General features: G+C 45.3%; 1 protein-coding gene and 1 pseudogene across 1 annotated transcript; one reads left to right on the plus strand and one right to left on the minus strand.

Moving 5' to 3' along the window:
* The first annotated feature begins 5634 nt into the window (after positions 1-5634).
* On the plus strand, positions 5635-83404 carry CMTM7 (CKLF like MARVEL transmembrane domain containing 7). The gene is made up of 5 exons (XM_073676582.1): positions 5635-5918; positions 64074-64247; positions 64991-65089; positions 66106-66187; positions 82371-83404. The coding sequence occupies exons 1-5, from the start codon at positions 5790-5792 to the stop codon at positions 82382-82384; spliced, it is 498 nt and encodes a 165-aa protein (XP_073532683.1). The 5' UTR covers positions 5635-5789; the 3' UTR covers positions 82385-83404.
* A 2567-nt stretch (positions 83405-85971) lies between these two features.
* LOC141264634 (amyloid beta precursor like protein 2 pseudogene) lies at positions 85972-87296 on the minus strand (annotated as a pseudogene).
* Between the last annotated feature and the right edge of the window lie 56883 nt (positions 87297-144179).

Here is a 144179-nt window from a genome sequence, read left to right on the forward strand (position 1 = left end):
AAAAGGGGGGGCCTAAAGGGGGGGGTACTGTAGTGCCGGCGTCCCTGCCCTCTGCTAGGCAGGGACGCTGCTCCTCTCACCGCTCTGCTCCGTGCCCGGCATCCTCCCCCCGCTCTGCTGTCAGCGCGCGCTCCGTCCCGGCGTCCTCCTCCTGCTCTGCTCTCAGCGCGCGCTCCTTCCCGGCCCCTGTGCTTAGGGCGCGCGCGCGCGCGCTCCCCTCCTCTTAAAGGGGCCGCGCGCGCCGCCCTAAAGAGTCCCCGGCCAATGGCCGGAGGACTTCATCATATATAAGGCACCTCCTCCAAAATGGAGGTGCCCGAGCAATGTTGTTTGCACCTGTGTCTCACCTGTGCTTCAGCCCTAAGGTCCCGTTGCCAGTTACCTGCCAGTTACCTGCCAGTTACCTGCCAGTTTCCTGCCAGTTTCCTGCTAGTTACCTGCCTGATTCCTGCCTGAATACTTGTTACCTGCCTGCCTGCCTGAGGTCCGACGGTCTGCCTTACAACTCCGGTCAGTCTGTCTAAGGACCAACTTGTCCGCTCACCTAGGAGCGCACATCAGCTACCTGCCTGCTTGCCTGAGGTCCGACGGTCTGCCTTACAACTCCGGTCAGTCTGTCTATGGACCAGCTTGCCCGCTCACCTGGGAGCGCTTCTCCGCTACCTGCCTGCTTGCCAGCCCGGAGGCTCCGTTGTCACGTGCTGTGACCACCAGCTATCTCAGAGACTCTTGCCCGCTCACCTGGGAGCGCATCTCCGTTACCTGCCTGCTTGCCAGCCCGGAGGTCCCGTTGTCTCGTGCGGTGACCACCAGCTATTCCAGAGACTCTTGCCCGCTCACCTGGGAGCGCTTCTCCGTTACCTACCTGCCTGCCAGCCCGGAGGTTCCGCCGTCACGTGCCGTGACCACCTGCTATTCCAGAGACTCTCGCTTGCTCACCTGGGAGCACACATCTACCATCTGCCTGCTAGCCTACCCGGAGGCTCTGCCATCACAGGTCGTACCTACCCCTTCACCCAGAGACTGCCACCCGCTCCCTTACAAGGGCCGCCCCCTTGTATAGTAGCTCAGAGGTTCCGCCTCCCGGACCCGTTACATAGGGTTTGTGTGTATATATGTAGATACTTTAGGGTTTGTGTGTATATATGTGGATACTTTAGGGTTTGTGTGTGTATATATGTAGATACTGTAGGGTTTGTGTGTATATATATGTAGATACTGTAGGGTTTGTGTGTGTATATATGTGGATACTGTAGGGTTTGTGTGTATATATGTGGATACTTTAGGGTTTGTGTATGTATATATGTGGATACTGTAGGGTTTGTGTGCATATATATGTAGATACTGTAGGGTTTGTGTGTATATATGTAGATACTTTAGGGTTTGTGTGTATATATGTGGATACTTTAGGGTTTGTGTGCATATATATGTAGATACTGTAGGGTTTGTGTGTATATATGTAGATACTTTAGGGTTTGTGTGTATATATGTGGATACTTTAGGGTTTGTGTGTGTATATATGTAGATACTGTAGGGTTTGTGTGTATATATGTGGATACTGTAGGGTTTGTGTGTATATATGTAGATACTTTAGGGTTTGTGTGTATATATGTAGATACTTTAGGGTTTGTGTGTATATATGTGGATACTTTAGGGTTTGTGTGTGTATATATGTGGATACTGTAGGGTTTGTGTGTATATATGTGGATACTTTAGGGTTTGTGTGTGTATATATGTGGATACTGTAGGGTTTGTGTGTATATATGTGGATACTTTAGGGTTTGTGTGTGTATATATGTAGATACTGTAGGGTTTGTGTGTATATATGTAGATACTTTAGGGTTTGTGTGTATATATGTGGATACTTTAGGGTTTGTGTGTGTATATATGTAGATACTGTAGGGTTTGTGTGTATATATGTAGATACTTTAGGGTTTGTGTGTGTATATATGTGGATACTTTAGGGTTTGTGTGTATATATGTGGATACTTTAGGGTTTGTGTGTGTATATATGTAGATACTTTAGGGTTTGTGTGTATATATGTAGATACTTTAGGGTTTGTGTGTATATATGTGGATACTTTAGGGTTTGTGTGTGTATATATGTGGATACTGTAGGGTTTGTGTGTATATATATGTAGATACTGTAGGGTTTGTGTGTATATATGTAGATACTTTAGGGTTTATGTGTGTATATGTGGATACTTTAGGGTTTGTGTGTGTATATATGTGGATACTGTAGGGTTTGTGTGTATATATATGTAGATACTGTAGGGTTTGTGTGTATATATGTAGATACTTTAGGGTTTGTGTGTATATATGTGGATACTTTAGGGTTTGTGTGTATATATGTGGATACTGTAGGGTTTGTGTGTATATATGTAGATACTTTAGGGTTTGTGTGTATATATGTGGATACTTTAGGGTTTGTGTGTGTATATATGTAGATACTGTAGGGTTTGTGTGTATATATGTAGATACTGTAGGGTTTGTGTGTGTATATATGTAGATACTGTAGGGTTTGTGTGTATATATATGTAGATACTGTAGGGTTTGTGTGTGTATATATGTGGATACTGTAGGGTTTGTGTGTATATATGTGGATACTGTAGGGTTTGTGTGTATATATATGTAGATACTGTAGGGTTTGTGTGTATATATGTAGATACTTTAGGGTTTGTGTGTATATATGTGGATACTTTAGGGTTTGTGTGTATATATGTGGATACTTTAGGGTTTGTGTGTATATATGTGGATACTGTAGGGTTTGTGTGTATATATGTAGATACTGTAGGGTTTGTGTGTATATATATGTAGATACTGTAGGGTTTGTGTGTGTATATATGTGGATACTGTAGGGTTTGTGTGTATATATGTGGATACTTTAGGGTTTGTGTGTGTAGATATGTAGATACTGTAGGGTTTGTGTGTATATATATGTAGATACTGTAGGGTTTGTGTGTGTATATATGTGGATACTGTAGGGTTTGTGTGTATATATGTGGATACTTTAGGGTTTGTGTGTGTATATATGTAGATACTGTAGGGTTTGTGTGTATATATATGTAGATACTGTAGGGTTTGTGTGTGTATATATGTGGATACTGTAGGGTTTGTGTGTATATATGTGGATACTTTAGGGTTTGTGTGTATATATATGTAGATACTGTAGGGTTTGTGTGTATATATATGTAGATACTGTAGGGTTTGTGTGTGTATATATGTGGATACTGTAGGGTTTGTGTGTATATATGTGGATACTTTAGGGTTTGTGTGTGTATATATGTAGATACTGTAGGGTTTGTGTGTATATATATGTAGATACTGTAGGGTTTGTGTGTGTATATATGTGGATACTGTAGGGTTTGTGTGTATATATGTGGATACTTTAGGGTTTGTGTGTATATATATGTAGATACTGTAGGGTTTGTGTGTGTATATATGTAGATACTGTAGGGTTTGTGTGTATATATGTAGATACTTTAGGGTTTGTGTGTATATATGTGGATACTTTAGGGTTTGTGTGTGTATATATGTAGATACTGTAGGGTTTGTGTGTATATATATGTAGATACTGTAGGGTTTGTGTGTGTATATATGTGGATACTGTAGGGTTTGTGTGTATATATGTGGATACTTTAGGGTTTGTGTGTGTATATATGTGGATACTGTAGGGTTTGTGTGCATATATATGTGAATACTGTAGGGTTTGTGTGTATATATGTAGATACTTTAGGGTTTGTGTGTGTATATATGTAGATACTGTAGGGTTTGTGTGTATATATGTGGATACTGTAGGGTTTGTGTGTATATATGTAGATACTTTAGGGTTTGTGTGTATATATGTAGATACTTTAGGGTTTGTGTGTGTATATATGTGGATACTGTAGGGTTTGTGTGTATATATGTGGATACTTTAGGGTTTGTGTGTGTATATATGTGGATACTGTAGGGTTTGTGTGTATATATGTGGATACTTTAGGGTTTGTGTGTGTATATATGTAGATACTGTAGGGTTTGTGTGTATATATGTAGATACTTTAGGGTTTGTGTGTATATATGTGGATACTGTAGGGTTTGTGTGTATATATGTAGATACTTTAGGGTTTGTGTGTATATATGTAGATACTTTAGGGTTTGTGTGTGTATATATGTGGATACTTTAGGGTTTGTGTGTGTATATATGTGGATACTTTAGGGTTTGTGTGTGTATATATGTAGATACTTTAGGGTTTGTGTGTATATATGTAGATACTTTAGGGTTTGTGTGTGTATATATGTGGATACTTTAGGGTTTGTGTGTGTATATATGTGGATACTTTAGGGTTTGTGTGTGTATATATGTAGATACTTTAGGGTTTGTGTGTATATATGTAGATACTTTAGGGTTTGTGTGTGTATATATGTGGATACTGTAGGGTTTGTGTGTATATATGTGGATACTTTAGGGTTTGTGTGTGTATATATGTGGATACTGTAGGGTTTGTGTGTATATATGTGGATACTTTAGGGTTTGTGTGTGTATATATGTAGATACTGTAGGGTTTGTGTGTATATATGTAGATACTTTAGGGTTTGTGTGTATATATGTGGATACTGTAGGGTTTGTGTGTATATATGTAGATACTTTAGGGTTTGTGTGTATATATGTAGATACTTTAGGGTTTGTGTGTGTATATATGTGGATACTTTAGGGTTTGTGTGTGTATATATGTGGATACTTTAGGGTTTGTGTGTGTATATATGTAGATACTTTAGGGTTTGTGTGTATATATGTAGATACTTTAGGGTTTGTGTGTGTATATATGTGGATACTTTAGGGTTTGTGTGTGTATATATGTGGATACTTTAGGGTTTGTGTGTATATATATGTAGATACTTTAGGGTTTGTGTGTATATATGTAGATACTTTAGGGTTTGTGTGTGTGTATATATGTGGATACTTTAGGGTTTGTGTGTGTATATATGTAGATACTTTAGGGTTTGTGTGTATATATGTAGATACTTTAGGGTTTGTGTGTATATATGTAGATACTTTAGGGTTTGTGTGTGTATATATGGGGATACTTTAGGGTTTGTGTGTGTATATATGGGGATACTTTAGGGTTTGTGTGTATATGTAGATACTTTAGGGTTTGTGTATATATGTGAATACTTTAGGGTTTGTGTGTATATGTAGATACTTTAGGGTTTGTGTATATATGTAGATACTTTAGGGTTTGTGTGTATATGTAGATACTTTAGGGTTTGTGTGTGTATATAGGGGGATACTTTAGGGTTTGTGTGTGTATATATGTGGATACTTTAGGGTTTGTGTGTGTATATATGGGGATACTTTAGGGTTTGTGTGTGTATATATGGGGATACTTTAGGGTTTGTGTGTATATGTAGATACTTTAGGGTTTGTGTGTATATGTGAATACTTTAGGGTTTGTGTGTATATGTAGATACTTTAGGGTTTGTGTGTGTATATATGGGGATACTTTAGGGTTTGTGTGTATATGTAGATACTTTAGGGTTTGTGTGGATACTTTGTGTCCCGGGCGTCTATGTGCAGGACCTCCCTTGTTAGTAACGCTCCTCTCTGCAGCTCTGTCCGTATTATTAGTGGCCGCGCACAGACAGGAAGGGGGCTGCCCTCGGGCGGAGCAGCGGTGGGTGTACGCCCGCCGGCCCCTCCACAAGTGGCAGCAGCATCCCGTCGTCATTCCCGCTGCCTCGTCCCTCCCGCCCGCTCTCCCTCCGCTGTCCGGTCTGCTCGCTGTAGAGGCCGGGGGAGCAGCTGCGCAATGTCTCAGCACAATGTGACGGTGATCCGTACCACGGCCAGCAGCAGTAACGTGCAGCACGCCAGCCCGGGGCTGATAGACCGCGGCTACCCCCGCTCCAGCGGCGCCACCCTTAAGTTGTGCCAAGCGGTGAGTGAGTCTGTGTGCCAGCTGTGTGTATGGGGCTCTCACCACCATGGTCCGGCCACTCGGACTCTGGCACAAGTACAATGGAGGATCTCTGTAGTTCTGCATAAACATTTGTAACTTCACCCAAAGTTTCCGGGCTGGAGAGCCTCTGTGCTGTGCCTTTATTCTGTGCTGTGGGCACCAGTGATTGTTACTTTGCCATGAGGGCACAGGCTGGCATCTGCTTCTGTGGCTCATAGGGGCATACTGTTATGAGGAGTTCTGTGGCTGACATCGTTCTGGGGGTGAATGCTAGTGTTGCTCTTCTGGGGGCACTGAGGTGCTCTCCCTAAGTAGTTGGTCCTTGTTTAGTCATTTAGGTCTCTGTTCACACGTCCGTTTGGATATTGTGTTTGTTCCGTTTTTAGGAACAGACAGAAGTGAACCATTGCATCAATTAATGCAACGGCAGGAAACCGACCCCATTGGTTACTATGGGGTCTGTCTGGCATCCCAGTGGTGTCCCTTTTTTTAGGGGAAAAATGCCCTACATCCATAACTGTTTCTTCCTTTTTGTATAAAAAATACCAAAAACTCTAACAGATCGGCCCCAGTGTGGCCCCTCTGCGGCCATGTGCGTCACTGATGCAGCAGATCACTTATTCTGTTGGTCCGTTCCTAAGTCGTAACAAACAGAATGGCCGAACGGACATAGATCCGATCCCAATACTTTCAGTAGGCGATTTGTAATATGTCGGTGTTACAAGCGCTGACTATTCCAGTCATTCTGTCATACGGTGCACTGTACATCCCCATCCCGTATGTCTTGTACGGCCTTTTCTGCCATGTTCGCTTTCAGGCCATTATGGAGTGGCAGTTGGTTGTTGGAGGACCACCCACACAGCAATGATATGGCCTCCCTCCTCTACTCGCTGCTCACTCATCAAATATCCATTGAGCAGTCAAACCTTTTACCCTCCTGCTCCTCATCGCGAAATCCACAGACTACAGGAATGATCTGTCTCAGGGGCTAGTAACTGATAATCGCTATATGCTGTGTACAGTGGTACGTAGCGGCTGTAGAATTCAGTCAAAAATATTTACATTATTTCTGGAGTGACTTTAATAATATCCTCGTCAGCCCAAATTTAGCTGGAACTTTAGTCAGCATTTTTGACTGAGGCTCAGGAAGGCTCCTCCTTTGTAGTTGTGAACACAGCCGTACAGTGATGGTAAAACCTGCTGTTATATACTGAATGGCCACAAAATTGGAGGCGCCCATCTAGTTGCATGTTGGGCCTCCTTTGACCACGAGAACTACAGTAATTTGTAATGGCAAAGATTTCACTAGCTGTTGAAGTTCTGCAGGATCGCTTCTCTAAAATATCAGAAATGACTTCCTGACATGCTTTATGCAGTCTGTGCTATAGGATTAAAGAGGATGTCCGGCCTTAGGCTGCAAGTCTGCAGACTTGTAAATCTTCACAAAACTCATGCTGGCACCAGGAGTGGCGGTCATGTGACCACAAATATGTGATTTGCATACTACCGGCCACATTCCGACTAGACTGTGTCAGGCCTCTCTCAGTACACTTGCATTGAGCGAGTCCGTGCCCATCTAGTTGGCGCTTGACCACATGTATGCAAATTACATACTTGTGGTCATGCTCCCGCCGCTCTCGGCACTGGAGAATCCTTACAGCTCACAGTGGGCGCGATGTAAAGATTTACAAGTCTGCGATCACATAGAATGACTACAGACTTATAGCCTATGGACGGGTGTCAGGATCAGGCATGATAAAGTAAAGATATGGGCATAAAGGCGCTGTTCTGCTGATTTAATAGGTACCTTTACTGTATAAATCCGCAGCCTGGTTATTCTTTAATCACCAATAGAAGTTTTGGTGCTGTTCATGCATTGGGGTGGGCCTGTAGGGTGGGACTGTGGGTAGAGTCTTCATCTCTGCCACGGCCCCTTAGCTTTCTCTGGGGTAAGGATCTACATACTGTTTAAAATTCCGTGCCGGTGCTGTCATAGTCGCAGGCTATGTGTGACTCTCCACTCTTCCTCCAGACTCTGGGACCTTGATTTCCAAATGAAATGCAAATGTATTTTCATCTGAAAACACCACCGCAGACCACTGAGCAGCAGTCCAGGTCTTTTTCTCTTTGGCCCAGGAAAGATGCTTCTCACGTTGTCTATTGGTCATGAGTGGCTTGACACAAGGAATGTGACACTTGTAGCCCATGTCATGGATACTTCTGTGTGTGGTGGCTCTTGAAGCAATGACTCCAGCAGCACTCCACTCCTTGTGAATCTATCACAAATCTTTGAATGGCCTTTCCCTAACAATCCTTTCAAGGCTGTGGTTATCCCGGTTGCTTCTGCACCTTTTTCTGCCACACTTTTTTTCCTTCCACTCAACTTTCCATTAATATGCTTAGATACAGCACTCTGTGAACAGCCAGCTTCTTTAGCAATGACCTTTTGTGGGTTACCCTCCTTGTGGAGTGTGTCAATAACTGCTGACTTGACAGATGTCCAGAAGGCAGTCTTCCCCCATGATTGTGGAGTCTACTGAAACAAACTAAGGGACCTTTTTCAACCCTTAGGAAGCCTTTGCAGGTGTTTTTTGTTAATTATTCTAATTTACTGAGATATTGACTTTTGTGTTTTCATTGGCTGTAAGCCATAATCATCAACATTAACAGAAATAAACACTTGAAATAGATCACTCTGTTTGTAATGACTCTATATGAGTTTCACTTTTTGTATTGAAGAACTGAAATAAATTACGTTTTTGATGATCTAATTTTGTGAGACGCACCTGTATGTACGGTCACTGCCAAACGCCACAATAACAAAAGAAACTAGCTGCCACCACCAATCGTTTATACAGGCCAATTGGACACCCGTTACAGGTAGCTTACGGCTACAGTGGTGCGGTTTATAGAGCAAGAAGGATAAAGCTATTACATTTTATATATTTAATCTGGAAAGGTAAGCAGTGTTTATAAAAATATACAAAGACGGTACAAAATGGGAACAAAAGAATACAGAATATAACATTACATAAAATAAAAAGGAATAACAAGAAATGTACTAAACCTGATGTCACAGGAATGGCTCTGGCGCTTATAAAGGGGAGCTCTTTGTTTTTGGAAACAGTACAAAACTGCAGCGAACTGTGTCTCCCAGTACTGACCATGGCAAAAAGTTGAAATCTGCTTTTATTTGATAAAAAACATGCACACCTACAGTACAGACCAAAAGTTTGGACACACCTCATTTAAAGATTTTTCTGTATTTTCATGACTTTGAAAATTGTACATTCACACTGAAGTCATCAGAACTATGAATTAACACATGTGGAATTATATACTTAACAAAAAAGTGTGAAACAACTGAAAATATGTCTTATATTCTAGGTTCTTCAAAGTAGCCACCTTTTGCTTTGATGACTGCTTTGCACACTCTTGGCATTCTCTTGATGAGCTTCAAGAGGTAGTCACCGGAAATGGTTTTCACTTCACAGGTGTGCCCTGTCATGTTTAATAAGTGGGATTTCTTGCCTTATAAATGGGGTTGGGACCATCAGTTGTGTTGTGCAGAAGTCTGGTGGATACACAGCTGATAGTCCTATTGAATAGACTGTTAGCTTCTTTTTTCTTGCCATAATACAAATTGTAAGTAAAGAAAAACGAGTGACCATCATTACTTTAAGAAATGAAGGTCAGTCAGTCCGAAAAATTGGGCAAACTTTGAAAGTGTCCCCAAGTGCAGTTGCAAAAACCATCAAGCGCTACAAAGAACCTGGCTCACATGAGGACCGCCCCAGGAAAGGAAGACCAAGAGTCACCTCTGCTTCTGAGGATAAGATTATCCGAGTCACCAGCCTCAGAAATCGCAGGTTAACAGCAGCTCAGATTAGAGACCAGGTCAATGCCACACAGAGTTCTAGCAGCAGACACATCTCTACAACAACTTTTAAGAGGAGACTTCGTGCAGCAGGCCTTCATGGTAAAATAGCTGCTAGGAAACCACTGCTAAGGACAGGCAACAAGCAGAAGAGACTTGTTTGGGCTAAAGAACACAAGGAATGGACATTAGACCAGTGGAAATCTGCGCTTTGGTCTGATGAGTCCAAATTTGAGATCTTTGGTTCCAACCACCGTGTCTTTGTGCGATACAGAAAAGGTGAACGGATGGACTCTACATGCCTGGTTCCCACCGTGAAGCATGGAGGAGGAGGTGTGATGGTGCTTTGCTGGTGACACTGTTGGGGATTTATTCAAATTTGAAGGCATACTGAACCAGCATGGCTATCACAGCATCTTGCAGCGGCATGCTATTCCATCCGGTTTATGTTTAGTTGGACCATCATTATTTTTCAACAGGACAATGACCCCAAACACACCTCCAGGCTGTGTAAGGGCTATTTGACAAAGGAGAGTGATGGGGTACTACGCCAGTTGACCTGGCCTCCACAGTCACCAGAACTGAACCCAATCGAGATGGTTTGGGGTGAGCTGAACCGCAGAGTGAAGGCAAAAGGGCCAACAAGTGCTAAGCATCTCTGGGAACTCCTTCTAGATTGTTGGAAGACCATTTCCGGTGACTGCCTCTTGAAGCTCATCAAGAGAATGCCAAGAGTGTGCAAAGCAGTCATCAAAGCAAAAGGTGGCTTCATTGAAGAACCTAGAATATAAGACATATTTTCAGTTGTTTCACACTTTTTTGTTAAGTATATAATTCCACATGTGTTAATTCATAGTTTTGATGCCTTCAGTGTGAATGTACAATTTTCATAGTCATGAAAATACAGAAAAATCTTTAAATGAGAAGGTGTGTCCAAACTTTTGGTCTGTACTGTACCTCTCCTTGGTGAGCTCATATGGGGACTGGTTCATGGGATGTGGATAGGGTCCCAAAAACTAAGAGATCTCCAACTATCAGAATATCTTTTCCCGTACAGGTTCCAGGAGGAAGATATTAATGTTATATTTCCTATTATGATTTTAGCTTTCCATAGATAGGAAACATGGCATATATATTGTCATCCATCTGTCATCTTTTAGTGTGGGACTCATCGGCAGGCTTCACAGTGACATAAATAGATGTAACATTCGCTAATTCGCCCTGACGCCAGAAATACACTGCTCAAAAAAATAAAGGGAACACTCAAATAACACATCCTAGATCTGAATGAATGAAATATTCTCATTGAATACTTTTGTTCTGTACAAAGTTGAATGTGCTGACAACAAAATCACACAAAAATCATCAATGGAAATCAAATTTATTAACCAATGGAGGCCTGGATTTGGAGTCACCCCCAAAATTAAAGGGGAAAAACACACTACGGGCTGATCCAACTTTGATGTAATGTCCTTAAAACAAGTCAAAATGAGGCTCAGTATTGTGTGTGGCCCCCACGTGCCTGTATGACCTCCCTACAATGCCTGGGCATGCTCTTGATGAAGTTGCGGATGGTGTCCTGTGGGATCTCCTCCCAGACCTGGACTAAAGCATCGCCAACTCCTGGACAGTCTGTGGTGAAACGTGACATTGGTGGATGGAGCGAGACATGATATCCCAGATGTGCTCAATCGGATTCAGGTGTGGGGAACGGGTGGGCCAGTCCATAGCTTCAATGCCTTCATCTTGCAGGAACTGCTGACACACTCCAGCCACATGAGGTCTGGCATTGTCCTGCATTAGGAGGAACCCAGGGCCAACCTCACCAGCATATAGTCTCACAAAGGGTCTGAGGATCTCATCTCGGTACCTAATGGCAGTCAGGCTACCTCTGGTGAGCACATGTAGGGCTGTGCGGCCCTCCAAAGAAATGCCACCCCACACCATTACTGACCCACTGCCAAACCTGTCATGCTGAAGGATGTTGCAGGCAGCAGATCGCTCTCCAGACTCTGTCACGTCTGTCACATGTGCTCAGTGTGAACCTGCTTTCATCTGTGAAGAGCACAGGGCGCCAGTGGCGACTTTGCCAATCCTGGTGTTCTGTGGCAAATGCCAAGCGTCCTGCACGGTGTTGGGCGGTGAGCACAACTCCCATCTGTGGACGTCGGGTCCTCATATCACCCTCATGGAGTCGGTTTCTAACCGTTTGTGCAGACACATGCACATTTGTGGCCTACTGGAGATCATTTTGCAGGGCTCTGGCAGTGCTACTCCTGTTCCTCCTTGCACAAAGGCGGAGGTAGCGGTCCTGCTGCTGGGTTGTTGCCCTCCTACCGCCCCCTCCACGTCTCCTGGTGTACTGGCCTGTCTCCTGGTAGCGCCTCTGGACACTACGCTGATAGACACAGCAAACCTTCTTGCCACAGGTCGCATTGATGTGCCATCCTGGATGAGCTGCACTTCCTGAGCAATTTCTGTGGGTTGTAGAGTCCATCTCATGCTACCACGAGTGTGAAAGCACAACCAGCATTCAAAATTGACCAAAACATCAGCCAGAAAGCATTGGTACTGAGATGTGGTCTGTGGTCCCCACCTGCAGAACCTCTCCTTTATTGAGGGTGTCTTGATAATTGCCAATAATTTCCATCTATTTTCTATTCCATTTGTACAACAGCATTTGAAATTGATTGTCAATCAGTGTTGCTTCCTAAGCGGACAGTTTGATTTCACAGAAGTTTGATTTACTTGGAGTTATATTCTGTTGTTTAAGTGTTCCCTTTATTTTTTTGAGCAGTGTATATCTGCCATAAGTATAGAATCTACACCGTTCATAAAAAAACAAAAACATATTTGTAACTTAGGAAACAAAGCAGCCTGTTTGCAGTTCTCCGTAAATAGGGAGGCTAGGGCCATGGGGCATTTCCACAGGCCATAAAGCTTTTGTCCTCCACATTCTTTTGCAAGCTGTGCTTGGAATTCATGTTTGCGATCCATCAGATAACCAACTTTAATCTCCACATGGCCCTCCTCCCCTTCTACAAACAGGTAATTAGAGTACTAGATTTTGTTCTATTTAATTCGTGATGAAGCCATGTTTCACTGTTCCCTGTGAGAATTATACGATGGCTTTATAGATTTTACCATTAAATCTATGACCGAGGGGATGTTCATTATGCCTATGATTACATCTTTCCATTTCAATTTTCGTCTTCCTCTTATTTTCCCTCCCATTTTTTAGGTCTTTAAAAATTGTCTTTTCTAGTCATTCTTCAGTTAAAAGAAAGCCTTGAAGTTAGTCAGTTTGGGGGTGTTAGGCCTTGTTAGTGTGACACCCCAGGGGTCTGGTTGCCACAGTAATAGAGATATTACGTCTGAGAGCAGGTGGGAGGTCTCTTGGTCAGGAATCCTATGCATGCCACACCTCCTGCCCAGTCCTGGGAGGGGAAGAACTTCCCCTATATAAAACTGGGGCTGAGGCAGGGTTAGGGAGTTAAGAAGAGGAGAAGCAGCTATAGGAGAGAGAGATCAGGAGCTCTGGGGAAGTCGTGCTAAAAGGAATCAGGGGCTGGCAGCTGTAGAGCTCGCCCTGATTGAAGAGTTACCACCGGACCCGGAGTCCGAGGCTGTGGGGACTAATCCTTACCCAGCAGCAGAAACCGACCGGCAGGGGATTTCAGGTCCTCTGGCCAAGAAACCCGAAGGCACGGTCACACGCGTGGGACCAGCACCGCCGTCGTGGAGCGGAAGCCACTAGAAGGCCCCGAGTCACCGGCCATACGGGTGAGCACCACACGGTACACTCAGGGACGTGGGCTACTTTTACCCGCCTCTAGCAAGGTAGCCAGAAGAGTACAATTAGTTGGGGAGGCCTACAACTCCGCCTGGCCAGGGGAAATCCCATCTGCTCAACGACTGACCAGGCCCCGATCGCTAGCCAGTACTCCGGGAGGGTCTATGTTTATCACCAGTAAAGACCCTGAACTACACCGCATCGTCTCTGAGTGGTTCCTGCTACCCCCATCATCCACGTCGGCTGCCCTGAGGCCATACCCCTCCCGTTGGGGGTTATACCATCTACGCTGCACAATCGTATCACCGGCCTCAGCGGTCTGCCCTGCAGCGGCAGCTCCATAGCTGCATTCAACGGGTGGCGTAGTCGTCCAACATCTACTGCTAATACTCAGCCACACAGTTTGACTCCCTGGGCACGGACCAGGTCTCCGCCACGAGACTACTACCCCCAACAGGCCCGGCTCCGGGTAGTCCCCGTGTGCGCAACGCTACACCAAGTAGGCCCAGGGGCGCGTCATTATCATATCTTGTAAGCACAAGAAAAACTTTCCATTTCCTTTGGAAAATAAGGTGGTCTAAATGAGTTAGTCCTCTTTTTACCTTACTACCGATTAATAAAATAGTCAGCTGATCTTGCATCCTTCTTCAGGTTATGTTGCCCTGGCGTAGTATTTATGGTGTCTGCAACATCCAGAAGGCTGCCTAGCACTTTAAGTTATTTCAATGAAGCCACAAGAATTTCCGTTGAGTGCCGTCTCTACTTTCTGCACCTAGTACCGTATATGGAAGAAATGCTATCGCCCACCCCTGTTGTGTTGTAGATCCTGTACCTTCCTGATCGTTGCTCATATAGCTGTGCCTCGTGTTCCTCCTTCAGACCCAATATTGAGAATACAAACTGTTTCCTATGTGACATCATGTGAAAGTATGCACCTGTTTTATGTTACGGGTGATGATTCTTGATGATAAATTCTAAGTATAAATGAATGTGCTTCTGAATAAAGATGTTAGTTTTATTAACATAAAACATGGTGGTAGTTTTATCTGAAAAGAAGTAAAATAGAAAAAAATATTTTAAATATGACTTATTAAAATAAAAATACCCTTACAGATACCAATAAGTAAGAATTTGAACAGTTATTTCAGTTTTTTGCTAACAAACCACCTAAAAATAGCTTAAAAAAATCTTTTTTGGGGAGTGGGGGAGAGGATTAAAGTCACAAATTTTCGCCAAAGCCAAACTTGTGCAAAAAGCTCTATTATTCTGACATATTTGCTATAAGGGAAGGTCCATGGATATTAGGCCCTTTTTAGCTCAAAAATACGAGCCTGCGGCCACGCCAAAATTGGCGCATCACATTAGATGTGCAAATTCTGGTGTTTTGTCTGGCTCTTTCCAATCGCCCTGGTGCGTTGGCAATTCAGGTAATGGTAGTTGGGTTTGATAACAGCTGTTATTTCTCAAAAATCATAGCTGCCATCAAGCCCTGGGTTTAGTAATGGAGAGGTGTCCATAAGACGCCTCCATTACTAACTCCGTAATAAAAAATAAAAACACACAGAAAAAATACTTTATTTGAATAAAGACCCCCCCCCCCCCACATTATCCCTCATTTACCAATTTATTTATTGAAAAAAAAATTCCATGGAGGTCTGCAGTAATCCACCGAATCCAATGTAGTCCAGAAATGGATACCTGAAAAACCTAAAAAGACAGAAATAAACACAAGACAGTCGAAGCTCCGATTTAGTCCACGTTCCCCCAATCTTCCTGTGGCGACACTGAATAGCAGTAAAGTTCCTGCTAATCACAGAAACGCTCATCTTCATGATCGGCAGGTCTCGCTGAGCTGAAGCCTTGCTATGTATAGCACAGGTGATCAGATGATCACAGCTTCAAGTCTCCTAAGGAGACTTTTAAATAAAGTAAAAAGTGGAAAAAAAAACTAACAAAAAAAGCACAAGTTCAAATCAACCCCCTTTGGCCCCAGGTCTCCAAGTTAAGAAGATGGCTACTATGATTTATTCAAAAGAATTTAATAATCAATTAATAGAATTTTGGATGAACGTTCTTTTCAATTAATGAATTTGATTATTAAACGTGAGGAAGGTCTTTACTCACTTAACACTGAAATTTAACAATTTAAAACCTCCTTGAAAGAATATGCGTCCCTTAAACAGTATGACGATTGGCAAAGATCCATTAAAACTGAAGACTTCAAATTGTAAGAAAAAATATCAACTAAAAAATGAAATTTGAAAGGGATCATATGGACTATACACATAATGAAGTACACACCTGGAATAAGCAATTTGGTGGTAGAAACCGGGCTTCCAGTTCAATATTGAAAAAAGGGAGTAAAAGATGCACTTTTGCCTCTAGTAATAAGAGAGGTAGCTTCACCGATACAGTACATCAGACAACACTTCAGACGCCTCATTTGATAATCAAATAAGAACATCACAACATAATATTTATCAAGGTTCAAATTATTCCAAGCACAAAGATGATGTTGTTTTTTACTCTTCAAAAAACGGAAGAGGCACAGGAGGGAGGGGAGGCAGGAAATATAAAGAGATCTCCCCAAAGAATGAAAAGAACAATGAAGATACAGTAATCAATCTCACTAGCTACCATATATCCTGACAGAAACACATATATGAATGTCTTTTCTATAGGTCTTACATTCTCTCCTACCCATGAATTTGATGTATAGACGTTAATACATTTTTCACAATTTGACTTTTCACTGTCATTTCCAACCTTCATCTAATTCTACAGGAATTGAAATTACACAGAATTGAGAGGCTGAGGAACCCTCTATCAATAACATTAATGAATGTGGTTTTAATTGCCGCGTTTCAAAGTTTGCCATGTGGTTATCGTACCAGACCATAAGACGCATCCCAAATTTGGAGGCGTAAAATAGGAAAAAAAAAATTAATATCAAAATGGGGGTCTGTCTTATAGTTCAAATTTAGCTTACCTGGGTGACAATGGAGTAGGGTCACAGGAAGCTGTTACCGCTGCAGGAAGCCGGTGGCGGTAGGGCGATACTGCGAGACCTGGGCTGGGAGAAGAGGTGTTCCGGCAGTGCGAGGCAGGAGCCTTTGATCTCCCAACAGTGAGATTCAGGAAAATGTCAGCGTGTGAGGCAGGAGCAGAGTCCCCGCTGCACACATTGATCTCCTGGTGGTGGGCGTCAGGAAAATGGCCCTGCAGGCGGCGCATGTGCAGGTTTGGATCTCTGCTCATTGATCCGAGATCTAAATCTGTGCATGTGCCGACGTCTGCACCAGTTTCCTGAAGCCCACCACTGAGAGGTCAATGTGCGCAGTGGTGACTCAGCTCCTGCTTCGCACCGCCGACATTTCCTGAAGCCCACCGCCAGATCAGTGGCTCCTGCCTCACACTGCTGGGACACTCCCTCCTCTCAGCCAAGGGCCTGCAGCCTCACCTCACTCCTGCCACTGCCGGTTTCCTGCAGTGGTGACCCTGCCTCCTGTGACCCCCGGTCCACCACTGCCGCCCCCTGGTAAAATACATTTGGACTATAAGACGCACCCCCATTTTCCTCCCAAATTTGGGCTGTGGAGTCGGTGTCCGTGTCCAATTTGGTGGAGTTGGAGTCGGTAAAAAATGGACCAACTCTGACTCCTAAAATATCTCATAAATTTGGTTCATTAGTACAATGCAGGATGTGCTGTAAATTTTTTCAGAAGAATTTGGAAAAGTTATGAAATGTCTGTTCTGCTCCTGATCTAAGGATTTAGGCTTTTAGTTGAGATGAATCTGTGCTGCACTTTATGTAAATGTGAGGCAGTGCTGTGGAGTCGGAGTTTGAGTCGGTAGCCAGGGACATTGAGTATGTACGCCTTCAAAATGTTGTGTATACACAGCCCTATCAGGTTAACACAGTTTTTAGGAAATTAATCATTTAATACCAGGTAAGACATTATTGCACTTTTTTTTGCTCTCCAGCTCTTAGATCATATCAATAACATTGGCTCTTTTGAGGAAAAAAGCACCCTACATAAGTTATGGTCATTTGCCAGCGAATCATTACAGCAAGACAAGGATTACAATTTTTCGTTTGCTTCAAAATTCATATTATCCCATAAATTCACGTCCTGCCGTACTGGACTCCTTTCTATAAATTGTAAAGGATGATCTCATGAAATTGAAACAAGAAATCCGCAGCCAACCTATTAGATATAATCTGAATATAGACGAGCAATCAATTGATTTTGTCCCGCACTGCATTCAAATATGGCTGATCCTGTCCGGTGGGCGTCCTCCTTGCGACGTCTGTTACTCCTCTCTGGTAGTAAAAGCCGTCCTCTGGCTCTAATTGATGACGATGACGCGTCCTGCGTCATCCACATAGCTGAACGTTATCTTGCGCCTGCGCAGTGGCATTGCCAGGTGCACTTTGCTCTGCCCAGCTGTGGGCACACGCATTGTTGTCCTTTGCTCTGCCTGCAGTAGGGCAGAGAAAAGTGCGCCTGCGCTGCCAGTGATGCTACTGCGCAGGCAGGCGACTTCGTTCAGCTGTGTGGATGACGCAGGCACATTATGGATGACATGTGATGTTGTAGCATTATATCCTTCTTTACTACATAATCTAGCCATTGATATTTTGAATAAGCATCTTATTGATTAAAGTAACTATTCCAAACAGGTGCAGGAACTTATAATGTCATTTGAGTTCCTATTGAAACACAACTTTTTTTACTTTAGTTCAATGGTCGGTTTTTCATCCAAAAGCAGCGCCAATGGGAGCGGGTTTCACTCCGTCCATAACCAATATTTTTATGTCAGAATGGGAAAACTTTTTTCCGATGCCAATCCTTTTTCTTTCCATAGAACGTAGTATGGTTGTTTTATAGATGACCTGCTCTTGATATGGGATGGTTTTAGGGAATTGACATCGGCATTTTTTAACTACCGTACATAAATGACTACATCGATCTAAAATTCACCTGTTTACAGGAAAAAAGCATCCATTTTTAAGCTGTTACATTCTCTGGATTTCTTGGAGGGAATTATTATTTCTCCCTTCAGAAAGAACATTGCAAGCAATTGCATTTTACATGGAAGATCATGCCACCCCAAACACATTATTAAAGATATTCAAGTGGGAGAATTTTATAGATCGAAAAGAAATTCTACCCTGGAAATTTGTTATAACAGAGGCAAATTATATTAAAGATTAGTACAATTTAGTTATCCCAAATGGATGATTGAAAGAGCTGATGGCATTGTCAGAAATAAAAATCTCAATATAATGGTAGCGCTATACATATCTTGCGCATGCGTGTGGCTTCTTTCCTGCACTACATTGAGTCTCTGAAGCCGAGTGTACGCGTAGACACAACTGCTGGTGGTTTGGGGGCACGGGGGAACTGACCGGTTCCCTTTAATTCAAGCAATGAGAACCAATCAGACAGGAGCCAAAATGGAGTTACAATTTGTTGTGCAATTTGTCTCAATCCTGAGTACTCTGATACCCCATATGTGGTCGAAAATTACTTTTGAGGCACAGTGCAAAACTCAGAAGCGCTATATGGGAGTTCATATTTTGCTGGAATGTATTGAGGGTGCCATGTCACATTGGCAGAGCCTCTGAGATGCTAGAACAGCAGAAACCACCCATAAGTCACCTCATTTTAATAATTACACCTCTCAATGACTTCATCTAGGGGTGCAGTGAGCATGTTGAAACCATATGTGCCCCGCAGAAATTTATACCATTGGGCGGTGAAGAAAGAGAAAAATTTAAAATTATCATCTATAAAAGTTGTTTTAGCACCAAATTTTTAATTTTTATAAGAGCTAATAGGATAAAATGGACCTCTCAGTTTGTTGTGCTATTTCTCCTGAGTACGTCAATACCTTACATGTAATCGGGATTTACTTTGAGGCACAGTGCAAAACTCAGAAGGGAAGGAGCTCCATAATTTAGTGCAGATTTTACTGTTATTGTTTGCGGGTGCAATGACCCACTGGGAGAGCCCCTGAGGTGCCAGAACAGCAGAACCCCCTGATAAGTGACCCCATTTTACAAAGTAATGTTGGCGGTGCTTTAATTTCCTAAAGGGTTAATAAAATTCTTGAATATGGTTTTGGGCACTTTGAGGGATGCAGTTTTTAGCATGGTGTCATGTTTGGGTATTTTCTGTTATATAGACCCCTCAAAGTCACTTTAAATGTGATGTGGTGCTAAAAAAAAAAAAATTGGTTTTGTAAATTTTGTTGTAAAAATGAAAGTGACAAACCGTACAGTTTCCTTAGCAGCACAGCAGTTCATAGTCTTCCCAGTAGTACAGGACAGCACAGTTCTAATGCAAAGGCACATTAATGAACACGGCATTCTTTACAGCACAGTGAGATGGTGAAGTGGGGAGGGTTTGCTGAGGGAGATCATCCCTGTGACACCATTTCTTCCAGTCCTTATCTTTCTGCTTGACAATACTCTGCACTGCTAGTTCAGAAACTCTACCTGACCTGTGCTTAGCTTCACTCCTGACTTGAACCCTTTTCACTTGTCAGATGCAAAACACAAACACCACCTTTCTCTTTGGCTCCAGCCAGATAGTAAACAACTTCCCACAATCCCCCTGGGGCTCTGCTAAAACACTCCCTGTCTCCTGTGACTGTGTTAACCCCTCTAGTTGCTGGATGCTTCTGGAGCACAACACTTCCTGTCTCATGTGCTTGTGTTACTTCTAATAGTTGCTGAATGCTTTTAAAGCATGTCACACTCTGCAACAGCACTACTTCTGCATGTCACATGGCATTATACTGCATATTAAGCTCCTTAAAAACACTATTATTTACCACACTCAATAAACATGACATATGCAGATTTGGTTGGAAAAATTTATGGCCACGGCCTTTATTAAAAATTCTTATACTTAAAAAACCATAACTTTAATAAAACTCTTATAACACCGCAGCTTAGCCATAAGCTCAAGTCCGTTTACCTTACCAACCTGGTGTCCATTCAGTCTCCTGGACGACTAACCCCAAGGCCGTGACGAATATAAACATATATGTAGGGAGGGTGGTGGGGCAGCAGCACTAGATGAGCAGCGTCTGAGGACTGACACTCTCCTCAGGCGCTGCCACCTTTAATACCCTGCACCATCAATGTTTAATAAATATTAGGACCCTATCAGCAGCTGTCACATAGGGAAGAAGTAGTCTTCCCCCTGTGACACCTCACTGACAGGCTGGTTACCTGAACCAATCCCCAGCATGGCGGGAAACCATTCCAGCCACATAAACCCTTTCAGGAGAGGAAAACAATGCATAATAATGCCATGCATTCCCCTCCTGAAGGTCCGGGTCTTAACACTCTGCAACAGCACTACTTCTGCATGTCACACTGTTATTTATTATCCATTTTGTGTTATAAATATCTGAATTTGTATGCCCTTAAAGGGAACCTGTCAGGTCCCCCATGCCCTCCAACCCAGTAGCATTCACCTATGTATCAGCAAATTTCCTGCCTAACCAGCCCTGTATAACGTTGTTGAGTGAAAACAAGGTATAAAAAAAGCATTTATGTAACGGGTCCGGGAGGCGGAACCTCTGAGCTACTATACAAGGGGGCGGCCCTTGTAAGGGAGCGGGTGGCAGTCTCTGGGTGAACGGACAGGGAGTTACGACCTGTGATGGCGGAGCCTCCGGGTAGGCTAGCAGGCAGATGGTAGATGTGTGCTCCCAGGTGAGCAAGCGAGAGTCTCTGGAATAGCAGGTGGTCACGGCACGTGACGGCGGAACCTCCGGGCTGGCAGGCAGGTAGGTAACGGAGAAGCGCTCCCAGGTGAGCGGGCAAGAGTCTCTGGAATAGCTGGTGGTCACCGCACGTGACAACGGGACCTCCGGGCTGGCAAGCAGGCAGGTAACGGAGATGCGCTCCCAGGTGAGCGGGCAAGAGTCTCTGAGATAGCTGGTGGTCACAGCACGTGACAACGGAGCCTCCGGGCTGGCAAGCAGGCAGGTAACGGAGAAGCGCTCCCAGGTGAGCGGGCAAGCTGGTCCATAGACAGACTGACCGGAGTTGTAAGGCAGACCGTCGGACCTCAGGCAAGCAGGCAGGTAACAAGTATTCAGGCAGGAATCAGGCAGGTAACTAGCAGGAAACTGGCAGGTAACTGGCAACGGGACCTGAGGGCTGAAGCACAGGTGAGACACAGGTGCAAACAACATTGCTCGGGCACCTCCATTTTGGAGGAGGTGCCTTATATATAATGAAGTCCTCCGGCCATTGGCCGGGGACTCCTTAGGACGGCGCGCGCGGCCCCTTTAAGAGGAGGGGAGCGCGCGCGCGCGCCCTAAGCACAGGGGCCGGGAAGGAGCGCGCGCTGAGAGCAGAGCGGGAGGAGGACGCCGGGAAGGAGCGCGCGCTGACAGCAGAGCGGGGAGAGGACGCCGGGCACGGAGCAGAGCGGTGAGGGGAGCAGCGTCCCTGCCTAGCAGAGGGCAGGGACGCCAGCGCTACAGTACCCCCCCCTTTAGGCCCCCCCTTTTTTAGGCCAGATAGAAATTTAGCTAGGATGAGAGGGGCATGGATGTTCTCCCGGGGCTCCCACGTTCTCTCCTCAGGACCAAACCCCTTCCAATCTACCAGAAAAAAGGTCTTTCCTCTTACCCTTTTGGTGGCAAGAATGTTCTCTACCTCAAACTCGTCCTCAGCAGAAACCGGAGCAGGAGGCGTACCTGTAGACTTGGAAAAAGAGTTAAGCACCACAGGTTTGAGGAGAGACACATGGAAGGAGTTAGGGATCCGTAAGTTGGCCGGGAGTTTCAATTTATAGGCCACCGGGTTGATCTGACTGATGACCTCCAGTGGGCCGATGAACCGAGGCCCTAACTTATAGGAAGGGATCTTGAGCCGGACATATTTGGACGAGAGCCAGACTTTATCCCCAGGGCGGAATTGAGGAGGGTCCAGACGTTTTTTGTCAGCGTGTCTTTTCATACGCTCGGATGACAGAAGGAGTGCGGACCGGGTACTCTCCCATATGGAGGAAAATTTGTTAACAAGAGATTCCGCAGCCGGATTGTCCGCCGAGGTGGAGACGGGAAACGGGATCCGAGGATGCTGACCGTAGACTACAAAAAACGGGGATTTGGAGGAAGACTCGCTCTCGTGATTGTTGTACGAGAATTCGGCCCATGGCAGGAGATCCACCCAGTCAGAATGGTGGGCATTAACGAAGTGCCGAAGGTAACTGGTCAGGTTCTGATTGATCCGCTCCACTTGACCATTAGACTGTGGGTGGTAAGCGGAGGAGAAGTCCAGGGTGACGTCCAGCAATTTACAAGTGGCTCTCCAGAAACGGGAAGTGAACTGTACCCCACGATCCGACACGATGTGACGGGGCAGGCCATGAAGACGGAAGATGTGGCGGATAAAGTCTTTAGCCAGCTCGGGTGCAGACGGAAGACCTGGCAGTGGAATGAAGTGAGCCATCTTGGAGAAGCGGTCAGCGACCACCCAAATGACCGTACAACCGGCAGAGACGGGTAGATCAGTAATGAAGTCCATCGCTATATGCTGCCAGGGGGCAGCAGGTACTGGCAGAGGTAGGAGACGGCCGGCCGGCAGGTGTCTCGGAACTTTGTTGCGGGCGCAGGACACACAGGCAGAAACAAAGTCTATTACATCCTTGTGCAGGTTAGGCCACCAGTAGTGCCGGGTAATAAGCTGGAGGGTCTTTTTCTGACCGGCGTGGCCAGCTAGTTTAGACGAATGACCCCAGTGTAGGATCTTCTCCCGATCAGGTACTGGTACGAACGTCTTACCAGGAGGAAGACGATTTAGACTCACGGGAGCCACCTGCATTACTCTGGCGGGATCGATGATATGTTTCGGATCCTCCTCGAGATCAGACACCAGAAAGGACCGAGACAAGGCGTCCGCCTTGACGTTTTTGTCAGCCGGGCGAAAATGAAGGACAAAATCAAAACGAGCAAAAAACAAGGACCACCGGGCTTGGCGCGGGTTAAGTCTCTGGGCATGCTGGAGGTAAGCCAAGTTCTTGTGGTCAGTGTAAATTATTACTGGGTGAAGAGCCCCCTCGAGCAGGTAACGCCACTCCTCCAATGCCAGTTTGATGGCCAATAACTCTCGGTCTCCTATGGAATAGTTGCGCTCAGAGGAGGAGAAGAGTTTAGAGAAGAAGCCACAAGTTACCATCCTCCCGGAAGATGATTTTTGAGTAAGTACCGCTCCGGCTCCAGAGGAGGAGGCGTCAACTTCCAGGAAGAACTGTTTGTTGCCATCTGGGCGATGCAGCACCGGGGCGGAAGAGAAGGCCTGTTTAAGGGAAAGAAAGGCCTCCTCTGCTTCGGGTGGCCACTCTTTGGGATTAGTACCTTTACGGGTGAGCGCAGAAATTGGGGCCGTCCGGGAAGAGAAGTGTGGTATGAAGAGGCGGTAGTAGTTGGCGAAGCCCAGGAATCGCTGAATGGCCTTCAACCCCTCCGGTCGGGGCCATTTCTCGATGGCAGACAGTTTCTCAGGATCCATTTGTAGGCCGGTCTGAGAGATAATGTAGCCCAGAAACGGAAGCGAGGTCTGCTCAAAGAGGCACTTCTCAAATTTAGCGTAGAGATGGTTCTGCCTTAGCCTGAGCAGGACCTGACGAACGTCCCTCCGGTGAGTCTGGAGATCCGGAGAGAAGACCAAGATGTCGTCCAGGTACACCACTACGCAGGAGTAGAGAAGGTCCCGGAAGATGTCATTGACCAACTCTTGAAAGACGGCAGGAGCGTTACAGAGACCAAAGGGCATTACCGGGTATTCATAGTGGCCGTCCCGGGTGTTGAATGCCGTCTTCCATTCATCCCCCTGACGAATACGAACCAGGTTGTACGCCCCACGAAGGTCCAGTTTGGTGAAGATCCTAGCCCCCCTCAGGCGATCAAATAATTCTGGAATGAGCGGAAGGGGGTACTTATTCTTCACCGTGATCAGGTTTAGGCCTCTATAGTCTATACAGGGACGGAGAGAGCCGTCCTTCTTTTTGACGAAAAAGAAGCCTGCTCCCGCCGGGGAGGTAGATTTCCGGATGAATCCTCTGGCCAGATTCTCCTCAATATATTCGGACATTGACCGGGTTTCAGCAGCGGATAAAGGATAGATACGCCCACGGGGAGGAGTAGTACCGGGTAGCAGATCGATGGGACAGTCGTATGGTCTATGTGGTGGTAATGTCTCTGCCTCCTTTTTATTAAAGACATCTGCATAAGACCAATAAGGAATCGGAAGTCCAGGTAGATTAGCTGGGGTAGGAGAGGGACGGACGGGATGGACGGGAACCAGGCAGGTTTTATGACAGTCTTGTCCCCAGCGAAGGACCTCTCCGGTTTGCCAGTCTAGCACGGGTGCATGTCTCTGGAGCCAGGGCAGACCTAGCAAGAGGGCGTGAGAGAGTCCAGGCAGAACATGAAAGGAGATACTTTCAGAATGCAGCATTCCCACCTGCAGGGTAATGGATTCGGTGATGAGTTGAATGGGGCGAGGTAAGAGGCCCCCATCCACGGCAGCGACAGACAAGGGTACAGCCAGAGGTTTGGTGGGGATGCGGTATTTTTCAACCAGGGACTGTGAAATAAGGTTCCCGGCTGCTCCAGAGTCAAGTTGGGCTAGTTCGAAATAACGGTTCTCCCCGTAGATGATCGAAACTGACAACGGCAGGGATGGAGAGGATTTATTCTTGTCTAGGTGGACCTCTCTGAGCGAACCTAGACACAGGCGTTTCCCGACCTCTCCGGGCAGGCACGGATCCGGTGCTCCTTACTGCCACAGTAGAAGCAGCTCCCCTCGGCACGGCGTGAGTCCTGACGGGTTTTGACCATCTTGGTCTGGTCGACCTGCATAGGCTCAGGAGAGTGTACCTGGGGAGAGATGGAGGGAATGACGGGTCTCTGGAAAGTAGGAGCTAAACGTGGAATCCTTCTCTCACGGGTGACCTCTTTGGCACGCTCCTGGAACCGTAGGTCAATCCGGGTGGCAAGGGTTATTAGATCATCGAGAGAGGTAGGAATGTCCCGACCAGCAAGTTCATCTTTAATACGACCGGACAGACCCTCCCAGAAGACGGATACCAGAGCGTCGTTATCCCAGGCCAGCTCCGAGGCAAGGGTGCGGAACCGTATGGCATATTGGCCCACGGTGAGACCCTCCTGACGGAGGCGTAGCAGAGAGGATGCGGATGAGGTCTTCCGTCCGGGTTCGTCGAAGACTTTCCGGAAAGCCGAGAGAAAAGCAGGCAAGTTGGACACCAGGGGGTCTCCTCTCTCCCATAGAGGATTTAGCCAGGCCAGGGCCTCCCCGGTGAGATGGGACATGATAAAGGCAATTTTGGCCCGGTCGGAATTAAACTGATGGGACAAAAGTTCAAAGTGCAGGGTGCACTGATTTATGAAGCCCCGAGCCTGGACGGGGTCGCCTCCGAAGCGAGGAGGTGCAGAGAGCCGGGGTCCGGGGTAGGATACCATAGTATTAGTGGGCAGCGGAGCTGCCGGATTGCAAGATATGGCACTGGCGGAGGTTGTTGGTGGATCAGACAGAGTGTTCAGGCGAGTATTAACATTCCGCAGGTGACCCAGGATGGCCTCCTGTTGGGACCTCTGACGGGACAGTTCAAGACAGAGGTCCGAGAGCGAGGGAGCTTGGGTGCCACCGGGTTCCATGGCCCGAGCAAACTGTAACGGGTCCGGGAGGCGGAACCTCTGAGCTACTATACAAGGGGGCGGCCCTTGTAAGGGAGCGGGTGGCAGTCTCTGGGTGAACGGACAGGGAGTTACGACCTGTGATGGCGGAGCCTCCGGGTAGGCTAGCAGGCAGATGGTAGATGTGTGCTCCCAGGTGAGCAAGCGAGAGTCTCTGGAATAGCAGGTGGTCACGGCACGTGACGGCGGAACCTCCGGGCTGGCAGGCAGGTAGGTAACGGAGAAGCGCTCCCAGGTGAGCGGGCAAGAGTCTCTGGAATAGCTGGTGGTCACCGCACGTGACAACGGGACCTCCGGGCTGGCAAGCAGGCAGGTAACGGAGATGCGCTCCCAGGTGAGCGGGCAAGAGTCTCTGAGATAGCTGGTGGTCACAGCACGTGACAACGGAGCCTCCGGGCTGGCAAGCAGGCAGGTAACGGAGAAGCGCTCCCAGGTGAGCGGGCAAGCTGGTCCATAGACAGACTGACCGGAGTTGTAAGGCAGACCGTCGGACCTCAGGCAAGCAGGCAGGTAACAAGTATTCAGGCAGGAATCAGGCAGGTAACTGGCAGGAAACTGGCAGGTAACTGGCAGGTAACTGGCAACGGGACCTGAGGGCTGAAGCACAGGTGAGACACAGGTGCAAACAACATTGCTCGGGCACCTCCATTTTGGAGGAGGTGCCTTATATATGATGAAGTCCTCCGGCCATTGCCCGGGGACTCCTTAGGACGGCGCGCGCGGCCCCTTTAAGAGGAGGGGAGCGCGCGCCCTAAGCACAGGGGCCGGGAAGGAGCGCGCGCTGAGAGCAGAGCGGGAGGAGGACGCCGGGAAGGAGCGCGCGCTGACAGCAGAGCGGGGAGAGGACGCCGGGCACGGAGCAGAGCGGTGAGGGGAGCAGCGTCCCTGCCTAGCAGAGGGCAGGGACGCCAGCGCTACAATTTATATATCCTTTTACAGCATATAATCACTTATATCAAAGGGGCACCTCACTGGTGAGATCCACCAGTTTGGGAAGCACTGGCCTGGGGGGGACTGGCACAGTATGTGCACATATTGTACAGGGTACTTTGATGCAATGAGTTTGTGTAGGGGGTACACGGCTTAGGTACATTGAGAAAACTGGTATACAGTTCTATGACTGAGCACTCGTAGCTGAAGCTGGGCAGTTTACTTTTCTCCCTGACCAATATGAGAAGTAAAGTTTCTTTTCACAGAGGAAGGATCAAATTGCAGAATAAATGGCCCTTATTGTGCAATGTCTGTGGTATTCATTCTGGCACTGTACCTTGCAGAGTCCTCTGGCCAGATGACTGTAAAAGCCTCTTATTTCTCTTGCGCAGAGGAGTAAACCTGTTTGCTGAACACTGATTTTAGTCTTCTAGGTACTAACACTAGCTTGTGCGTGACTTGCTAGTGAAACCCTTGTATACATTTATATCTATATATTTTAGAAGGATGGGCATGTTTGATTTCCACATGCCCCATCCATTGTTCCCTTGGGAGATAAATACAGTTGCGTGTCTAGTAATGGTTTGCCCCTTTCTCCATACAGTAATAAGTAGACTGGCATGTTTCTAGAGGGGGCAAGGAACCAATGCGCCCTCTTTGCGTTGGTACCTGATAAACTGTGTGTATCCTACATTTGTTGAGTGGCACAGACTGCAGCAACACCCAGGATATTTGTCTTGTGTGTTTTGCAGCCCAGAAATTGCCCAGTGATATTACCCTAACCATTCAATTAGGTTGTCATTTATTCATAGAAGTATAGCAGCACAATACAGAAAAATGTAAGACTTCAATAAATTTTTTAGTTGCTAAATTTTAATTATGTAAAATAAAAAATTATTAACTAACAATCCAATCTACTATAACTAATACAACAATACCCCCTTCATACAAGACTATAGCAACCATGATCATGCCCATTATGGATAATATATTGATAATATAATACTGCCCTGTATTTTCTAAAATTAAAACTACTATAGTACATACTTGCGTACAAAAATAGAACTACTATATAATATTGCACACATTGAATATGGCTACTATATAATACCGTCCTCTATGTATAAAAATATCACTATTATACTGCCTTATGTAGAAGAATATTTCTAACATGATCCTAATAATATAACATGATACTGTGAAGGATCACGTCATTTCTGTCCGGTCATATACGTGATCTGCCTCTCTTTATCTTTCCCTTATACATCTGGTATCTACTATATGTGATGCCATTGGCCTGCACATCTTATATCAGCACATATGAAATAATGCTTTTTTGGTTGCCTTCTAGAGCCCTGCATATGGAGAAGATATAAACTTTATTCTTTTGTTGCCCATATCCAAATCAAACTTTGAGGCCATGATCTGCCAGCCTGCATTGTGTGTCCTGTGAAGTCTCGCCACAAGCTTTATTCTCTTATGAGGGAACCTTTGTGAGAAAAGGTTCTCCAAAATTGGAAATTACCGGCTGTATGATTTCAGCCGTGTATATTCAACTCTGAGACACTGCACGGGTGACTTGTCGGACAGGCGAGTCCCCGGTGGCTTCTCCCCAATCCTTGCCAGTGACTCACAAGTCTCTCCCTATACATAGCAGGAGAAGAGACTTGTCACTCAAGGGAAGCTGGTGGGGATAAGGTGCCGGGTGACCCACCTTTCCGACTAGTCTCCCATGCATCTCGGTTCCCTGCTGTGTTTAAAGCACCACTCCAGCATTGTTTTCTTGTTTGTTTTTTCACAGCTGGAGTGGTGCTTTAAACCAAGTCCCTTGCCCCCCCAGTCATACACTTATCCTCCGGAGTCTTCACTGTTTTTCTGCGCCGTTCCGGTCCCACAGCGCCATCTTGTAAGCGCAGTTTCTGACTGCCCAGAAGTCAGAACTTGCATCACAAGCTCTCAATGTAAGTGTATGAGAACCACATATGTGGTTAATATAGTTCTGAAGTTGTGCAACCACCGCACTGAGAGCCCCGCTGCCTGGAGAAAAATTTTAACTATTTTTCTCCCAGCAGCCTTGGGTTTTCTGTCCTAGAGGTGTTGCCGGCACGGCTTCAATCACCGCATACATAGTGAGCGGCAGCTGAAAGCACGCACCAGCACGCACCAGCACTGACTGAAAGCCGGCTCTGTACTGATGCACTGCTGAGCTGGCTGTCAGTCAGTGCCGGGGCCTTGGTTTCAGCTGCTGCACCTCAATGAGTGAAAGACCGGGAGGGAGTTCATTTCCTCTTAGTAGCCGGGCTTACAATTTGTCTGCCACACTGCTTCAGAGTGCAATTAACTTGAAACTTAACCCCATATCTGCAGGTTAATAGCTTTTTTTTCACATGACTGGTTTTCTTTTAAGTAGTTGTCCAGGACTTGCATATTAATGACCCCTCTGTAGGAAAGATCATCAAAATGAGATTGGCAGTGGTCCGGCATCTGGCACCGCTAATTATCAGCTGATATTCTTTTGGGTTATCTGCTGCGGTACTCTGCAGCATCTGTTTAGTGCATTACTTACATCCAACCAGGTCAGATATCAGCTGTTTGTTGCCAGGTGCCGACCCACGGATATCATACTGAAGACCAATCCTAAGGGTCATAAATATGTTGGTCCTGGACAACCCCTTTAAAAATTGTGGCAAAAAGATTCATCATGTTAAAAAATGTAAATGAAAACACAAAAATTAAAGTAATTTTCTCCCATTACCGATACCTTTTTAGTTTGTGTGGAAAAACTGCACAAACTTTATCAACAATCGAACTACAAAATTATGACTTTGTTTAGCCTCCGTGGTAAATTGCAAAAAACTAAATAAAAAAATCAAAAGATAGTATCCTCCCCAGACTGGTACTAATGGAAATATCAATCGCTAAAAAAAGTGACTCTGTGAATATTTTGACACAAAAAAAAATATACACAATTTATTTTTATAAAGAGTTTTTATTGTGCTAAATAGGTATAGAAAAGTTTAACATTTTTTCATCTCTATAATCATATTAAAGTACAGCTTGGGTCCCCGCCCCGCATGTTTGGCGCTTTTTAGGCAGCCAATGAACATGCAGGGATTGTCTGCCACTCACTGTAATGCCGTAGCCATGTTGGTTGTGGCATTACAGTGATTGGCTGGCCGCACAGCGTCATCAGGTCTATATAAGACCTGGTGACCCTATGCTCGTCAGTCTAAACAGGCAGAGTAGGGAGAGATGCTGAGTGAGGGAGGGAATTGTTGCTTGTTTAAGTCAGGTATTCCACAGCAATATATACATCTAAACTAACAGTCCTTTTGAGGACTAATCCAGCTGCATATATTACTGGTGAGAGTGATGGCAGGAGTTAGGCAGGGTTTGTGGACAGTGTATACAGCGCAATATGCAAATTGCCTCTTCGGAGAAAAAGAGGACTTGAACTCTATAGCACCACCTATTGGAAGGAGCAATCCTACAAATCACAATCAACCCTTTGACGAGCCGTGCAATATGATGTAGGATAAAAACCAAATCAGGGTCCATTGCACATTCTGTTTTCTGCTGTTACAGATATCCATAGCCCTACATATCAGGGCTATTTTTTTTTTTTTTGCTCTTAATCCTGATTATTTGCTTAAAAAGCAATACAGTACTCCATTTTACTGCTCCATGTGCTTGTTAGTAGAATACGGGCAGTTTTTTTTCAATTTTATTCACATTACTGTATTGTGGAAGCAGAGAAACTTTTCCATCACATCACACGTGATCGCATATTACTGCGGTAATAATCGTGGAATTTTTTGGAGCCTGACAAATATTCCACTCCATTTAAAGTCAGCCATTTGTGTTTTGTTGAACCTATTCACACTTGGTCGCTGACCAATACCATATCTATAAGGCCACTTCCTAAAACCGTGGTCGTGATCCCATATTACTGCGGTAATAATACAGACATTTTGTGGAGCGTGCCAAATATTACACTCCATTTAAAATGGTAAGGGGAAGTGGATATGATGGTGCATGCAGAGGCCAAGGCCATGGGCAAGATGAAACTGTGCCTGCTGAGGGAGCACAACAGACAACCACATCATGTGGAACTACCTTCCTGTCCCAATTACTAGGGGGCTGCGGAACACCACTCTTGAAGCCAGAGAAGTGTGAAAAGGTTGGTTGGATAGCAGATAATGCTTCCAGTCAGTTTGCTACTGCCTTCCACATGGTCAAGTTTCAGTAGCCGTGAGTCTGGACCACATATTCCTCACGCTGATCCTCCTTCCTCCCACCATGCCGAGTGCCCGGGAACAACTAATCCCACACTTGGACATTCTGAAGAGCTGTTAACTTTTCCAGGTATAGATTCGGGCCTCTCGTCCAGCCAGCTTCAAGCAGGGCAAGAGGAGATCGCATGCAGCGATGCCCAAGTATTTGAGCAGCCACGGTCACACGAAGGCAACGGTGGGAAGGTGAAATTACTGTCGCAAGAGGTGGATGTTGATGATGATGAGACATAATTGCCAGCAAGTCAGGAGGAGGACCAGGGTGCATACGTGGAAAACGAGGTGGTGGCGATGAAGTCACTGACCCAACCTGGCAAGGTGACATGCATAGCGAGGACAGCAGCAAACAGGGGGAGGGAGGCGTAGCCCCACAACACAAGGCAGGCAACTGTTCCCTGGAACACAGACACAACGGAAGTTGCCATTCCAACTGTTAGGTCTTCGAAGTCTGGCTTTTTTTTAAAGACTGTCCAGATAAGGCCATTTGCAACATCTGCCAGGCCAGCATCAGCAGGAGCAGCAAAACTACCAGTCTGACCACCACTAGCATGCTCAGGCACATGACAGCAAAGCACCTGACTAGGTGGGCCAAACGCAAGGGTCCAGAAACAGTGTCTGCGAGCATGGGCGTACCTAGGATCAAAACTAGGGGGGGGCAAGCCATGGTCGCTCAGGTTGTAAAATTTTAAAGGTGAATGAAATGAAAATTTTAAGAAAATGATATGTAATTATAGAAGTGCTTTATTAGTTATTACAATTATTTGCTTGTAAATTTTTTTTAAATTTTTATTCTAATTACATGTCTTATACGAATATCATTTTTCTTGGGTTTGAAGAAAGCTTGTTCAAAACTTTAGTTTCAATCCAGTCCTGATTTTCCTTGAAGAATTTCCGATGGACGCTCATCAAACACAATCCAGTCAGTCTGTCCTCTCCCATTGTACTTCTGAGCCAGGTCTTTATCCTTTTGAAGGGTACTGAAAGATCGTTCAACAGTAGCTGTGGTGGACGGGAAAGCACTTAAAATGAAGAGTGCATGCCTTGTTGCAGGGGAAAAAATATTAGCCTCCTCAAAAAGTGCAGCCACTTCAATGTCTTTAAACACCTGTCCTTTCTCCAGGTCCGGACCAGTTCCTACTCCCAAGGCCCAGGCCCTTCCAAATTTCAATAATTACACAGTGAGTGAGTGAGTGTATTGTGAGTGTATTTACACTGCCTGGCTGCCACAGTCACTGGCAGCCGGCCCACAGTAACAGGACAAGCGCTCCGCTCCGGCGGGATTCTCAGAGACAGGAAACGGGGGAGGCAGGCAGCGTGCTACGTCAGCACGCCTCAGGAGTCGGGACCCTGATCAGGCGATATGCGGCGTGCTGTATCACTCACCATGGGCCAGGGGAGGAGTCCTGAGGAGATAATTTGCATATTTCCACTGCATTTTGGGGTAAGTGAAGAGTCTCCGCGAGCTCAAAGAACACTGGATTTTGGCTGTTGGAGCTGAAAAGAGGACATCGGTAAACCAGGGGAGGAGTCCTGAGGAGATAATTTGCATATTCCCACTGCATTTTGGGGTAAGTGAAGAGTCTCCGCGAGCTCAAAGAACACTGGATTTTGGCTGTTGGAGCTGAAAAGAGGACATCGGTTAACGGCGCGCGCATTTTGAAGCATTTTTCACTGTTTTCAGAACATTAACAGTAAGAACATGGAAGAGTCCAGGAGCCATTTGGTGAGCTGCATATCCTGCTACATGTTCACAGACTTGCCAGTGGAAAAGCCAAACTTCACATGCCAGAAATGCAAGCTTGTGTCCCTGTTGGAGGAAAAGTTGCGAAATCTACAAGAGAGGTTAACTACCTTGAAAATCATTAAGGAAGGTGAAGAGTTCTTAGACAGAGCAGAATTATCTCTTCATGATTCAGAAAGAGAAGAAATTCGAACTGCACCTGACGAAACAGAGGAATGGAAGCATGTGACCCACAGAAGCAGGAGGATCGAGAGGCAGTCAGCACCCATACTGCTCAGGAACCAGTACCAGGCTCTCACGCAGGAGAACCATGAAGAAATACAGCAAAATAAGACTTTGCCAGCAATGAATAACCTTGTAAGCCCTCAGAATCCTCCTGGATGGAGAAAGAAGAATGTTGTGAAGAAAAAACGGAGAGTGGTGGTCATGGGGGATTCCCTGTTAAGAGGAACAGAGGCCGCTATCTGCAGACCAGACATAACCTCAAGAGAAATGTGCTGTCTTTCTGGAGCAAAAATTAAAGATGTGTCTGACAGGATATCAAGACTCTTCAGACCTACAGATCACTACCCATTCCTGCTAATACATGTGGGGACAAATGACACCGCAAGAAAGGACCTGGAAACCATCTGCAGTGACTTTGAAGACTTAGGCAAGAAAGTGAAAGAATTGGGAGCGCAGGTGGTCTTCTCATCCATCCTCCCAGTGGATGACCATGGAACAATGAGGTGGAATAAGATTCTACAGGTGAACAACTGGCTACGTCGATGGTGCCGTCAACAAGGATTTGGATTTCTGGATCACGGGATGAATTACCTATACGATGGACTACTTGCTAGAGATGGGGTGCACCTTACGAAGACTGGAAAACATGTATTTGGAAGTCGCCTTGCTACACTCATCAGGAGAGCTTTAAACTAGAACAATGTGGGAAGGGAAGCAAAAGGCCAGAAAAAGCCATACAGCTGACAAATACTATTGAGATCTCTGCTACTGGAAGTGGAAAGAAAGAACAAAGACAAAAAAATCTAAATAAAAATATGGGAGGAAGAGAAACCAATCACAAACTAAAATGTTTTTATACAAATGCACAAAGCATGGGCAACAAACAAGGAGAATTGGAACTACTAATGCAGGAAAAGAAATATTATGTCATTGGAATCACTGAAACTTGGTGGGACGATACACATGATTGGAATAAAAGGCTAAAAGGATACAACTTATTTGCAAGAAACAGAATTGATAAACGAGGAGGAGGTGTCGCATTGTATGTTAGAAAAGCGTATATCTGCACAGAGATTGAAGCTTCAGAGACTGGGAGTTCTGTGGAAACTGTTTGGGTAAGAATACAAGGAGAGAACAACGGAAAGGACACCATTGTAGGCATTTACTACAGGCCACCTGGGCAAGCTGAAGATATGGATGAACTCTTTATGTATCAAATGACCAAGTTCTCCAAAAAATATGACGTAGTGGTCATGGGAGATTTCAACTATCCAGACATTTGTTGGGAATCTCTCTCAAGTAAAACTAACAGGTCAAGCAAATTCTTATCCTCTCTTGCTGACAACTTTATCTTCCAAAAGGTAGGGGAGAAAACAAGGGGATCTGCTACTTTGGATCTAATCCTTATAAACAGGGAGGAAATGGTTGAGGCGGTAAAGGTGGCTGGGACCCTAGGAGGCAGCGATCATGCTATTATAGAATTTTGGATAACTAGAGGAGGAAGACATGTGAAGACTCAAACTTCAAGGTTAGATTTTAGAAAGGCAGATTTTAAGACTCAGAAAGAGAATAGGAGGGATCCAATGGCTGGATGTCCTTAAGGACAAAAATGTCCAGGAAGGATGGGAAATTTTTAAAAATGAGATTCTCAAAGCACAATCGTTAACAATCCCGAAAAGTAGGAAGAATGGGAAGCATTTAAGGAAACCAGGATGGATGAACACAGAACTTAAACACATGCTAAAAAGAAAGAAAGAAATGTTTATTAAATGGAAAGAGGGAGGCATATCTAAAGAAGATTATAATGCAGTCTGCAGATCCTGCAGGGCACGTATCAGGTTAGCTAAAGCTGACAATGAATTAAGGCTTGCAAGAGATGTCAAAAGCAATAAAAAAGGATTTTGGGGGTATGTCAAAAGTAAAAGAAAAGTCAAAGATGCTATAGGATTTTTACAGGATGAAAATGGAGAAATGGTAAGAGAGGATGTTGAGAAGGCCAAACTTTTTAATTCCTATTTTGCATCTGTTTTCTCTCAGAAAGAAAATGTAACATCAACTGATTTTCACTGTCCTTTTAAAGGAATAGAAGAATCCAAGTTATCTGTAAACAGAAAGATTGTGAGGGAATATTTAGCTAACATAAATGAGTTGAAGTCTCCAGGTCCAGATGAATTACACCCCAGAGTACTGAAGGAGATTGTAGAAGAAATTTTAGAACCACTCTCCATAATCTTTGAAAATTCTTGGACAACAGGAGAAGTCCCAGAAGACTGGAGAAGAGCAAATGTTGTTCCTATCTTCAAAAAGGGGAAGAAGGTGGACCCAGGGAACTATAGGCCGGTGAGTCTGACTTCTATACCAGGAAAGATCTTTGAACAAATTATTAAACATCATGTATGTAAGTACATGGATAAGAATGAAGTGATTAACCAGAGTCAGCATGGGTTTGTAACTAACAAGTCATGTCAGACTAACTTAATTTCCTTCTATGACAGAATCACTGACTGGGTGGATCAGGGAAATGCTGTAGATATAGTATATCTTGACTTCAGCAAAGCATTTGACAAAGTATCTCACACCATCCTTATTGAAAAAATGACCAAGTATGCAATGGACCAGGCAACTGTTAGGTGGATTCATAACTGGCTTAGTGATCGGACTCAAAGGGTGGTTGTAAATGGCTTCACATCCAGCTGGATGAATGTCTCAAGTGGGATACCACAGGGCTCTGTCCTGGGACCTGTATTGTTCAACATCTTCATCAATGATTTAGATGAAGGAATTGAGGGTAAACTGATTAAATTTGCTGATGACACAAAGCTAGGAGGGATAGCTAATACTAGAGAAGAGAGAGAGAGGATTCAAAAAGACCTAAATAAACTGGAGCAGTGGGCAGCAACCAACAGAATGGTTTTTAACAGGGAAAAATGCAAAGTACTACATCTGGGCAATAAAAATGAAAAAAGCATATACAGAATGGGAGGAATAGAGCTAAGCAACAGTACATGTGAAAAAGACTTAGGTATACTAATAGATCATAGACTGAACATGAGTCAACAGTGTGATGCAGCAGCAAAAAAGACAAATACAATTCTGGGATGTATTAACAGAAGCATACAGTCTAGATCACGTGAAGTCATTATCGGTCTTTACTCCTCTTTGGTCAGACCTCATCTGGAATACTGTGTACAGTTTTGGGCACCACATTTTAAAAAAGACATAGACAAACTGGAACAAGTTCAGAGAAGAGCGACCAGAATGGTGACTGGTCTGCAAACCATGTCCTATGAGGAACGGTTGCAGGATTTGGGAATGTTTAGCTTGCAAAAAAGAAGACTGAGAGGAGACTTAATAGCTGTCTACAAATATGTCAAGGGCTGTCACATTGTAGAAGGATCATCTTTATTCTCATTTGCACAAGGAAAGACTAGAAGCAACGGGATGAAACTAAATGGGAGGAGACACAGATTAGATATTAGAAAAAACTTTTTGACAGTTAGGGTGATTAATGAGTGGAACAGGCTGCCACGAGAGGTGGTGAGTTCCCCTTCAATGGACGTCTTCAAACAGAGGCTGGACAGACATCTGTCTGAGATGATTTAGTGAATCCTGCTTTGAGCAGGGGGTTGGACCAGATGACCCAGGAGGTCCCTTCCAACTCTACCATTCTATGATTCTATGATTCCATGCGTTAAAGGTAATCCCGGCTGGACCCCACATGCAGTGACACTGCGCGGTTCCGGCCGCCAGGTGCAGAGCAGAGGAGTCACCTGCGGCCGGCCGCAGAGGGAACTTTCGCTCGCAGCGACCGCAGGTGATCTAAGTGTGTGTGCGGCAGGGCCGGCTCCAGGTTTTTGTGGGCCCTGGGCGAAAGTCTCAGTGGGCCCCTTTAACACATACCACGATTCATGATGCACAGATAACGAAGAGAAATATATAGTACAATGCAAAGATTTCACTTCTTACATTACATGAGTTAGATCTATTGTAAATTCCACAATAGCTCAGAAACCAGCGAATCGCTCCACACAGTATACTGGCCCCCATAAAATTCTCCATACAGTAGACTGGCCCCCATAAAATGCTCCATGCGGGATACTGGCCCCCATATAACGCTCCATGCGGGATACTGGCCCCCATATAACGCTCCATGCGGGATACTGGCCCCCATATAACGCTCCATGCGGGATACTGGCCCCCCATATAATGCTCCATGCGGGATACTGGCCCCCCATATAATGCTCCATGCGGGATACTGGCCCCCCATATAATGCTCCATGCGGGATACTGGCCCCCCATATAACGCTCCGTGCGGGATACTGGCCCCCCATATAACGCTCCATGCGGGATACTGGCCCCCCATATAATGCTCCATGCGGGATACTGGCCCCCCATATAACGCTCCATGCGGGATACTGGCCCCCTATATAACGCCCCATGCAGGATGACACACTCCCCCCCCCCCCCCCCTTCCTTATACTGCCACAGGCCTCCATACAATAAAAAAAAAAACAAATACTCACCTCACGTCTCACCTGCTGCCGCTGCTCCTGACTCCAGTGTCGCCGGCCTCATCCCGCTCTGCGCTGTGACTGCTCAGGAGAGAGCACGGTGTAAAGACGTCACCGCGCCCTCTGACCTGAGACGTCACAGTGCAGCAGCCGTGGAGGATGCAGGAGCTGCTGCGGAGGCACGGGGAGGGGTAAGTATTGTGCCGGGGCTCTGAGCAAGCGGGGGGGAGCAGGCGCTGACACCGCTCTCCTCCACTCACGGGTCCCATAGCGCACGGGGTGCCCGACGGTGAGGGGCCCCCCGCCTGCTCAGGGCACCGGCATTTGCCCGGGTGCTGACGCCGGCCCTGGTGTGCGGCGTGCGTCCCTGCTTCTAGGGGGGGCAGCTGCCGCCCCCTGCCCCACGGTGGGTACGCCCATGTCTGCGAGTAACACCACTGCCTGTTTGTCTGTTGTGCGTGCATGCCAATCCCCTGTACTTGGCGTAGGCAAAAATGCCTCCCGCCCTGCCCCTGTCGTTGCACACTTGCAGCCGTCACCGTCCACTTCCATGTCCCAGTGCAGCGTTCACTTGTCCCTATCCCAGTCCTTGGAACGCAAGTGCAAATATGCAGCCAACACCCTACAGGCCACACTACTAAACTCACATTTCTCAAATGCTTGTGCTCGAAATGTTGCCTTTTAGGCTCATGGAGATGGAATCTTTCCGCAACCTGATGGCGGCGGCCATCCCTCGGCACTCAGTCCCCAGCTGCCACTATTTCTCCCGGTGTGCCGCCCCCATATTACACAAGCACGTGTCCCAAAACATTAGCCGTGCCCTCAACATCGCAGTTATTGGAAAGGTCCACCTAACCACAGACTTGTGCTTGTTGCCAGGAACGGTACATCTCGCTGAGGGCACACTGGGTTAATATAGTGGAAGCCGGGACCCAGCCGGACCCTGGGATGGAACACGTCCTCCTGACGCTGAGGATTGCGGGCCCTGGGTCAATCACGGTTGCCCCCATATTCTACAGCTCCTGTACCACCAACTCCTCCCCCTCCTCCTCCTTCTCAGCCTCCATCTACAAAATGATTACATCAGTCGGAAGCTGGAAGCACTGCTGCACTGCCTTGGCCAAGTGGCAACAGGCACTGCTGAAGCTAATATGCTTAAGGGACAAACCGCACACCTCTGAAGAGTTGTTGACAGCTGTAACAGAGCAGGTAGATCTATGGCTGCCACCGCTGAACCTACAGCCAGGCATGGTCATGTGTGACAATGGCCGGAACCTGATGGCGGCTCTGAAGCTAGGCAACCTCACACACGTACCATGCCTGGCCCATGTGCTCAACCTAGTGGTTCAGCGGTTTCTCAAAACCTACCCGGATCTGCCTGAACTGCATGTCAAAGTACGCTGCGTGTGTGCCCATTTTCGAAAGTCACCTACAGCTTCTGCCGCCCTCGCCGTGCTTCGGCAGTGTTTGCAGCTTCCTGCTCACCGACTGGTGTGTGACGTCACCACGCTTTGGAACTCAACCTTGCAGATGTTGGGAAGGATTTGTGAGCAGTAGAGGGCAGTTATTGAGTACCAGTTTCAACACTCCCATTGGCATTCAGCTCCGCCTCTGCACATAAGAGCTCAGGAGTGGGCATGGATATCTGACATCTCTGCCGTCCTCCAAAACTTTGAGGACTCCACCAAGATGGTGAGCGTCAATGACTCCATAATTAGCGTCACCATCCCGGTTATCTGTCTTCTGTAACGCTCGCTGCTCACAATTAAACAGGAGGCATTGCAGGCCCAGCACGATGGGATGGAGCAAGGAACCATACATAGTAATGCCACACAGCCCAGCCTCATCTCATCCCAACGCGGATTGGGTGCTGATGAGGAGGAACAGGAGCTGGTTTCCTGCGCTACAGATGGTACTACCCACACCACATACGCACTGTCTGTTCAACGTGGATGGCCTGAGGAAAGGGAGAATGAGGAGGAGAGCATGGACAGTCATCCTCTTGGTCACGACGGGGAAGACTTGGCTGTTATCAGTCTGGCACACATGGCTGACTTTGTTCCTCTGCTTTCCCATTACTCTCACATTGTACGTATTTTGTACTAGAGTAATTACTGGTTGGTTACACCTCTAGACCCACGCTACAAGGAGAACTTTCTATCTCTCCTCCCTGCAGTGGAGAGGTCTAGTAAAATGTTGTTGAGGAATTTATTTTATCTGAAAACGCTGGCGGTAGAGGTCACAGTTCCTTGGACAGCCAAGGAGTACAGGTGAGGGAGACACAAATACGACGCAGCAGAGGAGGGGGAACACTGTCAAAGGTGTGGGACAGTTTTCTCAGACCCTCCCAGCGTCCAGGCCGTGATGCGCGGGGTACTCTGACAAGGAGGGAAAAGTTTTGGAAGATGCTGAAGGACTAACTTGCCAACCGTACTAACGTCCTCCGTGATTCCTCTGTGCCTTATAATTATTGGGTATCCAAACTGGACAAGTGGAAAGAACTGGCTCTCTACGCCTTGGAGGTCCTGTCAGAGCGCGTTTTCAGTGCTGCCGGGGGTATTATGACTGATAGGTGCATCCGCCTGTCAACTGAAAATGCTGACAGGCTGACTCTTATAAAAATGAACAGGGCTGGATTGGGCCAGACGTCTCATCACCACCAGATGATAGCAGCGGAACATAAACTCAAATGCAGTGGCTTTTTGGGGGGGGCTCTATTCCCATGCACCTCTTCACACCCAGACATTGGTATAGGCTTCCTGATTTTGTTTATTTTCTGTTGCCCTTCTCCTCCACCACCATATCACCAGGGTGACTGTGATGCAGCACCCACTTTTTTTTTGTTAGGGTGTTTATGATGCCCGTAGGAAACTTTTTTTTTTTTTTTTTTTTTTTTTTTTTAGAGGTCTACCTATAACATTCTGTATGTTATACAGTATGTTGATTTATACCCACCAGGGGTAAATGTTTTTCAGCCCATGCACTTAGTGTATGGGCATTACCAGTATAGGAGACCCATTCCTTAACAATGGTAACATTTTTTTTTTAATGAGGACCTCCTGTACGTCTCTTCAAAGGGGTATTGGAGTGCGTCCAATTTTTTGGCAGCCCTTGCAGTCATATATATTATATTATAATGGGAACATTTTTTTAAACTGAGGCCCTCCTCTATGTCTCTTCAAAGGTGTATTGGGGTTTTTCCAAATTTTGGGCAGGCCTTGCAGTTTCTGCATACACTTTAACAGTATAGGAGACCTGCTCCTTAATAATGGTAATTTTTTTTTATTAAATGAGGCCCTCTGTCTCTTCAAAGGGATATTGGGGTTTTTCAACATTTTGGCCAGGCCTTGAGGTCACTACATACGCAATAACATTATAGGGAACTCTCTCAATAATGGGAACAACAAAGCATATTCAGCTGATGGCACGCTAATAGTATGGGCTGCCTGATGGCCCTATAAAAATAGGCTTTGTGACTTTCAGAGACTCTCCTTCATAAATGAAACAGGATGTGTCTGACCATGTCTCACACACCACATGGCCAGATAAGGTAGTAAAATGTTAAAATGACTATTTTTCACCGTTGAAAGCAGTGCAAAAACGCATCAAAAAACGCTACGTGTGAATATAGGCCAAGGTGTGGAGTAGCATTTTTTTGGGGAATTATTTTATTTTGCCTTATATACAAGTCATTACCCTGGAAAGAAAGTTCCTTAACGTGTTTTACAGGAAAATCCATTTTTGTTTCATTTTTGTATGTTTTATTGTGAGTCCGTAAAAGTGGCGTAATACTCTGACAACATTGTTCACAGCAGTGACCTGGGAGTCAGAGATGCTTCCAGGGGTCTTCCCAATGCTGTTCACATGTCATTTGAGCACTGTTCCCATCGATTTGGGCAGTTTTTAGGCCTCTGCAGACGTCCGGTGGGTGGGGTGGGGGGGGGGGCGGAAAAATCTCAATTTTCCCATAGACTTAGATTGGGCTCCTTGCTCTGGTCGAGAAACCGAGCATTACGATTTGCTCGACCCGAGCAATGAGCACCTGAGCATTTTGGTGCTCGCTCATCACTAGTGGTGATGTGTTTCTATTATACTTTCCCTCTGATTGTTCCTCTCCTGGTTTTGGCTTACAAATACTGAGGTAAAAAACTCACCCAATACTAAATAAGTGCACGTGGCAAAAAGAATGACCTTTTAATTTATAAAGCGTATTCCATGTTGGGGAAAACAGCATCCGAAAAATTGTGGCATTGCTGTTTTTTTTTTTTCTATCCCCCCCCCCCCCCCTAATCCCCCATTAAATCATTTAATAAAAGTTTTTCAATACATTATGTATACCTCAAAATAGTGACATTTAAAACTACATTTGGCAAAAATTAAGACCTCAGGTGCCTCCATGAAAAATTTCAAAGCCCAAAAGAACTGCTACTAGAAGGCAAACTTGTCAACTGTCCTGCATTAAAAGGTTGAGATTTTTTCTAAAAGTGAATGTTCCCAGGTAGGTCAGGACATAAATTCCCCCAGAAATGTTGGCAGCCATGTGAAGAGTTTAAAGAAAGCATAGTCTGATGACAAAACCGCTTTAAAATTTTATGCAGAAAATCCTGATCTCTTCTACTATTGATGATGGCACAGAAAACCTGTGATTAGATTTTAGGGCGCTACTCTACCAGCTTGTTAGAGGTCTAAAGTGCCCTTCTCAAAACTGTCCATTACGACAAACTTATAGTACAGCGCTTGCTGTGTAAATTACTGGAGAAGAGTCCGGAGAAGACCCCAGTGGCTGTATAATGACACGGTGATTGTGTAGTGACAAGTCCCTTTTTATCAGACAGTCTCACATGATATACAGTTATGGGAATAATGTCAAACATTTCCACCCAAAAGTTATATATTGGTTGAATCTTTTTATCTCGCAACTTGAGAATTTCCTGTTGCATTGCTTATATGGTGGTGATAAGTGTAGTTACTGACTCGCAGACTTCCAGGTTATGTGCCGACGTTTTTATTTCCGCTACTAATATATCTGTCATGTATAAACATGTTCTGTAATGTGTAGGATGCACATTGATGGTCTAAGTCACAGAATGTGCATCGTAAGAATGTGACTGGCTCTAAAGGTTAGAGAAGGAACTGCCCAAAGTTTTCCACAATTCGCCTTCGCACTGTTTGGTTTTTTACAAACTTTGGTTGACATTTTTATATTTGTGATATATTGTACAAGTGTTTCTGGCCTTAAAAAAACCAAATGCATAAAAACAAAAGCCAAGAAAGATGCTTCAAAAGGCACTGAGCTGTAAGGCCTCATTCAGACTTCATTTTTTTTCACATGTGAGAATTAATGGCCTCTCCTATGAAAGAAAAATGTGGCTACTACTTTTTACTATCAATTTGAAATCTTATTATGTAGGAATAAAAAAAAAAAAATCTGAAATTTGCGTGATTGTTAGACCACTCGGTGCAATCCTGCACACAGCAATTTTGAGTCATCCATAACAATAGTACATGTACAGTACAGACCAAAAGTTTGGACACACCTTCTCATTTGAAGATTCTTCTGTATTTTCATGACTATGAAAATTGTACATTCACACTGAAGGCAACAAAATTATGAATTAACACGTGGAATTATATACTTAACAAAAAAGTGTGAAACAACTGAAAATATGTCTTATATTCTAGGCTCTTCAAAGTAGCCACCTTTTGCTTTGATGACTGCTTTGCACACTCTTGGCATTCTCTTGATGAGCTTCAAGAGGTGGTCACCGGAAATGGTTTTCACTTCACAGGTGTGCCCTGTCAGGTTTAATAAGTGGGATTTCTTGCCTTATAAATGGGGTTGGGACCATCAGTTGTGTTGTGCAGAAGTCTGGTGGATACACAGCTGATAGTCCTTCTGAATAGACTGTTAGCTGCTTTTTTCTTTCCATAATACAAATTCTAAGTAAAGAAAAACGAGTGGCCATCATTACTTTAAGAAATGAAGGTCAGTCAGTGCGAAAAATTGGGCAAACTTTGAAAGTGTCCCCAAGTGCAGTTGCAAAAACCATCAAGCGCTACAAAGAAACTGGCTCACATGAGGACCGCCCCAGGAAAGGAAGACCAAGAGTCACCTCTGCTTCTGAGGATAAGATTATCCGAGTCACCAGCCTCAGAAATCGCAGGTTAACAGCAGCCCAGATTAGAGACCAGGTCAATGCCACACAGAGTTCTAGCAGCAGACACATCTCTGCAACAACTGTTAAGAGGAGACTTTGTCCAGCAGGCCTTCATGGTAAAATAGCTGCTAGGAAACCACTGCTAAGGACAGGCAACAAGCAGAAGAGACTTGTTTGGGCTAAAGAACACAAGGAATGGGCATTAGACCAGTGGAAATCTGTGCTTTGGTCTGATGAGTCCAAATTTGAGATCTTTGGTTCCAACCACCGTGTCTTTGTGCGACGCAGAAAAGGTGAACGGATGGACTCTACATGCCTGGTTCCCACCGTGAAGCATGGAGGAGGAGGTGTGATGGTGTGGGGGTGCTTTGTTGGTTACACTGTTGGGGATTTATTCAAAATTGAAGGCATACTGAACCAGCATGGCTGCCACAGCATCTTGCAGCGGCATGCTATTCCGTCCGGTTTGCGTTTAGTTGGACCATCATTTATTTTTCAACAGGACAATGACCCCAAACACACCTCCAGGCTGTGTAAGGGCTATTTGACCAAGAAGGAGAGTGATGGGGTGCTACGCCAGATGACCTGGCCTCCACAGTAACCAGACCTGAACCCAATCGAGATGGTTTGGGGTAAGCTGGACCGCAGAGTGAAGGCAAAAGGGCCAACAAGTGCTAAGCATCTCTGGGAACTCCTTCAAGATTGTTGGAAGACCATTTCCGGTGACTACCTCTTGAAGCTCATCAAGAGAATGCCAAGAGTGTGCAAAGCAGTCATCAAAGCAAAAGGTGGCTACTTTGAAGAACCTAGAATATAAGACAAATTTTCAGTTGTTTCACACTTTTTTGTTAAGTATATAATTCCACAAGTTTTGATGCCTTCAGTGTGAATGTACAATTTTCAAAGTCATGAAAGTACAGAAAAATCTTTAAATGAGGTGTGTCCAAACTTTTGGTCTGTACTGTAAGTGAATAGAATTTTATCAACTCATGTTTACAAACGCCATAATATCCACAGATGCATTTTTGGTGTTTTGTTTTTTATTTCATGAGGATTTCGTCATTTCAATGGGTTAAGTCTGGGGCCAGATACACATGTAACACATGAGGCTTTTGGTGCCGATATTGGTGTGGATTTTCAGGCTAGACCTGTGGAGTAATGAACCATCTTGTTTACTGAAGAGGTAATAAAACGCTATGTTCGGTTACATTTTTTTTTTTTACTGCTGATGAACAGAGAGAAGTCATCTTCATTAACCCTTTATCTATTGTCCATTGATGATGAAAAGGTGTTCGACCGTGTACACTGGGTTTTCTTTGAGGCTGCACTTAGGCAAGTTGTCCTGGAGAAACCGTTCCTGGCGTTACATAAATTCCCAATATCTTGGGTCTAGACCAGTAGGGATTTGTCGACACCTATAACAATCCGAATGTCACAAGGCAGGGATGCCCCCTTTTCTCTGTTGTATATAAAGGCCCCGTCACACTAGCGATGCTACAGCGATTTCAACAACGATACGACCTGTCAGGGATCGTTGCTGCGTCGCTATGTGGTCACTGGTGAGATGTCAAACAGTCAGATCTTACCAACGACGCAGCAACGATGCAGCGACCCATAGCGACCTGTATAACGATGCACGCCTATGTGTTTCAGTGTCTGAGTCGTCAACAAGGTCGTTGGTAAGGTGTCAAACACACCGATGCATGCTACCCAGCGGGGCCTCAACGATCAAAGAAATGTCCAGACCATTCCGACATGACCAGCGATCTCACAGCAGGGGCCTGGTCGCTGCTAAGTGTCAAACGTAGCGAGATCGCTACTGAGGTTGCTGTTGCGTCACAAAACTTGTGACTCAGCAGCGATCTCGCTTAGTGTGACGGGGGCTTAATTGTAATGGAGCATTTGGCAGTGGCCATAAGGGATAACACCAGTGTATACAGTCACAACGTGGGGTCTCACCATTACAAGTCTTCACTTTATGCAGACGACCCTCTGTTGTATGTATCCCAGTCCTGCATATAGTTTCCATAGCTGATGTGCAAATTTGAAAGATGTGGTACATTGAATGATTTTGAGGTAAATCATTTTAAAACTTTAGCCCTTAATATCTCCCTACCACAAAGTGAGGTTCGACATGTTACTGAGAATTTTCCATTTCGTTGACATTCTGTCCGATCATGGTAAATAACTCTTTGAGCTACCACACCCCAAGTGTGAAGGTTATTCCCCATCCTATGAATCCACAAATAAGTTTGTTTGCTGTGGTCTGTCCAACCGCTGGTACCACCAGCGATGCGGAGAATGAGGTTCTGAAGAGCCCTGTCTAGATTGAGTGGAGGTCCAGCATGCACCTTCTTAATGGGAATGTCAGAGACCAGCTGAGCGCAACATCTGGTTATCTCCCGCGGTCCCATTGAGAATCATTTGAGTTTAAGTGCACTTTACCCACCTCCACGCCATTCAGATGGGATTCTTCAGAGCCCCAATCTCTGGATTGGTGGGGGTCCCGACAGTGGGATACCCAGAGATCTGGGCTTTAGCCACCTACAGTATCCTATGAACACATTATTTCTTTCTTGTACATCCTACTATTGGAAGCACCAGAAGTCACCATCCTCCAGTTATATACAGGCTTGGGAACATGAGTTGAACACTTTGTGGTCTTCTGAGGACAAGAAAAAGGCTTTCCTCTTTACATGTAAGCCCTCTATCCAAAGCAGGAAGAAATCGTATACTATCTGGACCAGACAGGATTGCTACATGAGAGAGAGGCACTATGCTGCATATTTGGTGGTGGTGGGACAAGATCAAGCCTTTTTGGAAGGTGTTTTTCTCCAATAACCCCACGACAGCACCAAAGGAGGATGTCACCCCACCCTAATAGGGACAGGAAACACAAAGAGGTTAAATAGCCCCTCCCTCATCCTCCCTCCAGTGTTTTTTCCTGTCCGTATTGGGATGAAGAGGTCATCTAGGGTGCTCTGTGCCGGCGGCAGACACCTGACATACCTGTTTAAGCTGGGCAGCTGGGACCGGGCTGTTTTCTCCCCCTTCCCTGATGTTGCTCCCGTCTCCTCTGGACTCGGGACTCCTGTCCCCACCGTGTCTGCGCCTGCGGGTAAGGTCCGGTGGGTGTCGGGCTGGAGGCCTCCTCGAGCTCTCCAGCCCTGCTCTTCTCCCCCTCTAAGCGGCCTTCGGCGGTCTCCGTAGCGGAGCGCCACGTGTGGAATCCCGGAAGTGACATGGACCGCCGGGAAACGTCACTTCCGGTATGCATTCCACCCTGGAACGCAAAAAAACAGGAAGCGGCCGGAAAGTTGCGTGGGACACCGGAAATGGGTCCCTGACGTCACTTCCGGTCTGTACAAAAAAAAAAGACAGAGAAAAAGAGGGAATAAATGAATAACCCCGCAGGTGATCGCAGGTGTTCCTGCTTCACCAAATTGGACCCAGGGGGAGGAGCTACGCCCCCCCCTCCCCAGGGAAGGGGAGGAGCACCGAGTCCAGTCGCCTATATAACAGCCCTGGACTGAAGACAGCTAAGGTAGGACCTAATCCATTTGTTTGCTACATTGGATGTCAGAAGTCTATCTTTGCCATGTCTGCGGAGCCCAGCGCGATTCCAGTCCCAGTAAGTCTGGCACTGGGGGTCCTTTCCTAGGTGCAGGTTAGAATTAATATTTAATTACCCTTCTCCCTCTTTTTTAGGGGGACAAGGATCCTGTACCAGGATATAAATCTAGCCGGAAGTGTGCGATATGTTCAAAAAAACTGTCTTCTTCCAGCAAAAAATATTTATGCCAGAAATGCACAGAAAAGATTGAGGGAAGAGCAGCCGTCCCTTATGGACGAAATCAAAGGGATAGTCCGGCAGGAGATTCAGTCTTCATTGGCCTCCTTTTCCCGAGCCACTTCTGATTCGCCTCCAAAGGCAAGAAAGAGGAGACTCGGACTCCCAGGACAAGACATTCCTTTCAGAAGACCCTACAGAGGAAGGTGAACTTAGTTCAGCAGAGGAAGGTCCGGAAAATAAAAAATATTATTTTTCAATGGAATTTATGGAAGACTTCCTCTCGGCAGTAAGAAGAACGATGGAAGTGGAAGAAGAGAAGCCCACTAGATCAGTCCAGGAAGAGATGTTCGGTGGTCGCCGTTCAAAGAAAAGGATGGTGTTCCCGATACATGAAAACATTCAGGATCTAATCCTGGACGAATGGGAAAACCCTGAAAGACGGCTGAATACACCAGCGGAAATGAAAAATAGGTTTCCCGTAGATGAAGAAATCGCAAAATGTTGGACCGAGATACCTAAGGTCGACATTCAAGTGGCAAGAGTAGCTAAAAAAACAGTATTGCCATTCGAAGATTCCTCCCAACTAAAAGATCCTCTGGACCGTAAGATGGACAGCCTTCTCAAGAAATCCTGAGAAACATCAGCAGTCCTTATGAACACAAATGTAGTCTCCACATGTGTTGCACTGTCCATGTCAAGATGGCTCAACCAGCTTGAAGAACACCTGGCTATGGACACATCCAGAGAGGAGATACAAGCTTCCCTACCTTTACTGCAGAAAGCCACCGACTTCCTGGCGCATACTTCAGCAGAATTCGTGTTTCCAGGGCAGCAGCCCTATCAAACTCCACAAGGCGAGCACTATGGCTGAAATCGTGGAGCGGTGATGTGGCCTCTAAAATAAAACTTTGTTCTATTCCTTTCAAGGGAGAATATATGTTTGGCCAGGCCCTTGACGACCTCCTGGAAAAGGCGGCTGACTAAAAGAAATCCTTGCCTGAACCCAGACACTATAAGAAGACCCCCTTTTTCCCCCCTCGGGAACAGAATCCCCAATACAGAGGGAAGGGCAAGTCCGGTCGATGGAGCTACCCCAAAGGGGGTAAAGATAGGAATATTTTTTCCCCAAAAGGACAACGACAACAGAAGCGGTGACGCCAGTGCGGTGGGGGGACGAATCATGAAATACCTTCCCCAATGGCAAAAGATCTGCTCCAGTCAATGGGTCTTAAATGTAATTCAAGAAGGGATAAAGATCGAATTCTCCTCATATCCTCCCAAAAGAGTAAGGATAACTCATCTAACCTCTCCAAGATTAAAAACCGTTCTGATGTCCGACCTAAAAGACCTACTATCCTTGGGGGGCTATTTCACCAGTGCCAAAAACAGAAAGATACACAGGCCACTATTCACGCCTGTTTTTGATAAAAAAAAAACAAATGGCACATACAGAATAATAATAAATCTGAAACCCTTAAACCAGTACATTGTCTACCGAAGATTCAAGATGGAGTCCATCAAATCAGCAGTTCCCTTAATAGGGCAGGGGTATGTGATGGCAACCATAGACTTACAGGACGCATAATATCACGTCCCTATACATCTAGCATACCGAAAATTTCTAAGGTTTGCAGTGGTTCAACAGGATCAGACGTTACACTTCCAATTCAACTTATTGCCGTTCTGGATATCTTCAGCACCAAGAATATTCACCAACATTATGTCAGAAGTAGTGGCTTCAATCAGGAAAGAGAAAATCTACATCATTCCCTACCTCGATGACTTCTTACTAGTAAGTCCCTCGGTAGAATCACTCCAGAAAGATCTGCAAAGAACAATCCAGCTCCTGACCACCCTAGGGTGGTTGATAAATCATCAAAAGTCAGACCTGGTCCCTGCCACAGAAAAAAACGTTTCTGGGGGTTCTACTAGATTCCGCCAGACAAACCTCCTTCCTACCAAAGGACAAACAGTTACTCTTGAGATCCAAGATATCGAATCTAAAGACCCTGAACAGAGTGTCCCTAAGGTCTGCCATGTCAACCCTCGGCTCCATGACAGCCTGCATTCAATCTGTAGCCTGGGCTCAGGCTCACACCAGAATCTTGCAGACTCACATTCTTGCACAGTGGGACGGATCCCCAAACTCACTAGACAGGAAGATCATGATCCCTCATTAAACATTCCTATCATGGTGGCTCAACCCAAGGAACCTAAGAATAGGGGTTCCATGGTCTCAGTTTCCTCTGGTAACAGTCACGGTAGATGCCAGCAAAACAGGATGGGGAGCCGTTGTTGCTCAAACCCCCTTCCAGGGGGTCTGCACAAAAGAAACCAGCAAGAAATCCTCCAACTTCCGCGAATTTAAGGCAGTGGAGGAAGCACTCAAGATATCGGCTCCAATCATTACGGGCAAACACGTAAAAGTCTACTCAGACAACATGACTACCGTAGCTCATCTATCTCATCAAGGGAGCACAATGTGTGAGAATCTAAAGAGTATCTCGGCAAGAATATTCTTCTGGGCAGAAGGACATCTTCTTTCCTTATCCGGGTTGCACATAAAAGGCTCAGACAACACCCAAGCCGACTTTCTGAGCAGAAGGAATATCCATCCGGGAGAATGGGAGCTGGACTCAGACATTTTCCACATGCTGACCAAACGATGGGGTCGTCCGGAGGTGGACCTCTTTGCAAGACGCCAGAACACCAAGGCAGAAAAATACTTCTCCCTAGATCCAGACGACGCATGCCTGGGGATAGATGCATTCGCTCACCCATGGCGTTTCCATCTGGCTTACGCCTTTCCCCAAATTCCATTGCTACCCAGAACCTTACAGAAAGTAAGGACCGAGGAGGTCAAGATAATCTTGATAGCCCCTCTTTGGCCCAAAAGAAGTTGGTTCTGTGCACTAAACAATTTAAGCATAGAGGGACCCCTCATTCTACCAGCAATCAGAAACCTTCTTCATCAGGGTCCAATACTCCATCCAGACCCAGAGAACCTCCATCTAGCAACCTAGCTTCTAAATTCACAATCCTGAAGGCTAGAGGGCTCTCGGACCGAGTAATTCATACCCTACAAAAAAGTAGGAAACAAATCACAAACTCCATATACAGCAAGATATGGAAGACCTTCCTGGCATGGTATAAACCAAATGTACCAGATCTTCGGCATCCTGACATGACCCAGATCTTGGATTTTCTACAAGAAGGGCTGGAGAAGGGTCTTAGACCCAGCACCCTCAAAGTTCAGATTGCAGCACTGAGTATCTACTTCGACCAGAGCCTTGCCGAACACCGATGGGTAAAAAGGTTCATGACAGCAGCTACTCGTCTGCGTCCCAGAATAATTAACCACGTTCCCTCCTGGGATCTTAATATTGTCCTTAAAGGTCTGACACTACCACCATTTGAACCTTTTGGCCTCAATAGAGCTGGATAAATTAGCTTGGAAAACAACATTTCTAATAGCAATTACCACTGCTAGAAGAGTAGGAGAAATCCAAGCCTTCTGAGTGAATGACCCTTATCTGAGAATCCTGGATGATAGGATTATTCTACAATTGGACCCATCTTTCTTACCAAAGGTAGTCTCAGAGACTTTCATAGGTCTCAGGAGATAATTCTGCCTTCCTTCTGTCAAGACCCAAAAAATAAAAGAGAAGAAGAATACCATACTTTGGATGTAAGACGGGTGGTTCTTCACGACCTCCAGAGGACAGAGGCCTGGAGAAAAGATCAGAACCTCTTTATTCAGCCATTTGGTCAGAACAGGGGGGAAAAGGTCTCAAAGGTTACCATCGCTACTTGGATCAAGAAAGCAATCGTGGAATCATATCAGATCCAAAATCTCTCACCACCAGAGAAACTGAAAGCACACTCTACAAGAGCCATGTCCGTCTCCTGGGCAGAAAAGGCCAGCGCTTCCCTCGAGCATATATGCAGAGCAGCTACATGGTCTTCGGTCCATACCTTCACCAAGCATTACAAACTAAACTTAATGTCCATTAAAGACTTGGCCTTTGGGCGGAAAGTGCTTCAGGCCATTGTCCCTCCCTAAACATGAGTCTTTGGTACTCCTCCTTTGGTCCTGTCGTGGGGTTATTGGAGAAAATAAAATTAGACTTACCGGTAATTCGATTTCTAATAACCACCATGACAGCACTGGTAATTCCCTCCCAGGCTTGGTTAGCCAATCATTTAATTTGAATAAATATAATTTGAAGCATCTATACTCTTGTGGTCCTTTATAAAAACACTGGAGGGAGGATGTGGGAGGGGCTATTTAACCTCTTTGTGTTTCCTGTCCCTATTAGGGTGGGGTGACATCCTCCTTTGGTGCTGTCGTGGTGGTTATTAGAAATTGAATTACCGGTAAGTCTAATTCTATTTTTTTTTCCTGTGCTAATCATCAGATTACTGGAAATAGGGTTAATAACTCTCCTCAGATTGCTCATCTGCCTATTTTACTTGGCTTTATTAGATTGCAGAAATGCGACCTTTTGAAATACTGCTTGACCTCCACATCTTCAGTAATCGCTTGACACTGGCACAGCACCCACACACCCACATTGAATTGCAAAAAGAGCTAGGATATTCTATTGCGGATTTGTCCTAGATAACAATTAGGAGTTCTTGCCGGTCTGGCAACCATAGATTATTCTTCCAATCTTTGTTCACATAAAAGGGCTCTCAGTGGATCTGTATGAGGGGTACTTGCCCAATGGAAGAGGATCCACATTCAGAGTTAAGGCAGGTGTAGATGGCTGTAGATTCTCATCCGTGAGAATCGGGTTGATTATGCAAATGACACTGTGGTCAGATGAGAAGATGAGAACATATTTTTCTCTATCGTCTCCATTCTGTGACGCCGTGGAAATCGGACTGCACTCAGATGCCATTGGAGTGCAGTCCAATATTTCCCATGCACTCACTGATTAGCATGGATGAGTGTGATACGAAAATTTGTATTAAACTTGGGCATGCAAAAATTTATTTATTTTTTTATCTCCGATACTGTTCAAGGAAAAAAAATCTAACCTGTGTATAATCCCATGTTTTATTGGCTTGTCTGCACCTGCAGATGTCTAGTAGACATTTTCTTTGATGCAATTTACAGTTAAAGCCATGGTCCGTAAACAAATTTCAACAAGGAGATCCCTTTGCTATGTTGTAAGCGATCAGTCAGGAGAAGGGTCTAAACCTTTTTCCAAGGCTTTAGATATGCCAAGAGGCCTACAACAATATGAAAGGAGCTGCAAGTATTTCTGGCAAGTGCAGGTTGTTTTTACAATCAGTAGACTATCTCCCATATTCTTCAAATGTCTGGCCTGTGGGATAGGTTGGTAAGACAGAAGCCTTTTCTTACAAAGATAAACATCCAAGCCCGGCTATGTTTGGCTAAAACCTACATCAAGTCTTCAAAAAGCATGTAAAAAAAAAACCTGTCATGGTCTGATAAGACCAAGGTTGAACTTTTTGTCTGGAATTCCAAAAGGTACATGTTCATCTCACTAAATTAGAATATCATCAAAAAGATAATTTATTTCAGATCTTCAATACAAAAAGTGAAACTTCTATATTACATAGTCATTACAAACAAACAGAGTGATCTATTTTGTTTATTTCTGTTAATGTTGATTATAGATTACAGCCAATGAAAACACAAGTCATTATCTCAGTAAATTAGAATAATTAACAAAAAACATCTGCGAAGGCGTCCTAAGCGTTTAAAAAGGTCCCTTAGTCTATTTCAGTAGGCTCCACAATCATGGGGAAGACTGCTGACTTGACAGATGTCCAGAAGGCAGTCATTGACCGTAAATGCAAAGTAAATTTTTCATTTCATTTGGAAATCAAGGTCCCAGAGTCTGGAGGAAGAGTGGAGAAGCACACAATCCAAGCTGTTTGAAGTCTAGTGTGAAGTTTCCACAATCAGTGATGGTTTGGGGAGCCATGTCATCTGCTGGTGTAGGTCCACTGTGTTTTATCAAGACCAAAGTCAGCGCAGCCGTCTACCAGGAAATTTTAGAGCACTTCATGCTTCCCTCTGCCGACAAGCTTTTTGGAGATGGAAATTTCATTCTCCAGCAGGACTTGGCACCTGTCCACACTGCCAAAAGTACCAATACCTGGTTTGAAAACAACAGTATCACTGTGCTTGATTGGCCAGCAAACTCGCCTGACCTTAACACCATAGAGAATCTATGGGGAATTGTCAAGAGGAAGATGGGAGACACCAGACCCAACAATGCAGACGAGCTGAAGGCTGCTATCAAACCAACCTGGGCTTCCATAACACCTCAGCAGTGCCACAGGCTGATCGCCTCCATGCCACATTGATGCAGTAATTGATGCAAAAGAAGCCTCGACCAAGTATTGAGTGCATTTACTAAACATACATTTCAGTAGGCCAACATTTTGCATTTTAAAAAACCTTTTTCAAGCTGTTGCTATAAAGTATTCTAGTTTACTGAGATAATGACTTGTGTTTTCATTGGCTGTAAGCCATAATCATCAACATTAACAGAAATAAACACTTGAAATAGATCATGGTTTGTAATGATATAATATGAGTTTCACTTTTTGTATTGAAGAACTGAAATAAATTAACTTTCTGATATTCTAAATTAGTGAGGTGCACCTGTATGTTTGGCCAAAGACAACACTGCACATCACCAAAAGAACACCATACACACAGTAAAGCGTGATGGAGGCAGTTTTATGCTTTGAAGGCAGTATTTCCGCTCCTGGTACTGGGGATTTAGTCACGGTGGAGGGAATTATGAACAGTTCCAAATATCCGTCAAGGTTGCAACAAAACCTTCAGGCCTCTGTTAAAACATGAAAAGGAATTTCACATTTAAGCATACCTCCAAATCAACAAAGCATGGCTTTGCTAGAAGAACATCAAAGTTATAGATGTTCCCAGGCCTGAATCCAAATGAAAATCTGTGGTTGACCTAAAGAGGGCTGTGCACAGGAGATGCCCTTCCTATCCGACAGATTTGGAGCACTACCGCAAGGAAGAGTGGGCAAAGATTAATTCCAGATGGGCCATGCTCTTAGACTCCTTCCTATCCAAAAAGATTGAATGCTGTCATAAATTCAAAGGATACTTCAACAAAGCATTAGTTTAAGGTTGTGCATATTTAAGCATTCGCGTTATTTTAGTAAAATATTTTTGGGTGGAAAAAGAAAGATATAGAAGCTTACTTTTCAATTGAATTGTACAGATTATGGGTGACATTAAAGGTAGAAAAAGCTCTGAAATGATTCTTCTTGGTATGATTTTTTTTTTTTTTCATGACTAAAACCTTGCATTTTACCAGGGGGGGTGTACACTTTTTATATGCCCTGTATGTTCTTGATATATAAATCTGTTCTAGATATATAAGCAAAACATAATTTCATTGTAGCTTTCTTGCTCATTGTAAATGTGAAAGATCTAATAAATAATGCATAAGTCGACCATAATGCCTGTTCTAAAACCTCTTGGCTATTATGTTCGAGATCATTATTTGAAACAAAATGTTTGTTTTATTAATGTTCTTGGTGAATTAGGAAAAAAACAGTATTGCCAGGTATTTGAAGGTACAATAAATCAGAAAATGTAATTCCAGAACAACTGTTGCATGTACTCCTAGTTTATCATACATCTCTAACCCCCACCCCGCGCACATCGGCTTGTTGGCAGATCCGGCCAGATGTATCAGTGCTGACATTTATTACTGCGTATGGCCCGATCAGGGAGATAATGTGTGGTCTGAGCTGTACTCCACCTGTAGCTTCAGTGTTGCATTCTACATACACAAGTTTCAGACTTTTCATTTGTTTGTTTTTTCCCTAGATTTTGTGACTGATTGCTCCTCACACTTCACAGTAATCTGTTTCAATCTGTTACAGATTGCTTATTAAAACCTCCTGAATTTAATTTATGCAAATTGATGGCGAAGATTGATGATGTTTGAGAGGAGTTTAGACTAGCACAAAATATTTTCGGTTCACCTAATGTCTGTTACTTAGGCGGTAGGCACAGTACATGATTGCTAATTTTCATGAAAGCGTGGTAGACATACATTTCTGACTTTTTAAGTCAAACCTACTTTATATTAGCTCTCAGCTAATTGTATATATACTAGAGATGAGCTAATTGATTTGCTGCAGACTTACAAATGTGAAAAAGCACTCAAGATTCTGGCAGGTAGGAAGTGGACCTCAAGGCTCCCATTCCGGTGGCCACAAACTACTGACCTGACCACTGGACCTTTTTTAATCTATTATCTCCTCACTAATATTTGTGTTCATTTCTTTATAGTAACCTCCCCCTTATTTAGATGTTTGTGTTATAAATGGGTGATTGTTCCCTGTTTGCCACAGAGCTAAAAAAAACATGCTTAAAGGGGTCGTCTAAAAATTCTTTATTCTTAAGACAGGTCATCAAATTGGTGGTGACATTGAAGTGAATGGGAAATGAGCTGCAGTAGCTAAGAATGGCTTCCACACAGTGTACAGAGCTTTGATTTACTAATGGCTGCCCTGAGACCTGCACAAAGCTGATCAGGGAGGGTGCTGGGTGTCGGACCCCCACCATCTGATATTGATCTCTCCTAAAGATGGGTCATCAGTGTCTACATTTTGGACAACGCCTCTTAAACTGCATGTACATTTTATTTAATTTTGTCTCTGCAATTTTTGTAGTAAACACCGCTGAATTAAAGCCATACTTGCCTATACCTGGTTACAATACCAATATACTGCAGCATACAGACAGACCCACATGACTAAGGGTGGAGGTAGCACGGGGCAAAAACACTGATGAACAACCACCCACACACACCATCCATGGGGGATGGCGGCTGCTTAGTTTACAAAGATCAACAGATAAGGCTTGTATCAGATGCTAATGATTGGCATCTTATAAATGCACAAGAATAGGGAATGTATAGCATTAAAGGGGCTGTCCTGGTTGAAACTGGTAAGTCTCCAGTGACTGCAGACTTATGAATCCCCCCAGCGCATGCACTGTGCGCTGCGAGGATTCGCTGGTTTCTGACCCAGGACTGGAGGCTATGTATGCGTTATACATACCCCTGGCCAGTGGGCGCGATGGATGATAGGTGAGAGCTTGCTCGTCAGTATTTTGCCTGTGTTGCCTCTGCCTTTTATCGCTCAGCCCTGCCTGCATCCTGCAATATGTTGGTATTGTGACCAGATATTGGTAAGTATGGAATTTGTATCCTGTGATGTTTTTTGGATTTGATATCCTTTTCAGTGACTTGCTTTCAGATTTTGTAATAGCTGCAAAAATTTGTGGTTTTGCTACATTTAGGGCAGCACAGTGGCTCAGTGGTTAGCACTGCAGCTTTGCAGCACTGGGGTCCTGGGTTATAATCCCACCAAGGACAACATCTGCAAGGAGTTTATGTTCTTCCCATGTTTGCGTGGGTTTCTTCCGGGTTCTCCGGTTTCCTCCCACACTCCAAAGACATACTGATAGGGAATCTAGATTGTGAGCCCCAATGGGGACAGTGCCCATATTGTCTGTAAATTGTCTGAATTGTAAAGCGCTGCGGAATATGTTGGCGCTATATAAATAAATAAATAAATAAAAAGATTATATGACTCGCCCCCTGGGCCGAGGGGCACCCGGAACCGGGCTTCTGGGGGTTGTAGTATCCGTGGCGGTGACCCGGTCCCGTGGTTCAGGGTGGTCAGGCCAATGGTGGTATTTTGTGGGTTTTAGGTTAATTGTCCGACTACGCCACCCGTGGATGGCGGTCAGCGCGGACCACCGCTGCAAGGCAGACCGCTGGGGCTGATGGTGTATGCTGCTGAGGTAGTGTGACTCCCCACGGGAAGAGTGCAGCCCCAGGGCAGAAAATGTGGATGATGGGAGTGATGGTGTGCGGGCATCCCAGCACTAGTAGTGCTGGTGCGGTGATGAAGCACAGAGACATGGGGTTGCAGTTCAAGTTCTTTACTCACAGTTCTTTATGTCCCAAGTCATTCCGCGGGCAATGACTGCCCGAGCCGTGCTGCGTCCACCAGGCAGGGGGCTCGGTCAACCCCCAGGCAATTCCAGAGTGTGTCACAGGACTCCCTTCTACTCCTTTCTCTGGCCGTGCCCCACCAGTGACACTACGTCTGTCCAGCTCCCGCGGGCCTTCTCTTGGGAGGGCTTCGTGCTCGCCTCCCTGACCCTTTGTGGTATGCCTTTCTAGTAAGTGTAGTGAGGGAGTCGCACCAAGATATGATCGCGACCGCCGGTCCTTGGCTGAGGATTAGTCTCCTCCACCAACCTGGGATCCGGTACCCTGTTCTGCCAACCCGTCACCCGCAATCTCCTGGGCCTTTGGGGTTCCTTCTGCCTTCGAGTCTCTGGGCCTCTCTTGGTATTCTGTTCCTTTCCTTTCTGTTACTGTCCTTCTCCTCTGGCTCTGGCTTCACAGGCTAGGCCCGCCTCCGGAGCAGAGCTCCACAGAGGCCCTGCTCTGTCACTTCCTCTCTCAGACTGAACTGACTACTGATCTAAGATGGTGCCCACCTCTTATACCTCCCTCTCTGTGTATGAGCCCAGGTGACTTGCAACCAATGGGCTCCTACCTATGCCCAGAGACCCAACCCCTATCTGCTCCTACATCACTGGGTTTTCCTCCCCCCTCCCCACTCCAGCCAGGGACAGATTCTGTTGTGCCTGCATTTCTGTCTAATGGGAGCACCGTTGAACTGTCCCCCGGAAATGGGGTGTATGTGGTTCATGCAGCCTACCGAGCCCTGGTCCACACACCATCCTTACCCGGGAGTGGAATATCACACCTCTGGTCTGAGGTGCAATACCCCTGTAGCAGCCGAGCCCTCGGGGCGCTACATATACACTGCTCAAAAAAATAAAGGGAACACTCAAATAACACATCCTAGATCTGAATGAAATATTCTCATTGAATACTTTGTTCTGTACAAAGTTGAATGTGCTGACAACAAAATTACACAAAAATCATCAATGGAAATCAAATTTATTAACCAATGGAGGCCTGGATTTGGAGTCACCCCCAAAATTAAAGTGGAAAAACACACTACAGGCTGATCCAGTTGATCAGCTGATGTAATGTCCTTTAAAACAAGTCAAAATGAGGCTCAGTATTGTGTATGGCCTCCACGTGCCTGTATGACCTCCCTACAATGCCTGGGCATGCTCCTGATGAGGTTGTGGATGGTCTCCTGTGGGATCTCCTCCAAGACCTGGACAGTCTGTGGTGCAACGTGACTTTGGTGGATGGAGCGAGACATGATAGTCTAATACAATAGTCATACTATGCTGATAAATGTATAGATAGATTGGTACATCATGATAAGTTTTTTTATCTATCTATACATTTTGCCAGCATAGTATGACTATTGTATTAGACTAGGCAGTCACTCATTACTTGTCTATAGCTCACTTTATCTGGGCTATGCAGGGAGCGTGAGGGACAGCCGCCAACGAACGGGTCGCCAAAATCGTTTTATAGGGTGCCAACCCCCATGACTGGCAGTACCAGTTGAGGATCTAGACAGGGCAAGTTAAGACATTATTGTGTATAAGACATTTTTTGCCTGTATCTAGTAATTATTCCCTTATTATTCTGGTCTATAGTTAGTCCTTTAGGCATATTTGTTTACTTGTGTGACTTTGGTATAGTCATGTAACTCTTAAACTCTTTATCACATGGGTTTGTGGTGTTTTTTATAAGGCTATGTGCCCACGATGCAGAAATGCTCCGGATTTTTCCTGAGCGCTTCTGCATCTCCCTGGCAGAAAAAACGCATGCGGATTGTACATGCGTTTTTCCTGCCAGGGAGATGCGGATGTGAAGCGTTCTTCACTTGCATTTCCGCATGCGGGTTGACAAGCGCTTTCCAAGCTATTTTAGCATCACTTGGAAAGTGCTTGACCACTTGGTCACATTATATAAATCCATGCAACCGGCATGGATTTATATAGTGTGACCCCCAAAGAATGGTTAAAAATAAAAAATAAATCTATAATTACCTTCCGATGGCCCCCGCAGTCTTGCTTCGTTCCGTCCCGGCTGCCGGCAGCTCGCGTTACACTGAAGGACCTGCCGACGTCAGCATCGCGTGACCCGTCACATGACTATGACGTCAGCGCAGGTCCTTCAGTCCACCGCGATCTGCCAGCAAGGGAGGACGAGCGCAGCAGGGGCCGCCAGAAGGTAAATGTAACATTTATTTTTTATTTTATTCTTTTTTTTCACAGGTTCTATGGTACCCGGGTCCGGAGGAGAATCTCCTCTCCTCCAGACCCGGGTACCATCCGCACATTGGAACGCATGGAATGCGCATCTACATATACAGTGATGCGGAATCCATGCGTTCTAATGCAAGTCAATGGCGGCGAAGACGCAGCGCTTCCGCAAAATAATTGGTAGTGATGCAATTTTTTCAGCAATGATAATCTGCAGCGGAAATTTCTGCAGCATGTGCACAGCACATGCGGATTATCATTGGGGAACATGGCAGGCCTTCTACCATGCGTTTTTTAAGCTTTTCTGCAGCATTTTTGCCGCTGCGGAAACGTTTAAAAAGCGCATCGTTGGCACACAGCCTTTGAAAATATTAATGAATAATAATAAATTAATAAATATTGTTAGTTTTTTAGAAGATTTTTATGTTTACACACATAGGCTCTAGATAGTTCTACTTTGTTGTCTCTGAGCTAGTGAGTGGAGACTAGCTGCTGTTATGTCTCTTACACAGTGAGGTGAATTCCTATTGTTCTCTGTCCTTAGCACATAGACATAATCAGCAACTGAAAGGATATTCTACTGCAGTACTGAGCTGTGTGGCTGTCAATCCATCACACAAGTGAAATACATTTTGCTAGAAGCTGCAGCACAATCTGCCAGTATGTGACTGATCTCTCTGTGCTGAATGCTCCTCTCTTCACCTCTCCTCTCTCCTTATAGTTTAATAGGATCTATAATCTGATACTTCATAAGGCATAAGGAGAGAAGTGGCTCATAAGTGAAGAAAAAAGCATGTGTTCTGTAAAGCATGTTGTAATTAAAAAAAATAATAATTCAGTACTGTCAGTCAGCAAAGAGCAGAAGTTCTGGTATCATACTATATAGGTACAGGTTACTATATTGTTTTACCCTGCATTTGATAGGGAAAATACATGGGTTATGTGAACCAATGGTCTTAGAACACTGTTGATTAACACCAGGAGGATTTTCTCACACATGTTAAACCAGGAGTGCACAGCCTGTGGCCCTCGATGCACCCACATGGATACATATCCAATAGGTTCTGATTTCATAGTTTACCTGATTTTACCATCCACATGGGCCTCAGTAATGTGGCCCTTGGACCAAAAAGGTTGTGCAACCCCACCTTAGGCAGATGCCACATACAGTACACTGTTCCCCACAGCAAAAAAAACATATACTATTCTGACAGAGGTTGAAAGAAGCCTGAGGCAAGTGGACTCCGCTAAATACAGGATAGTACTTTGTTTTTTGGATTCTTCCACAACTATTTGAGGAGCCATATTTGGAGGATTTATAAAAACAAGTGTAAGAAAAAAAGGCATTGAGAAAAGTATTGGATTCATGCTCTCATTTCTCAAAGCCCTTTTGGAAAATTAAAGCCATACCTACTAACATTAAATCACCACTTTTCCTGTGCACTAGTTTTTATAAAATCTCCTTCTTGGACAGTTTCCTAACCATAAGGGTTTGTCAACAGCTTTTTGCTACTTAATCTGAGAGCAGCATAATGTAGGGGGGCAGAGAGACCCTGATTCCAGCGATGTGTCACTTACTGAGCTGCTTGTTATGACGTCACCGCTTTTCAGATTATCCGGGTGACTATGAATGAGCTGGAAGTCTTTCAGGCCGCATTGACACGTCTGTATTTAAGGATCAGTGTGTCCGTTTTTACCATCAGAGTGTCATCAGTGTTTTTTACGGATGGATAAAGAAAATTAAATTAGAAAGTTTCTCCTATACTTTGCAATGTTAAATACGGATTGTACACTGATGCCATTCGTGAGCTGTATGTGTTTTTTATGGACCCATAGACTTGTGTCGGCCCTTGTCATCCGTGCTGCCAGAAAAAAACTGACATGTCTTCATGTGTTTTGCAATGACACATGTTCCGTCAAAAACACGGACATGTGAATAGCAGCATAGAATATATGTACGATGGATACAACATGTACGTGCAACACAGACATCTGAATGAGGCCTAACAATGTAAGCTTATGGAGACTTGTTCTAACTCTTCATAGGCTTGCATTGTAAAAGTCGCTGCTGGGTCCTGCAGAGCGCAGCGTGACCTGGAGAAGCAGAACAGTGGTGACGTCACTGAGGAGAGGAGAACGGTGGTGGTGACTTTAGGTGCGTATATTCACACACTGAGACTACATTAAATACACCTATGCAAAAAAAATCTTCATGGGAGGGCTTCTACATTATATAACAGGTAATATTTGTAATAATGCATGTGTGGGACGCAGCTTTCCGTAGCAGGAAACATGTGACCGGTGCGTACTGTCTCAATATTGCAGAGGATGCAGATTTCACTGTGTAGTAATAGGCTTTTGTTTTTTAAGGAAATGGAAATGATGCGATAACAACTGTGTTGAAAATGTTTCAATAGAATATTTTTTTTCAACTATGATATCTCATTTCCATCTTTGTGTTCTGTGATCAGGTGGTTTGTACAGGTCTTCTGTAGATACAGCCTGGGGAAGTGAGTGGTAGAAGAAGATCTTACTCCACCTAACAATAGTGAGATGGCGTTACAAAATCTACTCTCAAATCATAGAATCTGTCCTGGACTTACCAGCACACCCACATTTTCATCGTAGGCCGGGAGGAGGTTGATTTTTACTGTCCCAGCCTTTTTGATGCAATGAGAAAAAGTAAATCAAAAATGATGGTTTCCAAGTGACATAGAATTAACTCTGAATTCAGACCCCCATGGACGGCGGTCCGTGTATGGACCATGATGTACGTATTGGCCTCAAGTCTCCCGACTGGAACTTAACAGCCTGATATTGGCCTATGAAGCTAATGAGTTTGGGTCAAGAGGCCCATGCCCAGTCCATAAATCACGGTCTGGACACGGGCTGTGTTTCACAGAGGTCTGAATTCCGCTTAAAGGGAATCTGTCACCACTTTGGAGTTATCAGACCTCTACTACGGCCATACAAGGTATATAAAAGTAAATCTGTACATACCTGTATGGCCCATAGTAGAGGTCTGATTGCAGAGAAAAGCACTTTAATCAATTCTGTTTTGCACAGGCTTGACGTCCGGGGTAGGCCAAGCAATCCCTGCCTATCTGCTTATTATTCCCCCAAATCCCCGCCTATCTGCTTAATTATCATATTCCCCCCTCCCCTGCACATCACAGGGCCCTGTGACGTGAACTGTGCTCCCTGACTTCGGGGCATTCGCAATTTCCGCTCACAGAGCGCGCTTTGCTTCATCCCGGCCCTGTCTACCAATGCTCTGCGCCGCAGGTTTCTCTTGCGCAGGCGCCGAGGAGTCACTGTCACTTCCCGGCGCCTGCGCAATAGAAACCTTCAGTGCACAGGCAATCGGGGCCGGAATTCCAAGATCTATTAATTAAAACGTACTTTGTCCGTTGGACAACACCTTTAAATCTCTTACAACTAACATTTTTTTATGAAACTTCATTATCCGATCATCAGCCCATGTAAAAGTACCTTTAAAAAGAGATGGAGGGTAGTATGATTGCAGGATCAGCCTATATTGGCTTTAATTTTAGTTTATTACCATGGAAACCCTTTGGTCTGCATAGGAGTTTTCAATTCTGATTCATTCAGAAGTGAATAACAAAGGACTTCTACCTGTGTTGAACATTCCAGTCATTTTGAATCTCTACAAAGCATAATTGAAATGAATCTAAAACAACAACAAGTTGCCTCCAATTCTGTATTTTAGGAGATTTGTATATGACTTTTATATGACCAGCTAGTATATGGGTATTTTGTTTTAATTCTTCTATGTTGCATTATCTTCCAGCTGAGTTTGCTTATCGCCTTCCTCTGTGTGCGGTTCACCGACTGGACGGACTACAGTGCCTACCGCTATTTTGAAGTTGTCACAATTTGCTTCATGATACTAATAATCATCCTTTATGTGGTGAACTTATTCCGGATTTACAGAATGCTTACATGTGTATCATGGCCTCTAGCGGTAGGTACATTTCTAATTCACTTGTCTGATACATTATTAAAAAAGCATTGGTGGGGAGTGCATACCCAGAGCTCATGAATAGCGAAGCCTACATAGCTGGAATTCATCATTGCGAAATCTAGCAGAGCTGAAGCAGATTTATGAAGACTACAGCAAGAAGCCCAATAAGTGACACAGCACTGGAATCAGGATTTCTCCCCTTACTTTATGTTGATCTCAGAAGGGGCAGCAAAACCTGGTAACAGATTCTCTTTTTACAGCCATACATATTAGACAAAAGTGGGTTGGTTGTAAATTTGGCAATTGTCAGGTGATTAATCTTTACATGGGCGCATCTATACGCATTTTACTTCAAATTACCATTTATAGATGCTAATACTTCCCATTTTTGTTTAGTGACACGTAAGGGTGAGTTATTCTTCTCAGGGAATGCTTTTGGATTGAAAGATTGTTTGTGTAATGGCCAATTTGTACCATACACAGTCAAACGTCCAGTGAATATTGGTCACCCAAAATAATAAAATAACAGCTAGCTTTCCAGACAATTGCGGTTTACTATTGCTCAGCGAAAATTATTGTTCATTTAACTCTGGTTAAAGTCCTAATCATTTTTATCACTTTACATTCTTGTGTATTGTTACTTTTTATTAATAATGCCAACAATATGGGTATTTTTTTTAAGAGTTGTAATATTGTAGTGAAAATCTATCAATTCACTTTTGTTGGGTTTGCTTTCTTTATAGGAATTGTTACACTATGCCATATGTACCTTCTTGCTCCTCGTTGGCTCCATTGTGGCTGCTGTGAAAAGTTATGGCATTGGTGGATTAGTAGCGGGTTCGGTAAGATAATACATTGAATTACTCATTTTGGCCCAGTATTTCCCTGTGAATATCAACCTAGAATGTACTGGATGGGGAGATTTTCAAAAATGATATCAAACTATTGAACCCAGAGTATGACTGATACTTTCTGTGTACATTTTCCTGTTTTAGAATACTAAAAGCCATCACATCCTGTCTGTGGAGAGAGACCGAGCATCAGCAATTACAGCTGCTGTTTCGCATCACTGACTTTCGCAGTTTCTTACATACTAGTACATTGACTCCGTAACATCAGTAACAAATTGTTACTTTTTTTATAGAACTCCATTATATTCCTATTGTTAGATGTGACAAGTCTACTGTCCAAGATGATTCATTTGGTTCTGTGTTGGGTTGGGTACCTGCAGATTACCCAACGTTTGCTGCCCAAAACCTGGTCGTTGCAAAATGCTCCTTCAGCAGCTGTTGGATTGTTTGTGGGCCATATATGATAGATCTGCATCATATCTCCCCATATAAATGGGATTTACTACCAGAAATATGTAAACTGTATCGGAACTGAACAGTCTTATCACTGATTGTTTGGTGCCCATACAGTTAGCGTCGGACTATGTAAAAGGATTTCAACGTGCTCTGATCGATTTTGTTATGTCGTCAATCGGCGCTCGCTATGGGCAAAATATTTCCAGTGTAAACACCCCGCAACTCCATAATGTATATACCGCTTACATATTTGGTCAACACTGTGGCTCAGTGGTTAGCACTGTAACCTTGCAGCTCTGGGATCCTGAGGTCAAATCCCACCAAGGAAAACATCTGCAAGGAGTTTGTATATTCTCCTTGTGTTTGTGTGGGTTTCCTCCGGGTTCTCCGGTTTCCTCCCACACTCCAAAGACATCCTGATAGGGAATCTAGATTGTGAGCTTCAATGGGGACAGTGAGGATGAGGTCTGTGTCGATTCTGGGGAATTATTGGCGCTATATAAGTGAGTAAAATAATATTTGTATAGTGATTTTTTTTCTTCCTCTTTCAGATCTTTGGATTCATCGCCTCTTTCCTCTGTATTGTCGGAATGGTGCTATCATACAAAGTGACATTTGTTACTCAATCCAGTGGTAAGTTTATGCTATGGTGTTGGTGGGGGAAATTGGGGTGCCTGTCCTCATAGGATGTCTTTATATAGTGCTGGGAACCCAACTGATCTAATAGTATGGGTATCACCAATGTGCTATAAGCCAGCAGGCTGCACTACATGTATCTGTGTGACTGGCGCCCTATACAAGCCTGATCTGTGTGCATTTATCCTAAGCGACCACCACCCCCTCCATGGATGATGGGTGTGTGAGTGGTTGTTTCATCAGTATTTTGCTCCTGTGCCGTCTCCACCTTTTATCATGGGGACCTGCTGCATTCTGCAGTGCATTAATACTGTGACCTGATATTGGTATGTATGGCTATTTTTTTTCTGTGATGTTTTTTGGATATAATGTCCTTTTTAAGCTCATATATTACCAAAGGAAATAATATAATTAGCAGCATTCTCTTGGAAAGCAAATGCTACTAGTTAGAAATTTGGCTACTGTGCTAACTTATAATTTACTTATAAATATCTTTTGTTTACTCTGGTAAATCAGTTTTGGAGACCTGATCAGAGTGTTGAGACCTGAGTAAAAAGAAGCTGGGCCCGATTTATCATTTGCAGGTCTTTTCAAGTCACTTCTTCTTCTTTTTTTTTTTGACTTGTAGTTTTTGCTGACTCTTTTTGTGCCAAACCCATTCATTTTTAGCAGGAAAAGTCACACGACTCACAAATAGTGCAAAAAAATGCTCCAAAATAACTGGTGTACATAAAGTCACTCCAAGGGGAAACTGGAGTACACTTGCAATAAATTGTGCAACTTTTTAAAGTCGCATTTCATGAATGACCACTTGAAAAAGAGGCATAAATCATTTGTTTAATTTGTTGGAAATCAAAAAGTCACTAATTGAGAGTTATTTGTGCCAAAAAACTGACGGAAATGCAATGATTAGAGGGGTTGTCCAGTCCAAACCGATAAGTCTGCAGCGAGACTGCACCCTCTGGCCGGGTGTATGTATAACTCATACATACCCTCTGTTCCTGGGTCTGAAATGGGCGAATCCCCTCAGCGCACATTGTGTGCACTGGGGGGACTCATAAGTCTGCTGTTACACAGAGTGACTGCAGACTTATCGGTTTGGACCGGACAACCCCTTTAATCGGGCTTGCAGTGTTTCCCTACAACTAGAATCTAAAGCAAAACCCAAAAAAAAAATTAACTGAAGTACAAGTTGGTATACATGCAACGTGTAGGAGCATGTTCATATTGTCCATTAAATAGACAAAACCTAAGGTAGAAACGAAATGAACATATATCCTGCTGTAAGTAAAAAGCAATACTGAACATAAATAACAAGGGGTACTTGGTAAAGACAGTTTTTGATCAAAAAAGCGTAAACGTTATCCCATTAGTGCCAAGGTGTAACCAATTGGGACGGCCTTATAAGGCAAGAAATCCCCCTTATTAAACCTGACAGGGCACACCTGTGAAGTGAAAACCATTTCCGGTGACTACCTCTTGAAGCTCATCAAGAGAATGCCAAGAGTGTGCAAAGCAGTCATCAAAGCAAAAGGTGGCTACTTTGAAGAACCTAGAATATAAGACATATTTTCAGTTGTTTCACACTTTATTAAGTATATAATTCCACATGTGTTAATTCATAGTTTTGATGCCTTCAGTGTGAATGTACAATTTTCATAGTCAAGAAAATACAGAAAAATCTTTAAATGAGAAGGTGTGTCCAAACTTTTGGTCTGTACTGTATGCTGGGAATTGTCAAAGAAATAGTCATACACCTGGACACAGATGCCCAAATACATTAGTATTTATTAGTTACAGTCAATGCACTTATAACGAAGCCCACAAATTGGTGTCAGCAACATGTCATATGTTGTAGACAACAATCCGATGCCTCCATGATGGTAATTCATGATGAGTGTCTGCCTGCATTTATCAGCATTGAGGGCACCATTAATCCTAAACAAATCTCCAACTCCAATTGTTGAAATGCAGCCCCAAACTTGCAATGAACCTCCACCATGCTCTACCATGCCTACAGACACTCATCATTGCACTGATTTCCAACCCTTTGGAAAACCGTGTCTTCTTCTGTTACATCCATATACACTGCTCAAAAAAATAAAGGGAACACTCAAATAACACATCCTAGATCTGAATGAATGAAATATTCTCATTGAATACTTTGTTCTGTACAAAACTGAATGTGCTGACAACAAAATCACACAAAAATCATGAATGGAAATCAAATTTATTAACCAATGGAGGCCTGGATTAGTTTATAGTTTATAAGGCCGAAAAAAGACAAGCGTCCATCCAGTTCAGCCTTTTTCTTGTGCCCTGCAGCTATTCCGCAGCGTTGATCCAGGGGAAGGCAAAAAAAAAACCCATGCGGTATAGGCCAATTTACATCATTGAGGAAAAATTCACTTCCCGACTCCAATCTGGCAGTCAGATTAAATCCCTGGATTAATTAACTATCACTAAGCATAAGATGTAATTTTATTGTTCTCAAGAAAGGCATCCAGGCCTCTCTTGAACTCATTAAGTGAGTTGGACATCACCACTTCCTCTCCCAGAGAGTTCCAGAGTCTCACGACTCTGACCGTAAAGAATCCCCTTCTATGCTGGTGCAGGAACCTCCTTTCCTCCAGACGCATAGTGTGCCCCCTCGTGTTTGTCACCATCCTTGGTATAAACAGGTCATGGGAGAGATCTCTGTACTGCCCCCTGATGTATTTATACATGTTTATGAGGTCTCCCCTAAGCCTTCTCTTTTCCAACGTAAATAGGCCTAATTTTGACAACCTCTCTGGGTATTCTAGTCCCTCCATTCCCTTTATTACCTTAGTCGCCCTCCTTTGTACCCTCTCTAGCTCCAATATGTCTTTCCTGAGCACCGGAGCCCAGAACTGTGCACAATATTCTAAGTGCGGCCTTACCAGCGCTTTATACAGAGGAAGAACAATATTCTCATCATATGCCCCTATTCCTCTTCTGATGCATGCCATGACTCTATTTGCCTCGCAGCTGCTGCCTGACACTGGGCACTCCAATTTAATTTGCTGTTAACCAAGACGCCCAGGTCCTTCTCCATGTCAGATTTCCCCAACGGTTTCCCATTTAATTTGTATGGGTGACTGCTGTTTTTCTTTCCCATGTGCATGACCTTACATTTATCGGCATTGAACCCCATCTGCCATTTTTTGGCCCAACTCCCCAATTTATCTAAATCCTCCTGTAGCTGTGCCCTATCCTCATCTGTATTAACTACTTTACAAAGTTTAGTATCATCTGCAAATATTGCTATTTTACTATGCAACCCTTCCACTAGATCATTTAATAAATATATTAAATAATATAGGGCCCAAGACAGACCCTTGAGGCACCCCGCTAGTAACCCTGACACACCCTGAGCTTACTCCATTAATAACCACCCTCTGCTTTCTATCACTCAGCCAGCTATTTACCCACTTGCACACATTATCCCCCAGACCAAGCATTCTCATTTTATATACCAACCTTTTGTGTGGCACGGTATCAAACGCTTTGGAGAAGTCAAGGTCTACAACATCCACTGACTCTCCCCGGTCCAGCTGTGAGCTCACCTCCTCGTAGAAGGCGATCAGGTTTGTTTGGCAGGAGCGATCCCTCATGAATCCATGTTGATATGGAGTTAGACAGTTATTATCATTAAGATATTCTACAATAGCATCTCTAAGAAATCCTTCAAACAATTTACCCACAACAGACGTTAAGCTGACTGGTCTATAGTTCCCAGGGTCACTTTTAGACCCCTTTTTGAATATTAGTACCACATTTGCTTGGCGCCAGTCTAGTGGGACAGTCCCTGTCCATAAAGAGTGCTTGAATATAAGATACAGCGGCCTGTCTATCACATTACTTAATTCTTTTAGTACCCGGGGGTGTATGTCATCTGGGCCTGGTGACTTGTCTATTTTGATATTATTTAGGCGTTTCTGAACTTCCTCCTGGGTTAGGTGGGTGATATTTAGCGGAGGGTTTACTTTATCACTCTGCATTTCCTCCGATTATATTGTTTTCTTTTGTGAAAACAGTGGAGAAGAAGCTATTGAGTAGGTTTGCTTTACCCTCATCGCCCTCTATGATTTTACCCAGGTTATTTTTCAATGGGCCAACTCCATCCGTTTTAATCCTTTTACTGTTTATATAGTTAAAGAACAGTTTGCTTGGCAATTAGTCTCTCTGTCTCCTCTTTTGCTATTCTTATTTGTTTTTTACAGATTTTGTTTTTTTCCCTATAAGATATTAGCGCTTCCTCGCTGCCTTCTTGTTTAAGTTTACCGAAAGCCCTTTTTTTGTTTTTCATTGCCCTCTTGACTTCCTTATTTAGCCACATTGGCTTCCTCCTATTCCTAGCCCTTTTATTCCCATAAGGTATGTACCTTCTACAGTGACTATGTAGGACTGTTTTGAAAATTTCCCATTTTCTATCCCTGCTCCTATTACTAAAGATACTATCCCAGTCTATAAGGTGAAGGGCATCTCTTAGCTGATCAAACTTTGCCCTCCTGAGGTTCAGTGTTTTTGTGACTCCCTTGCTGGGCACCCTACTGAAGCACATGTGGAATTGTATAATGTTGTGGTCACTATTTCCCTGGTGCCCCCCTGACCTGCACCTCAGTTATTCTGTCTGGCCTGTTAGTTAATATTAAGTCTAAAAGGGCCGTCCCTCTAGTTGGTTCCTGCACAAGTTGTGACAAATAATTGTCTTTGATAATTGACAGAAACCTGTTTCCTTTCTGAGATCTACAGCTTTCGGTTTCTAAGTCTATATCGGGGTAGTTGAAGTCCCCCATATTTTTTGCTACTTCGTCTATTTGTCTCATTAATAGACTTTCCGTGGCTTCTGCTATATTTGGTGTTTTATAACAGACTCCTATGATAATTTTATTATTGTTTTTTGCCCCATGTATCTCCACCCATAAGGACTCGACCTCCTCATTTCCCTCCCATACATCCTCCCATATTGTAGGCTTTAGACACGTCTTTACATATAGACAGACTCCACCCCCTTTCCGATTTCTTCGATCCCTTCTAAACAGACTGTAACCCTGCAAGTTAACTGCCCAGTCATAGCTTTCATCTAACCATGTCTCGGTTATTCCCACTATGTCATAGTTACCTGTAGATATTTCTGCTTCCAGTTCATCCATCTTGTTTGTCAGGCTTCTGGCATTTGCTAGCACGCAGTTTACATGATTTTGTTTTGTTCCAATCTTCTCCCTGTGAATTGTATTAGAAATTTTCTTACCTCCCTTCCAAGTATCTTGTCTTGGACCTTCTTTGTCGCACTTCATATCTTTCATTAGTATGTTCTCTGGTTTCATGTTCGTGTCCGACGTTTTTCTTCCCATACCCTCTTCTTCTAGTTTAACGCCCTGCTGATGAGTGTTGCGAGTCTCCTGGCGAATGTGTGTTTCCCGGGTTTGTTGAGGTGTAGTCCGTCTCTGGCAAGGAGTCCGTCATAGAGGTAATTCACACCGTGGTCCAGGAATCCAAATCCTTGTTGTCTGCACCATCGTCTCAGCCAGTTGTTCACATCAAGGATCCTGTTCCATCTCCTGACGCCATGCCCGTCTACTGGAAGGATAGAAGAAAAAACTACCTGCGCATCCAGTTCTTTTACTTTCTTCCCCAATGCTTCAAAGTCCTTGCAGATTGTCGGTAGGTCCTTCCTTGCCGTGTCATTGGTGCCAACATGTATCAGAAGAAATGGGTGGACATCCTTGGAACTGATGAGCTTCGGTATCCTATCGGTAACATCCTTGATCTTCGCACCTGGGAGGCAGCATACTTCTCTTGCGGTTATGTCCGGTCTGCAGATAGCTGCTTCTGTTCCTCTCAGTAGTGAGTCTCCCACCACCACCACTCTTCTTCCCTTCTTGGCTGTCCTTTTTCTTGTCGCTTCTGGGTGTTTCTGGGTGCTCTTTTTTCTTTTTTGCTTGCTGGTAGTGCCTAATCCTTAGGTGTGCCATCTTCGTCCTCCACAAGTCCTTGGAATCTGTTTCTCAGTTGTGTGGTTGGTGGTGTCTCCATGGTCTTCTTGCTTCTTTTGGTCACTTGCCTCCACTTGTCTGCCTCTGGAGGTTCTCTGACGCTTCCTTCACTTTCCGTGACCAGTAGTGACGCTTCTGTTCTGTCCAGGAAGTCGCACTCAAAATTAAAGTGGAAAAACACACTACAGGCTGATCCAACTTTGATGTAATGTCCTTAAAACAAGTCAGAATGAGGCTCCTTATTGTGTGTGGCCTCCATGTGCCTGTATGACCTCCCTACAATGCCTGGGCATGCTCCTGATGAGGTTGCGGATGGTCTCCTGTGGGATCTCCTCCCAGACCTGGACTAAAGCATCCGCCAACTCCTGGACAGTCTGTGGTGTTGGTGGATGGAGCGAGACATGATGTCCCAGATGTGCTCAATCGGATTCAAGTCTGGGGAACGAGCGGGCCAGTCCATAGCTTCAATGCCTTCATCTTGCGGGAACTGCTGACACACTCCAGCCACATGAGGTCTGGCATTGTCCTGCATTAGGAGGAACCCAGGGCCAATCGCACCAGCATATGGTCTCACAAGGGGTCTGAGGATCTCATCTCGGTACCTAATGGCAGTCAGGCTACCTCTGGCGAGCACATGGAGGGCTGTGCGGCCCTCCAAAAGAAATGCCACCCCACACCATTACTGACCCACTGCCAAACCAGTCATTCTGAAGGATGTTGCAGGCAGCAGATCGCTCTCCACGGAGTCTCCAGACTCTCACGTCTGTCACATGTGCTCAGTGTGAACCTGCTTTCATCTGTAAAGAGCACAGGGCGCCAGTGGTGACTTTGCCAATCCTGGTGTTCTGTGGCAAATGCCAAGCGTCCTGCACGGTGTTGGGCTGTGAGCACAACCCCCATCTGTGGACGTCGGTCCCTCATACCACCCTCATGGAGTCGGTTTCTAACCGTTTGTGCAGACACATGCACATTTGTGGCCTACTGGAGGTCCTTTTGCAGGGCTCTGGCAGTGCTCCTCCTGTTCCTCCTTGCACAAAGGCAGAGGTAGCGGTCCTGCTGCTGGGTTGTTGCCCTCCTACGGCCCCCTCCACGTCTCCTGGTGTACTGACCTGTCTCCTGGTAGCGCCTCCAGCCTCTGGACACTACGCTGACAGACACAGCAAACCTTCTTGCCACAGCTCGCATTGATGTGCCATCCTGGATGAGCTGCACTTCCTGAGCAACTTCTGTGGGTTGTAGAGTCCGTCTCATGCTACCACGAGTGTGAAAGCACAACCAACATTCAAAAGTGACCAAAACATCAGCCAGAAAGCATTGGTACGGAGTAGTGTTGAGCAAGTATGTTCTGTTCCAAGTATGTTCGGGCGAGCTACGAGTGTTTACAGCTGCTCGGTGTTATGTTTGAATCGCTCCCGTGTGCATGATTTGCAACTGTTTGACAGCTTTATTACATGTGAGGAATGTGTAAGAAATAGACATTCCTCACATGTAATAAAGCTGTCAAAAAGTTGCAAATCATGCACACGGGAGCGATTCAAACATATCATCGAGCAGCTGTAAATACTCGGAGCTCGGCCCGAGCATACTCGGAACAGAACATACTCGCTCAACACTAGTACTGAGATGTGGTCTGTGGTCCCCACCTGCAGAACCACTCCTTTTATTGAGTGGGTCTTGATAATTGCCAGTAATTTCCATCTATTGTCTATTCCATTTGCACAACAGCATGTGAAATTGATTGTCAATCAGTGTTGCTTCCTAAGTGGACAGTTTGATTTCACAGAAGTTTGATTTACTTGGAGTTATATTCTGTTGTTTAAGAGTTCCCTTTATTTTTTTGAGCAGTGTATTTCACATTTTCACTCAGCGATCACCTGCTACCATTTTTCTTCTCCTCAGTTCCTATGTTTTTGTGCATAATTGAGTCACTAGGCCTTGTTTCCAAGTCAAAGGTTTTGCTTTGAGGCTGCAGCCTTCCATGAAAACCACTTCTGGCCAGACTTTTTCAAACAGTGGATAGGTTTAGCTGGTTCCCACTGGTTGCTACCACTTCTAAGCTGATGGCATTGTTGGACATCTTCTGATTTCGAAGAGCAGTAAGCCTCAATGTTGCCCATTTCTTGGTGCTTCAACAATAGTGTCTCAGTTGGAAAAACAAGATAATCTTGTAGTTGTGATACCTTTTGATTGGCTAACAAAAATAAAATAAATGATGTTACAAGGCAAGCTTTCGAGACAACTTGGGTCCCTTCCTCAGTCAAGGAATCTAAGTTGTCTCGAAAGTTTGCCTTGTAACATCATTTATTTTTGTTGGCCATTAAAAAGTATCACAACTACAAGATTATCTTGTTTTTCCCACTGAGGGCAATCTTTTTTCAACTGGCTAACACTGTACCAAACCCTTTTGTTAAAAAAAAAAAAAAAAAGTGTCTGAACAGCACATCATGAAACCCCAATCTGCTTTGAAAGCTTTGCCTGGGAGACTTTGCTGATGCAGTATATGTATCTTGTGTCTTCTTGCTGTTCTCAACCTTTCCATGATGTATGACAAATAAAAAAAAAAAAAGGAGTCCTGTAAGTGATATGGTCCATAGAGAGCCCTGATCTCAGCATCATCGAGTCTCTGTGATTACATAAAGAGATAGGATTTGCACAAGCCTATTACATCCACAGAAGATCTGTGGTTAATTCTCCAGGATTTTTGGAGCAACCTCCCTACTGAATTCCTTGAAAACTGTGTGTAAGTGTACTGAGAGGAATTGATGCTTTGAGGTTTTAAAAGCAAGTGGTGGTCAGACTAAATACTGATTTGATATAAATTTCTCTCTTGTTCTATCAGTTTACTTAAATCAATTAACAAAATGCAAAATAACACTTGTATGATTATCATTTTTACTTTGAAGAATTTTTTTCCACACCTGCCTAAAACTTTCACACAGTACTGTATATACAGTGGTTTATGTATGCAGTGGTAGATCGGCTATACATTGAGGTATAAATGGAACACTGCCTCTTTAAATTTTCAGATGGTTTATTTGAGCAGCATAAACCAATGTAAAGTTCATGAAAAGAAACACAGCCCATCAGGCCTGACTGCAAACAAAATAAGAAAAGAATGCAGCAAAGTCCTTGCATCGGCCAGGGTCCGGCCACTCTGGGTTAGAAAAAAAACAAAACACACTGTTCAAGGTTAGCAGGAACAAACACGCGCTCCTCTCTCTGGAGCTGGCCTCCAGATACTGACCACCTCCTGAGTCAAAAGGCTGGCTTTCTATAGCCCCTAAACCAGTCCTGGAGTGGAGATAGGGTGGATAGCTATCCACCTGTAAAGCATGCCCTTGTAACTGGCTATTAACCCTCTCTGCACCTAATGTGCAGGAAAAATCTCCGTGTTTTAAACAATAAAGCAAAAAGTCTCAGACACGTATCTCCCCTCCAGTATTCTGCAGTGACTTTGTCACATATCCCCCCCCCTCTGCCCAAAGCCGGGGGTTTGGGCACCTTCAGACACCAGACGGAATTCTAGAGAGGGCATCAGCATTTCCATGTAGTTTCCCAGGTCTGTGCTCTACATGAAATTAAAGTCTTGTAGTGCTAGGAACCACCTAGTTACCCTTTCATTTTTACCTTTCTTTTCTCTCAACGGGGCATGGTCTGACACAAGTTTAAACTTCCGGCCTAATAGGTAATATCTCAGTGTATCTACGGCACATTTTATGGCTAGACACACTTTTTCTACTATCGCATAGTTTTTCTCGCAGGACGAGAGCTTCCGGCTCCGATAGAGAATGGGATGTTCTTCCACATTTATCTCTTGAGAGAGTAAGGCTCCTAGACCAACTTCTGAAGCGTCTGTCTGGACCACAAACTCTTTCTCAAAGTCTGGTGCGAACAGGACCGGCTGCTTACACAGTGCTAGCTTCAACCGTTAGAACGCCGTCTGTTTCCTCCGTCCATTTCACAATTGTTGAACTGGTGTCTTTGAGGAGATCTGTGAGTGGTGCGGCCATCATGGCAAAATTATGGATAAACCGTCGGTAATATCCCACCATTCCCAGGAATGCTCTCACTTGCTTTTTGGAGAGTGGTTGCAGCCAGTTTTGGATTGCCTCCACTTTATTGACTTGTGGCTTTATCTTGCCTCTCCCGACTACATAGCCAAAGTACTTGGCTTCTTCCTGTCCAACGGCGTATTTTTTTGGATTTATTGTAAATCCCGCCTTCCTTAGAGCATCCAGAATCACCTGTACCTTAGGTAGATGACTAGCCCAGTCTGGGCTAAAGATCACAATGTCGTCAAGGTGGGCTGCGGCATACTTCTTATGTGGGGCTAGGATCCGATCCATAGCCCTCTGGAAGGTGGCTGGGGCCCCCTGTAGTCCGAACGGCATCTGAGTGAATTGGAAACACCCATCAGGTGTCGAGAAAGCAGTCTTCTCCTTGGCCGTCTGAGACATGGGGATCTGGCAGTAGCCCTTCGTCAGGTCGAGGGTGGTGATATACCTCACCGGTCCAAGCCTCTCAATGAGTTTGTCGACGCGGGGCATCGGTTATGCATCACACTTGGACATCTCATTCAGCCGGCGGTAGTCGTTACAAAACCTCCACTCCCCTTTGGGTTTTGGCACGAGAATGATGGGACTCGACCATCCACTCTTCAACTCCTCTATCACCCCGAGGTCTAGCATCCTTTTTACCTTGGTTGAGATCACCTCTCGGCGTGCTTCAGGAATCCTGTAGGGCTTCAGGTTCACTCGTATGTGCGACTCTGTTAGCACGTCATGCTCTACCACCTGAGTACGCCCCGGCAACTCTGAGAACCGGTCACAATTCCACTGTAGCAGTTCTCGACATTGTTGCTTCTGGGCCGGCGTTATGAGTCTCTGCTATCGTGACCTCTTCCACCTTGCCTCCGGGAGCGGCTCCCAGGCAAAGAGCTTGCACAGGTTCCCGGTCTTCCCACGACTTGAGCAGGTTCACATGGTACACTTGATGCGTCTTTCTTCGGCCGGGTTGGTGGACTTTATAATTAACTTCACTCATTTTCTCCACCACCTCATTCGGGCCTTGCCATTTTGACCAGGAACTTGCTCTCAACAGTAGGGATTAGGATCAAAACACTGTCCCCAGGATGGTACTGCCTCGGCCTCGCTGATCGGTTATAGACCCTTGCCTGGGCCTCCTGCGCCTGGAGGAGATGCGTCATCACGCTAGGCATCACTTTCGCCATTCTTTCCTGCATCTGGGCGACATGTTCAATGATGCTCCGGTGTGACGTAACCTCTGCTTCCCAGGTTTCCTTAGCGATATCCAGGAGCCCTCGCGGATGTCGTCCATACCGTAGCTCAAATGGGGAAAAGCTAGTGGAGGCTTGTGGAACCTCCCTCATCGAGAAAAAAAGCAGGAACGACAGCAGGTAGTCCCAGTCACGTCCATCCTTTTTCTACGACCTTGAGCATCGCTTTTAGGGTTTTATTAAAGCGCTCTACTAGGCAGTCTGTCTGCAGATGGTAAACGGAGGTTTACAGCTGGGTAATCTGGAGGACCCTACACAGCTCCTTCATTACCTTGCTCATTGAACGGGGTCCCTTGATCAGTTAGTATCTCCTTCGGCAGACCGGTCCTGGCAAATGTATGGACAAGTTCCCTGGCTATGTGCTTACTTGATGATTTCCTTAGCGGTACCGCTTCTGGATACCGGATCGCATAGTCCATGACCACCAGAATGTATTGGTGGCCCCGGGCTGATTTGACTAAGGGTCCCACTAGGTCCATACAATTCTCTCAAAGGGGACCTCTATCACTGGTAATGGAACTAAGGGACTACGGAAATGGGAGGTGGGCGCAGTTATCTGGCAGGTGGGGCAGGACCTACAATAGTCTGATTTCCCGGTAACATCCTGGCCAATAGAACCTCCTCGTTATTCAACCCCTAGGTGTCCCCCCCCCCCCCCCCCTCCACAATATGTGAGTGGGCCATGTCCAACACCCTCCGACGGTATGGCAATGGAACTAACAACTGTTCCACTACCTCTTCATCTTTTAGTTTAGTTACCCGGTATAATAGCTCACCCTGAACTACAAAGTGTGGGTACCTGGTGTCTGCCCTCAACTCTTGAGAAACAACATTCCAAACAGTTACATTGTCCCACGCCCCTTTCAAGGTCAAGTCCTGAACTTGAGCTGACCCAAAGTTCTCTCTGGGCACCTTTAATTCAGGGAGATCGACCACCTCTGTCAGTCTCGTCCTCGTCAAGGACACACAGTGGGAACTTATCTACTTCCGATGTCGACGGGGTATTTCTCTTGGGTTTTGTCCACGTGACTCAGTCTGGATCCCTTCCCCCACAAGTCCCAGAACAAGGGAAAATCGTGCCCCAGTATGACAGGATGTATCAGGTCCCTGACCACCCCAACCTCGTGGGATTGGAAGCCACAGTCTGTTCCGACTGTCACACTGGCCTCTGGGTAATTCTTGGCGTCCCCATGTATGCAGCAGACGCCCACAGTTTTGGTAGGGATCAGCTGGTGGGGAAGGGTGGCACTGAGTAGGGTCACCAGAGTCCAATAGTCCAAGCACCGTTACTCCATTAATGGACACGACACCCACCTGCGGCCCCTCGCTGGGTTGACCGTCCACACTGCAAGCTGGATAAGCATAATATGAACACGTCTGCCTAGGCTGCAGTCCATTGGATCAGGGGACATATGACACCAGGCGGCTACGTGTCTAGGGTTGTGACACCGCCAACAAATTATATCCCTTTGCAGCACCTTCAGTGGAAGTGGGACGCCCCCCAGTTGTGACTCTGAACCCCTTCCATGGTGAACCCGCCCCCTTTTTTGCATCCCAGTACGGGGAAGTGACTATATCTGGTTTCCCAAGGGATTTCTCAACGACCTTCTACCTTTCTACTAGGCCGACGAGGTCGTCTGCGTTCTGGGGATCGCCTTTGGCAAACCAAGTCTGTAGCGACTTGGGAAGGGAGTGTATGAACCTATTAATCACCACCCGCTCGACCATCTGGGCAGGAGTGGAGGACTCTGGCTGCAACCACTTCTGAACGAGATGCAGCAGGTCAAACATCTGCGACCGAGGGGGTTTGTAACCTGCATACACCCAGTGGTGGACTCGTTGGGATCTCATTGCCATATTCACTCCCAGGCATGCCAGGATTTCTGGCTTTAGTTTGACATATTCTTTTTCATCCTGCAGTGCTAAGTCATAATATGCCTTTTGGGGTTCACCCGACAAATACGGAGCCAGAACCTCTGCCCACTGTCCTGGTGGAAGTCTCTCTCGTTCTGCTACCCATTCAAAAACCGTCAGAAATGCCTCCACCTCATCCCCTGGGGTCATCTTTTGCATGGCTCGTCTTACTGTTTTCCGGACGCATGCACCATCACCTGGGTAGGGGCTGCCGGTCTCCCATGAACCGCCTCTGCAAGTAGCTCAATCTGCTGCTGCTGTCGGTACTGACCTTGTTGATGCTGCTGCTGGTGACGGAACTGGGCTTGTTGCTTCTGTTGTCGGTACTGGTCTTGTAGCTGTTGCTGCTGTTGTTGAATCTGTTACATCAGTAGTTTGTCTCTTGCTGCATGTTCTGCTGGTTTTGTGTTTCCTGAGCCTGCAACAAATGCTTAAGCAGGTCCTCCATTTTGTCTGGCGTCACTTGCTGGCTTACAGCCGCCTTCACACAGGACATGCAGCGCCTCTTATAACAGTCACACGTGTTTGCTGGGAATGCTGCCCGCACTTCTAACACCAACTGTGGTAGATCGGCTCACTTGGCTATGCATTGATGTATAAATGGAACACTGTCTCTTTTTAAATTTCAGTTGGTTTATTTGAGCAGCATAAACCAATGTAAAGTTCATGAAAAGAAACACAGCCCACCCGGCCTAACTGCAAACAAAATAAGAAAAGAGTCCAGCAAAGTCCATGCACCGGCCGGGGTCCGGCCACTCCGGGTTAGCAAAAAAAACCACACGGTTCCGTGTTAGCAGGAACAAACACACGCTCCTCTCTCTGGAGCTGGCCTCCAGATACTGACCACCTCCTGAGTCAAAACGCTGGCTTTTTATAGCCCCTAAACCACGCCCTGTAGTGGAGATAGGGTGGATAGCTTCCCTCCCAGCACTTAGTTATCCACCTGTAAAGCATGCCCTTGTAACTTTGGCTATTAACCCTCTCTGCACCTAATGTGCAGGAGAAATCTCCATGTTTTACATCACTGAAGCAAAAAGTCTCAGAGACACGTATCTCCCCTCCAGGATTCTGCCAGTGACTGTCACAATATACAGTTAGGTCCATATATATTTGGACAGAGACAACATTTTTCTAATTTTGGTTCTAGACTTTACCACAATAAATTTTAAACAAAACAATTCAGATGCAGTTGAAGTTCAGACTTTCAGCTTTCATTTGAGGGTATCCACATTAAAATTGGATGAAGGGTTTAGGAGTTTCAGCTCCTTAACATGTGCCACCCTGTTTTTAAAGGGACCAAAAGTAATTGGACAGATTAAATAATTGTAAATAAAATGTTCATTTCTAGTACTTGGCTGAAAACCCTTTGTTGGCAATGACTGCCTGAAGTCTTGAACTCATGGACATCACCAGACGCTGTGTTTCCTCCTTTTTGATGCTCTGCCAGGCCTTCACTGCGGTGGTTTTCAGTTGCTGTTTGTTTGTGGGCCTTTCTGTCTGAAATTTAGTCTTTACCAAGTGAAATGCATGCTCAATTGGGTTGAGATCAGGTGACTGACTTGGCCATTCAAGAATATTCCACTTCTTTGCTTTAATAAACTCCTGGGTTGCTTTGGCTTTGTTTTCGGTCATTGTCCATCTGTAGTATGAAACGACGACCAATTAGTTTGGCTACATTTGGCTGGATCTGAGCACACAGTATAGCTCTGAATACATCAGAATTCATTCGGCTGCTTCTGTCCTGTGTCACATCATCAATAAACACTAGTGACCCAGTGCCACTGGCAGCCATGCATGCTCAAGCCATCACACTGCCTCCGCCGTGTTTTACAGATGATGTGGTATGCTTTGGATCATGAGCTGTACCACGCCTTCGCCATACTTTTCTCTTTCCATCTTTCTGGTAGAGGTTGATCTTGGTTTCATCTGTCCAAAGAATGTTCTTCCAGAACTGTGCTGGCTTTTTTAGATGTTTTTTAGCAAAGTCCAGTCTAGCCTTTTTATTCTTGATGCTTATGAGTGGCTTGCACAGTGCAGAGAACCCTCTGTATTTACTTTCATGCAGTCTTCTCTTTATGGTAGATTTGGATATTGATACGCCTACCTCCTGGAGAGTGTTATTCACTTGGTTGGCTGTTGTGAAGGGGTTTCTCTTCACCATGGAGATTATTCTGCGATCATCCACCACTGTTGTCTTCTGTGGGCGCCCAGATCTTTTTGCATTGATGAGTTCACCAGTGCTTTCTTTCTTTCTCAGGATGTACCACACTGTAGATTTTGCCACTCCTAATATTGTAGCAATTTCTCGGATGGGTTTTTTCTGTTTTTGCAGCTTAAGGATGGCTTGTTTCACCTGCATGGAGAGCTCCTTTGACCGCATGTTTACTTCACAGCAAAACCTTCCAAATGCAAGCACCACACCTCAAATCAACTCCAGGCCTTTTATCTGCTTAATTAAGAATGACATAACGAAGGGATTGCCCACACCTATCCATGAAATAGCCTTGGAGTCAATTGTCCAATTACTTTTGGTCCTTTTTAAAAACAGGGTGGCACATGTTAAGGAGCTGAAACTCTTAAACCCTTCATCAAATTTTAATGTGGATACCCTCAAATGAAAGCTGAAAGTCTGAACTTCACCTGCATCTGAATTGTTTTGTTTAAAATTCATTGTGGTAATGTCTAGAACCAAAATTAGAAAAATGTATATGGACCTAACTGTATATTTCCACCTAAAGTGGGACTGTGCTTTAACAACTACTGATTTAAGTAATGTGCAGCAGCATGTTGCTCTGGTTAACCTAGAAAACGAGTAGTCCTGGTATGTTATAGCAACTGTTTTATGTGAACAGTGGATAAGATATATATTGTATATTAGTCTAGTTTTAGTACATATCTATTGGTCTTACAACTCCTAACACGTTAGTAATGTCTCCCATGTTTTATCTAGGCGCTACATTATGACTGCCTGGTCAGCAGAGGATTCCAGAGCTGAAGTGAGAAAGGAGAAATCCTGCACAAGTACTTATGTCTGAGCACATTTCCACTTGGCTGTGAAGTCATTTCCGCAGTGAACTTCTGGCTATAATGGATGCACAGTTATGGAATATTCACACATCCCTCTGGCAGCTAATTTGTAGCATTGTATCAGTAATAGAATGGACGACCCAAATAACGTCACAGTCTTCTGTAAAGCAGAGTGAGCTGGATGTTTGCTGCCATTTTATGCTCCAGAAAGGAGGGTGAAAACCAAAGATGTCAATGAATAATTTTCATTCATATTAAATTACCAATGTTTATAAAAGTTAGATTTATATACTTATTTTGGAGCAGTGATCCCCAATCTTTGACTTTCACCTGATACTAGCTATGAGAGCATGATGAGGGTTGTAGTTCTGCAACAGCTGGAAAGCCGCACGTTAGGGAGACTGCTAAAGACTTGATTACTGTATTTCCATTTACCAATCTAAATACAAAATACTCTCAAATGATCTTTACAGACCAGATTTTGTAGATTAATTACATTGTGTATGGAAACCTTTTGTAGCAATCAAGAATATTAAGTTAAATTACTGTTGTATTTGTGTGTGTAAATTATATTCTGATATTGTTCAGCAAGCAGATACATTGTCTGCTATTATGTGTATAGCTATAGTGGGTTTTACAGCAGTATTACAAAACTGAAAACAAGTTTATGGTCAATGATCTAGATATGAATGGAGAATATGCTGTTACATGTAACCATTGCAATGTGTGTGATGGCGCAGACACGGCCACCTCATTCCTACGACTTGTTTCCTCTCCAGATAAAATATGTACAACTGTTCTTTGTGGGCCATGAGAATTTTAAGCAAAGTGATATTCTTGCATGTAAATATATTCCAATAATGACATCATGTTTTTTTTTAGTATTTTGTATTTTATAAAGCTTAACATTTTTGGGGAAAAAAAAAGTAAAAAAAACCTGCTTTTCTGAATGTGAAATCATTGTTTTTGTTCTATGTATTATTTAAAATTCAGAAACTATGAAGTCAGAAATGTAGTTTGTTTATGAAATATTTTAATGGGTTTTCCAGGGCTCTTTATATGGATTTCTCATGACAATAACAATAAAAAAGCACTATAGGATAGGGCACATGATATACAGGTACATCTCACTAAATTAGAATATCATCAAAAAGTTAATTTATTTCAGTTCTTCAATACAAAAAAGAAAACTCATATATTCTATAGAGTCATTACAAACAGAGTGATCTATTTCAAGTGTTTATTTCTGTTAATGTTGATGATTATGGCTTACAGCCAATGAAAACACAAAAGTCCTTATCTCATTAAATTAGAATACTTTATAACAGCTTGAAAAATGTTTTTAAAATCCTTAATGTTGGCCTACTGAAATGTATGTTCACTCAGTAAATGCACTCAGTATTTGGTCAGGGCTCCTTTTGCATCAATAATAATAATAATAATCTTTATTTTTATACCGCTAACATATTCCGCAGCGCTTTACATACATTATCGTCGCTGTCCCCATCGGGGCTCACAATCTAGATTCCCTATCAGTATGTCTTTGGAGTGTGGGAGGAAACTAGAGAACCCGGAGGAAACCCACACAAACACAGGGAGAACATACAAACTCCTTGCAGATGTTGTCCTTGGTGGGATTTGAACCCAGGACCCCAGCGCTGCAAGGCTGCAGTGCTAACCACTGCGCCACCGTGCCGCCCAATGCGGCGTGGCATGGAGGCAATCGGCTTGTGGCACTGTTGAGGTGTTATGTAAGCCCAGGTTGCTATGATAGCAGACTTCAGCTCGTCTGCATTGTTGGGTCTGGTGTCTCTCATCTTCCTCTTGACAATACCCCATAGATTCTCTCTAGGCTTAAGGTCAGCCGAGTTTGCTGGCCAATCAAGCACAGTGATACTGTTGTTTTTAAACCAGTGTTACACGCACGCCGCTAGGTTCAGATAGGGGCGAGACAGGTTACATGAATTCTTTGGAATCCCGGGGGAACCATTACTCAGGGCGACCATAGACCTTGTGCTGCAGATTCTCTCAGGCACACAGGGGTATTGACCCTCAGACACCGACACGTAGGTTGTTTCACTTGCTGACCAGACACCCTGGACAAGAGTCCTCATAAACGGTAGAACAGTAGCATTTAATAAGAAGCTGCACAGCCAGTGCAAGTTAAGTCTTATGAGCAACAGCCTCCAGTGACAAACAGTACAGTTTCCTTAGCAGCACAGCAGTTCACAGTCGTCCCAGTAGTACAGGACAGCACAGTTCTAATGCAAAGGCACATTAATGAACACTGAATTCTTTACAGCACAGTAAGATGGATAAGGCGGGGAGGGTTTGCTGAGGGAGATGACCCTTGTGACACCATTTCTTTCAGTCCTTATCTTTCTGCTTGACAATACTCTGCACTGTTAGTTCAGGAACTCTACCTGACCTGTCCTTAGCTTTGTAAGAGGGTGACCGGGACGGTCATGCGCCTCTTCCCTCTTAATGCACATAATGCTGTGTTCTATGTTTATATATGAGCATTCATATGATCTAATGTCTGATGGGTTACTTATAGGTTCAATATAGGTTGGTGCGGGTAGACTATTAGATTGATAGAAGAAGTAGTGCAGAGGTGGGCACTATAGCACACAGAGTATGCAGTTATGGTTGGGAAAGAGTTAAGGGGTTTAGGAGCTGCTCCGGTGTGGGAGTGGCAGGTTTATTGAAGAAAGGAGTCACTTCCTGGTTGCTGGGAGAGTGTGTTGAGTAAGGGACAGTGACTAGTGAGGATCTGTCAGGAGGACACACAAGAAAGTACAGGAGAAGGGTGTGTGTGTTTGTCACTGCCTGGGCGTTTTTGGACAACCTTATCTGGAAGGTGAATCCAAACAGTCTAGTCAGCGGGGACAACAGGAACAGATGTACATGGAGAGGTCAATGTGGGAACTTCATCTTATGTGCCAAGACAGGACAGCCTCATCAGGGAGGTGGATCCAAGCAGATCAGCCAGTGGGACAGAGAATGGAGTTGCCCAGAGAGATGGCGCACTCTGTGTTGGTCTTCATGTCCAAATCCGTGACTTTCATCGCTGGTAAAGTGCCGCTGTATGTCAAGAGATCACAAAGAGACTGTATCATTTGTTACTCCCTGTATGTGACTGTGGCTGCAAGTAAAGAAGTTTTTACGTGTTTAAGCTGGTCTGGTTTTCTCCTTCTGAAGGCTAAAAGACTCAACACCCGGGACGGCGGGTCAGAAGTGAATATGGAGGTCTCCTCCACGGAAGCACCACAACACACACACACACCCAGGGATTCTCAGAGTCCCCTTTTTCTGTAGCGGGCCAGGGTGAGGATTTAATCATTGAAACTGACATGCCACTCTCCACCGACTGCCACCCTGCTAAAAACACAAAAATAAAATATTGGAAGTGATCAGAGTCCCGGACAATCTATCAGCATTGGTTGCAGTGAAACCCAAATCAATGCCCCCTAGAATCTTTGGCCCCATTTCCAACTACGTACCCCACCCGCCCTATCCCTCAATTAAATCTGCATCTGCTCCAGGTATTTGTAGGTGGGGTTCTTTTAGCCGTGGTTCTGCATCTTGTTCAGGTGACGCTCCTCAGGGGTTAACATGGGATCCACCTCCACAATGCCGTGACTGATGGTGCCATACTACCTCTTCCGCAGCAGCACAAGGCCGATGACAATAATGGTGGCAATGGCCACAGCGATCACCAGGAGGCCGATTAATGTGCCGCTGCTGAAACTGAAGTCACTGCGCAGAGATCCGTCTGTGTCCGGCTCGTCCACTGACTTTCTGCTTTGAAAATAATTTCCTTCACATCCAGGGTCTCATCAATGACCACTTTCTTGTCCGCTTTGCCATTCAGGATCTTCTCCTCGGCGCCGATCAGTGGTTTGTCGGCGACGCTGGATCCTTCAGAGTCAGAGATTGCCGGGAAGGTCTTCACCTGCAGCGGTCGGAAGGGTTTGCCCTCTCTGTGGGTTCTCATCACTATCCTTGGAGCTGACCCGTACGTCTCACTGGGATTTAGAGAAGGAGGAGGTGAACTGGTCCATGTCCCAGCGCTGCTCCTGGAATAACTCATCGATCTCATCCTGAATCTGATCGGCCACGTATGGCACCTTGTAGAGGAGGGACAGACTCTGGTTCATGACCCATCTCCATGTGATTGAGGAGCGCATCACCTGCGATTACATCTGCGCGGCTTTTTCGGGGTCCACGGTCAGCGTGTGCTGGTAGTGGCGGATGGTGTGCAGCCGGTCCTTGTTCTCCGCCCGCATGTATCGCTTCAGGGTCTGAAGAATGCGATGAGGACGCAGGGTGTCAGCCTGCAGGGCGGACAGGTAGTTCCCCAGAGCCACGCGCCGTTTGTCGTTCAGCATGGCCTCCACTCGCTCCAGGTGAGTCTCCACCAGCTGCTGCTTCTTGTGAGCGGCCTCCTTCTCCAGAGCCTTCACTGTGGCCTGATAATGCTGCATTAGCGTCTGTTTCTCAGCCTTGGGCAGGTTCTTCGCCTAGCGCTCAGCATCCTCCCATTCACTCTTCGCCCGATCCATGTGGTTACAATGTCGCACATCCAGCTGTTCCTTCGCTTTCTGGAAGCGTGCGTGTTCATTGTCATCCGCCGGGGTCTCCAGGTAAATGTTCACATCGTCCACTGGGGCCGGGGTGGTGGGGACTTTCACGTCGGTGATGATCTACCTGTCTGAGAGCGTCCTGCTGTTGCTCGGCTGCGCGATTGTCCGTCACTACCAGCACGTGCTGACTGTGGATACCCAGAGAAAGCCGCGCAGATGAAATCGCAGGTGATGACCCACCTCCGTGTGATCGAGGAGCGCATGAACCAGAGCCTGTCCCTCCTCTACAAGGTGCCATACGTGGCCGATCAGATTCAGGATGAGATCGATGAGTTATTCCAGGAGCAGCGCTGGGACATGGACCAGTTCACCTCCTCCTTCTCTGAGTGCCAGGGAGACGTACTGGTCAACTCGGAGGAGAGTGATGAGACCCCACTGAGAGAGGGCAAACCCTTCCGACCGCTGCAGGTGAAGACCTTCCCGGCAATCTCTTCACTCTGAAGGATCCGGCATCACCGACAACAAACCGCTGATCGTATCTGAGGAGAAGATCCTGAATGGCAAAGCGGACAAGAAAGTGGTCATTGATGAGACCCTGGATGTGAAGGAAATGATTTTCAATGCAGAAAGAGTCCGTGGACTTGTGGATGAGCCGGACACGGACGGATCTCTGCGCAGTGACTTCGGTTTCAGCAGTGACACATTAATCGGCCTCCTGGTGATCGCTGTGGCCATTGCCACCATCATTGGCATCAGCCTGGTGCTGCTGCGGAAGAGGCAGTATGGCACCATAAGTCACGGCATTGTGGAGGTGGATCCCATGTTAACGCCCGAGGAGCGTCACCTGAACAAGATGCAGAACCACGGCTACGAGAACCCCACCTACAAATACCTGGAGCAGATGCAGATCTAATCGGGGGATGGGGTGGGGCGGGGATCTATGTAAGCCTGGGTGGGGTACGTAGTTGGAAATGGGGCCAAAGATTCTGGGGGGCATTGATTTGGGTTTCACTGCAACCAATGCTGATAGATTGTCCGGGACACTGATCACTTCCAATATTTTATTTTTGTGTTTTTACAGGGTGGCAGTCGGCGAGTGGCATGTCAGTTTCAGTGATTAAATCCTCACCCTGGCCCGCTACAGAAAAAGGGGACTCTGAGAATCTCTGGGGGTGTGTGTGTGTTGTTGTGGTTCCGTGGAGGAGACCTCCATACTCACTTCTGACCCGCTGTCCAGGGTGTTTCATCTTTTAGCCTTCAGAAGGAGAAAACCAGACCAGCTTAAACACGTAAAAACTTCTTTACTTGCAGCGACAGTCACATACGGAGAGTAACAAGTGATACAGTCTCTTTGTGATCTCTTCACATACAGCGACACTTTACCAGTGATGAAAGTCATGGAAACTGATTTGGACATGAAGACCAACGCCGAGCGCGACAGCTCTCTGGGCAACTCCATTCTCTGTCCCACTGCCTGATCTGCTTGGATCCACCTCCCTGATGAGGCTGTCCTGTCTTGGCATGTAAGATGAAGTTCCCACATTGACCTCTCCATGTACATCTATTCCTGTTGTCCCCGCTGACTAGACTGTTCGGATTCACCTTCCAGATAAGGTTGTCCAAAAACTCCCAGACTGTGACACACACACACACACACACCCTTTTCCTGTACTTACTCCTGTGTCCTCCTGACAGATCCTCACTAGTCACTGTCCCTCACTCTCCCTGCAATCAGGAAGTGACTCCTTTCTTCACTAAACCTGCCACTCCCACACTGGAGCAGCTCCTAAACCCCTTAACTCTTTCCCAACCCTAACTGCATACTCTGTGTGCTACAGTGCCCACCTCTGCACTACTTCTATCAATCTAATAGTCTATCCGCACCAAACTATATTGAACCTATAAGTAACCCATCAGACATTAGATCATATGAATTCTCATATATAAACATAGAACATAGAATTATGTGCATTAAGAGGGAAGAGGTGCATGACCGTCCTGGTCACCCTCTTACAGTTTCACTCCTGACTTGAATCCTTTTCACTTAAAGGGGCCTTCTGTGAGATACAGATCATAAGCCACCTTTCTCTTCGGCTCCAGCCAGACCATAAACAACTTCCCCACAATTCCCCTGGGGCTCTGCTAAAAGACTCCCATTCTCCTGTGACTGTGTTAACCCCTCTATTTGCTGGATGCTTCTGGAGCACAACACTTCCTGTCTCATGTGCTTGTGTTACTTCTAAAAGTTGCTGAATGCTTTTAAAGCAACAGCACCACTTGTGACTATCACACTCTGCAACAGCACTACTTCTGCATGTCACACTCTTCCATCCTTTTTGAATGTCGTCCTTGACATTCATCTTAATTGGTTAATCTGACCAATTCTGAGACAGTGGTGAAAGTTGGATAACTTGATATACAAATTGGCATTGTGAAATTGGTATAACGTTCATAAACATTGATAACAACCTAATCTTACGACCTTATTCTTGTAGGACGCCTGTAAGAAATAAACAATTAATTCCATTAAAACAATCAGCATCTCTTCAGCTGGAGCTTTTCGTACGTTTTCAACCAGCTCTCTCTATCTATGCTTTAACAGTTCTTTGTTTCTTACAAAGTCTTTTAAGAAAAATCAAAGCATGAAAACAAGTCTTTCTACCAGGCAACATCTTCCATACTGCCTCTCGGTGGTGAATACCACTCAAGTGGGCTTACCTGGTCCGCAGGCAGAGATACCTGATTCCAGTCGACAGTCCTTGGCACTTGACTCGGTTCACCAAGTGTCTCATACATCAACATCACGGGCCTCCTCACTTCTCGAGTCGACATCCTCCTGGTGGGTTGTCCCTCAGATACTATGGGTTCTTCAGTCACAGGAATTTCTTCCGCCGCACTCATGTCCAGTGCTTCCTCAGATGCTCCTGGAACTGCCTCTGTAAGTTCCTGTACTTCTCCTGAGTCGCTTGTCACCTCTGGAGCTTCAGTCTGTGGTGGTCCCTTAGTCAATCTCGGATGATGTCGGTCTACTTCTGGGAAGTTTTGTTGTGGTGGGAGATAATCACAGGGTAGTAATAAATTCCGATGGACTATTCTGGTTTTCTTGTCTCCCGTTTCCAATTGGATTTCATACACTGGGCTGTCATCAGGTTTCCTCCTTATGACCACATATATCTTGTCTTCCCAGTACGAACGAAGTTTTCCTGGACCGCCTTTCTCACGTACGTTCTTGACTAGCACCTGGCTTCCTGGTGCCAATTTTGCTCCATAACATTTTCGATCATAGTACTCCTTACTCTTGCTCTGTCCTTGCGTAACCCCTTTGGACGCTATGTTGTATGTCTCTGCCATCCGTTCCTTCCATTTCCTAACGTACTCCGGATACGTTCTGTAAGTCTCTGACACCGGAGTATCGAACATGGCAGTCTTGTAGATCGTCTATACAATAGGAAAAAGGGTGAGTAAACCCGTTGCATCGCTTTTTGTACAGTTATAGGTATGTACCACTTTTGACAGAGAACTCTTCCAATCTTTCTTCTCATCAGCTGTTAATGTCCGGTTAAAACTTTCCACTTGTCCATTACCCTCTGGGTGATAGGGCGTTGTGTGGGATCTCTGAATTCTACAGTACTTTCCTAGCTTGGCAAAGAGCTGGTTCTCAAATTCTCTTCTTTGGTCATGGTGTAACCTCTTAGGGAACCCAAACCTCAAAGCAAAATCATTGAATATCTTCTCTGCCGCTGTTCGACCCGATTTATTGGTGGTGGCATATCCTTCAGCAAATTGAGTGAAGTGGTCCATCCCCACCAAGATGTATTCATAACCAACCTTGCATGTCTCGAGATGTAGAAAGTCTATTGAGACCATCTCAAATGGATAGGTAGTTTGGATGTTGCCCATAGTTGTCCGGGTTGATGTGTTGGGACGTTTATCTTTCAGATACCCACACTCCCTGGTCACGTACCTCTCAATATCTCTCTGCATGTATGGCCACAAGAAACGTTCACGGATCAAATTTGTTGTCCTTTCCACTCCCAGGTGTCCCATGTTTTCATGAAGTTCTTTGAAGACCAACCTACAGAATGCTCTGGGTAGTACCAACTGCTGGTTTTGTCCTCCTTTACTATACAGGATACCGTCTTCATTGATGTATAGCTTCGTCCATTCTTTAATTAAAACAGATACTGCTGGAGACTCATTGTCTCTCTCCCGTTTACTTGGAAACAGATTTTGGTCCACATAAAGTAGTATTCTACCAATTATCTGATCTTCCTGTTGTGCTCTAAGGATTTTCCCTTTTGGTAGTTGTTGAATAGACAGGGGGTGATCTTGTTCTCTTGCTTTTATGGTGGTTTCTACCGTCAAAGGACACCACAATGGTGTGTCTTCCTTCTGATAAGCTTGTACTGCTTGGGTAGTGCTCTCAATTGCTTCCAGACTGACTTCTTCCGAGCATTCTTGCATGAACTCCTCAGGCTCTAGTGGCATTCTCGACAATCCATCAGCATCCACATTGCATTTTCCTGGCCTGTACTTGATGCTGAAATTGAAGTCAGCTAGTTCAGCGACCCATCTCTGACCCGTTGCATTCAGTTTGGCTGTAGTAAGGACATAGGTCAAAGATCAAAGGGTTGCTGTCAGTGTATACCTCAAACTCTTTGCTGTAGTAGAGATAATAGCCCATTTCAGTGCCAGGAACTCCAATTTTCTGGAATGTAGATGGTAATTCTTCTCGGCATCTGTCCATGTTCTAGAACCGTAACCGATGACTCTCATTTTTCCATCTTGATGCGGATACAGGGCAGCTCCCAGTCCAACCTGAGAAGCGTCACAATGAAGAACAAATGGTAAATTGAAATCAGGATATCCCAAGATGGGTGGTTTTACCAGGTAGTCTACTAGTTCTTCCAATACCTCCTGGTGGTCTGCTGTCCAGAGAATGGGCTGTTGGGATGAAACGGCAGTGTTTCTTTTAAGCCCGGTCCTACCCGCGTTCTTTTTTTTCTCTGTGGGTGTTGTCGTCTCTGTCGCCCCCCCCCCAAGAGGAGGTATAGTGGAGTGTCAATCCTGGAAAAGTTCTGAATGTAAGTACGATAGTAGGAGAGGAATCCTAAGATCTGCCTCAACTCCCCGACGGTAGAGGGCCGCTTGTCTTTGAAGGGCAGTACCAGAGCGATTTCTGCTGGGTCCATGGTATATCCTTCTCCGGACACAGTTTTCTCTAGAAATCGGACTTGCCTTTTGAACAGTTCAAACTTCTTTGGGGTCAGCTTAACTTTGTGTTGTTGATACCGTTGTAATACGGTCCTCACGTGTTCAACATGCTCCCGGAAGGTTTTGCTATGTACCACATTGTCATCCAAGTACGGCTGGCAGATATCGTCCCTCAATCCTTCTAAACATGACTCCATGCTCCTCTGGAATTCTGCTGGAGCTGAACCGAGTCCAAACGGTATGCGGATCCACTCATATAATCACCATGGTGTTATGAATGCTGTCAGGGGTCTATGGGACTCTTCGACAAACCCTTGGTGGTATGCCTTACCCTGATCGAGGATAGAGAACAAGGTACTTCCGGATAGGCTATCCAGCATATCTTGGATCTTTTGGTATGGGGTGTCGATCAGGTACTGACTTTCGGTTTAGTTTCCGGTAATCACAACAGAGTCTCAACGTACCGTCCTTCTTCCTAACACAGACAACAGGAGAGGAATAAGACGACTTCAACTTTTGGACCCAACCTCTGTTGATGAGATCTTGTAAATATTCTTTCACTTCACGGTGTAATGGCATCGGCACAGACATGTAACTTATTGTTTCTGGGGTCGTGTCTTTCAAATTGATTTTCAATTGCGATGACGGGATACAGCCTATATCAGTCATCTTTAGAGAATGCATGACACTCTTCTCTCAGCATCTGTTTTGCTATCGCTATATCTTCAGCACACAAGTGTCCCAGAGATACTGGAGGATCCCAGGACCCTGAGGTGGGTCGTGCAATTTCCTCCCCTGGGCAACTCCTGTTTCTTGGTGGGGAGACTGAATTCACGGTAGACCCCTGGGAGGGGCTCACACTGGCTGGATATACCATTTTAACGGTTTCAATGTGACCTAACACAGTCTTTGGATCCAGTCTAATTTGTGTTTCGTAGTATTCATCACTGGTACTGTCACTCGAGCAAACCCACCAGTAGGAATCGTAAGCAGTGTCTCACCTTGAACTAAGCCTTCCGGAAGTTCTGAGGAGTCTTTTGGCACGAACAGTCTTTTCTTCACGGATCTACCCGGACTCCACACCTCACCCCCACCATTTGGTTTGCAGGGATGATGGTTGGGAGCCAGCCTACCATGACTTCTTTTAGGTCCATGGTATTCTGTGCTTTCTTTACTCTATGAATCACATTTTCCGCCACGGCGTTGGGTATGGCAAATGATGTGGCAATTGCATCCACCACCTGCGTCCCTGACTTGTGTTTTGTGGTGACCTCATTGATTACATTATAACCCAGGATAGGATCCTCTGCCACGTTCTGATCACTGGTCACGAAAAAAAGTACCAAAAGCTCAATGGTGTTGCTGTTCTTCGTGGCCCTCAGTTGGAAAGTCACTTCCACCCAGCCTATGAAAGTAATTTCGATCTGGTTGACAGCTTTGCCGTGGAGTTCCACTGGTCCTAAGAGTTCTTTAAGCAACCAAATGCAGGTATGTGGCAGGTTGCACCTTCTCCATTCTTCATTTTAAAGGCTCGCTTGGGCTCCTGTGTCCCACAGTGCTTTTACCAGGAGTCCATCTAGTTGGCACTGTATAAAGCACCTTTCACCGATTAGGCCGATGAGGCTATCTTTACTGACTGAGGAATCCTCCTCCCAGGAGTTTGACCTCCACACTGGTCATTAAGTAACTGATGCCCCTGTCTCTTGCAGCTGTTGTAGACTGGAACACACTTGGGGATAGTACTGACGCAGCCTTTTTACCTCATGCGCCGTTCTGGGGTTTGGTGAGATTTGGATTTGATTCTGGGGCCTCCTCCGTGTCGCGGTTACCAGTTGCTCTGCACTGGCAACCTCCTGTCTTTTAGCCCAAACGATCATGACCATTGCATTCCTTGGCATAATGTCATTCCTCACCACATCTTAGACAGTGGACAGACACTATACTCTGATTTGATGAACGGCACGCTTCTCAAGCCGGGTGTCTTCTGTTTTAGAACCCACTCCTGGGTCTGAGGGATACAGGTTCTGGCCTGGAACGAATCAACTTTTTAACCTCAATCAACTCGGCTCGCAGTTCTCCTATTACTTTCTCCCAATCAGCGCTGAAGGTTCTCTCTTTTGTTGATAATTTAAGGTTCCCTCTCGGAGGTGGCAGTGGAGGGTCTCCATGATGATCTTCGAACTGGCCACCAGAGGTCTCCAACTTCAGCTGACTCATTTTGGTGATTTTAGGAGCAGAGCCTTTCTTTAACTTCTGTTCACTCTCTGACTCCAAACAAGCAGCCTCATTCATTTTTTCAATTAGGACTTTGTCCAAAATGCCAGGATCTTCAAGGTACTGTTTCAGCTGCAACTTGATATCTTTGCTGATTAATCCCGTTCCCAATGATCTCAAGACTTCTTCTGGACTAGTCCAGCATCAAACTTCTCTTCCGCTTCTACATCTCTGGATGCAAGTAACAGTCTATCCTTCAGTTCAATTGCTCTGAACAAGAAATTTTGGGGTGATTCATTATTTTTATGTGAGAGGTTAATGAGTCGGTGGAACAATTCTGAAGTACTCTCTTCTTTATAGTGCCCTTTTAAAATCATCTTCAGCTGTTGCAAGGTCAATTGACTTTTAATTTCTAGCATACTACGGAGGTTCAGTCCTGGGCTGATCGCTTTCACCACCCCTCAACGATCTCATCTGGCTGGTAGCCTTTCTGTAAGCCTGCATCAATCTGGTGCAACACGCTCCTATAACACAGTTTCTCTTTCTGTTCACACTCTCCGATCTTGAATTCTTTCCTTATGGTGATTTGTGGTGTTAGAGAGGACTGTCTCCCTGACTTATCTAACCCGAGCAGGTTAGAGGTCCTGTCTGAGTCTATTACCCATTCAGAGGTTTTGGTTGATTCCTGCAGGGCTATTGTTAGGGTTTTGAATTGTTCTTTCAATTCCTGTAGTTCAGTCTGTGGATGGAAATTCCCGCTTTTGGTAATTGGTGCCACCCCTCCATTCTCCAACTTCAACCTGGTTAGAAACTGTTAGTTCCTGGAGGATTGTCCCTATGACGTCTTCAGTTTCTTTCTCCCCCAGCTCATCCATTTTTGCATTAATGGAAGCTAACAGTTGCCTGCGGTTGTGTGCTTTGGAAATCTGTTCTACTGACATCTTTATATGTTCTGCTACTGTTCTCAATTCTTCACAGGTTAACTGAAGAAGCAGCTCACTAATTCTGTCCATTTGTATTTAGACAACCATTGCTGCTAGTGAGTTTTTCTTTAGGGCTGGTCCCCTTTAACTGGTGTAGCAGATTTGAGTTCAGGTGCTGTGCTGCTGTGTTTTTCCAGACACTTTTCCTCTTCTCCCTCTACACACTAATTCCTGCACAGGACTCCCTGTACGGGCCACCAATGTTACACGCACGCTGCTAGGTTCAGATAGGGGCGAGACAGGTTACATGAATTCTTTGGAATCCTGGGGGAACCGTTACTCAGGGCGACCATAGACCGTGTGCTGCAGATTCTCTTAGGCACACGGGTATTGACCCTCAGGCACAGACATGTAGGTTGTTTCACTTGCTGACCAGACACACTTGACAAGAGTCCTCATAAACAGTAGAACAGTAGTATTTAATAAGAAGCTGCACAGCCAGTGCAAGTTAAGTCTTATGAGCAACAGGCTCCAGTGACAAACAGTACAGTTTCCTTAGCAGCACAGCAGTTCACAGTCTTCCCAGTAGTACAGGACAGCACAGTTCTAATGCAAAGGCACATTAATGAACACGGCATTCTTTACAGCACAGTAAGATGGAGGGGGGAGGGTTTGCTGAGGGAGATGATCCTTGTGACACCATTCTTCCAGTCCTTATCTTTCTGCTTGACAATACTCTGCACTGTTAGTTCAGGAACTCTACCTGACCTGTGCTTAGCTTCATTCCTGACTTGAATCCTCTTCACTTGCAGGGCCTTCTCTGAGATGCAGAACACACACCCTTTATCTTGGGCTCCAGCCAGACAGTAAACAACTTCCCCACAATCCCCCTGGGGCTCTGCTAAAACACTCCCCTTCTCCTGTGACTGTGTTAACCCCTCTAGTTGCTGGATGCTTCTGGAGCACAACACTTCCTGTCTCGTGCTTGTGTTACTTCTAATAGTTGCTGAATGCTTTTAAAGCAACAGCACTACTTCTGCATGTCACACTCTGCAACAGCACTACTTCTGCATGTCACACCAGGTATTGGTACTTTTGGCAGTGTGGACAGGTGCCAAGTCCTTCTGCAGAATGAAATTTCCATCGCCAAAAAGCAGAGGGAAGCATGAAATGCTCTAAAATTTTCTGGTAGACAGCTGCTCTGACTTTGGTCTTGATAAAACACAGTGGACCTACACCAGCAGCTGAGATGGCTCCCCAAACCACTGATTGTGGAAACTCCACACTAGACCTCAAGCAGCTTGGATTGTGTGCCTCTCCACTCTTCCTCCAGACTCTGGGACCTTGATTTCCAAATGAAAATTATAACTCTGGGACCTTGTGGAGTGTGTCAATGACTGCCTTCTGGACATCTGTCAAGTCAGCAGTCTTCCCCATGATTTTGGAACCTACTGAAACAGACTAAAGGACCTTTTTAAATGCTTAGGAAGCATTTGCATGTGTTTTTTGTTAATTACTTTAATTTACTGAGATAATGACTTTTGTATTTTCATTAGCTGTAAGCCATAATCATCAACATTCACAGAAATAAACACTTGAAATAGATTACTCTGTTTGTAATGACTCTATGTAATATATGAGTTTCACTTTTTGTATTGAAGAACTGAAATAAATTAACTTTTTGATGATATTCTAATTTAGTCAGATGCACATGTATGTGCTATTTGGGCTTGGTAAAAACTTATGGACAAGTGATCCAACTTCAGGCACTATGGCACAGGGATAGAAAACATTCAAGAGGTGAAGATCTAATGTCACTTGGGTTTCAAGATCTACTTAGTACTGAGTTTATGACTGACCCACAAAGTCGATAATTTGAAACTTTCCACAAGATTCCTTATAAAGGTACTGGCAACAGGAAGTTGCATTTGAACACACTTACTATGTACACATGCGTCAGATACCTAGTGAAATTTCATCATCATTACTATTATTATAGCGCCATTTATTCCATGGCACTTTACATGTGAAAAGCGGTATACATAATAAAAAGAAAGTACAATAATCTTAAACAATACAAGACACCGACTGGTACAGGAGCAGAGAGGACCCTGCCCCCTGAGGGCTCACAGTCTACAAGGGATGGGTGAGGATACAGCAGGTGAGGGTAAATTATTCAATAAAGTGGGAGGAAAAAAAACACTGGAAACAGTTGGGGGAAAAAAACACCACATCACAAAGACGCTTTAGCGAAAAAAAACCACCAGTTTTCTGAATCATGTTCTGCTTGAAAACTTGGCAAGTTCGCCTGAGTTTAAAAGATGTTGTGTGCACATACTTTTACCAAGTAAAATGTGCCCGAATTCTAGCATAAACGGCACAAAAAAACACCAAAACATAAATAAAATAAAACCACTGCTGTGCATACCTTGTGCCAGAATTGTGTGTTTTGAATACTATTTGAGAATCATTAAATTTTACATATTTTGGGGCTCCACCTTTATGAAAAAGTTTGTTAAAGATGTGTGCATAATTTTGGCAAAAAAAAAAAATCCTGGTGGAAGCAAGCCAGCCAAGAGTGAGGAAAAATAGTCTAAAGATTCAAGCAAGAGCAGAAATGCTCCAACATTTTTCGCAGAAAATAAACACCTAGAAAGAAAAAGCATTCAACATTTCCAGCAAGATGTGCCAAATATACCCCAAATGCACGAACCCTTGCAATAAGTACGGCACAACTTTTGCATGGTCTGGTATTAAGTTCTTTAAAATCTAACACAGAAAGATCGCTCCTATTTTTTCCTTAAGAAAGAATTTGCTGTGTTTTTTAATGTATATCTCCACTTTTTTATAGAAATGACTAGAGATCTGGTATATGTTAGAACTATAAAAGTTTATTTTATTATTTATAGAAGATATTTGTGAAGCTTTAAAGCTAAATGGCTGTGTCCCTCAACTCTTCTCTGTGGGTAACTCCTTGAAGACCACGCCCAGTTGGCTAAAAGACTATATTTGACTTCAGGGAAATATCAGGAATGGAGAGGCGCAGGAACAAAAGAAATACCTCACCAAATTCAGGACGACAGCAGCATTTACACTATGCGAAAATGATATATTCATGGCAAGTGACAGGTTCTCTTTAAATATGGCTGCACAAGTGGAATAATACATTTTGCCATGCAATATTGGCTGTATGAGGAGAGTAATAGTTGCCATAATTTAATCCCATGAAAATCTGGAAGTGTTAAACTGCAAACTACAAATACGTACCTCGAATAACCGCAAATCTGCAGGAACTCTGTCTCCCACTGATAGACAAACTGTATCTCCAGGCACCAATTCCCTGGCAAGTGTATGCTCCAATCTTCCTTCCCGTATACAGTGACATTCTGGTGGTCCGTATGTTTATGAAATCTCACCCGCACGCTGCAAAGAAAATTTGTACCAGAGATTGAGCCACACTGCATTTGATATATGCGACTTGTCAATTTATGCTGTGCATGTTAGCTGCAGTTTTCACAGTGCAATGGGCAAAAACTGTAGTAAACTCTCTATTTCCGCAGCAGAATCAGCACCATTAAGCAAAGAAATTTGGTGCTTTTGAAAATCCGTTTAAAAAAAATTTCCGCAGATATGTCCTTTGTACCAGAATCCACTCCTGTAATAAAAATTGCATCAGGACCCTCGGAGAATGCTTGGCGAAACATTCGTATATCAAGGTTATCTTTGAATATTACTGTGACAGTGGGTGATACGCGCTGATGCTAGAACTAAACTTCTTCCTAATCTTTTTTTTGTATTTGCTTCAAGGCATATATGTGTGAAAGTTTGGCTTACTGGTTGTCATGAAGCCAAGTGACAAGTCAGTCGTGCAAAATGAATACTTAAAGAGTTAGTCTTGTGTCTTCAGGAGTGCACAGCTCCCCAGCCTCCTCACTTCCTTGTTGCTGTTGTGTGACAGTTCTGGTTGCGCAGCATAGTCCTTCTGCAGACCTATACGTGCTACGGTGACACATTCTGGTCTGACAGTGAGCTTGTCCTAAAGCAGGAGTAGGGGAACCATTTTTTTTACCAAGGGCCATTTGTATATTTATACCATCATTCGCAGACTGTAACGGGTCTGGGAGGCGGAACCTCTGAGCAACTTATACAAGGGGGCGGTCCTTGTAAGGAAGCGGGTGGCGACCAGGGAAGACAGGCAGGTAGTCACAGCAGGTGACCGGGACAGTCTCTGGGTAAACGGGCAGGAGGTCACAGCAAGTGACCGGGGCAGTCTCTGGGTGAACGGCAGGAGGTCACGGCAAGTGACCGGGACAGTCTCTGGGTAAAGGGTAGGTACGACCTGTGACGGCTGAGCCTCCAGGTAGGCTAGCAGGCAGATGGTTGATGTGTGCTCCCAGGTGAGCAAGCGAGAGTCTCTGGAATGGCAGGTGGTCACAGCACGTGACGGCGGAGCCTCCAGGTAGGCTAACAGGCAGGTAGCAGATGAGCGCTCCCAGGTGAGCGGGCAAGAGTCTCTGGACTGGCAGGTGGTCACAGCACGTGACGGCGGAGCCTCCAGGTAGGCTAACAGGCAGGTAGCAGATGAGCGCTCCCAGGTGAGCGGGCAAGAGTCTCTGGACTGGCAGGTGGTCACAGCACGTGACGGCGGAGCCTCCAGGTAGGCTAACAGGCAGGTAGCAGATGAGCGCTCCCAGGTGAGCGGGCAAGAGTCTCTGGACTGGCAGGTGGTCACAGCACGTGACGGCGGAGCCTCCAGGTAGGCTAGCAGACAGGTAGCAGGTGAGCGCTCCCAGGTGAGCGGGCAAGCTGGTCCATAGACAGACTGACAGATGTCGGAAGGCCGACCGTCGGACCTCAGGCTAGCAAGCAGGTAAGTGGATAACAGGCAGGAATCAGACAGCAAACTGGCAGGTAACTGGAAACGGGACCTGAGGGCTGAAGCAGAGTAGTGAACAGTGCAACAACATTGCTCGGGCACCTCCATTTTGGAGGAGGTGCCTTATATATGGTGAAGTCCTCCAGCCATTGGCCGGGGACTCCTTAGGACGGCGCGTGCGGCCCCTTTAAGAGGGGGGGAGCGCGCGCGCGCACGCCCTAAGCACCGTGGCCGGGAAGGAGCGCGCGCTGCCAGCAGAGCGGGAGGAGGACGCCGGGCTCGGAGCGGAGAGGTGAGGGGAACAGCGTCCCTGCCTAGCAGAGGGCAGGGACGCCGACGCTACAATACCCCCCCCTTTAGGCCCCCCCTTTTTTAGGCCAGACAGAAATTTAGCAAGGATGAGAGGGGCATGGATGTTCTCCCGGGGCTCCCACGTTCTCTCTTCAGGACCAAACCCCTTCCAATCTACTAGAAAAAAGGTCTTTCCTCTTACCCTTTTTGTGGCCAGAATGTTCTCTACCTCAAACTCGTTTTCAGCGGAAACCAGAGCAGGAGGCGTACCTGTAGACTTGGAAAAAGAGTTAAGTACCACGGGTTTGAGGAGAGATACATGGAAGGAGTTAGGGATCCGCAAGTTGGCCGGGAGTTTCAATTTATAGGCCACCGGGTTGATCTGACTGATGACCTCCAGAGGACCGATGAACCGAGGCCCTAACTTATACGAAGGAATCTTGAGCCGGACATACTTGGACGAGAGCCAGACCTTATCCCCTGGACGGAATTGAGGAGGATCCAGACGTTTTTTGTCAGCATGTCTTTTCATAAGCTCGGACGACTGAAGGAGTGCGGACCGGGTACTCTCCCACATGGAGGAAAATTTGTTAACAAGAGATTCCGCAGCCGGATTATCCACCGAGGTGGAGACGGGAAATGGGATCCGAGGATGCTGACCGAAGACTACAAAAAACGGGGATTTGGAGGAAGATTCGCTCTCGTGATTGTTGTAAGAGAATTCGGCCCATGGCAGGAGATCCACCCAGTCAGAATGGTGGGCATTAACGAAGTGCCGGAGGTAACTGGTCAGGATCTGATTGATCCGCTCCACTTGACCATTAGACTGTGGGTGGTAAGCGGAGGAGAAGTCCAGGGTGACGTCTAGCAATTTACAAGTGGCTCTCCAGAAACGTGAGGTGAACTGTACCCCACTATCCGACACGATGTGGAGGGGCAGGCCATGAAGACGAAAGATGTGGCGGATAAAGTCTTTAGCCAGCTCGGGTGCAGACGGGAGGCCTGGCAGGGGAATAAAGTGAGCCATCTTGGAAAAGCGGTCAGCGACCACCCAAATGACCGTACAACCGGCAGAGACGGGGAGATCAGTTATGAAGTCCATAGCAATATGCTGCCAGGGGGCAGCAGGCACAGGAAGCGGAAGGAGGCGACCGGCTGGCAGGTGTCTCGGGACTTTGTTGCGGGCGCAGGACACACAGGCAGAAACAAAGTCTATTACGTCCTTGTGCAGGGTAGGCCACCAGTAGTGCCGGGTAATAAGCTGGAGGGTCTTTTTCTGACCGGCGTGGCCAGCTAGTTTAGACGAATGGCCCCAGTGTAGGATCTTCTCCCGATCAGGTACTGAAACGAACGTCTTACCGGGAGGGAGACGATTTAGACTCACGGGAGCCACCTGCATTACTCTGGCGGGATCGATGATATGTTTAGGTTCTTCCTCGAGATCCGACACCAGAAAGGATCGGGACAAGGCGTCTGCTTTGATGTTTTTGTCAGCCGGGCGAAAATGAAGAACAAAATCAAAGCGAGCAAAAAACAAGGACCACCGGGCTTGGCGCGGGTTAAGTCTCTGGGCATGCTGGAGGTAAGCCAAGTTCTTGTGGTCAGTGTAAATTATTACCGGGTGAAGAGCCCCCTCGAGTAGGTAACGCCACTCCTCCAATGCCAGCTTGATGGCCAATAACTCTCGGTCTCCTATGGAATAGTTGCGCTCAGAAGAGGAGAAGAGTTTGGAGAAGAAGCCACAAGTTACCATTCTCCCGGAAGACGATTTTTGGGTAAGTACCGCTCCGGCTCCAGAGGAGGAGGCGTCAACTTCCAGGAAGAACTGCTTCTTGCCGTCCGGGCGATGCAGCACCGGGGCGGAAGAGAAGGCCTGTTTTAAGGAAAGAAAGGCCTCCTCTGCTTCGGGCGGCCACTCTCTGGGATTAGTGCCCTTACGGGTGAGCGCGGAAATTGGGGCAGTCCGGGAAGAGAAGTGCGGTATGAAGAGGCGGTAGTAGTTGGCGAAGCCCAGGAACCGCTGAATAGCCTTCAACCCCTCCGGTCGAGGCCATTTCTCGATGGCAGACAGTTTCTCTGGATCCATTCGGAGGCCGGTCTGAGAAATAATGTAGCCCAAAAACGGAAGCGAGGTCTGCTCAAAGAGGCACTTCTCATATTTAGCGAAGAGGTGATTCTGCCTGAGCCTGAGCAGGACCTGACGAACATCCCTCCGGTGAGTCTGGAGATCCGGAGAGAAGACCAAGATGTCGTCCAGGTACACCACTACGCAGGAGTAGAGAAGGTCCCGGAAGATGTCATTGACCAACTCTTGAAAGACGGCAGGAACATTACAGAGACCAAAGGGCATTACCAGATATTCATAGTGGCCGTCCCGGGTGTTGAATGCAGTCTTCCATTCATCCCCCTGACGGATACGGACCAGGTTGTACGCCCCACGGAGGTCCAGTTTGGTGAAGATTCTAGCCCCCCTCAGACGATCATATAACTCCGGAATGAGCGGAAGGGGGTACTTATTCTTCACCGTGATCTGGTTAAGGCCTCTATAGTCTATACAGGGACGGAGAGAGCCGTCCTTCTTTTTAACGAAAAAGAAGCCTGCTCCCGCCGGGGAGGTAGATTTCCAGATGAATCCCCGGGCCAGATTCTCCTCAATATATTCGGACATCGACCGGGTCTCAGCAGCGGACAATGGGTAAATACGCCCACGGGGAGGCGTAGTACCGGGTAACAGGTCGATAGGACAGTCGTATGGTCTATGAGGGGGTAATGTCTGTGCCTCCTTTTTATTAAAGACATCAGCAAATGACCAATAAGGAATCGGAAGTCTAGGTAGATTAGTTGGGGTAGGAGAAGGACGGACGGGATGAACGGGAACCAAACAAGTCTTATGGCAGTCCTGTCCCCAACGAAGGACTTCTCCGGTCTTCCAGTCAAGCACGGGTTCATGTTTCTGGAGCCAAGGTAGGCCTAGTAAGAGGGCGTGAGAGAGTCCAGGCAGAACATGAAAAGGGATGCTCTCAGAATGCAGCATTCCCACCTGCAGAGTAATGGATTCGGTGATGAGTTGGATGGGACGTGGTAAGAGGCCCCCATCCATGGCAGCGACAGATAGGGGTACAGCCAGAGGTTTGGTGGGAATGCGGTGTTTTTCTACCAGGGACTGTGAAATAAGATTCCCGGCTGCTCCAGAGTCAAGTTGGGCTAGTTCGAAAAAACGGTTCTCCCCGCAGATAATTGAGACTGACAGCTGCAGAGATGGAGAGGATTTATTCTTGTCTAGGTCGACCTCTCTGAGCGAACCTAGACACAGGCGTTTCCCGACCTCTCCGGGCAGGTACGGATCCGGTGCTCCTTGCTGCCACAGTAGAAGCAGCTCCCCTCGGCACGGCGTAAGTCCTGACGGGTTTTGACCATCTTGGTCTGGTCGACCTGCATAGGCTCAGGAGAGTGTACCTGGGGAGATAACGGAGGGAGTGACGGGTTTCTGGAAGGTAGGAGCTAGACGTGGAAACCTCCTCTCACGGGTAACCTCTTTGGCACGCTCCTGGAACCGTAGGTCAATCCGGGTGGCAAGAGTTATTAAGTCATCGAGAGTGGTAGGAATGTCCCGACCGGCGAGTTCATCTTTAATACGGCCGGACAGACCCTCTCAGAAGACAGACACCAGAGCGTCGTTATCCCAGGCCAGCTCCGAGGCAAGGGTACGGAACCGTATGGCATATTGGCCCACGGTGAGACTTCCCTGACGGAGGCGTAGCAGAGACGATGCGGATGAGGTCTTCCGTCCGGGTTCGTCGAAGACTTTCCGGAAAGCCGTGAGAAAGGCAGGCAAGTCGGACACCAGGGGGTCTCCTCTCTCCCATAGAGGATTTAGCCAAGCCAGTGCCTCCCCCGTGAGATGGGACATGATGAAGGCTACTTTGGCCCGGTCGGAGTTAAACTGGTGGGAAAGGAGTTCAAAGTGCAGGGTGCACTGGTTTATGAAGCCCCGAGCCAGAGCGGAGTCGCCTCCGAAGCGAGGAGGTGCAGAAAGCCGGGGTCCGGAGCAGGATACCAAGGTATTGGTGGGCAGCGGAGCTGCCGGGTTGCGAGTCAAGACACTAGCGGTGGTTGCTGGTGGAGCAGTCAGAGTGTCCAGGCGAGAATTGACATTCCGCAGGTGACTCAGGATGGACTCCTGTTGGGACCTCTGACGGGACAGTTCATGACAAAGGTCCGAGAGCGAGGGAGCTTGGGTGCCACCGGGTTCCATGGCCCGAGCAAACTGTAACGGGTCTGGGAGGCGGAACCTCTGAGCAACTCATACAAGGGGGCGGTCCTTGTAAGGAAGCGGGTGGCGACCAGGGAAGACAGGCAGGTAGTCACAGCAGGTGACCGGGGCAGTCTCTGGGTGAATGGCAGGAGGTCACGGCAAGTGACCGGGACAGTCTCTGGGTAAAGGGTAGGTACGACCTGTGACGGCTGAGCCTCCAGGTAGGCTAGCAGGCAGATGGCAGATGTGTGCTCCCGGGTGAGCAGGCGAGAGTCTCTGGATAAGCAGGTGGTCACAGCATGTGACGGCGGAGCCTCCAGGTAGGCTAACAGGCAGGTAGCAGATGAGCGCTCCCAGGTGAGCGGGCAAGAGTCTCTGGACTGGCAGGTGGTCACAGCACGTGACGGCGGAGCCTCCAGGTAGGCTAACAGGCAGGTAGCAGATGAGCGCTCCCAGGTGAGCGGGCAAGAGTCTCTGGACTGGCAGGTGGTCACAGCACGTGACGGCGGAGCCTCCAGGTAGGCTAGCAGACAGGTAGCAGGTGAGCGCTCCCAGGTGAGCGGGCAAGCTGGTCCATAGACAGACTGACAGATGTCGGAAGGCCGACCGTCGGACCTCAGGCTAGCAAGCAGGTAAGCGGATAACAGGCAGGAATCAGACAGCAAACTGGCAGGAAACTGGCAGGTAACTGGAAACGGGACCTGAGGGCTGAAGCAGAGTAGTGAACAGTGCAACAACATTGCTCGGGCACCTCCATTTTGGAGGAGGTGCCTTATATATGGTGAAGTCCTCCGGCCATTGGCCGGGGACTCCTTAGGACGGCGCGCGCGGCCCCTTTAAGAGGGGGGGAGCGCGCGCGCCCTAAGCACCGTGGCCGGGAAGGAGCGCGCGCTGCCAGCAGAGCGGGAGGAGGACGCCGGGCTCGGAGCGGAGAGGTGAGGGGAACAGCGTCCCTGCCTAGCAGAGGGCAGGGACGCCGACGCTACACAGACCATACAAAATGATCAACTTAAAAATTGGCCTGCTAAATTTGGTCAAACATTTAATTAACTCGCCCATAAAGTGATCGCTGGAACTGCTTCTATTTGATCAGGCTTGTGATGTCAGGCGGTATTGCTGACTTTGCTGCTCGCTACTCTTTTTTTTCAGGTTCGCATTGGTCTTGAGCACGGTCGACTTTGTAATGGTAAGTTATGTAAATAATTTATTTCAGCAGTAAGTTGTTCCAAACACAGCTGCATATTTCAGTGCATGTCTCCTCTAAATAGGAAAATCATCACTGCTCAAGCAATGAGAGGTCTGCTGGATATATCATGTGGTGCTGTATATACATTACCTAAGAGACACTGAGACTGCTGTATACATCACATGGAAACACCGAGACTGCTGTATACACATTACATGGGAGACACACAAAACAGAGTCTCTGTGTCTCCTATGTCATGTGCTCTATACCCATGACATAGGAGACACAGATACTCTGTTTTATACAACCCCTGGCAAAAATTATGGAATCACCGGGCTCGGAGGATGTTCATTCAGTTGTTTAATGTTGTTGGATAAAAGCAGATCACAGACATGGCCCAAAATTAAAGTCATTTCAAATGGCAACTTTAGGGCTTTAAGAAATACTAAAAGAAATCAAGATTAAAATGTGGTACTCAGTAAGGGTAATTTTTTTCAGACCAAGCACAGGGAAAAAATTATGGAATCACTCAATTCTGAGGAAAAAATTATGGAATCACCCTGTAAATTTTCATTTCCAAAACTAACACCTGCATCAAATTAGATCTGCTCGTTAGTCTGCATCTAAAAAGGAGTGATCACACCTTGGAGAGCTGTTGCACCAAGTGGACTGACATGAATCATGGCTCCAACAGGAGAGATGTCATTTGAAACAAAGGAGAGGATTATCAAACTCTTAAAAGAAGGTAAATCATCACGCAATGTTGCAAAAGATGTTGGTTGTTCACAGTCAGCTGTGTCTAAAATCTGGACCAAATACAAACAACATGGGAAGGTTGTTAAAGGCAAACATACTGGTAGACCAAGGAAGACATCAAAGCGTCAAGACCGGAAACTTAAAGCAATATGTCTCCAAAACAGGAAATGCACAACAAAACAAATGAGGAATGGGAGGAAACAGGAGTCAATGTATGTGATCGAACTTTAAGAAACCGTCTAAAGGAAATGGGATTTACATACAGAAAAGCTAAACATAAGCCATCATTAACACCTAAACAGAAAAAAACAAGGTTTCAATGGGCTAAGGAAAAGCAATCGTGGACTGTGGATGACTGGATGAAAGTCATATTCAGTGATGAATCGCGAATCTGCATTGGTCAAGGTGATGATGCTGGAACTATTGTTTGGTGCCATTCCAATGAGATTTATAAAGATGACTGCATGAAGAGAACATGCAAATTTCCACAGTCATTGATGATATGGGGCTGCATGTCAGGTAAAAGCACTGGGGAGATGGCTGTCATTACATCTTCAATAAATGGCTAAGTTTACATTGATATTTTGGACAGTTTTCTTATCCCATCAATTGAAAGGATGTTTGGGGATGATGACATCATTTTTGAAGATGATAATGCATCCTGCCATAGAGCAAAAACTGTGAAAACATTCCTTGAAAGAAGACACATAAGGTAAATGTCATGGCCTGCAAATAGTCCGGATCTCAATCCAATTGAAAATCTTTGGTGGAAGTTGAAGAAAATGGTCCATGACAAGGCTCCAACCTGCAAAGCTGATCTGGCAACAGCAATCAGAGAAAGTTGGAGCCAGATTGATGAAGAGTACTGTTTGTCACTCATTAAGTCCATGCCTCAGGTACTGCAAGTTGTTATTAAAGCCAGAGGTGGTACAACAAAATACTAGATATGTATTAGATTGTTCTTTTGTATGTTTGTTTTTCATGATTCCATAATTTTTTCCTCAGAATTGAGTGATTCCATAATTTTTTCCGTGTGCTTGGTCTGAAAAAAAATTAGCCTTACTGAGTACCACATTTTTAATCTTTATTTATTTTAGTGTTTCTTAAAGCCCTAAAGTTGCCATTTGAAATGACTTTAGTTTTGTGCCATGTCTGTGATCTGCTTTTTTTCAACAACATTAAACAACTGAATGAACATCCTCCGAGCCCGGTGATTCCATAATTTTTGCCAGGGGTTGTATTTAACAGCTGTTGATGTATTCATCATAGAAGCAGAATGGAAATGCAGAGCACGCTAACTCTGCCCACATAAAGCACGTCCTGGCACTAGCCAGCATCAGGAATTAATCCAGTGTAGCATGCACGGCAATGTTCAGAAGTTAATGCAGTGTGAATACACCAGGGAAGTATTGAATGGCTGGAAAAATGGGGCTAGTTGTACAAGGTCCAGATAAAATGACATCAGCCAGTGGGCCAGAGGTTGCCCACCTCTGTTCTAAAGTCAACTCTGTTATCAATATATTTGCACAATGAGATAATTGAGTTGTCACTGCTCAGCAGCTCATGGGGAAAGTAAGCAGTGAACAGAAGAACTGCTCTTGCTAAGCTGCCAATGGGTGATTTTGCAGGACTGATAGCGGCTCCAGATCAGGAGCTGACTGGGAATGTGAGGTGAACCTGGACAGAGAATGTACCTACTGCGCACACTCGGGCAGGCTCTGGTGATCAATCTCTTTGGAAATCAACTGTACACTATTTTCATAGCAGGAGAATGACAGCAGATAGAAAAAGGAAGTCAATTGCAATTTTAATTAGTTCATGCTGTCATGCTATATGTTTATGCTATACCAATTTCATAACATGAGATTAACTTTTTAATGAATACCTCTCGTACTACTCTGCAACCATTAGTTATTCACCTGTCTATCCTGATTGATAGGTTGTCACCAGCTGCTGTAGCACCTACAGTCGTTATAGGATCTCTCACTCAGTGATGTAGTTCTTTGGCACAGGGGTGTGACATTTCAAAGCTACTTGCCTCTATTCAAAGAGTAAAATCTAGTCCAGATACTAAAGGACCAAGCATATCTTTATGAAAAATACTTCCTGCTTCTGAATTTTGAGGCCATGTTAATGGAAAACTAACCTTTGAACAGAGAGGCTTCCCCCCCCCCCCCATCAATGTCAGAGTTTAGAGGTACTGGCCTGAGTTCTAACGCTTACAATCCTTGTCATAGTTTCTGGACCATACAGCTTAAGCACTTGGCTACTTACAGAAAAATTTGGTGTCTTACAGAAGCACTAGGCAAATGGAAGGTGCAACAAATTGCACCCAACCATTAAGAATGTTTAAAGGAGCTTTCCGCTTTCTGTTCTTTATTGGCCAATATTGTGCTAAATAAAATCAAATAGTACTCACCGTCCCCTGGGTCCAGCGCCGGGTCACCACCACTGCAGCCAATACACAAAGACTGGAGAGGCAATGTCACAACTACAGTGCACATCATTGCTGTAACCAATCATTAAGTCACCATTAATATCTCCATTAAGGCTCATGAATAAGAAAGGCTGACACCATGTATTCAAGTTAGTTTTTGTAATTTCCAGCTTGACCCCATTTCTCAGAACTACCTGTATGAACAGCAATGTGAATTTCCCATTGAAATCAATAGGAAGTGTATTCAAATAGTATTTCCTGTCTTTTATGATGTTGGTTTTAGGCTGGATACGCTTCAGAATCAATGTTAAAAAATTCTGTGAATATATCCTTAAACATCAGTTTGTCCTATAGAAACCTGTGAAAATATATATAATATCTGACATTGGGTACAAATGGTAAATTAACCTGGATGTAGCTTCAGTTTACACTGTTAACTCCTTCCCGACATCCTCCGTACATGTACAGTGCTAGTCGGCAGTGGGTGTATGGAGCGGGCTCACAAGCTGAGTCCACCCCACACCCAGCAGATGGTGGCTGTGTGTCACAGCCAGGATCTGCCGCTAACAGCCACAGGGGGAGCCAAGCTCTGCCCGCAACTGTTCATCTGTTTGGTGCCAGTGTCAAGCTCTGCCAGCGGCATCAGAGGGAGGCGGTCAGCACAGAATGACTGTTCAAACCAAGTTCAGGAGCTCGGTGCACCTTGGCATGGCTAAACATTTAAGTGCTTTTTCCCTCCTACTTGTTTTCCTTCCTCTGACTCATCCACCTCTTCTTTGATTGACAGCTCTAGCTTTATAGAGCCAGAGAAGGGGGAAGATGAATGGAAAACAAATAGGTGAAAAGGTGCATTAAAATGTTTGGCCATTCCTGTACTTGCTTTGAACAGGCATTCTGTGCTGACAGACTCCTGACGACTGTAAAAATCGGACAAGTGCTATCCGTTGTTTTGATGGATAGCACTTGTTTCTGTGTTATTCTATGGGGCCGTGTACATGTCAGACTACATGGTCCAACGGGAAAAAAAATGCAAGTTGCAGCTATTGAATCGCACTCAGCTATTCATGTCTGTGTCCGTAGAAAAAAAATCAAACTGCACTCGGATGACTTCCGAGTGTGGCCGATTTTCAGTGACTGATGGAATGCAGAACATAGGGATATTTTTTTTAATTTATCCTCCACATCTGAGAAAATTGTATCACACTCTGATCAGCATAATCGGACCGATTTTCTTACAACATCAAAAGCTCATCGTGGGAATGTAGCCTAACAGTGCGCCTGCATGGAGGCATTTCATTCTATGCACCAACTGGCCGCCCCGTGACATGATCGCAGGGCATCAATGGTTTGCTATGAGAGCCAGGGGTCTGTTGAAGACTCCTGTGCCGGCCATCGCGGAGCTCTGTTAAAACCCCACCTGTGGCTAAGCTTTAAAAGAGACCATGATTTGTACTATTGTGTTTCCCGAAAATAAGACCTAGCATGGATTTTACATGATTTTTGGAGTATGCTTGAAATATAAGCCTTACTCCAAAAATAAGGCCTAGTTACAGTCAGGACCAGCGTTTGGGGGATGGTAGGCAAACTGGTCAATTACCCAGGACACCCAATCTCTTAGGGGCCCCCAGCTTTTCTATTTCGAGTTAACATTTCTTAAAGGGATTTTCCCACAAACTAAAGTTAATTTTAATCCATGGCTGTGTCTGACCATGTACGGAACATGGTCTGATCATACCACAGCTCCTGGACAGGTGAGGAAGCAAAAGAGTATACAGACATTACAGCACGGGATCACAGCTGATCCCTTTAAGGACCTTTGGTGACATTATGGTCATCTGACCATGATTTCACCAAAGGTCCTTTAACTGCAGGAGTCTAGAGGAACTAAAGAGGAGACAGGCTGGTTTGCAGGGCCGGTATTAGGGTTAAGGAGGAGGCAAACTGTGCAATTTCTCAGGGCCCCCACTCTCTTAGGGGCCCCCAACATTTCTATTCTGAGGTTAAGACTGCATAAGGACCTTTGGTGAGATCATGGTCATGTGACCATGATGTTACCAAAGGTCCTTTACCTGCAGGAGCCTAGAGCAACTGAAGAGGAGACAGGCTGGTATGTACCAATTGTGCAGTGTGTGTTTATATACAGGTGCAGTGTGTGACTGTGTGTATACATGTCTATGTTCAATGTGGGTGTGATGACATGATTATATTTGAATAAATGTTGATTTTTTTTATTGTGCTCAAGAATCAATGTAGATTGTTATTCATTGAAAAAAATAAGACATCCCCTGAAAAGAAGCCCTAACCCATCTTTAGGAGCAAAAAAATATCCCCTCGTTTTATTTTTGGAGAAACATTGTATATACAACAACTATTTATGCCTTACTGGAAACTAACAAATACAATAAAAATTAAAATCACCCGCCTTTTGTCCCCAATAAAGATATTTAAAAAATACACCTGTGGTATCACTGCATCCATAAAGTTTGATCTATCAAAGTATAAAATTAATTAACACAATCAGTAAACACAGTTTTCATTGCCACAATGCTGAAAAAAAAAAGTGCAGAAAGAAGCAATCAAAATGGTATCAAATAAACAATCAGCTCACCCCACCAACTGAAAAATGAAGATGTTACAGGTCTCGGAAAAAGGTGACACAATAAAATATATATATATATTTTTTTACAAATTTCCAATTTCTTTCACCACTAAAATAATAAAATAAACAAAACTGGATAACTTTGGTATTGTCGTAATAGTACTAACCCAGACAATCATTATCCCAGGTCATTTTAACCACACAATGTACACTGTAAAAACAATTCTCAAAAACATTGTTTTTTTTTTAGCAATTTCATCGCACTTGGGAAACAAGAAAAAAATTCCAAAAAACATGTTTATTTAGACAGAGAAATAAAAAAAAGTAATGGTCCTTAAAAGAAGGTGAGGAAAAATAAAAATGGAAAATGGCCATGTTCGGAAGGGGTTAAAGGTTATGTACAGCTTTGTCTAAAAAGCATTTTAGCACTAGGGTTTCATAAAAATTTTAAACAGTTTACTTTTACAGCCTTAATGTATAACAATACAAAGATTGCAGAAGGAGCCTTGACCAGACCTGGGTAAAGGACGGACCGCGGGCCACATGCATTCTTATTTTTGGCTCTTCCAGTACGGCTCGTGGACCGGGACAGCCAGTGGCGACCCACACCATGTGAACACCCTCTGCCCAGCATCTAACTTCCACTGATATGTCCATCTTTGGGTTACAGATATTGATGAACACAATCATGAAATGGGGAGCCATCAGCTTCCTTTTCCATCATTGTGCCTGTGCGTCTGAGAGCACATCAGGTGCGATGTCATCACTATATCGTGCCAGCTGTGCCTCAGTACACAGTACAGACTGGAACTGCGGGGAAACTGGGTTTGGTGAGTATTTAAAAAAAAATTCTTCAAGGAGGGAGGGCCATAATAATGTGTTGGGACATCTTTCTACATGGTGGCTATGTGGGGACATAATACTACGTAATGAGGTTGTGTAGGGACATCATTTTGAATGGGGGGGCTGTGTGGTGACATAATACTGGGTAGAGTGGCTGTGTGGGGATATAATACTGGGTAAAGAGGCTGTGTGGGGACATTGTTCTGGGTAAAAGGGCTGTGTCCCCCTGAGGGGGGCTATGTGGGAACATAACACTGTGTAGACTGGCTCTGTGGGGACTTAATCAGTGGCGTACCGCCAATGGCGGCAGACCACGCCACTGCTATGGGGCCCGTGGCCGGAGGGGGCCCGTGAGTCGGGAGGGCCCCAAGCAGCGTGGGAACGATAGGTGAGTAGGAGGTTGCGGCAGTGGAGGAGCGGAGCACACACAGTAGCCGCTGCTGCAGCTACCACGTGTGCCCACTGCTAAAGGGACATGAATATTCCCTCTTCTCCACTCCCATGGGCGTGGAGAAGACGGAATATTCATTCTCTTTAGTAGCGGCCACGGAGGAGTGCTGAGCCCCGGCTCCTGCTGTCAGTGGCCGCCGCTAAAGAGAAAGCATATTCACGCGAGAGGAGTGAATGTGCCGGCAGCAGCTCACCTCGGCTTCTGAGAGTGCGCGCTGCTCTGATGCCGACATGAGCTGCTGCAGACAGGACTCAGCGCTGGAGCAGAGGTGAGGAAGGAAGGTGAGTATAAGTGTTTATTGTTTTGTGTGCAGTGATTGGGGGATGAGGGGGCCACACATGCCAGGATACTTGGATTGAGGAAGCCACACATGCCAGGATTGCGGGATTGAGGAGGCCACACATGCCAGGAATGGGGGATTGAGGAGGCCACACATGCCAGGAATGGGGGATTGAGGAGGCCACACATGCCAGGAATGGGGGATTGAGGAGGCCACACATGCCAGGAATGGGGGATTGAGGAGGCCACACATACCAGGATTGGGGGATTGAGGAGGCCACACATACCAGGAATGGGGCATTGAGGAGGCCACACATGCCAGGATACTTGGATTTAGGAAGCCACACATGCCAGGATTGGGGGATTGAGGAGGCCACACATACCAGGAATGGGGCATTGAGGAGGCCACACATGCCAGGATACTTGGATTTAGGAAGCCACACATGCCAGGATTTGGGGATTGAGGAGGCCACACATACCAGGAATGGGGGATTGAGGAGGCCACACATACCAGGATTGGGGGATTGAGGAGGCCACACATACCAGGAATGGGGGATTGAGGAGGCCACACATACCAGGAATGGGGGATTGAGGAGGCCTCACATACTAGGATTGGGGGATTGAGGAGGCCACACATACCCGGAATGGGGGATTGAGGAGGCCACACATACCAGGAATGGGGGATTGAGGAGGCCACACATACCAGGAATGGGGGATTGAGGAGGCCACACATACCAGGAATGGGGGATTGAGGAGGCCACACATACCAGGAATGGGGGATTGAGGAGGCCTCACATACCAGGAATGGGGGATTGAGGAGGCCACACATACCAGGAATGGGGGATTGAGGAGGCCACACATACCAGGATTTGGGAGTTGAGGAGGCCACACATACCAGGATTTGGGGATTGAGGAGGCCACACTTATCAGGATTTGGGGATTGAGGAGGCCACACTTACCAGGTTTTGGGGATTGAGGAGGCCACACATACCAGGATTTGGGGATTGAGGAGGCCACACTTACCAGGATTTGGGGATTGAGGAGGCCACACTTACCAGGATTTGGGGATTGAGGAGGCCACACTTACCAGGATTTGGGGATTGAGGAGGCCACACTTACCAGGATTGGGGGATTGAGGAGGCCACACATACCAGGATTGGGGGATTGAGGAGGCTACACATATCAGGGATTGTGGGATTGAGGGGGCCACACATGCCAGGGATTCTGGGATTGAGGGGGCCACACATGCCAGGGATTCTGGGATTGAGGGGGCCACACATACCAGGGATTGGGGGATTGAGGAGGCTACACATACCAGGGATTGTGGGGGCCACACATACCAGGGATTGTGGGATTGATGGGGCCACACATACGAGGATGGGGAAATTTACCAGTAGCTGCTGCATTTCCCACCCTAGGCTTATACTCAAGTCAATAGGTTTTCCCATTTTTATGTGGTAAAATTAGGGGCCTCGGCTTATACTCGAGTCGGCTTATTTAAAATATACGGTATTTTAAAATCAGTAAGTACGTGGTGCCCATAATACTGCAGGACTGTGGCGTGCATTATACTATATGGGGGCTGCATTTTACCCTATGGGGTGTGTAATATACTGTATGGAGGACTATGGGGAGTGCATTATATTCTATGGAGGACCATGGAAAGTTCATTATACTATATGTATATGGAGGATTATGGGGGCGCATTATACTATATGGAGGTTTATGGGGGGAGCATTATACTATATGGAGGATTATGGGGGCGCATTATACTATATGGAAGATTATTGGTGGTGCATTATACTATATGGAAGGCTATGTGGGGCCATTATAATATTTTGAGGGCTGTGTGGGTTCATTATACTGTTTGGAGGGCTGTGTGGGGGCCATGAGAGTGTATGGAGGGCTCTGTGGGGTTCACAGTTGGGGGATTATACTGTGTTAGGGTCACCATACTTTGCCGTGGGAGTTGATGTGGGGTACAATAGGGTCATTATACTGTGCCTGTGGAGGCTAATGTGGAGGAATGCACCATAGGGGTATCATACTGTTTGGGGGGCACTTCTTTTGTTGGCATCATACTTTATGGGGGCAATGAAGGAGGAATCTATGACTTCAGAAGGAGGTAAATTACTATGTAAAGGCTGGAAAGTTATGAGAGCTGCTCTTCTGTGACACAGACAAATATTTATTTTTTGTAGGGGGGTGGGCCCAATTAGAGCTTCTGCTATGGGGCCCCATGACTTCTATGTACGCCCCTGGGCATAATACTGGGTAAGGGGGCTATGTGGGGACATTGTTCTGAGGTGGGGCTGTGTGGGGACATAATAATGGGTAAGAGGGCTGTGTTGTGACATACGATGTGTGGGGACTGTGGGTCATCATATTGTATCTAGAGCTGTTGATTAAAATGCAAGGGCTGAATAACAGGAGCAGTATGATTTACTTCTTATAAAATATAAATTATATGGTTTTTTTGATTTGCAGCTACAGGTACAATAATCCATATCGTAATGTGCAATAACAGCGAGTTAACTGACTTAATGCTGCTCAATTTTAAATTATAAAAATATAAAATAATAATGAGCACAATTAAGTTTGGTTGGTTTGCTTGGCCCTCCATTCAGTCACAGTCTCTCATGTGGCCCCCTGGGAAAATTAATTGCCCACCACTGATCTTGACGCATTCTGACTTTAGACTGTGTTAAATTGTAGTTAAAGGGAATCTTTCAGCAGGCTTTTGCTGTGTAATCTGAGTGCATCGTGAAGTAGGGGAAGAGACCCTGATTCCAGTGATTTGTACTTACTAACTGTGTTTTACTGTTTCAATACAATCCGTGTTTTATTAGCAGTAGATTATCACTACTGGACAACTGGCCTCCTGCCTCCTAGTCCAACCACACCCCAGCACTGATTAGTAGCTTTCTGTCGCAATACATTGTACACAGAAAGCTTCCAATCAGTGGTTTGTGTGGGGTTACACAGAGCTCAGCATTCTGAGCACTGCTAGATCTGCACCAGAGAAACTTCTATCGCAACTGCTGCACCCAGAAAAATAAAAACCTAATTCCAGTGATGTGTGTCCCTACCTCATGCTGCTGTCAGATTACATAGCAAAAACTGCAGACAGATTCCCGTTTAAGGAGTTATCCGGGACTTTGGTTATTTTTTGCTATGGGGCTAAAAATGTACTAGTGGGTATTTGCTAACAACCTGCCTGTTCTAGCTGGCAATGATCCCAGCTGGCTCCCAACCGCCTAAGTCCGGGAAGCCGGCTGTCAATCACTATGACATCGACAGTGATGATCCATAGGCAGTGACGCCCCATTGACCGAACAGACCATAAGAGAAGGCACCGCTCTGTTGACATGAAGTGAAATGAACCAGAGCTACTGCCTGAGCCAGTAGAGATCATCAACTAGCAACTACCTACCTGAAAGTTCTTAACCCTACAGGAAAAACGAACCAAAGTCCCAGATAATTGCTTTAAATAAGCACCTTGACTTATCTACTAACTTTAATAAGACAAATGGATTCCAAACTTTGGACTCCTTTGATCTGCTTTCCAGCAGTGTTCGTCAAGAGCATCATGACTTAGCTTATAAGATTGTTCAGAAGAGAGATTTAGGTTTACACACCCTGCCATCACACTCATGACATGACATGCTCACTGATGGACTTGACTGGTTACTAGTGTTGAGTGAGCATGCTCGTTTATCTCTTTAAACGAGAACGCTTGGTTGCTCGCCGAGTGGTATCAGTATGCTCGGCATCTCTGAGCCGCCGCGGCTGCAAGTGTTGAATGTAGACAGCTGTGACACATGCAAGGATTACCTAAAAGCCGTGACATATGCAGCCGCGGCAGCTCAAACAGACATGCTGAGCACCCGAGTGTGCTACTAGGTACATATTCTGTTGACTGCTATTTACAGTGATACAAGAGGCTGTGGAAACTAAATAGTTCCGTTTTTAATAAAACCACAATGTAAAAATTATTTTTAGCAAAAAAATGCATGCATATTAGTACAAAAAAGTGTCCAGAACTTTTAAGGTTTATGTCACATACACAATAGACGGTGGGGTGCGACTGCAAGGTTTAATTTATCTCCTCTCACTTGTTCTTGCACACCGCCTTCTGTTGTAGGCTGCTAGTGACCATAAATCACACCCCAGATACACATCACACTGTCACCATGCATCAAACACACAGGGGGATGGGTCTCCAAAACATACTACTGTTCGACACTCAAAATGCCACACACTATCTGAAAGGCTATGGATTGTTTTGATAAGGAGATCCTCTGGTCGTCGAGCCGTAAACGTCCTTTTCTCCAGCCCCATACCCAGGGGCGTACATAGGAATCATGGGGCCCCATAGCGGAAGTTCTAATTGGGCCCCCCCCCCCCCCCAAAAAAAAAAAAAAAGTAAATAATTGTCGGGGTCACAGAAGAGCAGATCTCACAACTTTCCAGCCTTTACATAGTAATTTTTCTCCTGCTGAAGTCCTAGATTCCTTTTTCATTGCCCCATAAAGTGTGATGCCAACAATGTCAGCAAAAGTGTCCTCAAACACAGTATGATACCCCCATGGTGAATTACTCCACATTCACAGTATAATGACCCTATTGTACCCCACCTCAACTCCCAAGGCAAAGTATGGTGACCCCAACACAGTATGATCCCCCAACTGTGACCCCCACACAGCCCTCCATGCAGTATAATGGGCCTACATACAATATAATGGCCCCACACTTCTCCACACTCCACAGAGTGTAATGCACTCGCCATGGTCCTCCACACAGTATAATGCACTCGCCATGATCCACCATACAGTATAATGCACTCACCATGGTCCTCCACACAGTATAATGCACTCCCCATGGTCCTCCACGCAGTATAATGCACTCCCAATGGTCCTCAACACAGTATAATGCACCCCATGGTCCTGTACGCAGTATAATGCAGCCCCCCATAGGGTAAAATGCAGCTCCCCCCCACCATAGGGTAAAATGCAGCCCCCAGTCCTCCAGTTTTATCAGTACTCACTGATTTATAAATAAATACATACTTACCGCTCCTCGTTCCCCGCTGCTTCAGTCTCTGCAGCGCGTCTCTGTCATCACCTCAGCAGCTGCCAGCTCCACTGTCTGACAGAGCGTGGAGCGTCATCACGCCGCTGCGTCAGACGCAGAGGAGGAATGATGGGATAGAGAGTGTCACATGATGCTCCCTCCTCCATCATTGCTATCAACCAGGGCCGACTCCAGGTTTTCATGGGCTCCGGGCACTCACACGGCAAGCAGACATGCACATGGTACACAGATATGCACATACACAAACAGATACACAGATAAGTACACAAACAGACATACGTACATATTTGAACACATTCTTAGAAACACATAAAACAGACAAAAACACCGTCATACACACTGACATACACACAAGACACATTAGAAATATATTTAATATGGGGATTGGGGAATCTAGCGACAAGCCTCACTCACCTGCCCCTTGGCCTGTGTCCGGTCCAGCTGTGCAGGGCCGCCGGCTTGTCTGATGGCCATCACAGACCCTGGACCATCAGAGGGGCCCACTCGCCGTTGGGGCCCACACCGCTTGCCCAGCATCTCTGCAAGGAGGACCTCCGGCGGTGTTTGATTGTCGGCACTTCATCAGGGCCCCCCTCTTGCTCCACCGGCGCTGCTTCATCAGGGCCCCCCTCAGGGCCTTCCTTCATCAGGGCCTCCCTTCATCAGGACCCCTTCTTCATCGGGGCCCCCCTCCTGCACCCCCCTACACTGTTTTCAGGCATGGCCGCGTGCAGTGAGCTGTGCGGCTGTGTCTGCTAGTAATGACGGCAGGGGCGACACAAGCACAATTAAAGGCGCAGTGTCGCCCCTGCCGTGTCATTACTACAATACACAGCCGCACAGCGCGCGGCCATGCCTGAAGACAGTGCCGGTGGGCGGCGGCGGCAATCGAGCAGCTGAGCGGGGAGTGCAGGAGGGGGGCGACTGCTATTGGGCCCCCCAGCTCACGGGCCCCATAGCAGTCGCGTGGCCTGCCACCATTGGCGGTACGCCACTGCCCAGAGCAGATTCTTGGGGATCGCAGTGCTCAGTCGACGGCCAGTTAAAACCCAGGCCCTTTAATTGCTTCTTACAATGCATACACGCACATGCAGCATTCACTACTGAACGCTGGTGCACGAAATAAAGGATTATGTCCGGCATTAGGACGAACTTTGTGGGCAGAGCCACCGTGCTCTGCACTCCAGTCCCACCGACGACAGCAGAAGCGACAGCCCCGGCCCCTCCTCTGATGTATATGTCCCCAGCCCCTCCTCTATTTTATATATGCCCCCAGTCCTTCCTGTAATGTATATATGCCCTCAGCATCTCCTGTGATGTATGTGCCTCCAGCCCCTCCTGTAATGTCTGTGCCTCCAGCATCTCATGTGATGTATGTGCGCCCAGCCCCTCCTGTGATGTAATTGCCCTAACCTATTCTGTGATGTATGTGTCCCAGCCCCTCCTGTAATGTACATATCCCCCAGCATCTCCTGTAATGTATGTGCCTCGGCGTCTCATGTCATGTACAGTGGCTTGCAAAAGTATTTACCCCTTGGCATTTTTCATGTTTTGCTACCTCACAACCTGGAATTTCAGGGTTTTTTGAGGGTTTGCATCAGTTCATGTAAAGAACATGGCTACAACTACAAATAGGACAAAATAACTGAAAACTTCAGTGTGCAAAACTATTCATCCCCCTAAAGTCAGTACTTTGTAGCGCCTCCTATTGTGGCAATTACAGCTGCAAGTCGCTTTGGATACGTCTCTATGAGCTTTCTACACCTAGCCATTGGGATTTTTGCACATTCTTCAAGGCAAAACTGCTCCAGCTCCTTCAAGTTAGATGGTTTCCTCTGTTGAAACAGCAATCTTCAAGTCTGGCCACAGATTCTCAATTGGATTAAAGTCTGGGCTTTGAAAGGCCACTCCCAAACATTTACTTAAAGCACTCGAGTGTTGTTTTAGGAGTATGCTTTGGGTCATTGTCTTGTTGAAAGGTGAACCTAATAATAATAATCTTTATTTATATAGCGCCAACATATTCCGCAGCGCTTAACAATTCACAGGTTCATATACAACAGTCATAAGTAACATAGCTAAAGATAATACAATAATTACAGCAAAAATAATGGCGACCCTGCTCGTAAGAGCTTACAATCTACAATGAGGTAGGGGTGACACAAAGTACAATGGCTTATTTACAAGGATGGTCCAGCCATCTTGAGGGGATGAGGGATAGATAAAGGCTGCATGAGCTCATCACCGGCCAGTATTTGTGGTGCTTTTTGGTTCGGTGGAGAGTTGTGTGTGGAGAAATAAGGGATGGGCTATAAGAAGATAAAAGGACTTCGATTAGGGAAGGTGATAGGCTGCCCTAAACAGGTGTGTTTTTAGGGAGCACCTAAAACTGTGTAAATTGTGGTTCATCCTAATTTCTTGGGGTTGAGCACTCCAAAGAATAGGTGCAGCTCGGGAGAAGTCTTGAAGTCGGGAGTGGGAGGTACGGATTAGTCGAAAGTCGCTTGCGGAGCGTAGAGAACGGGTAGGCCGATAAACAGAAATGAGGGAAGAGATGTAGGGGGGTGCCACACTGTGGAGAGCTTTGTGGGTAAGAACAAGCAATTTAAATTGGATCCTATAATTCATGGGCAGCCAGTGCAATAACTGGCACAGAGCGGAGGAGTCTGAATAACGGTTAGCCAAATAGATGACCCTGGCTGCAGCATTAAGGATGGACTGGAGGGGGGAAAGTCGAGTGAGGGGAAGGCCAATTAATAGAGAGTTACAGTAGTCGAGGCGGGAGTGGATCAGGGCAACAGTGAGGGTTTTTGTTGTTTCCAAGGTGAGAAAGGGGCGGATTCGAGAGATGTTCTTCAGGTGCAAGCGACAAGAGCAGGCAAGAGATTGTATGTGGAAGGTGAAGGAGAGATTGGTGTCAAACACAATGCCCAGACAACGCGCCTGCTGGCTCGGCATTATTGTGGTGCCACGCACGGAGAGAGAGATGTCAGATTTCGAGAGGTGAGTAGACGGCGGGAGCAGAAGAAGTTCAGTTTTGGAAAGGTTGAGTTTCAGGTAGAGAGTGGACATTGTTAGAAACTGCGGCCAGACAGTCACTGGTGTTCTGTAGTACAGCGGGGGTAAGGTCAGGGGATGAGGTGTATAGTTGTGTGTCATCAGCATAAAGATGGTACTGAAAACCAAATTTGCTGATGGTCTGTCCAATTGGGGCTGTGTAGAGAGAGAAGAGAACAGGGCCAAGGACTGAACCCTGAGGAACCCCAATAGTGAGAGGAAGAGGGGAAGAAGTGGAGCCAGCGAACGATACACTGAAAGAGCGGTCAGGTAGGTAGGAGGAGAACCAAGAGAGAGCAGTGTCCTTTATGCCGATTGAGTGGAGCGTAGAGAGTAGAAGGTGGTGGTCAACGGTGTCAAAGGCTGCAGAGAGGTCAAGAAGAATGAGCAGAGAGTGGTCACCATTATGTTTTGCTGTCAGAAGGTCATTGGTTACTTTGATGAGTGCAGTTTCTGTAGCATGTAGGGGGCGGAAGCCGGACTGTGATGGGTCTAGAAGAGAGTGAGTGGAGAGGTAACTGGTAAGGCGGGAGTAGACCAGGCGCTCCAAGAGTTTAGAGATGAAGGGAAGATTGGAGACTGGTCTGTAGTTGTTTGTGCAGGAAGGGTCAAGAGAGGGCTTTTTTAATAATGGAGTAATGATGGCGTGTTTGAAGGAGGAGGGGAAGATACCAGAAGAGAGGGAGAGGTTGAAGATTTTAGTTAGGTGAGTAGTGACGACTGAAGAAAGAGACTGGAGTAGATGCGAGGGGATGGGGTCAGTGGTGCATATAGTGGGATAGGAAGAAGAGAGGAGCCTGGAAACTTCGTCTTCTGTGACTGGGTCAAATGTGGAGAGTGATCCAGAGGGGATGTGGGGAGGGATGGGAGTCACGGCACTTGGTGGCTGGGAGTTGATTTCCTGACGGATGGTGTCTATTTTCTCTGTGAAGTAGGAGGCCAAGTCCTCGGCACAAATGTCCGTGATGGGGGACTGCGCTTTAGGACTGAGGAGGGAGTGAAAGGTATCGAAGAGTTTTTTGGGGTTGTTGGATAGTGAGGAGATCAGGGTGGTGAAGTAGGTCTGTTTGGCGAGGTGAAGGGCAGAGTTATATGTTTTTAACATAAATTTGTAGTGGATAAAGTCTTCTAGTGTGCGAGTTTTCCTCCATAGGCGTTCGGCACTTCTAGAGCAACGCTGGAGAAAACGGGTTTGCGGTGTGAGCCAGGGCTGTTTTCCTCTGTGTTTAGAGGTTCTGAGGGTGAGGGGCGCTACTTGGCCCAGCGTGCTTCTGAGAGTGTCATTGTAGTGGTTTACAGCCAGATCAGGATAGGAAAAAGATGAGATTGGGGATAGTGATGAGTGAAGGGAGTCTGTAAGTGTATGAGGGTTAATGGCTTGTAGATTTCTGAATATAGGTAGGAGTGTGCTGGGGCGGGCGAGGATTTGTGAGCGTGAAGGAGAAAATGTTATGATCAGAGAGGGGAAGAAGGGAGTTATTTAGGTGGGGGATTGAACTAAGCCGGACAAAGACCAGATCAAGGGTGTTTCCATCTTTGTGTGTCTCAGAGGTTGAAAGCTGTGAGAGGCCAAGAGAAGTGGTTAAAGATAGAAGCTGGGATGCGGATGAGGAGGTGGGGCTGTTTATGGGGATGTTGAAGTCTCCCAGGATAAGGGTTGGTAAATCTGAGGACATGAAGTGCGGCTGCCAGGCAGAAAAATGATCAAGGAACCTACGTCCCACTCTCAAATCACTGACAGACTGAAACAAATTTTGCTCAAGAATATCCCTTTATATCACACCATCCATCTTCCCCTTGACTCGGACCAATGTCCTTGTCCTTGCTGCCAAAAAACATCCCCAGAGCATGATGCTGGAACCACCATGTTTCACCGTGGGATGGTGTTCTTCGGCTAATGGTATTGGTTTGACGCCAGACATAGCGTTTACCTTGGTGGCCAAAAAGTTTAATTTTGACCACAGCACCTTCCTCCATACATTTGAGGAGTCTACCACATGTCTTTTTGGCAAACTCAAAAAAAGCCTTACAATTTTTGTGTGTAAGTAAAGGCTTTTTTTCTGCCCACTCTTCCATAAAGGCCACCTCTATGGAGCGTACGGCTTATTGTGGTTGTATGGACAGACACTCCAGTCTCTGCTTGGGAACTCTCCAGCTCCTTCAGGGTTACCTTTGGTCTCTGTGCTGCCTCTCTGATTAATGCCCTCCTTGACCGCACTGAGATTTTTGGTGGACAGCCAACTCTTGGCAGGTTTGTTGTGGTATCATGTTCTTTCCATTTGATGATAATGGATTTGATGGTGCTTTGAGGGATCATCAGAGATTGGGATATTTTTTTTTATAACCCAACCCTGACTTGTACTTCTCAACATCTTTGTCCCTGATCTGTTTGGAGATCTCCTTGGTCTTTATGGTGTGGTTTGGTTAGTGGTGCTTCTTGCTTAATGGTGTTGCAGCTTCTGTGGCCTTTCAGAAAAGGTGTGTATATTCTGAAAGACCATGTGACACTTAGATTGCACACAGGTGGACTTCCTTTCACTAAGCATGTGACTTATGAAGGTAATTACTTGCACCAGAATTTTTTAGGTGCTTAATAGCAAAAACGGTGGATACATATGTACGTGCCAATTTTTTTTTAGCCCATAAATGTAATTTTTGTCTATATTTTTCTCACTTCACTAACATACTTTTTAGTATACAAATCGGATTAAAAAAAATATTTAAACACAGGTTGTAATGTAAAAAAATAGGTAAAAAGCCAAGGGGGTGAATACTTTCGCAAGCCACTGTATGTGGCCTCAGTGCCTCCTGTGATGCATATACCCCCAGAGCATCTGATGTACGGGCCCCAGTGTCTTCTATGTGATGTGTATAGATTAGTTTCGGTGTCTCCTTTGTGATGTATATATTGCCGGTCCCCCCCACTGCTTGTGTTCTCGAAATGTAACGTGAGCAGTGATTTTCCCCTGTGAGGAAACATGTAGTGTAATATAGATCTATGTCCAGAACTTACTGCTGCGAGTTCTTTTCAAAATGTATCGCAGTTGACTGCCCTTCAGACCGATGCACACCTGGAAAAGCAGTTGAGTAGCAACATCATCAATACCACCTAACATCACAGCCGCACCAAAGAGAAGTGGTTCCAGCCATCACATTAGGGGTGAGTTAATTAAATGTTTGTCCAAACATAGCGGGATAAATTTCAGGTTATTAATTGTGTATGGCCCCCGAGTGATGGTCTAAGTATCCAAATGACCCCTGGCAGAAAAATGGTTCCACACCCCAGCTTTAGCTCATACAAGGACCAAACTCATTAAAGTTTTAAGCTTTGATATAAACGTACAGTGCTTACAAAAAAAAAGGTAGATAAAGAGAAAAATATAGTGACACGCAAAGAAACCAAACAGTAGTAAAATAAAAAATGTAGAAATAAATACCTTAACGTCTTCGTTCAAAGTTATTCTTCTGTTTCCTTGAGGGTAGGAGAAAAAGTATATGGATCACATCCAGCTCAGACTGAATTCCTCATGTGAACACCTATCCATTGTTTAGCCCATATTTTATTTGCCTGGTCCTGGGCTCATTTCCAGGACGGCCTATTATGTATTATGGAAATCACTGGTCTGAAACTGGACCGTGGGCTAATAAAGAAGCGAGCACATTGCATATTAAATTTGATTATGCTCACTTATATAGCGTTATTAATTCCACAGCGTTTTAAAGACATTATAATCACTGTCCCTATTGGGGCTCAAATTCTCAAGTCCCTATCAGTAAGTCTTTGGAGTGTGCGAGGAAACCGGAGAACTTGGAGGAAACCCACACAAACACAGGGAGAACATAAACTCCTTGCAGATGTTGTTGGTGAGGTTTGAACCCAGAACTTCAAGGATACATTGTTAATCACTGATTTGCCTGCTGTCCATACCTTGTTTCTTCAAATACCCCTCCCTTTAGTAAATAGGAGATATCCACCCTGAGCACAAAGGACTATCTGCCCAAGCTGTGACGCTCGGGCTCACCAAGCCGAGGTTTCAGGAATGACATTCTCCGTAGTCCCAGTGATACTCCCCTTGGTTCGGAGTTCTGATAATATGAGACATAGATGTTTGGCCCTTTGGCTAGTGTCATTCATGTGAATGGCAGACTTAATCTAACGTTATTTTACTGATGTAGATTTTCCCTTACAGCTTACTTTTTTGATGGAACCTTGGAAGCTAATAGAATACATAGGCTTTTGTTAAAAATTAACAATAGGGCTAATCTGGTTTGTGTTGTTTTTTTCACGGTACAGTAGTGCCCGAGTGCATTATTCTGCCTATCAAACGTAAACTGAATCTTATGATGCACAAACATCCAATTGGACCTTTAATAGAAAAGTTATATTTTTCAGTAAAAAAAAATAACAGAATTACAATTACAATTTTACCACTACTTTCTTCTACCTCAAATGTATTTTTTTCCTTCCTCCTGGCTGTTGGGATTCTTTCTGACTGTAAGACACCTAATAGCTACATAGCGAGTCCTTTGAATTGCTGGCACAGAGGCTCTTTTGTTTGATCTGCACATATTCTTTATCACATGCCAACCATCATTATAGGGAGTAAAATAAGCAAGGAAAATCACCCTCCTCTGGATAAAGCTGTTCCCTGCAGCCGAAGAACTTGTAATACTCATTTTACATTTTCATTAAAATACATCTAATTTAATGTTGTTTGACACTTACAAATGTATTGGCAACATGAGACACAAAAGAAATCAGTATGCCTGACTTCTGCTGTATGTATAGAATTATAATAAGGGAAGGTGTGTAAAAGTATACGAAAAAGAAATAATCCAATAAAATCTGTGGGATGGATGAAAATATTTTGTCTTACTAACGTGGTTAACCTTTATCAGGAGGAAAGATCTAAACTTGATTTGCTACTGATGTGATAGATTTGGATTTTTAAAGGGAAACTGTCACCAGGATTTTGCTATCCCATCTTAGAGCCACATGAAGTAGGGTCAAGACCCTGATTCCAGGGAGGTGTTACTTTTTGGGATGCCTGCTGCAATTTTTAAAAAAATCACTGTTATCTGCTGCAGATACACAAAGCTCAGCGTTCAGAGAATTGGTAGAACACCGCCCACATCACTGATTGGCAGCTTTTTGCCCATGCACAGTGTACACAGAAAGCTGCCAATCAGCATTGGGGCAGGTCAGACAGAGCTCATGAATATTGAGTACCATCAATCCTGTGTATTTCAATCTTGGTGTTTGCAATTTCAATGTTGAGGAATGTGTATAGCACTAATTGTGTGTGTAAATATTATATACATACATATATGGTGTGTGTAAATATTATATACAGATTTGGTTTCAGACCTTAATTAGCCTGTTAGGGTTGTGGCTTGTTCACCATCATTGTTAGGAAAGGCCAGGTGATGCAAATTTCCCAAGCTTTATAAAAACCCAGCCTCCTCTAACCTTGTGCCAAAAAACAGCAGCCATGGGTTCTTCTAAGTAGCTGCCTAGCACTCTGAAAATGAAAATGGTGGAGGTCCACAAAGCAGGGGAAAGCTATAAGAAGATAGCAAAGCGTTTTCAAGCTGCCCTTTCCTCAGTTTGAAATATAATTCAGAAATAGCAGTTAACGGGAACAGTGGAGGTCAAGATAAGGTCTGGAAGACCAAGCAAAATTTCAGTGAGAGCGGCTAGCAGGATTGCTAGAGCCGCAAATCAGACCCCCTGCTTGACTGCAAAAGACTTTCAGAAATATTTAGCAGACTCTGAAGTTGTGGTACATTGTTCTACTGTTCAGAGACACCTGCACAAATATAGCCTTCATGGAAGAGTCATCAGAAGAAAACTCCTCCTGCATCCTCAACATAAAATTCAGCGTCAGAAGTATGCAAAATGCAGGTTAAAGTAGAACTCTTTGGCCACAATGATCAAAAAGATATGTGTGGAGAAAAAAAGTCACAGAATTTCAGGAAAAGAAAATCTCGCCAACCATTAAGCATAGGTGTGGATCAATCATGCTTTAGGTTGTTGTCATGGGTGTGTCAGGTGTGACAGACAGTCGCTCTACAGTCGGCTGTATAAGGTTACTGCGCTTGGCATTGCAGACGCCTTCTAGATTCCCTCATCTCTGTAGTATAGTTTTATCCTTCTTCCTTTAGGACCCAGCAACGACCTCCACCTTCTGCTGCCGATTGAAACACCCTTGCTGGGTAGTTAAATAGTCTCAGTTTCTCCAGAGAGTCACTGGTGATAGTTCTATGTACCTCTGTGCAGACTTGGAGTACAGACAGTAGGCTAGTCTCGTCTTTGGTGCCCTTGGAGGACAGTTGGCGTTCTCTCTGGTGTCTGCTCAAGCTAAGTGTATCCCCTTTGTCTACCTTATTGTCTTTAGTTTGTAGTGAGGCTTGACTAGTGCTCACCCTGTCCCCTCCCTACCTAGGGCCATTCAGGGCTTAGTTTCCTGCTCAGGGATAGGTGTGCAACCTATACACCGCGTGCAGAATTATTAGGCAAATGTGTATTTTGATCACTTTGATATTTTTATACATGTTGTTCTACTCCAAGCTGCATAGGCTTGAGAGCCAACTACCAATTAAGTAAATATGGTGATGTGCATCTCTGTAATGGGGAGGGGGTTGTCTAATGACATCAACACTCTATATAAGGTGTGCTTAATTATTAGGCAACTTCCTTTCCTTTGGCAAAATGGGTCAGAAGAGAGATTTGACGGGCTCTGAAAAGTCCAAAATTGTGAGATGTCTTGCAGAGGGATGCAGCAGTCTTGAAATTTCCAAACTTTTGAAGCGTGATCACCGAACAATCAAGCGTTTCATGGCAAATAGCCAAAAGGGGCGCAAGAAGCGTGTTGGCCAAAAAAGGTGCAAAATAACTGCCCATGAATTGAGGAAAATCAAGCATGAAGCTGCCAAGATGCCATTCGCCACCAGTTTTGCCTTATTTCAGAGCTGCAACATTACTGGAGTATCAAAAAGCACAAGGTGTGCGATACTCAGGGACATGGCCAAGGTAAGGAAGGCTGAAAAACGACCACCTTTGAACAAGAAACATAAGATAAAACGTCAAGAATGGGCCAAGAAATATCTTAAGACTGATTTTTCAAAGGTTTTATGGACTGATGAAATGAGCGTGACTCTTGATGGGCCAGATGGATGGGCTAGAGGCTGGATCAATAAAGGACAGAGAGCTCCACTCCGACTCAGACGCCAGCAAGGTGGAGGTGGGGTACTGGTATGGGCTGGTATAATCAAAGATGAACTTGTGGGACCTTTTCGGGTTGAGGATGGAGTGAAGCTCAACTCCCAGACCTACTGCCAATTTCTGGAAGACAACTTCTTCAAGCAGTGGTACAGGAAGAAGTCGGTATCGTTCAAGAAAAACATGATTTTCATGCAGGACAATACTCCATCACATGCATCCAACTACTCCATAGCGTGGCTGGCCAGTAAAGGTCTAAAAGAAGAAAAAATAATGACATGGTGCCCTTGTTCATCTGATCTGAACCCCATAGAGAACCTGTGGTCCATCATAAAATGTGAGATCTACAGGGAGGGAAAACAGTACACCTCTCGGAACAGTGTCTGGGAGGATGTTGAGTGTCATCATAAAGAAAGGTGGCTATATCGATCACTAATTTTTTTGGTTTTTGTTTTTGCATGTCAGAAATGTTTATTTCTAAATTTTGTGCACTGATATTGGTTTACCTGGTGAAAATAAACAAGTGAGATGGGATTATATCTGGTTTTTATTAAGTTGCCTAATAATTCTGCACAGTAATAGTTACCTGCACAAACAGATATCCTCCTAAGATAGCCAAATCTAAAAAGAAACCCACTCCAACTTCCAAAAATATTAAGCTTGGATATTTATGAGTCTTTTTGGTTGATTGAGAACATAGTTGTTGATCAATAATAAATCGACTCATTTGGTACTCATCTTTTTCTTCATTTTGACTGTGCTCCGGGATCTGCAATCTTGATGGACGTCTGTCATGGACGACCTCTATCCTGGACCTCTTTCACCTTTTGAGAGCAATGAAGATATGGACATATATGCTATTATTGTATTTACGATGTTATAAGGTCTCCCCATTTTATGCCATCCGCCGAGATATATATATATATATATATATATATATATATTTCTTTACTTGTGGACTTCTCCCAATATTGGGAATTGAGATTGACTGTTTATATGCCATGAAATTCATATTTTTGTACAATTCATTATTTCCCTTGAAATAAGATTGATTGGACTTAAGTAGTGTTGAGCGAGCATGCTCGACACTGCTCGGTACTCGCCCGAGCATCACGCTACTCGGGATGTTCGGCGAGCACCGAGCATTTCCGGGTTACTCGGGCGGGAGCTCGGGTCTCCGCCCTGCATGTTTGGCGCTCTTTACAGAGCCAATGAACATGCAGGGATTGCCAGCCAGTCACTGTAATTCCGCAGCCATGTTGTTTGTGGGCATTACAGTGATTGGCTGGCCGCACAGCGTCACCTCAAGTATTTAAAACCGGGCGCCGCCATCTTGGACACAGACGGCTGGGATCAGACAGTGTAGGGACAGCGCTGCTGATTTAGGGAGAGATATATCCTGTGAAATAGTTAGTGTAGGGTCTATAAAGGCTGCCAGATCAAACAAACAGTCCTTCTCAGGACTAATATCCATCCCAGATATCAGGCAGGCAGGCAGTATAGGAGACACTGTGGTTATACCAGCAAACGCTGCATTACAGTCCTGTGTGCTCCTGTTGCTGAAATTGCTGGACTTAGCTCCAGGTCTCGGGGGCCAGGAAAAATCCTTTTTTTTTTCATATAAATCCTCTTTTTTTTTCCTCCTTCACACTGTACAAATACCAGTCTTATTAACCTTTTGGTGTCGTCCCCCCCCCCCCAAAAAAAAAGGGTGTCAGACACAATCCCCACTCCACAAACTTACATACCCTCGTAGAAATCTCAAACACCTTGACCTACACTCTGTCTCTGAATCCCTCCTCCCTCTTACAGACATTAGTTCCTTACATGATGCAGATCCTGCTGCCACTTTATACAACACCACAACAGCTGCAGCTCTCGATTCGGTCGCCCCCCTCACGCATACCAAGGCTCGCACAATCAACAGACAACCCTGGCACACCAGCCTAACTAAAGAACTGCGACGGGCCTCCAGGGTTGCTGAACGTAGATGGAAAAGGTCCCACTCCCATGAGCACTTCATCGCATTCAAACAGTCCCTCACTACCTTCAAGTCCACACTCACTGCAGCAAAACAAACATACTTTGCATCTCTCATATCCTCCCTGTCTCACAACCCTAAACAACTATTCAACACCTTCAATTCTCTCCTCCGTCCCCCAGTGCCTCCTCCCTCTCCCCTTATTTCAGCCGAAGACTTTGCCTCATTCTTCAAGCAGAAGATTGACAACATCAGACAAAGTTTTTGCCTAAAGCTCCCACCGCCCCTCCCCACACCTACTCAACCCTCCTCCTCCAAAACTACATTCTCCACCATTTCTGAAGATCAACTTTCCTCTTTACTCTCCAAATCCCACCTCACCACCTGTAAACTTGACCCAATCCCGTCCCACCTCATCCCAAACCTTACCACTATCTTCATCCCAGCCCTAGCCCACCTCTTCAACCTGTCACTAACAACTGGTGTCTTCCCCTCATGCTTCAAACATGCCTCAATCACACCCATCCTCAAAAAGCCCTCCCTTGACCCATCCTCCGTGTCTAGCTATCGCCCCATATCACTTCTCCCCTATGCCTCAAAACTACTGGAACAACATGTCCATTCTGAACTGTCCTCCCACCTCTCCTCCTGCTCCCTCTTTGACCGCCTACAATCTGGTTTCCGACCGCACCATTCTACTGAAACTGCACTGACTAAAGTCACAAATGACCTACTAACCGCCAAATCTAAGTGACACTACTCTGTCCTCCTCCTCCTAGACCTGTCATCTGCCTTTGACACAGTGGACCATTCCCTCTTACTCCAGATTCTCTCATCTCTCGGCATCACAGACTTGGCCCTATCCTGGATCTCCTCATATCTAACAGACCGGACATTCAGTGTTTACCACTCACACACCACCTCTTCATCTCGCCCCCTATCTGTCGGTGTCCCCTAAGGTTCATTTCTAGGACCCCTGCTCTTCTCCATCTACACCTTAGGCCTGGGACAGCTCATAGAGTCTCATGGCATTCATTATCACCTCTATGCTGATGACACACAGATCTACCTCTCTGGACCCGATATCACCTCCTTATTAACCAAAATCCCACAATGTCTGTCTGCTATCTCATCCTTCTTCTCTGCCAGATTTCTAAAACTTAACATGGACAAAACAGAATTCATCATCTTTCCGCCATCTCATTCAACCCTCCCAACTGACCTATCTATCAACGTCAATGGCTGCCCACTCTCCCCAGTCCCTCAAGCTCGCTGCCTTGGGGTAACCCTGGACTCTGAACTCTCCTTCAAACCACATATCCAAGCCATTTCCACTTCCTGCCGACTCCAACTCAAAAATATCTCCCGGATCCGCACATTCCTAAACCATGAATCTGCAAAAACACTAGTGCACGCCCTCATCATCTCCCGCCTTGACTACTGCAACCTCCTGCTCTGTGGCCTCCCCTCTAACACTCTCTCCAATCTATCCTAAACTCTGCTGCTCGACTAATCAACCTGTCCCCTCGCTATTCCCCGGCCTCTCCTCTCTGTCAATCTCTTCACTGGCTCCCCATTGCTCAGAGACTCCAGTTCAAAACCCTAACCATGACATACAAAGCCATTCACAACCTGTCTCCTCCATATATCTCCGACCTAGTCTCCCATTACATACCTGCACGCAACCTCCGATCTCCTGCTCTACACCCCTCTTATCTCCTCCTCCCACAACCGTATACAAGATTTCTCCCGTGCTTCCGCCCTACTCTGGAACTCTCTACTCCAACGTATCAGACTCTCGCCTACCGTGGAAACCTTCAAAAGGAACCTGAAGACCCACCTCTTCCGACAAGCCTACAACCTGCAGTAACCACCGCTCCACCATACCGCCGCACGACCAGCTCTACCCTCACCTACTGTATCCTCACCCATCCCTTGTAGACTGTGAGCCCTCGCGGGCAGGGTCATCGCTCCTCCTGTACCAGTCGCTGTCACATTGTGTTCAAGATTATTGTAATTGTCCTTGTATTATACCCCTTTTTCACATGTAAAGCGCCATGGAATAAATGGCGCTATAATAATAAATAATAATAATAATAATCCTCTAAAGTACAACTTGCCTAATAATTCTGCACACAGTGTATAGGGACGATAGGGGTCTCCACTCCCCCTATCCCTAGTGCTTGCGCTTACTCCCCCTCTTCCCTTCGTGTTTCATTTAGACTTTCCCTCACCTTGCGTGACATTTGTGCTGCAGCCAATGGCATGGGGAACATTTCACAGGTAGAGGGAAGAATGGATTCAATGAAATCCACTCTTCTGGGAAGGTTTTCTACACAATTGTAGATTGTGTGTGGAAGAATTTTTTGGCCATCCATCCAGAAAAGCAATTGTGACAATTTTTTTCTTTGTCTCAGCCAAGAGGTCATGGCTTGCTACCACTGTTCTTGTTTATCCCAAAGGTGTTCATTGGGGTTGTGTTCAGGGCTGTGTGTGAACCAGTCATGTTCTTCCTCACCAAATCAGGTCAAAATCGCTCAACCTTGCTTTGTGCACTGGTCACAGTCATGCTACAACAGAAAAGAGCCTTCTCCAAACTGATACCACTAAGGGCAAAGCAAACAATTGTCCATAGTCTTGGTGTACTGAAGCATTAAAGGTGTCATCTGGGACTTTTGTAATTTTTTTAAGAACTTACAGGCAGGTAGTTGCCAACTACCTGCCTCTTTTGACCGGCGCCGATCTTTGCCGGCTCAGAGGGGTTACGGACCACTCCTGCCAGCGATTCTGCTGCTTCTTTACCCTTTGGTAATAAAATGTTCAGGAATAAAAAGAAACCATTATGGATAAATAAGACAGTACAAAAGTTTAATAAGACAAAAACAAAGGGCATTCAAAATCTTGAAGGCCCAGAATACAGAAATAGCATTTCAGGAGTATAAAGACCTAAATAAGAAATGTAAAAAAGAAATCAAGCTAGCAAAATTATCTACAGAGCAACAAATCGCCAGCAACATTAAAATAAATCCCCAAAAATTTTATACATAAATCAATGCCAAAAAGAAAAAAATCAAATGGTATCGGTCCCTTAAAAAACGATAAGATAATTATAGAGGACAAAGAAAAGGCTGAGATATTAAACAGGCACTTTTCATCCATGTTCACCAACAAACCGTCCGTTCCAGGGATCTTTCAACAGGGCAAAAATCAAAGTTCACCACCTAATATAACACAAAAAGAAGTACGCGTGCAACTGAGCAATTTAAACATTGACTAATCCCCTGTCCCAGATGGTATTCATCCACGGATACTGAGGGAATTAAGCTCAGTAATTGACAAACCGCTGTATCTTATATTCTTAGACTCTCTGGTAACTGGGGTAGTGCCACAGGATTGGAGGATAGCCGATGTGGTGCCGATATTTAAGAAAGGTAAAAAGGTGGATCCAGGTAACTACCGTCCGGTAAGTCTGACATCAGTAGTGTGCAAAATTTTTGAGGGCATCATAAGAGATGACCTGCAGAGTTACATAGCAGAGAATAATATAATAAATGATAATCAGCATGGATCCATGAAAAATAGATAGTGTCTGACCAACATGTTGGGGTTCTATGAGGAGATAAGTGCAAATCTGGATGTTGGTAATGCGGCGGATGTGATTTATCTGGACTTTGAAAAGGCATTTGATACTGTACCATATAGCAGCCTTATACTGAAGCTACAGAAGCAAGGACTTGGAGGAACTATATGCAGATGGGTAAGGAATTGGCTAAATGATAGGAAACAAAGTCGTCATAAATGGTACGTTCTCTAAATGGGATATAGTCAGCAGTGGGGTTCCGCAGGGATCTGTGCTAGGAGCAGTGAGGACCGCAGGGATCTGTGCTAGGACTGATTCTTTTTAACCTCTTTATTAATGACCTTGGGGATGGGATTGAGAGTAAAGTGTCAGTTTTTGCTGACAACACCAAACTATGTAGGATATTAAAATCTGATCTTGACGTTACAATATTGCAGAACGATCTGGATAAGATGACTGAATGGGCAAACACTTGACAGATGAGGTTTAATGTAGATAAATGTAGAGTAATGCACCTAGGACGGAGTAATCCTATTACTACATATACATTAAATGAGAGTATACTCGGGACTACAGAACAGGAGAAGGACTTGGGCATTCTGGTTACAGGTAAGCTGAGCAGCAGTACTCAATGTCAAGCAGCAGCCGCAAAAAGCAAATACGATTTTAGGATGTATAAAAATAGAAATAAAATCCTGCGATCCCAATGTACTGTAAACCCTTTATAAATCACTGGTGAGGCCACATTTGGAATATGGGATCCAGTTTTGGGCTCCACATTTTAAAAAGGCTACTCAAACGTTAGAGTCATATGATGAGAGGGTGAAAAAGTTGAGTCTGTTTGGCTAAGTGGCCACGATGCTGAAATGCTGCAGATTTTTTCCGCATCTCCCTGGCAGGAAAAACACATGGGGATTTTACATGCGTTTTTCCTGCCAGGTAGAAGCGTTTGTCAAGCGTTTTTGCATGCATTTCTGCATGCGGGTTATCAAGCGATTTTCCAAGCGATTTTAGCATCACCTGGAAAAGTGCTGGTTGCATGGATTTACATAGCGTGACCAAGTTTATAGTTTAAAAAAAAAAGAATAAAAATGGTAAAAAATAAAGATTATACTTACCTTCCGATGGCCCCCGGTCTTTTCTTCGGTGCGTCCGGTCTCTTGTACGGCTTGCGGTGGTCTAAAAGGACCTGTGGTGACATCATTACGTGACCGCCAACGTCAGCAGTCACGTAACCTGTCACATGACTAAATGACGTCACAGCAGGTCCCTTTAGACCATCGCGAGCCGTACAAGAGACCGGACGCATCGCTGAGGATACCGGAGGCCATCGGAAGGTAAGTATAATCTTTATTTTTTATTTTAAATTCTTTTTTTTTAAGAGGTACTATGGTACCCGAGTGTGGAGGAGAGTCTCCTCTTCTCCAGACCCGGGTACCATCCGTACATTGAATCGCTTAATATCCGCATGTGCACATGTAGTCATGCGGATATTAACCCCTTTACCCCCGAGGGTGGCTTGCACGTTAATGACCAGGCCAATTTTTACAATTCTGACCACTGTCACTTTATGAGGTAATTACTCTGGAACGCTTCAACGGATCCCCGATTCTGAGACTGTTTTTTCGTGACATATTGTACTTCATGATAGTGGTAAAATTTCTTCGATATCACTTGCGTTTATTTGTGAAAAAAACTGAAATTTGGCGAAAATGTTGAAAATTTTGCAATTTTCAAAATTTGAATTTTTATGCCCTTAAATCAGAAAGATATGTCACACAAAAAAAGTTAATAAATAACATTTCCCACATGTCTACTTTACATCAGCACAATTTTGGAACCAAAATTTTTTTTTGCTTGGAAGCTATAAGGGTTAAAAGTTGATCAGCGATTTCTCATTTTTCCAACAAAATTTACAAAACCATTTTTTTAGTGACCACATCACATTTGAAGTAACTTTGAGGGGCTTTTATAACAGAAAATATGCAAAAGTGACACCATTCTAAAAATTTCACTCCTCAAGGTGCTCAAAACCACATTCAAGAACTTTATTAACCCTTCAGGTGCTTCACAGGAATTTTTGGAATATGGAAGAAAAAAATGAACATTTAACTTTTTTCACAAAAATGTTACTTTTGAACCAAATTTTTTTATTTTCGCAGGGGTAACAGGAAAAAATGGACCCCAAAATGTGTTGTGCAATTTCCCCTGGGCACGCAGATACCCCATATGTGGGGAAAAAACACTGTTTGGGCGCACAGCAGGGCTCGGAAGGGAAGGAGCACCATTTGACTTTTTGATTGTAAAATTTGCTTGAATAATTAGCGGACGCCATGTTGTGTTAGGAGAGCCCCTGATATGCCTAAACAGTGGAAACCCCCCACAAGTGACCCCATTTTGGAAACTAGACCGCACTGGGAACTAGATGGGTGGTGAGCATTTTGAACCCCCAGGTGCTTCACAAATTAATCCGTAAAAATTAAAAAGTTTTTTTTTTTTCACTTTTTCATTTTTACAAATCAATTTGTGATGCACCTGGGGGCATCTAGATAGGTGCCTTGGGGGGTCTAGTTTCCAAAATAGGGTCACTTGTGGCGGAGCTCCAATGTTTAGACACACAGGGGCTCTCCAAACGCAACATGGTGTCCGCTAACAAATTGAATGGAAAATCCGCTCAAATTGTTAGCGGACACCATGTTGCGTATGGAGAGCCCCTGTGTGCCTAAACATTGGAGCTCCCCCACAAGTGACCCCATTTTGGAAACTAGACCCCCCAAGGCACCTATCTAGATGCATAGTGAGCACTTGGAATCCCCAGGTGCTTCACAAATTGATTCGTAAAAATGAAAAAGTGGAAAAAATAATAATTTTTCATTTTTACGAATCAATTTGTGAAGCACCTGGGGATTCCAAGTGCTCATTATGCATCTAGATAGGTGCCTTGGGGGGTCTAGTTTCCAAAATGGGGTCACTTGTGGGGGAGCTCCAATGTTTAGACACACAGGGGCTCTCCAAACGCAACATGGTGTCCGCTAACAAATTGAATGGAAAATCCGCTCAAATTGTTAGCGGACACCATGTTGCGTTTGGAGAGCCCCTGTGTGCCTAAACATTGGTAATACGTGCCCCATGGCCCCCAATGATAATCCGCATGTGCTGTGCACATGCTGCGGAAATTTCCGCTGCGTATTATCATTGCGGAAAAATACGCAGCGTGTCCACTAATATTGGGGACACGCAGCGTAATTGCCGCCACTGACTTGCATTGAATCGCTTAATATCCGCATGACTACATGTGCACATGCGGCTATTAAGTGATTCAATGTGCGGATGGTACCCGGGTCTGGAGAAGAGGAGACTCTCCTCCAGACCTGGGTACCATAGTACCTGTTAAAAAAAGAATTTAAAATAAAAAATAAAGATTATACTTACCTTCCGATGGCCCCGGTATCCTCAGCCATGCGTCCAGTCTCTTGTACGGCTCGCGATGGTCTAAAAGGACCTGCGGTGACGTCATTTAGTCATGTGACAGGTCACACGATCGCTGACGTCGGCGGTTGCGTGTTCTGCCACATGACTAAATTACATCACCGCAGGTCCTTTTAGACCACCGCGAGCTGTACAAGAGACCGGACGCACCGGAGAAAAGACCGGGGGCCATCGGAAGGTAAGTATAATGTTTATTTTTACCATTTTTATTTATTTTTTTTAACTATTAACTTGGTCACACTATATAAATCCATGCCGGTTGCATGGATTTATATAGTGTGACCAAGTTGTCAAGCACTTTTCCAAGTGATACTAAAATCGCTTGGAAAAGCGCTTGATAACCCGTATGCAGAAATGCATGCAAAAACGCTTGACAAACGCTTGTACCGGGCAGAAAAAAGCATGTAAAATCCACATGCGTTTTTCCTGCCAGGGAGATGCGGAAAAAATCTGCAGCATTTCTGCATCGTGGGCACTTAGCCTTACAGTCAGAGCCGTCCGACTGTGGGATTCCCTACCACAAGTGGTAGCGATGGCGGGCAGTATAACAGCTTTCAAAAAAGGTCTGGACGATTTCCTCGATACAGGTAACATTGTGGGTTACAGTTAAATTAGACAAAATATTACACCTATAAATGTACATTTAATACGATAATAGTAATTATATAACTAGTATCATAATTAGGTTTGATCCAGGGTTCTAGGACTGATCGCCTTTTCTCGTGGTAAAGAACAAATTTTTCCGTGATGCAAATTGGCTGAATGTGTCATGGGGTTTTTGCCTTCTTCTGAATCAACAGATATAGCAGGGATTTTAGTAATACCATAACTAGAATCACAAGAGTAATACAGAATATAAAACTAATTAAAAAATTATAAACGGTTTCATTTTTAATTGTAATAGTGTAGCAATAATAAAAATGGTAATAATACATTTGTGAGGCAAAGTCCCAGTAAGTTAGTGTAGGGAATACAATTGGGGGAGAAAGGTTAACTGGATGGACCTAGGTCTTTATTCAACCTATGTTACTATGTTATTTGATCTCATGTCAACAGAGCAGCTCTTCCTCTTCCGGTCTGTTCTGTCCTGTCGATGGTGCGATACGGTAGACATCATTCTGATTGACAGCAAGCTCCCTGCTGCCCCATCAGCATGACATTGGCAGTTACGCCCTGTCAATAGAGTGGAGACAAAGAAGACGGTTCATCTGACATCACCTGAAGAAGCAGAATCACCAGCAGGAGCTGCTCTGAGCCAGCAAAAATCAGCCTGGGCAGAACAGGAAGGTATTTAGCAACTACCTGCCTGTCAGTTCTTAGTCGCTGATAACCCTTTAAGATTTTCCTTCACTGGAATTTAGGGTCCTAGGCCAACCCCTGAAAAACAACCATATAGCATTACCCTCTCAACCAAACTTCCCAGTTGGCAAAATAGTCAGGAAACGAATGCTCTCCCAGCATTTATCGAACCCAGACTCATCCATGCCAAATAAAGAAGCACACACCACTGAACACTCTTCCATTGTTTCAAAATTCAGTCACTGCGTGCTTTACACCACACCATCCAACACGTGGCACTGTGATCGCTGATGTAAGGCTTGCATACTGCTGCTCCACCATGTAAATGTATGCTATGAAGCTCCCGACTCACAATTATTGCCAGAGAAGGTTTCAACTGTGTAGTTACCGAAGCAGCAGAGAATTGGAAATTATTATGCACAATTCGCAGTAGAACTTGGTGACCCCGCTCTGTAACTATACATGGTTGGACACTTCAAAGCTGAGATGCTATGGTTCCTAAACGATTCCACTTTTCAATAATGCCAATAATAGTTAATCATGTACCGTTTAGGAAGAAAAAAAATTTCACAAAACTACCTTATTGCAACATCTTGACCACACAAATTCAGGGACTCTTTAGAAAGATCCATTCTTTCACAAATGTTTGACGAGGGGCTAAATTTTATACAAAAAAAACAAACAAAAAACCTGCATTCAATTTATAGTTGTGTAATAATCTTATTGTGTATACACACATAATATAAAAATATTAAGAGGACATAAGACAATGTCCTCATTCAGATGACCATAAATCTGGATTGTAAAATTGCGACCTCAAGGTTCAAACGTACTGAACTTAGATCACCAGGAGGTTGAGATCCCCATTGAGTCTTCGTTCTGCTGTCGCAATACAGATCCTAAAATGTAGCCAAATGGTAACTGTAAACTGCACACTGTACATTTCAACTAGACTAACCTAATTAACTGATAGAGAAGAACTGCAAAGATTAGACCATATAATTACCGTATTTTTGGGACTATAAGACGCACCTAGGTTTTAGAAGAGGAAAATAGAAAAAAAATGTAAGCAAAAAATGTGGTCATGATGCACTGTTATAGGGGAGGAGCTCTGCTGCTGACACTGTTATAGGGGTAATGTCCCCCAATTCTGTTAATATCCCTCTTCCCGGTATGTATGGCCCCCCTCATCCCTCTTCCCGGTATGCTTGGCACCCCTCATCCTGGTATGCACGGCCCACCTCTTCCTGGTATGCACGGCACCCCTCATCCCTCTTCCTGGTATGCACGGCCCACTTCGTCCCTCTTCCTGGTATGCACGGCCCCCCTCTCGTCCCTCTTCCTGGTATGCAAGGCACCCCTGGTCCCTCTTCCTGGTATGCACGGCACCCCTGGTCCCTCTTCCTGGGGGTATGCACGGCACCCCAATTCCCCATCCTGGTATGCATGGTACCCCTTATGCCTCTTCCTGATATGCATGGCCCCCCTCATCCCTCTTCCTGGTATTCTTGGCACCCCTCATCCTGGTATGCATGGCCCACCTCATACCTCTTCCTGGTATTCTTGGCACCCCTCATCCTGGTATGCATGGCCCACCTCATCCCTCATCCTGGTATGCTTGGCACCCTTCATCCCTCTTCCTGGTATGCATGGCACCCCTCTTCCTGATATGCTTGGCACCCCTCATCCCTCTTCCTGGTATGCATGGCCCACCTCATCCCTCTTCCTGGTATGCATGGCACCCCCATCCAATGCTGCACACAAAAAATAAACACTTCTACTCACCTTTCTTCCCTGTGCTCCAGCGCTGCGTCCTGCTCTGCTGCCTGCACTGATCTCACCATGTGAGCCTCACATGATGTCCCTGCCATGCGCCCTCATACTGTGAGATACTGTGCTGGAATAGTCACTGCTCCCCATGCCGGGACTCTGTGTGCGTGCGGAGCAGTGACCATTCATTCTCCCTAATAGCGTGCACACTGTACCCGCAGCGCGGCTCCTGCAGCGGCCGGTGGTCAGTGTGCCCGCTATTAAAGTGCATGAATATTCACCCCCTCTTTACCCCCATGGGAGTGGGTTGTAGTGAATATTCATGCACTTTAATAGCGGGCACACTGACCGCCGCAGGAGCCGAGCAGCGGGTACAGTGTGCGCGCTATTAAGGTTAAATTAATATTCACTACAGTGAATATTCATTTTCTTTAGTAGAGGGCACAGTGTAGGCTGCAGCAGGTGGCTCCTACCTCCCGTACCCCGCTCATCCGCCACTGACGCTCCCCCACACTCAGCCACCCACATTCAGTCGGACTATAAGACACCCCCCACTTTCTTCCAAAATTTTGGAGGAAAAAAGTGTTTTTTCTAGTCCGAAAAGCCTTAGTTACTTACCGGTAATGGGATTTTTCGGAGCCCATGACAGCACCACGAGAGAGAGGATCTGCCCATCAAGGACAGGAAACCTACAGGTTAAAAAGGGCGGCACCTCTCTCCCGCCTCAGTTTAGTTAACAGAGCATGAGAGGACCGCCAAGGTTAATTACAACAAAACAAATTCATTTTAAACCAATACTTTAACTAACTTCCTCCGAGGGTGCAAAAAAGGAAATTAATTCTACAGGAGTGTGAAAACACCAGTGCAGGGAGGGAATATAAGGGTGCTCCGAAAAATCCTGTTACCGGTAAGTAACTAAGGCTTTATTCGTACTCCCATGACAGCACCACGAGAGAATTACAGAGATGAAAGGAGACTAGGGAGGGACCACAGCTTGAAGCACCCTTCTCCCAAAGGTGAGATCAGAAGAGACACCCAAATCCAATCTATAATGCCTATAGAAGGTGGAGGGAGAAGACCAGGTGGCAGCCTTACATATGTCTTCAATGGAAACCCCTGTCTTCTCCGCCCAGGAGGTTGCTACTGCTCTAGTGGAATGAGCTCTCAACCCTTCCGGTACTTCCTTATTCCCTGAAGAGTAGGCGAGGGCGATGGCCTCTCTAATCGATCTCGCAATTGTAGATTTTGAGGCTTTATAACCTTTCCTAGCCCCCTGATGGCATATGAATAGGGAACTATCTTTCCTAAAACTGTGTGAAACCTCCAGGTATTTAAGCACGCACCTCCTAACATCCAAAGTGTGTAGTTTCTCCTCTTTTTGATTTTTAGGGGGAAAACAAAAAGTTGGAAGACTAATCTCCTGAGTCCTATGGAACCGAGAGACTACCTTTGGAAGAAAGGCTGGGTCAGGTTTTAATATAATTCTATCATCCAGAATTTGAGTAAATGGTGGGGATATAGAAAGAGCCTGTATGTCACTTACTCTCCTTGCTGAAGTCAGGGCAACTAACAGGGCTGTTTTGAGAAGAAGAATTTTATGGGAGGCTAAATCCAGGGGCTCGAAGGGAGGGTTAGTCAAAGCATTTAGGACTAGATTTAAATCCCAGGGAGAGGATCTAGATTTAATAATAGGTCTACACCTAAAATAAGCTTTTATAAATCGTGCTACCCAATAATTAGCCGCTATATCGGAAGAAAACAAAGCTCCCAAGGCCGAAACTTGTACCTTCAATGTACTAGTGGTAAGGCCCTGTTCTAAACCCCGCTGCAGAAATTCTAGTATTTTCTCAATAGGGGGCCCATCCTCTGGTTTAAATTTTGAAAAGGATAGAAACTTTCTCCAGGTCCTAGTATAAATGCGGGTAGTAACGGGTTTTCTGCTACATAGGAGAGTATTCACTACATCTGTGGAGAAACCTTTGCTGGTTAACAGCTCCCTTTCAAATTCCATGCCGTTAAATGGAGATTTGAGGCTGGAGGATGGGAAACTGGACCCTGAGTGAGAAGGCCCAGAATCTCCGGAAGAACCCAGGGGTCTGTTATGGACATTCTCTGGAGACAAGGGAACCACGGTCTTTTGGGCCAAAAAGGGCATATGAGAATTATTCTGGCTTTGTCTGCCCTGATCTTCCTTATAACTGATGGGAGCAGGATCAAGGGAGGAAATGCATACGCCAAAGGGAATTCCCAGGGAACCATGAAGGCGTCCACTGCCAGGGGATTTTCCCTGGGGTTTAGGGAACAAAATGTTGTCACCTTTCGATTGGATTTTGTTGCAAATAAAGTCCACTGTTGGAAGACCCCACATTGCCACAATCCTGGAGAATATCTGAGGGTTCAAGGACCATTCTCCTTCTTTTATGGAAGTATGGCTGAGAAAATCTGCTGTGACGTTTTCTTTCCCTCTTAGATGAACAGCAGGAAGGGAGAGACAATGATCCTCTGCATTCTGAAGAAGTCTGTCCGCTATTCTCATCGAGTCTCTTGAACGGGTTCCCCCTTGGTGATTTATATAAGCTACTGAGATTTGATTGTCCGAGAGTATACAGACATCCTGGCCCTGTAAATATACAAGGAACTTGTTGAACGCATAATCAACCGCCAAAAGTTCCTTAACATTTGAGGAAAACCGCACCTCATTTTCTGACCAGGTCTCCTGATTTAAGTTACCTTCAAAATGAGCTCCCCAATCTGTAGCACTTGCATCTGTAGTCAAGACTGCAATAGGTTTAAATTCCCAAGGGACCCCCTAGAAAGATTAGTGTGTACCAACCACCAACGAAGGGATTGTAAGGAGCGAGGGGCCAAGGTAAACTCACGGTCTAGATGTCCACCTAGGATCGAATTGTTATACAATATGTCCCATTGAAGTGCCCTTGAGTGAAGTTGGGACCAACGCACCGCAGAAAAACTTGAGGTCAAGGTCCCTAATAATGACATGGCCTTACGGAGTGTCATAGAGGGTCTATCCATACAATGTCTTACCAAGCCCTGGATTTTGCAATCTTTTCTTCTGATAAATAGCATAATTGTCTTTCAGAATCTAAAATGACCCCCAGAAACTGTTGAGCTTTTAATGGAGTCAATCTAGATTTTTCCAGATTTAAAAACCAACCTAGTGTCCTTCCAGGACAGAAATAGTTACCTGAAGGTGGGCCTCGCATTGGACAAAGGAGCTCCCCACTATCAGGAAATCATCAAGGTAAGGGATTATTAAGATGTCTCTTTCTCTTATATGGGCCATAACCTCTGCCACTAGCTTGGTAAAAA

This window comes from Phyllobates terribilis, unplaced genomic scaffold, assembly GCF_046119375.1.
Source record: "Phyllobates terribilis strain yellow unplaced genomic scaffold, ASM4611937v1 Scaffold_4__5_contigs__length_816908805, whole genome shotgun sequence".
In the NCBI taxonomy this organism is placed as follows: Eukaryota; Metazoa; Chordata; class Amphibia; order Anura; family Dendrobatidae; genus Phyllobates; species Phyllobates terribilis.

Excerpts from the sequence above, each read along its gene's own strand:
- CMTM7 (XM_073676582.1), top strand. The coding sequence starts at position 5,790 with ATGTCTCAGCACAATGTGACGGTGATCCGTACCACGGCCAGCAGCAGT. Across the intron at positions 5,919-64,073 it reads CCCTTAAGTTGTGCCAAGCG|CTGAGTTTGCTTATCGCCTT; the intron begins GTGAGTGAGTCT and ends ATTATCTTCCAG. Across the intron at positions 64,248-64,990 it reads GTGTATCATGGCCTCTAGCG|GAATTGTTACACTATGCCAT; the intron begins GTAGGTACATTT and ends CTTTCTTTATAG.